The sequence below is a fragment of the Mobula birostris genome, chromosome 9, assembly GCF_030028105.1.
Source record: "Mobula birostris isolate sMobBir1 chromosome 9, sMobBir1.hap1, whole genome shotgun sequence".
NCBI classification, from domain to species: Eukaryota; Metazoa; Chordata; class Chondrichthyes; order Myliobatiformes; family Myliobatidae; genus Mobula; species Mobula birostris.
The window spans coordinates 13631473-13743293 of NC_092378.1; the positions used below are offsets into that span (position 1 = coordinate 13631473).

General features: G+C 40.9%; 1 protein-coding gene across 5 annotated transcripts; it reads left to right on the top strand.

Moving 5' to 3' along the window:
* Positions 1-8376: 8376 nt before the first annotated feature.
* lin7a (lin-7 homolog A (C. elegans)) lies at positions 8377-89573 on the top strand. Of its 5 annotated transcripts, XM_072267497.1 has the most exons (7): positions 8377-8683; positions 34396-34514; positions 61756-61827; positions 61900-61971; positions 72275-72484; positions 78316-78525; positions 87231-89572. In XM_072267497.1, the coding sequence occupies exons 1-6, from the start codon at positions 8614-8616 to the stop codon at positions 78523-78525; spliced, it is 753 nt and encodes a 250-aa protein (XP_072123598.1). In that variant the 5' UTR covers positions 8377-8613; the 3' UTR covers positions 87231-89572. The 5 variants fall into 5 exon arrangements, with proteins under 5 accessions (XP_072123598.1, XP_072123600.1, XP_072123599.1 ...); XM_072267499.1 differs by lacking the exon at positions 61900-61971; XM_072267498.1 differs by lacking the exon at positions 61756-61827 and having other exon boundaries at positions 87231-89571.
* The last annotated feature ends 22248 nt before the right edge of the window (positions 89574-111821 follow it).

Sequence of the window (111821 nt, forward strand, 5' to 3'; positions counted from 1 at the left end):
TAGAAATTTTGGCAAAAAAAAATCTTAACAGCATTAATATGACCAATCAAAGTTAAATATAAAGGAAACCATTTAGATGAAAGTTGAGTAATATGGTCAATTAAGGGTAAAAAGTTAATCTTAAATAAATCTTTGTATTTACAAGTAATTTTAATCCCAAGATATTAAAAATAATTATTAATCAATTTAAATGGAAAGTTATGATATAAGGGAAGTTGTTTATTAATCGGGAAAAGTTCACTCTTACTAAGATTTAATTTATAACCTGAAAAGAGACTAAATTGTGCTAATAACTCTAAAACAGCAGGGATAGATTTTTGAGGATTAGAAATATATAGAAGTAAGTCATCAGCATAGAGTGATATTTTCTGGGACTTTAAGCCCCGAGTTATCCCAGTAATATTTGGAGATTCTCGAATGGCAATTGCAAGAGGTTCTAATGCAATATCAAATAATAAAGGACTAAGAGGACAACCTTGTCGAGTGCCTCGAAAAAGAGGGAAAAAAGGTGAGCTTAGGGAGTTAGTACGGACCGAGGCCACAGGAGAATGGTATAACAGTTTGATCCAGGATATAAATTTCGAGCTAAAATTAAACATTTCAAGCACCTTAAATAAGTAAGGCCATTCTACTCTATCAAAAGCTTTCTCAGCATCTAAAGAGATAACGCACTCAGGAACATTTTGTGAGGGGGGTATAAACAATATTTAACAGTGTGCGAATGTTATAAAAAGAGTAACGACCTTTAATAAAACCCGTTTGGTCTTCCGAAATAATAAAAGGAAGTACTTTTTCTAATCTGTTTGCTAATAATTTAGAAAAAACTTTAGAATCAACATTTAATAAAGATATTGGTCTATAAGATGCACATTGAGCAGGATCTTTATCTTTCTTTAATATTAGAGAGATTGACGCTCTATTGAAAGATTCGGGAAGTTTACCAAGTTTTAATGAAGCCTCGAAAACCCTACAGAACCAAGGGATTAATGAAGGTGCAAAACATTTATAAAATTCTATGGTAAACCCATCAGGGCCAGGAGCTTTCCCCAAATTCATAGAGGAAATAACATTCTTAATCTCATCAGTGGTAATGGGAGTATCTAACATAGAAGACATATCCTGTGAAATCTCAGGGAAGTCTAGGTTATCTAAAAAATCATTCATATATTTAGAGTCTCGAGGAGACTCCGATTGATATAAGGAAGAATAAAAATCACAGAAGGTTTGATTAATCCCCGCATGATCAAGTATCAGTCGGTCATTTTGATTATAAATCTGATTAATTTGAGAATTAGCATAATTAGACTTCAATTGGTTAGCCAGCAGTTTGCCAATTTTGTCACTGTGTACATAAAATTCACTTCTTGTTTTCCTTAATTGGTTTACAATTGAGGACGAAAGTAATAAACTGTGTTCCATTTGAAGTTCAGTTCTTTGTTTATATAACTCCTCAGAGGGAGCTGTAACATATTTCTTATCAATTTCCTTAATCTGGTCCACAATTACCAACTCCTCCTGCTTCAGCTTCTTCCTCAAAGCAGCAGAATACGAGATAATCTGACCACGAATATAAGCTTTAAAAGTATCCCAAAGAATGTTCACAGAAATATCCTCTGTATAGTTGATTGTAAAAAAAAGACCAATCTGTTGATTCATAAAGTTAACAAAGTCCGAGTCCTGAAGCAACAGCGAATTAAAACGCCATTGTCTATTATTTTGTGTATTGGCCTGAATTTTAATAGAAAGCTTAAGTGGAGCATGATCCGAAATGGTTATAGAATCATAATCACATTTAATCACTGAAGAAATAAGACGAGAGTCAATAAAGAAATAATCAATTCTTGAATAGGAATGGTGAACATGTGAAAAAAAAGAAAAATCTTTTTCCTGAGGATGCAAAAAACACCAAATGTCCATCGACCCAGAATCAGAGAAAAATGAATTAATCAAAGTTGCAGATTTATTAGTTAAGGTCCGTAGAGGAGCCGAACGGTCCAAAACTGGAGATAAACAGGTATTAAGATCTCCGCCCCAGATCAATGAAAACTCATTCAAATTCGGGAACTGATTGAATAATGATTTATAAAATTCCAGACAGTCCATATTAGAAGCATAAACATTAACCAAAACTACCTTTTTATTAAATAGTAGACCACTAACCAGTAGAAATCTACCATTCGGATTAGAAATAATATCATGTTGTATAAAAGTAACTGAGGAGTCTATAAAAATAGAGAAGCCTCGAATCTTAGCGTTGGAGTTCGAATGAAACTCTTGTCCCTTCCAGAATTTAAAAAAACGTAGTCTGTCCCCCCTCCGCACATGGGTCTCTTGTAAAAATAAAATTTGTGCTTTAAGTCTCTGGAACACTTTAAAAACTTTTTTCCTTTTAATAGGATGATTAAAACCATTAGTATTCCAGGAGACAAAATTAATAATAGACTCCATAAACCCTAAAGTCAACCCGCAACGAGGAGGATTGATGATAGGCTCGACCCACAAACCCGGAAAGGGAACAGAACAAATAAGAGATACCGGGAAGGAGAATGCAACCAATACTTCAATAGTGTACATAGCCCAAGAAGAAAGGAGCTAAAACGTGAAGCCCCTCCCACCACCCCCCACCCCATGACCCCAAGGCTAAATCTAACACAGACCAGCCAGAAAGAAGCAAGCACTAAAACCACCCCCATGACTTCCGGTATACGCTCCCTAAAAAAAGTGTAAATATAAAAAAGATCAGCTAGTTATAAAACAGTAAAAGAATTAAAAAAAGGTAAATCAAAATATTTTACAATATTTTGAAATAAATTGGGCTCTTTGATAATCGGATGCGTTTAAGGTCTGCTATGTCTAAGAATGGAAAAAACGGGAAGGACAGCAAACCTCCGGTTAGACCGAAAGGTACCGATTTTCCTCCGTCTGAACCACCGTTGACTTTAAAAGCTATATCGGAGCTAATTCAAAGGGAAATTTCAACCTCTGTTGTGGAACCTTGTCAAATGCCTTACTAAAATCCATGTAGATCACATCCACTACACTACCCTCATCTATATACCTGGTCACCTCCTCAAAGAACTCTATCAGGCTTGTTGGACACGATCTGCCCTTCACAAAGCCATGCTGACTGTCCCTGATCAGAACATGACTCTCTAAATGCCCATAGATCCTATCTCTAAGAATCTTTTCCAACAGCTTTTCCACCACAGACATAAGGCTCACTGGTCTATAATTACCCGGACTATCCCTACTACCTTAGGGACAACATTCGCCTCCCTCCAATCCTACGGTACCATTCCCGTGGACAACAAGGACATAAAGATTCTAGCCAGAGGCTCAACAATCTCTTCCCTGGCCTCGTGGAGCAGCCTGGGGAATATTCTGTCAGGTCCCGGGGACTTATCCATCCTAATGTATTTTAACAACTCTAACACCTCCTCTCCCTTAATGTCAACATGCTCCAGAACATCAATCTCACTCATATTGTCTTCACCGTCATCAAGTTCCCTCTCATTGGTGAATACTGAGGAGAAGTATTCATTGAGGACCTCGCTCACTTCCACAGCCTCCAGGCACATCTTCCTTCCTTTATCTCTAATCAGTCTTACCTTCACTCCTGTCATCCTTTTGTTCTTCACATAATTGAAGAATGCCTTGGGGCTTTCCTTTATCCTACTCGTCAAGGCCTTCTCATGCCCCCTTCTTGCTCTTCTCAGCCCCTTCTTAACCTCCTTTCTTGCTACCCTATATTCCTCAATAGACCCATCTGATCCTTGCTTCCTAAACCTCATGTATGCTGCCTTCTTCCACCTGATTAGATTTTCCACCTCACTTGTCACCCATGGTTCCTTCACCTGTGCGGCTGCAACAGGTGACCCTGTAGTACGAGGGCCTGATTCACGCAGCTCCCCCGCGTCAGTCTTTCCAATGAGCCGGTGAACCAGACTTGCAGTATTCAACATTGCCAGTATCCAACAGGGTCTCGCAATCACAAGAAAGACATTCAGGACAACCATTTGCACTGTTTGTTGGACCACACACTGCCTCGGACGTTTTCATCCTTGGATGGCCGTAGCTGCTGGCGACACAGTACGCCACAAGTCCATCTCCATCGAATAACTTGCCAGTAGGACACTCCTGCAGCACTTAATGTTCTGAATATCCAGCAGGGCCTTGCAACTTCTCAAAAGACACATAGAGTGAACAATTATACCTTTGTTTGGACCCAGAAAGGCTGCTGCAACCGAAGGCACTGGCATCTTACCAAAAGGATAAATGCAGCATTAAAGTTCCTCAGAGTAACAGTCCTAATGCTCATCTCTAGTGTGAGTTGAGCTTTTTTTTCAGGGACTCAAATTGACTGCAGTTGAATTTGCTAGCAGAATTTCAGATGGTGATAAGGGGTCGTACAGGAGTGAGATATACCAGCTAGTTGAGTGCTGTTGCAGCAACAATCTCGCACTCAACGTCAGTAAGGCCAAAGAGCTGATTGCAGACTTCAGAAAGGGCAAGAGGAGGGAACACAAACCAATCCTCCTACAAGTGAAGAGAGTGAGCAATTTTAAGTTCCTGGGCATCAAAATCTCTGAGGATCTAACCTGGTCCCAGCATATCAATGCAGCTATAAAGAAGGCAAGACAGTGGCTATATTTCATCAGCAGTTTGAGGAGATTTAGCTTGTCACCTAAAACACTCAAAAACTTATACAGATGTATGTACTGCGGAGAGCGTTCTTACTGGCTGCATCATCAGCTGATGTGGGAGAGGAGGGCTACTGCACAGGATTATAGCAAGCTGCAAAGAGTTGTAAAATTAGTCAGCTCCATCATAGCTACTAGTCTCCAGGGTTTCCAAGGTATCTTCAAGCAGCGATGACTCAGAAAAGTGGCTTCCATCATCAAGGAACACACAGGACATATCCTCTTCTCATTGTTACCATCAGGAAGAAGATTCAGAAGCCTGAAGGCACTCATTGATTCAGGAACAGCTTCTTCCCCTCTGCAATCTGATTTCTGAATGGGCATTCAACCCATGAACACTACCTCACTACTTATTTAAATTTCTGTTTTTTACACTCCTTATCTTAATTTAACTATTTAATACATACATATATACTTACTGCAACAGTTTTTTTTTCAGTATTTATCCTTAATTGCATTGTACTGCAGCCACAAAGTTAACAGATTTTACAATATAGGCCGGTGATATTAAATCTGATTCTGATTCTGAACTAGTTCTGAACTCAAACATTAGCCAATTAACACTGGGAAGAGGAAAGCAAACAAAAACAGTAGTTGCTGGAAATGTGAAATGAAAACGAAGCAAATACTCAGAAGGGACAGCATGCATAGAGAAAGAAACAACATTGGTTTCAGGTCAACAACATTTTATCAGACTGTTCATCCACTTCAGGGCATCTGATTAACCATTTCATTTTCAACAGGACTGTCTGATTTACTGATCATCTTTAACATGTTTCACTTTCATATGAGTAGGAACAGATGCTTATTTCCAAATTGATGAGCCAAGGAAATTGTATTTGTTTCCTCTCCTGGCTTTTTCCAGTAATGACAACCACATACTTAGGCCACATAAGACAACTCCTCTACACCAAGGAATAAGATAAATAGCCAACCAGGGTTAATGGGAAGTATATGCTGCCAGGAACAAATTAACAGGATTATATGGCTGTGTTCCAAGGCTTCACACTGATGAAACACATCATAAAGCAAAAAGATTTCATGCGCACTTAGCTGAGGCTTACCTATTGCATTATGATTTGCTTTATTGTTATTGCAGTGTATGTATCCACTACAGACCTACTTGTTCACACATTATACTGCACATTTGTTTTAATTAAGCAGCGAAGAGGTATTGCCAGGACTACATTATGTCCCACAAATTCTTAATCCAGTGTCTGCTGTCAATCAGCAGATGCTGCAGTCTGAAAGGGGCCTTTGAAGTCTTCTGGTTACTTAGTACAATTCCCACAAAATAAAAGGATTTACAATAGTATTCCATAATATCTGCAAACTGTTAATGTGTTTCTCCTTTCTGGGAAGGACTTCCTGTACTTCCTCTGCACCATGCTGAGGTCACCAGACAGAATGAAAATTCTGTTAACAGGTCATTGATCAGGAACTTTCTAACTCTTGAGTTTTTTTTACCCCACAGAATGCTGGCTGAGCTGCTGCAAGTTTCCAGCACTTTCTGTTTTTACTTCCTCTAATACTCATTTGTTTGTATACGCCTTTACAGTGTGTAAAAGTTATTGGAGGAAGAGCCTGTGTTCATCTTGTGAGGACCAATGTTGTGCACACCATTCTGCAGCGATGAGATATAGCTGGGAGCTAATGAAAGATTATGGATTCATTTATTTATTACGTGTATAAATAAATACATATAATTTATTTATTTATATGTGAAATGTGCTATTTGCGTTGTGTCGCCAGCAATTTGAATGTGTAACAAAGGACATCCAGAGTCCAGACCCTCAGCCTGAGCTCACCACATCGCCGGCTTTCGTACATGAAGCAGAGGCCTGGACTCCCCCACATCCCCGTCCCTAAACCATAATCTGACCTCTAAATCCCCCACATCCATCTCCAAACCATAATCTGACTTCTAGCTCCCCCATCCCTTTCCCCAAACCATAATATGACCTCTAACTTCCCCTGTCCTTGTCCCTAAACCATAATCTGACCTCTATCTCCCCCATCTCTGTCCACAAACCATAATATGACCCCTAACTCCCATCTCTGTGCCCAAACCATAATCTAACCTTTAATTCACCCACATCCCTGTCCATAAACTCTAATCTGACCTCCAACTCCCTCACATGTTGCTGTAAAGTAGGGGTTCCCAATAACTTTTTAATACCATGGACCTTTACCATTATCTAAGGGGTCTGTGGAGCTCAGGTTGGGAACTCCTGCTGTAAGTGAACAATGCCTCACTATCATTATTCAAAGCTACATTGTAAATCATTTGATTGAAATGATCTTGGATATGGCATGAAATGGATTGAAGTGGTTCAAAGAATGCTGGAAAGAAGTGGCTATAAATACGTAGAGTTACATAAAATACCTTCAGACAAATGGTAAACTAGAGCACAATTAAACACAAATCGTAAAGTTGCTAGGAAACCCACTTGCCAAGTACATTTAAAAGCACAGTTTCACAAATGTATTTGTTAGATCTGCCACTTTCTTTGTCTTTCAATAGTGATGAAAACAACCCTCCCATTGTGGCAAGTACATGCAGAACTGCAATAGACTTCTGAATAAACAGTCAGGCTGGTCATTCAGAATGAATCAGACAGATTTAATATCACCAGCATTGGTTGTGAAATTTGTTCACTTTGCCACAGCAATACAATGCAATATATAATACTATAATGGAGAAAAAACTGAATGACAGTTTATTTATATTAAATTGCTGCAAAAAAAAGGTAGTGAGGTAGTGTTCATGGGTTCAGTGTCCATTCGGAAATCGGATGGCAGTGGGGAAGAAGCTGTTCCTGAACTGTTGAGCGTGTGCCTTCGGGCTTCTGTACCTCCTTCCTAGTGGTAGCAATGAGAAGAGGGCACTGAGAAGGGGGTCCTTAATGATGGACGCCGTCTTTTCGAGACATCTCTTCTTGAAGATGTCCTGAATACTAGGGAGGCTAGTGCCCATGATGGAGCTGACTGAGTTTACAACTCTCTGCAGTTTATTTCAATCCTGTGCAGTAGCCCCCTCCCCACTCCCTCCATACCAGAGAGTGATGCAGCCGGTTGGAGTGCTCCTCGCGGTACATCTGTAGAAATTTGCCAGTGTTTTTGGTGACATACCAAATCTCCTCAAACTTCTAACGAAATTCAGACTCTGCCATGCCTTCTTTATAGCTACATCAGTATGCGTACAGGTTAGGTCCTCAGATTTTCCTCCAAGTATTATCATTTTCAGATATAAAAGTGAACTTTCTATTATTGATGAAATAGCTTCTGAAAGAACAGTAAAAGTAATCCATCTGCCCCGTCAAGCCAGACCCACCACTCACTATGATCATGGTCGACTTGCCCTTCAGGACCAGTTAATTCAACCTCCCGGCTTTCAAAGAAATAATTATCTGCTCTTTTAAACACCCCCAAGTTTTTAACAGATACCTAGATAGGTGCATGGATAGGAAAGATTTAGAGAGCTTTGGATCGTACGCGGGTAGATGGGACTGGCTCACTGGGGTCAACATGAAAGAGTTGGGCCGAACGGCCCGTTTCCGTGCTGTATGACTGTAATGATCTAGGGTCCATCATCCTCCGGAGTTTCACCACCTGAGAATTAATTTCTGATGTAATGGCTGCGCTCCAGTTTCTCAATTCTGCGAACAGTCACAAACTCCTCAGATGTGACAAACTACGGGTGACATTCTGTGTAACGTGGGAAGTTTGGACAGATATGCATGTCGTTGAGTGGCTATAGAGCTGTTCATTAAACCCTAACGAGTGTACCTACTTGCCGAGCGACTTGCACCAGGAACCCAGGGTGATTTCTGCTGGTGTGTGGTTGCCGCTTGCTTCTTCTAAGCTGATGTGTGAGCAGCGTCACTCCAGCCTTTCTAACCCTCGCCGCTGAATGCGCTCCTCCTTCCCCGAGGCTGCTGCAGACATGGCGACAACACTGCAGCCGCTTACACTGGAAAGAGGTAAGCGAAAGTCCGAACTGTTTCTCACCAAAACTCTCTCTAGTGCTTTTTACATCCGCATTATATTTATCTTTGGTGGGATTGGTAGTTTGAAGTGCTAATGAGGAGAAAAGATCGGATTCTTACTTTACAGCTGGTGGACCACAGTGGGGAGGATTTTACTGATAAATGCTTTCGGTGAAGGATTAGGAATCCACGATGGGTTATATTATTTTGAAATATATTCTTCTTGTACGGCCGATTCCTTCCCCACCCCCTTCCGGCTGCTGGATCTGAAGGCAGAGCGGGGATGCAGATTTAAGATAATTCTCCCTCACGGTCAGGAAATGTGACTGGCTGATGGTGAGCGACAAAGTCTTCAAGAAACGCCAGTACGCCGTGACCTGGCCACGGCTGAGGCTCGGTTTGTTCGCTCCTAGCACCGAGACAAATTGGGGACTCGATGGTGTCGAGGTCCCTTAGAAAGTTCGCCTCCCTCAATTGAATGGCAAATCATATTCGCCTTTCCTCATGAATCCAATTTCAATTAGTCAGGTCAGGATTATTTTTTAATCAAGTTGTTTTGTAACGACGATGATTACGTGAGGCACATTCTGGTTGTGTTAGAGAAAGGTAGCGGATAGCTTGCCGTTTCAAGGAAATAGATTGGGCCCTCTGGAGAATATAAGTACTTGGAAAACGAAAGGAAATTTAAGTCCTCATTTAGTAATCGAGAGGAAATGTATTTTGAATTGTTTGCTCTGTGAAGTTGCTGTTGTAGCTTCCCTTCCAGCTGGGACCACGGGCTCTCATTTTATTTAGGCACCGAATGATCAAGGACAAGAGGTCGTCATAGTCCTTCCTGGCCTAGGGAACTTGAGTAAAATTATCCAATTTAGTCACAGTTCTGAATTGGTTCCCAGAGCTCTGCAAGATTTTTGCTTTCAGACATTTCTCCAGTTCCCTTTTGAAAGTAATATTGAATGTTTCCATCAGCCTTTCAAGTAATTTATTCTAGAATGTGACACCTACAGAAGATGTTTCCTCGTGTTCTTTTCCCAGTAGCTAAACTCTGGTCACTAACCATACTGCCAGATTCTCTGACCTGCATGAAATCCTTAACGCTGAACAGTCTGTAGAATGTGCCCTCAGTCTCACAACTCTAGTTAACCGGGCACCCTGCCCTCCACTGCTGTCAGGGCAGAGTTTGCACACTTTCTGTGAGACTGCACGAGTTTCGTTCCACATTCCAAAGATGCCCAGATTGGCCAGTGTAAATTGTCCCTTGAGTGCAGGTTACTGGTAGCACTTGGGGAGATAATGGGTTAAGAACAAAACAGGGTCAGTGTCAGATGTGTGTGACCCAGTGCTTGATGATCTGTGTGGAGCAGTTGGTTGAAGGGACTGTGATTCTTGGTCAAGGAAACAGTGCCAGTTTACCTAGTATTTTGTGGTAACCAATGTTTGATATTCCTGATTCCTTCTCTAATCACTTCTCTGCTCCTATTCTAAGATCCTACAGCAAGTGCTTAGGACTAACCATGCATGGGCTAAAAATGTTTAATGGAAGATAAATAGTTTTGTTCTTTTTTTATTCGATGTCTTATACATAAAGCTAAGAAATACATAATGTTTAGTGTGGGCACGTGGCCAAGTGGTTAAGGCATTCGACTAGTGATCTGAAGGTCATGATTTTGAGCCCCAGCCGAGGCCTCATGTTGTGTCCTTGAGCAAGGCACTTAACCACAGAGTGCTCTGCAACGACACTGGCGCCAAGCTGTATCGGCCCTTGCCCTTCCCTTGGACAACATCGGTGTCGTGGAGAGGGGAGACTTGCAGCATAGGCAACTGCTGGTCTTCCATACAACCTTGCCCAGGACTGCGCCCTGGAGAGTGAAGACTTTCCAGGCGCAGATCTATGGTCTCGCAAGACTAACGGAAGCCCTTAACATAATGTTACAAGTTTTGCATTCTGCTTGCCCTTACACCTTCAATCACTTGTATGGTTTCACTTACAAGCTTTTCTATTCTTGCATCCCCCTGAAAATTATACCATTTACTTAAAATTCAAGAATAGCATTGGCTGCAAAAAGCAAATATTTGCAAGATAAACGTATCACATTCTCATATTATTAGTACAGAAAAATGAAAAATTGAAGAAAATGAGTTTGATAAATATTTAATGGTTTTGTGTTTAAAAAACAATATGGATTTTAATTGTCAGGAACTCTAACTGTGTTTAAAAGCATGGTCAGTAACAAGTTATGAAATGAAAAGGGCTGTGTTATATTGAACTTTTGAAGAAAGGCCAACAATTAATTATGTATACTTGCAACAAGTGAGATTATCACAAGCATGCATTTTAGATCTTATTCTATCACAATTGGATCAAATGTATTTAAATTTTTTTCCTAACTTCTGAGTGTTTTGTGATATGGTACATAATAGTTACACAAGCTGAGGGGACCATCTTTTCAGAATACTCAGTGGTATTCTCAGAATCCCACATGTACAGTATAATCTCCTTAAGGAAAGTCTCAAGTAACCTTTCTTGACCGGATTTGGGCAGACCTGCAGGAACTATCGATCCCTTCATCCTAATTACTTTTGAGTGACAGTGGTTCCACTCATCATTATAGCTTGTCACACCAGACAGCCAGCCACTCTAGTGTTGTTTGGTTGATGTTGAGCAGGTCAGTGTCAGGTGAGAGTGGGCAGTTGCGCAGAACATGTTCAATGTTTTGCAGCCTTTCACCACACTCACAGGATTCGCTGGTCTCTAAATCCCACTTCACCACATTGTCTCCCGTCCCACAAACTCCTGCTCTCGCTCTGTCGAGAGTGCACCACTTCCGTCTGTCAAGCAGTGCCCAGTCTGGCAACATTTCCACAGGGTCTTGCACTGTAATGTTTGGTGGGGTTCTGGCTTCTGTTTGTTGCCAATCCTGTATGTCTGGGGGGATGTTCCGTGTGGTAGTTCCTCCACTGTAGTAAAGCTTTTCCTCAATTTTAGGCAGTTGGAAACTGGCACATGATGATGTAGTGGGTGCCGTGGATCCGAGTTCTGTTTACCTTTTTCAATTTTTGTTGTAGTGTCTCTTCAGATCTCTGGGGGAGCAATGCCTGCAAGTCTGTAAGTGATGTTAGTGGGTGTGGGACGCAGTGTGCCCGTGATTATTCAGCAGGCTTCGTTAAGCAACGGGTCTATTTTCTTCGCATGGGGTGATCTGCCCCACACAGGTGCACAGTGTTCTGCAGGTGCATAGCAGAGTGCTAGGACAGTTGATCTAAGTGTGTGAACGTTAGCTCCCCATTTCGTGCTTGCTAATTTTTTCAAGAGAGAATTGCGGGAGCCAACTTTCCCTTAGAATTTTTGGATGTGGGTGGCAAATGAGAACATCCTATCCAGTATGACGCCCAGGTAAATTGGAGTCGGATGGTGTTCGAGCTCCTTCCCACACCAGGAGATCTTGAGTTTCCAAGCTGCTTCTCAATTCCTCAGGTGGAATGCACACACTTGAGTTTTTGATGGATTTGGGTTTAGAGACCATTTTTCGTAATAATGCTTCTTTGCTTCAAGGACTGCTGTAAGTTGTACTTCAACTTCTTGGAAGGGGTTAGCTCGTGTTGCTGTGCATAGGTCGTCTGCATAGGTAAACCTGCGTGCGTTAGGAAAGGTTGGTTGGTCGTTTGTGTAAACATTAAATTAAATTGTAGAGGTGTCAGGACTGATCCCTGTGGTAGTCCGTTCTTTTGTGGACACCACCTACTCTTAATTCCATTAATTTCTACATAAAATTTGCTATTTTCTAGGAGGCTTCTTATTACACTGACTGTGGTTTCTTTTTTTAACATTTTAGATAATTTCAGTAGAAGGCCTCTGTGATTCGCAGTGTCGTATGCTGCTGTTAAGTCAACGAATACTGCCCCTGTAATTTGTCGCATTTCAAAGCCATCCTCAATATACTGGGTTAAGTTCAGGACTTGACCGCAGCAAGAGCAGCCTGGCCTGAACCCGGCTCGGTCTGGTATTAGAAGATCTTCGCCTAAGGGGGATATTCTTTTCAGTATGAGTCTCTCGTAGAGTTTATAGAAGGTGCAGAGCAAGGAGATCAGTCTGTAATTTTTAGGAATGTTGGGATCTTTATTGGGTTTTAGGAGAGCAACAACTTTGGCTCTTCTCCACTTTTTAGGTATTTTTAACGATCTTAGGCAAAGTTAAAAAGGGACAGAAGCCAGTAGAGTGTTTTAGGTCCAAGATGTTTAAGGAATTCATTAAGAATCCCATCTATACCAGCAGCTTTGTTGGATTTTAGCTGTGATACCTCATCCTTTATTTCTTCTAGAGTGAGAGGTGGGAAGTTGTTATTCCCGTTTGAGAGAGCTGACTCCATCTCCTCATGTTGCTTTTTCTTTTGCCTCTATTCCTTGTTAATTGGTCGACCATTTAGTATTAGTTGGTGGCAACCTGATTGGGTGTTACGGCAGCAATTCTCTGTGGTGGTCTAATGTCTGAGTTGAGTTTCTGAACAGTTGCCTAAGCCTTCTTACTGTTCTTGGTCACGTCTGTGTTTTCTAGCAGTTCCTGCCAACACTGTTGTCTCTCTTGTCTCAGTAGGGACAGAACTGACTCTCCCATTTCAATTGTGTCTTGACCAAATGGGTCTTGGTCATATAAGTTGACATACTCGTCATAACTTTGCTTGATATCACTAGTCAATCCCTGAATATATTTGGTTCTGCAGCCTCTAGGTATGTTCTACTGCACTACTTTCCAGATTAGTCGGACAAATTCATCATAATGATCAGGTTCTGGTGGTATGGTATCGATAAGTTGATCAAGGGATTCTGTGAAAGATGCCCAATTCGCTTTTCTCAGGTTAAATCTTGGTAGGTACTTTGATGGTACAGGTCTCAGAACTGGAAGGGATTCTACCTGGACTGGACGATGTTGGGATTTGGGTATATGTTGGAGGACTGTTCGTGTGAAGAGGTTGGAGCTTGCCGAGTTAACAAAGGCAAGGTCTGGGATGTATCCTTTTCTTCATCTGGCACTTATGAAGGTAGGGGTGACTTTTGACTCGTATAGTAGCTCAAGGCTGTTGTTTAGAGGCCATGATACAACTTTTCTCCATTTGCATCATCATCTTCGTATTCCCAGTTGGTGCTATGGCTATTAAAGTCACCAATAATGAGGTACATTTTGTCCTGGAGATCTAGGTTAGGTGGCCACATGAATGGTTCATTAGGGGGTTTGTAGATGGAGATGATATTTATGTGTTTTGTTTCAACTTTCAGAAGTTCCATTGAGCGAGCTTGGATGTTTGCTGTGCTCATTACTATAGATTTATCTTAAACAAATATTGCACTTCCATAAGATTGGCTAGGGGTGTCAATAGCCAAGTGCATTCCTGGCACATAGGGTTGGTTGTTCTGCCTATGAGTTTCTTGTATGCACAAGATGTCCGGTTTTAAGTTTGCCAGGATTTCTGTTTTACTGTGGCTGAAGCCTTCGATGTCGTGGCTAACGATTTTCATGATTTCCAGTGGGCCGAGGGTTTATCCTGTTACCACACACTGGATCACTTGATCTGGAGCGTAATGTCAAGATTGGCCTCCTTTCAGATTAACAGGGTCAGGGCGTGAACGTTCCTGACTCGACCCCAGTGGCTCCACTACAACAACCATACCTCCTGATGGTCTTAGTAATTAAAAAAAAGTGCTTACAATTATTCCTTCAACTAACAGATAATTATGTAATTGAAAAGTTTAAAAAAAAATTCAAATGCTAGAAATAAAAAGCAGAAAATGTTGGTAGTCTACTGAATACTTCAGCCTTTACTGCTTGTATTTCAGATATTTCTGTAACTTCTGCAAAGCAGTTATTGAAAATCTCATCAATTAATTTTGCCAGGAGTCATAGACAGAATTAACTTTAAATTTAAGAAGACAGATTTGCATTGCCTTGAATTTATCTTGTTCATCATCTACCTCAGGTCACAAGCTCTCACCGAGCAAATAATCAAACAAATTAGAAATGGAATATTCTTTTCACATGCTGCTGACAAGCCTTCCCAATGCAATTTTGATTTGTTCTGAATTACCTTGTCAAAAGTGTACAAGGATAAGAAAGAAATGGCTTGACATATGTTGTAGATCTCCTTTATAGGTCAGTAATCCAGAGGAAGGCTATGGCAACAATAGCAGCAAACAAGTTATTCAAGGCACTGAATACTGAGCCAAGTGTGCTTAGCACAAAGTTAAGATCAATGGGACTGGCTGGCAGAAGCAAATGATGGGAAAACTGTTGACACTCACTACTGTCTGGAATATGGCATTACAATAATTATAGATAACTTGGAAACTACTTGTACTCATTGCATAAATTTAACAATGAATTCATAACATTGAAGAATTTTAATGGAGCTATTTATAAAAAAAAAGTGTGCCTGAAAAATTCAACTCCCAACTCAATGGAAATTTTAAATTCCACATTAATTCACTCAATAAGTAATATTTTGATCAGTCTGCCCTCACTGGTAGCAGATATGTCATTGTTCAGTGACAAAACACAGGTATGGTCATAAGAAGAATGACACTGAACAACACCTTTGTTTGCGGGCATTATTGGCAAAGCTGCTGTGTATAAATGTTAACCTCAAGATGTAGATTTAAAGTTGTTGGCTAACGCACCAGAGGAAAAAGGAGGGTTTAGCTTATGTCAAAAGTTGTTAGTCTGTAAGGATGGATGAAACAACTTTCAAAGAGATTTGTAAGTTGAAAAGTTGGTGAGGCTTATTTATTTTTATTGAGATACCGCGCGGACTAAACCCTTCCAGCCTTTGGGCCATACCACCCACCAATCCCCTGATTTAATCCTAGATAATCACAGGACAATATACAATGATAATTTAACCTACCAACCAGTGTGTCTTTGGACTGTGGGAGGAAACCAAATCACCCGGAGGAAACTCACATGGTCATGGGCAGAATGTACAAACTCCTTACTGGCAGTGGTGGGAATTGAAACTGCATCACTGGTACTGTAAAATGTCGTGCTAAGCACTACTCTACAGACAAATTTGATAAATAGGTTCTTCTACCGTGTGTAAGTCAATAATTCCAAGTCTTGGTGATGTGAAACTTGATGTTGATTGTATTCTCACACATCTGCCACCTTGTCCTCCTGTTTTGCACGGGGAAAATGTTTTCAAGGAAGCTTTCCTGAATTGTTGCCATATGTTCTGAAAAATACAGATTTCAGCCAAGGACACTGTTGCTAAACATGATTACTTAAGATGGAGAATGCGCTGTTATTACTTTATCCTGGACGTGGCTGAGGTGTATGCATGGCATTGAAGCTGCAAATATCAAGGCAAGCAATATTATTCCATTAAACTCCTGATGTGCAGTAATGGGGAGAGATTGGGAGTTAGAAATTGAACTATTGTTAATACGTGACTGGGCCAGCTGAGTATCTAGTCAATTGTGATCTCCACGAAGAGGATGAAAGTATATTCAGAGAGGGTACTTTCACTAAATGTTGCGGGGATATTGGTAGACTCCCGTTATTGGAGATCATCATTGCATGGTTTTTAAAAGTGCAAGTACTTCCTGCCACATCAGCAAATGGTTAACTGAAGAAAATTTGTATTTCTTCATGACCAAGCTTATAACGAAGCCCATTTTCCATAATGTCCACTCTAAGGGGGAAAAAAAAAGCTATTGTGTTTTTCACATTAAAAGCTCAATTTTTTTTAGAACTCTGTTAAAATTTTCTATTTCTCCTACTTATTCAGGGAGAGAGTTCAAGAATCTAGCCTTGCTTTTGATGTAAATAAAACTTCTCTCTATAATCCTCTACCATCTTTCTTTGTTTTAATTTCCCTGAACTTTACACTAATTAAATCCTCCCTCAACCTCCTGTGTTCAAAGTAAGTAACCACAGCCTTGCAAGTCTCCTAGCAAATCCTTCACTGAAAATTCTCTGCTGCTATTACATCTTAATAGAGTCATAGAATAATACAGCACAAAAACAGACCCTTTGGCCCAACTATTCCTTGCCAACCATAGCATTGTCCCTGCTATGCCCAGTCGCCCACAATTGGCCCATAACCCTCCAGATACCTATCCAAATGCCTCAGTGTTGCAACTGCCCCTTCCTCGGCCACTTCCTTTGGCAGCTCATTTCAGGTACTCACAAACAGTCTTATTCCATCAGAGTCCTTGGATAATGTTGAAAGTTGTTAGACCGTACTGGACTATGAAGTAACTTTCAAAAGAGGAAGTTACTTCATAGTCTGAGTAAAGTAGCACTTTCAGATTGCTATTAAATATCTCCCCTCTTGTATCTGCCCAACCCTGGGGAAAAAGACTATGCTTCTTTGACTCATATGTTCTGGTCCTGCCCTCTCTTGGAAAAATTTTGGAAAGATATTTTTGATATTATTCCAACAGTTTTGCGTTTTGATTTACAACCCCATCCTATTATGGCAATTTTTGGTTTGCCAGTGATGGAACAGAGATCTTTATCCTCTTCAGCCTGTCGGATGGTCACATTTGTTACATTAATGGCCAGAAGATCCATTTTATTGAATTGGAAAGAGACCAACCCCCCTACTACATTTCAATGGTTTTCCCAAACTATATCATGTTTAAATTTAGAAAAAATCAGAAGTGTCATTTTTGATCCTTCAGTTAAATTTGAAGAGACTTGGAAGCCATTTATTCAACATTTTCATATGACGTACTTTGACCTTTTCCAAATCCTTTTTATTAACTTAGATTATATGAATAGAGGAGCGGAGTTGACGACCTTAATGAATGTATTTGATCTAGTATATTGGTTCAGCCTTGTTTTGTTGTGTTTGCTTTTTTTGGGTTTAGCCATTAGTTCTATTTTTTTTAGGTTTTTTTGTTTTTTGGGGTTTTTCTTTGTAATATCCTTTTCTTTCTATGTCTTTTTTCTTTATGATTAACTATATCAAGAGTTTTGAAATCTATTACACTTGTACTATTTGTAGTCTTTTTTGTATGTTTATTAACAATGAGGTAATTCCAATCTCTTTGTATCACTATTGTTATTATGTTTATGAACTTGAAAATTAATAAAAAGATTTTTAAAAAAGGGAGACTATGACTATCCACCTTATACATACAGTATCCCTCATGATTTTATGAACTTCTATGAGGTCAGCCCTCGTTTTCAGTGCTCTAAGGAGTATGGATCCAGCGTGGCCAAACTCTCCCTATAACTTAGACCCTCTAGTCAAGGCAGCATCCTCATAAGTCTTGATAATGCTTTTCCTATAACATGGTGACCAAAACTGAGCAAATAACCCCACAAGTGTGGTCTTACCAACTAGATAACTGCAACATAATGTCCCCACTGCTAAACTCAGTGCCCTGACTGTTGAATACCAGCTGCTAAACACCTTCTTCACCAGCCTCTCTGCTTTCACGGCTATTTTCACTGAACTATGCCCTTGTAGTCCTGGCTCCTTCTGTTCCACAGCACCCATCGCTGTCCCACCATTCAGTACTTAGATCCTACCCTATGTTGACTGTTCAAAATGGATCACCTCACACATATCTAAATTGAAAATTCATTTGCTTCAGACTAATTCCCTAACTGATCAAGATCTCTTTGTAATTCATTGTAACCTGCTTCACTAAATAACGACTCCCCAATTTAGCGTCATCGACAAACTTGCTAATTATGCCCTGTTCATTCACATACATAATGAACAACAGGTCTCAACACTGACCCTGGTGCACCACACTAATCCCAGATGGAGAATCGACTTTCAACCATCACCCTCTGCTTTCTATGATCGAGCCATTTCTAAATCCACCTGTCTAGCCCTCCTTGAATCCTATGCAATCTAACCTTGCAGATCAGCCTGCCATTGTCAAAGGCTTTACTAAAGTCCATATAAACAGCATCCACTGCCCTATCTCTATCTACCCTCTTAGGTGCTTCTTTTAAAAACTCTAAAAGATTTGTCAGACATGACCACCCATGCACAAAGCACGGTTGACTATTCCTGGTCATGTCTTGATGATCCCAGTGATGGAAGATCTTGTTCCTCAGAATTCCCATCAGTAACATCCCTACGTATGAAGTTAGGCTCACCAGCCTGTCTTTCTTGCAATGTAATGACCAAAATTAGATGCATTATTTTAATTGTGGCCTAATTAGTGTTTTATACTCCCCCAATATGAGCTCACTTTTTTTTTTAAAAAACTAGCCATGGCAAAGAATACAAAACAAATATCTTGTAACACACATAAAAGTTGCCGGTGAACGCAGCAGGCCAGGCAGCATTTCTAGGAAGAGGTACAGCTGACGTTTCGGGCGGAGACCCTTCGCCAGGACAAATATCTTGTGTACTTTTTATGCCTTACTCAGTTTCACATTTCTAGCAACTGCACTTTGTTTCATATTAAATTCCATGGACTCAGCATAATCATACTAAAACACATTTTTTTCCCATTTAAACACTGCCTGCTGGTTGTTTTGGAGGATTGAAGGATTTGCCACATAGTGGTACTTTAAATCAGCTCTGCTCAATCACAAGGGAAATGAGATGCTAGCTCAAAGTCCCTATATTGTGTCTGAGAATCTAAGAAAACTCACTGACAAACTGACATCATATAAAGTATTATTGATATTGAATTGAGAGTACTTCGAGTACCTGTTCAGTAAAACAACAAGGGTTTTAGTCCATTTTCCAATAGCCTACTATGTTACAGGGTGACCAGATTCTCATTCATCTGTGCATAACATCGAAATAGCAACTGTTGACTCCTCTCTTGCTGTGGAAGGAGTGATACTGTGGTGCTAGAAAGGTTGTGAACACTATAGAATTTTCTCTATTTCTGCATAAATATGACATAAAATGTGATCAGATCTTCAGGTAAGTCCTAAAACTAGATAAAGGGAACCTAATTAAATAAATAACACAAAATACATTTTACTTGTTCATTTATTTATTGAGAAAAATGATTCAATGTTACATGTAACACACACAAAAAATGCTGGTGAACACAGCAGGCCAGGCAGCATCTTTAGGAAAAGGTACAGTCGACGTTTCAGGCTGAGACCCGTCCTCAATCCTGTACCTCTTCCTACAGATGCTGCCTGGCCTGCTGCGTTCACCAGCAGTTTTTGTGTGTGTTGCTTGAATTTCCAGCATCTGCAGATTTCCTCGTGTTTGCGCCAATGTTACATGTATTTGTTGGACAAGGTATGTGAACCTTTATAAGTGGTGTGACCCCCTTGTACTTTAATAACTTCATCGAAGTGTTTTCGGTAACGGTTGATCAGTCTTACACATCAGCTTGGAGGAACTTTAGGCCATTCCTCCTGACAAAACTGCTTCAGCTCTGGGGTGTTGGTTGGCTTCCTTGCATGAACTGCTTGCTTTAGGTCCTTCCACAACATTTCTATCGGATTAAGGTAAGGACTTTGACTCAGGCATTCCAAAACACAAATTTTCTTCTTTTAAACCACTCTAACCATTGTCTAAACGATTTAGACAAGAGTTGATTTACTCTTGTCTTTTGGATCATTGTCTTGTTGCATTATTCAACTTCTGTTAAGCTTCAGGAGTAAAAGGTCTTGATGCAATTTTGAATTTTGAATTCATTGTACCCTCAATGACTACAAGCTGTCCAGGCCCTGAAGGAGCAAAGCGGCCCGAAATCATGATGCTCCTTCCACCATGCTTCACAGGTGGGATGAACTTCTAGTGTTGGTGTGCGTGCCCATTTTCCTCCAAACATGGCAATGTGTATTTCTGCAAAAAAGTTAAACTTTTGTCTCATCTGTCCACAAAACATTGTCCGAGAAGCATTGTAGAACATTCACATGGTCTTTTCCAAACTTGAGACAAACAGGCATTGTTTTTGTTTTGGAGAGCAGTGATTTCCTCTGTGGTGTCCTTCCATGAACACCATTCTTGTTCAGTGTTTGTTTTATAGTGGACACATGAACAGAGACTTTAGCAGGTTCTAGAGATTTCTGCAGGTCTTTTGCTGTTATCTTGGGTTCTTTTTCACCTCCTTCAGCATTGCAGGTTGTGCTCTTGGTGTGATCTTTGCAGGACGCCCACTCCTAGGGAGAGTAGCAACAGTACTGAGTTTCATCCACTTGTAGACAATTTCTCTTAGTGTGGACAGATGTACACTCAAGTCTTTCGAAATGCTTTTGTAGCCTTTCCCAGCTCGATGCATCTCGACAATTCTTCTAAGGTCCTCTAAAGGTTGTTTTGATCGAAGCATAGTGCACATAAAGAGATCTTTCTTGAGAAGAACTGTCAGTAACCTGACTTTGTGTGTCTTTTTTATAGGGCAGGGCACTTCTATAACCCACACCTTCAATCTCATCTCATTGATTGGAACACAGGACTCCAAATAGCTTCTGTCGAAGGCATTACCCCAAAGGGTCACATACTTTTCCCAACAAATGCATGTAATATTGGATCATTTTTATCCATGAGCAAGTATCATTTTTTTGTGTTATTTATTTAATTCAGTTCCCTTTATCTAGCTTTAGGATTTACGTGAAGATCTGATCACATTTTAGGTCATATTTATGCAAAAATAGAGAAAATTCTACAGGGTTCACAAACCACTGGGATGTCAAAATGTTGGAGTGAACAGATCGTTTTTGATGGACTGTAGCCCATGGGGGCTTTGCTGTTGCGTGGGTGGTGGGTGTGCTGATGCTTTATGCTAGAATAAGTAGGAGAGAGGGAGAGTTGATGCTGCTTGTGCGTGGGAGGGATGTAGGGGACATTGGAATTCTTACTTTTTTTCCTATCATTCATTCTTTGGGCTTTTTTTCTGTTTCAAGGACACCTGCACAGGGTGAGAATTTCAGCTGGATTCTCTGATTCTGCTCCATTCTCTGATATTAAATGGAACCATTGAATCGAATTAAAACCATTGAATTACTTGATTGCATATAATTGCCATAATAACACTGGAGAATGAATTTTTTCGAAAGTGTTGCTTCCATAATTTTTTTTTGGTTTATGATAGACTGCTTGAAGCTGAATATGAATATAATTTCAAACTACTTGTATCATGAAGGAATTTGGAGAAACAAGACATTAACTTTTATTGAATATAATATATTTAATTGATGCTTTGTAATAGATCAACTAAGCTAAAATGTTTTGTTGGTGATTTTCATTTGTAGTCAGTGTCTGAGGCTTCTTGCTTAAGTGTCCAACAATAATCAGCCAGCATTGTTGGATTCCAGTTGCCCTGATACCATTTCTCCATGCCCACAATGTCCTGGTGAAACCTTTCACCATGCTCGTCACTGACAATGCCATGATTTGCAGTGAAGAAATCTAAATGGAAACATAGAAAATGAATCCTTTGTGACATGTTGCACTTCATGGGTTTGTATGCTTGAAGCATGTTGTCAACTAGCTGCACATAGCTTGGTTCTCTGTAGTTGCCAAGAAAATTTTCAGCAACAACCTTGAATACCTTCCATGTGATTTTCTCTGGTCCCAGTAGAAGTTCTTTGAAATATTTGTCATTAATGACCTGCTTGATTTGTGGACCCACAAAAATGTCTTCCTTAATCTTGGCATCAAGATTATTCTGACTTGAATTATGAATTGGAATAACAAATATAGGTGATTTCAGAAAATGGTGCATGATAGAAAAATTTCATGGTGATTTTCATGATCAGCAGCTGAAAATCCATAAGCTACACCCAAAAGTATCAGGAAGTAAAACATTTGTTGATCTGCAGATTTAAGGTAGAAATGTTTATTTGGTTACCATTTTGCATATGTGCTGTAGTGCAGTCAACAACAGTACGCATGTTTGGAAGGGTGTATTGTGGATTCTGTAGCAGAATGAAAAAATTCATGCATTTTGGCAGTGGGATACATCTTCACTGGATCTTCTTGTGCCTCCTCACTGTCCTCTTCACTAGGCCAATTGCTAGATTGAGAGGATTGTCATATCTCAATTGGCTATAGATGTTATATCCATATTCTTCAGAGTTTAGAAGAATAAGGGTGATCTTACTGAAATGATTCAGATTCCAAGCGGCATAGATATAACTACTCGTGCGCTTCATGAATGAAAGGATTTAGTTCCAATAAAAAGGGACATCCATTTTGATCGGAGGCGTGCAGCAATGCCTTCCTGCAGAGGATGGTGAACTCTGAAATATTCTGCTTCTGAGCTGATATTTAAAGAGGAGGTAAACGTATTTTTGAAGGATCGGGGAATTCAGAGCTATGAGGACTTGATGCAGAAGAGGAGTTAGGGTGTGGGGCAGAGCAGTTGTGATGGTATTAAATGGCATCACAGACTTGTAAGGCCACTTGACCTAGTCCTGCATCTGTTTTATTGTGTCCTTGTGATGGTTATTGCTTCCCGAATGGCAGGAACAAGCCCTGAAGACCTCTAGTTTATTTGAAGCATGTGCAGTTTTATTAGTAACCTCATCCATTAGTAACCACCCTCTATTTCCTGAGGAGACTGAGGTCCTTTAACATGTGCCAGACAATGCTGAGGATGTTCTACGAGTCTGTGGTGGCCAGTGCTATCATGTTTGCTGTTATGTGCTGGGGCAGCAGGCTGAGGGTGGCAGACACCAACAGAATCAACAAACTCATTCGTAAGGCCAGTGATGTTGTGGGGATGGAACTGGACTCTCTCACGGTGGTGTCTAAAAAGAGGATGCTGTCTAAGTTGCATGCGATCTTGGTCAATGTCTCCCATCCACTACATAATGTACTGGGTGGGCACAGGAGTACATTCAGCCAGAGACTCATTCCACTGAGATGCAGCACAGAGCGTCATAGGAAGTCATTCCTGCCTGTGGCCATCAAACTTTACAATTCCTCCTTTGGAGGGTCAGACACCCTGCGCCAATAGGCTGGTCCTGGACTTATTTCATAATTACTGGCATAATTTACATATTACTATTTAACTATTTATGGTTCTATTACTATTTATTATTTATGGAGCAACTGTAACGAAAACCAATTTCCCCCAGGAACAATAAAGTATGACTATGACTATGACTATCAACCACAATTCAGCGGCTCCACAGGAAGTGGCTGAAAATATTTTGGTCCGATTCTATTGTTGTTGATGAATTTTATTTAAGTAAACCAAGTACCTCACAAACTGATTCTAGCAAGCTTTATAAAATAAACATTTCAAAGGACACTTTTTAAATGCACTGTATTAGAAACAGGAAATTACCACACAGGGGCGGGGGAGCTGCATGGCCTCGGTTGTAATGAGGAACTAGGCCTCGTGCGATGGGCTTGCTCATTGCAGCTGTCCAGGAGTGGAGATAACGGCCGGAGGCAGTGTAGTGCTGCATGTATGCTGGATTGGGGAATGGCCCCTGCTATTAGTGCTACACTCCAGTGTTCACTCAGCAGAAGACAAGCTGGATTGTGTACATGGGTACATTCATCTGCACTGCTCAGGACTGCTTGTTCTTTTTTTTTCCAAAAATACTTTATTCAGAAATATTACAAAATAAAAATAATTACATACAGGAAAAGAAAACCATTCGTTGACTGTGAGTCCTTATTCAATACAGTTATAACAACAAAATTTTGCGTTGACTCTGTTCATTTACTGCTTGTTCTTGCCGACAACACCCCCGTGCACCATCAATTTACATGTCACTTGGGCTGTGAATATACTTTTAGTGCGACTGTATGTTTACTTCTATCTTATAGATAGATAGATAGACATACTTTATTGATCCCGAGGGAAATTAGGTTTTGTTACAGTTGCACCAACCAAGAATAGAGTATAAATATAGTAATATAAAACCATAAATAATTAAATAATAATATGTAAATTGTGCCAGATGGAAATAAGTCCAGGACCAGCCTATTGGCTCAGGGTGTCTGACCCTCCAAAGGAGGAGTTGTAAAGTTTGATGGCCACAGGCAGGAATGACTTCCTATGACGCTCAGTGTTGCATCTCGGTGGAATGAGTCTCTGGTTGAATGTACCCCTGTGCCCAACCAGTACATTATAAGACCATAAGACCATAAGACCATAAGACAAAGGAGCAGAAGTCGGCCATTCGGCTCATCGAGTCTGCTCCGCCATTTTATCATGAGCTGATCCATTCTCCCATTTAGTCCCACTCCCCCGCCTTCTCACCATAACCTTTGATGCCTTTTATGTAGTGGATGGGAGACGTTGTCCAAGATGGCATGCAACTTGGACAGCATCCTCTTTTCAGACACCACTGTGAGAGAGTCCAGTTCCATCCCCACAACATCACGGGCCTTACGAATGAGCTTGTTGATTCTGTTGGTGTCTGCTACCCTCAGCCTGCTGCCCCAGCACACAACAGCAAACATGATAGCACTGGCCACCACAGACTCGGAGAACATCCTCAGCATCGTCCGGCAGATGTTAAAGGACCTCAGTCTCCTCAGGAAATAGAGACCTCGTTCAATTGATATGTACTTGTTCAATGTATGACTGTTGGTACTGTGCTTTACACCCTGACCCCGGAGGGATGCTGCTTCATTTGGCTGTGTTCATGGGTATTCATATATGGATGAATGATAATTAAACCTGACTTGAACATAAACTTGAAACTGTGCTACCTTCTGCCTGACGGTAGGAGGTCAAAGAGATTGTGGGGCAGGTACGAGGAGTCCCTGACAATGCTGAGGGCTCTATGAACACAGCACTTCAGGTGTATGTCCTGGGTTGGTGGCGGGGGGAGGGGGAAAGAGAGAGAGAGACACTGACGATTATCTCAGCAGTCCTCACACAATCTGTTACAGGTTCTTGAGGTCAGATGCCTTGCAATTCCTGTACCAAACAATGACATAGCTGGTCAGGACACTCAATGGTGCTCTGTTAGAATGCATTGCTGATAATTAATAATTTAACTCTTACCAGACAAAATAGAATTCTTTGTTGTCTTTTCTATATATGCACTATTTCTAATAAAAAAATGTTGTGATCTCCTGCTTCTGCCAGTTTATGGGAATGCAGTCGTATTATGCAGTTGTGTAATCAGATTTGTCTTTCTAAATCCTCATGAATTTTTAAACTTCAAATTCAAAACCACACCTCAAAAGTCTGAAAATTGCTGAGAGATCCTATTTCTGTGAAGCTAATAACAGCTCACTACACATAAACCAGGTGTCATGGTCCCAACCGTTAATTCCCCATTTTCTCCTAATTCCCTTTGATTGTGCCATGGTTCTGATCGTTAATTCCCCATTTTCTCTTAATTTCCTTTGATGGCGGCACACCTGGTTTTCATCAAGACCTGCAGCATAAGAACCCCTGCTTTGCACCCACTAGTTGCCAGATCATTGGTTTTGCTAGTGTGGTAATTAACGTTTCCCGGCCACTTAGGATTGTGTGTTCTAAGTTCTACTCCAGTTCTGAGGTTTACTTGTGAAACTCAGTTTCTCTGTGTTAAGATAAATATTCTAGGTTTTACTTCAGCACTGAGGTTTATCTGTGTAACTCCGTCTCTCCGTGCTAAGAAAAGTTTTGTCTGCCGCTTTCCTTTCTACACTTCGTGTCAAGATAAGTTCTGCCTGCCTCCTGCTTTCCTGCACTCCCTCCTGTTTGCCGTTGAATGCTCATGCCACGTCTGCATTCTAACTCAATCTCCATGCCTGTGTCCTACATTTGGGTTCGCCTCGTTCATTACACCAGGAACTTGTGAATCATGATTTCCGAGATATCTCTTCTTTGCCACAATTGCAGACAGTGGCTACATTTGCAGACACAATTTGAGCCAATATTAATTGAAGACCCATTTAGAAGTGATGCCACAGCTCAGAAAAAAAAAACAGAAGAAAACAAAACAGAAAATAAACACTGGAGACACTCCTCAATGTTTAGGAATAGCTTCTTCCTCTCCATCATCAGATTTATTAATGGACAATGAACCCATGTACACTACCTCAATACTTTCTCCCTCTCTTCTTGCGTTTATTTAATTTTTAAAAAAATATATTACTTACTGTAATTCACTATTTTTATATTTTGATTTGCAATGTACTGCTGCCACGAACCAACAAATTGCATGACATATGCCAGTGATATTAAACCTGATTGACTAAAACTTGTGAAGCGTGACTGGCTGTGGACCTGTAAGGTTCACCATATCGAATAGCAGTGCTGGTTTGGTTAGCAGAGCAAAAGGTAGTTGGACTGTAATTATAGATCTAACTAAAAAATGGAGCCTTATTTTGACGGTATGTTAGAGTAATCCTTTGTACAGTAATTCGTATTAACAGTGTAAAGAATTTAGACTCTTGACTCTTGTATTTTTGCTGTAGCCCATTGTCTAACAGTGCAATCTTTGAAGTACCTGCTACCCAAGCTAATGGTCAGGAAAGGATAGGTACACTGGAGCATCCAGTGCCCAGTATTAATGTCTTAATTAAAGATGATATGCCATGGAGAATTGTTTAAATTAATTTTGTCCTTGAATATTTTTAAATAACACTGGGCAGAGTTATTTTTTGATGAGCTTGAAAACATTAATCAGCATGATTTCAAATATTCATTAGTATCTCACAGCCTTCGTAATTCAAAACTCCAGTATCTAACAAGATTCATTAATGTAATGATGATTTATGGTTTATGGATGTGTGAGAATGGTCAGAATTCTTACTCTGAGGAGGTGATGCTTTATGTGTTAACAATATCACTTCTAATCTATCCAATTCTCAGTTTTATTGGCTACAGTGTCAGAGAAATAAACTAACACTTATGGATTTAAGCCCATTTAAAGATCATCGTCATCATCCTGTGCCATGCCCTATGACATTAAGGACATCCTGAACGCTAAAAAGAGGGTGTTCAGAGATGGAACTAGGGAGGAGCTGAGGGCAATACAGAGGGACCTGAAAGCCAGGATCAGGGAGGCTAAAGACAGGTACAGGAGGAAGCTTGAGTGGAAACTCCAGCAGAACAACATGAGAGAGGTCTGGAAGGGGATGAGGACCATCACTGGGTTCCGGCAAACTAGCAACAGAGGAGCGGAAGGCAGTGTGGACAGGGCCAATGAACTTAACCTGTCCTTTAACAGATTTGACATTTTGGCCCCTGCCCATCCCACACATGAGTCATTTGTTGTCGGCCCTCAACCAACACAGATTCCACTCTCCCCTCCTACCCCTCCTCACAGTCCCCCACCCTGCTCTCATGACCATACCTCTTCCCCACACGAAACCACCACGGTGGGTTTCACAGCTGAACAGGTGAGAAGACAGCTGAAACCTCTCAACCCAAACAAGGCTGCAGGACCAGATGGTGTCGGTACCAGGGTGCTCAAAGCCTGTGCCCCTCAGCTATGTGGAGTACTTCGCCATGTATTCAACCTGAGCCTGAAGCTCCGGAGGGTTCCTGTACTGTGGAAGACACCCTGCCTCGTCCCTGTGCCGAAGACGCCGCGCCCCGGCAGCCTCAATGACTACAGACTGGTGGCATTGACCTCCCACATCGTGAAGATCCTGGAGAGACTTGTTCTGGAGCTGCTCCAGCCTATGGTCAGGCCACACTTAGATCCCCTCCAGTTCGCCTACCAGCCCTGGCTAGGAGTTGAGGATGCCATCGTCTACCTGCCGAACTGTGTCTACGCCCACCTGGACAAGCCAGCGAGCACTGTGAGGGTCATGTTTTTTGACTTCTCCAGTGCGTTCAACACCATCCGCCCTGCTCTGCTGGGGGAGAAGCTGACAGCGATGCAGGTGGATGCTTTCCTGGTATCATGGATTCTTGATTACCTGACTGGCAGACCACAGTACGTGTGCTTGCAACATTGTGTGTCCGACAGAGTGATTAACAACACTGGGGCTCCACAGGAGACTGTCTTGTCTCCCTTTCTCTTCATCATTTACACCTCGGACTTCAACTACTGCACAGAGTCTTGTCATCTTCAGAAGTTTTCCGATGACTCTGCCATAGTTGGATGCATCAGCAAAGGAGATGAGGCTGAGTACAGGGCTATGGGGCAGCAGGCTGAGGGTAGCAGACACCAACAGAATCAACAAACTCATTCGTAAGGCTAGTGACGTTGTGGGGATGGAACTGGACTCTCTCACGGTGGTGTCTGAAAAGAGGATGCTGTCTAAGTTCCATGCGATCTTGGTCAATGTCTCCCATCCACTACATAATGTACTGGGTGGGCACAGGAGTACATTCAGCCAGAGACTCATTCCACCGAGATGCAGCACAGAGCATCATAGGAAGTCATTCCTGCCTGTGGCCATCAAACTTTACAACTCCTCCCTTGGAGGGTCAGACACCCTGAGCCAATAGGCTGGTCCTGGACTTATTTCATAATTTACTGGCATAATTTACATATTACTATTTAACTATTTATGGTTCTATTACTATTTATTATTTATGGTGCAACTGCAACGAAAACCAATTTCCCCCGGGATCAATAAAATATGACTATGACTATCACATGGACAATCATGGTCCATCCATGGCCATGACCGTTCTTGGCAAATTTTCCTACAGAAGCGGTTTGCCATTACCTTCTTCTGGGCAGTGTCTTTACAAGAAGAGTGACCCCAGCCATTGTCAATACTCTTCAGAGACCGTCTGCCTGATGTCAGTGCTCACATAATCAGGACTTGTGATATGCACCAGCTGCTCTTACGATATCCACCACCTGCTCATGGCTTCTTGTGATCTTGATCGGAGGGCTAAGCAGGTGCTACACCTTGCCCAAGGGTGACCTGCAGGCTAGCAGAGGGAAGGAAAACCTTACACCTCCTCTGGTAGAGACGTCTCTCCACCCCGCCACCCAAACGTATAAAGGCAGATTTAAAAAATTGTTTCACTACACCTTAACAGCAACTGGAAACCTCCTGTTTAGATTATGAGAACACTCAGTCCTCTTTTATTGTCATTTAGAAATGCATACATACATTAAGAAATGATACAATGTTTCTCCGGAGTGATATCACAGGAAACAGGACAGACCAAAGACTAACACTGACAGAACCACATAATTATAACATATAGTTACAGCAGTGCAAAGCAATACCATAATTTGATGAAGAACAGACCATGGGCACATTAAAGAAAAGTCTCAAAGTCCTGAGTCGATTGACTCCCGAGTCCTCGATAGCAGGCGGCAAAAGGGAGAAACTCCCTGCCATAAACCTCCAGGCACCGTCAACTTGCCGATACCTTGGAAGCAGCGGACCCCAGCCGACCCTGAGTCCATCCGTCCGAAAATTTTGAGCTTCCGACCAGCCTCTCCGATACAGCCTCCCGAGCACCATCCTCTGCCGAGCGCCTTCGACCTCTCCCCGGCCACTGAAACACGCAAAGCCGAGGATTTCGGGGCTTTCTGCTCCGGAGATTCCGGTTACCACACAGTAGCAGCGGCAGCGAAGCGGGCATTTCAGAAGTTTTCCAGATGTTCCTCCGTACTCTCACGTCCGTCTCCATCAAATCAGGATTGTGCACGGTGCCCTACTTGACAGATAACAGATATTCATCACCGAAGTGGCCGTATGCACTGCCGTCGCGCCGCCATCTTCTCCCCCCTCCTGGGAGGATTTTACTGATAGATAAAAATAAAATAAAATATATACACTCCCAATCTGCACTAGATTTCCACTGAATTTTGCTGCCACTGGCTATTTATTTTAATTCACCTGCTGCGATTGTTTTATGTAGCGGAGACAACCAACAAAACCAACCGGATTGAGAAGCTCCATCTTTTGTACAGCATCAACCTCGTCAGAGGGAAATTGTGGATTTAACCATGAATACCTCAAGGTGAAAGGTTCTCTTGTCAGGACTTTTGCGCATCTGATGTGCTTAAGCACAGAGGAGTGTGGATGTACGTAGCACCATCTGTGATTTGTACCCGTGAATGCATTGCCCACAGACACCAGGTATAGAGACAGTCCATCACAGCCTTTTTGAGGCCTGATTCATTTTCCTTAGTGGAAGCCTACCTGAGGAGACCCTGGGATGTAGTATCTGAGAGTAGGTAACTACCTTAGATAGGTTATCTTTGAATTAAAAAATATTTTCTCATGGGAGCATCCTCCCTGGGAATCCCCCACTGATCTTGACACAGGCTCCAATGTACACCTGCACCTGAACTCCCCTTTGCATTATGATCTCTTGCCATAAATCCTGACCCTACCCTTCAGCTTGCATCCTCTGACCAGTGCATGTGTACCCAATTCCTCCTAATTTGTTCTCCTCCCTTCCAACCCCTCCCTCCACCAATCTGTTACTCTATTGACCCCACCCCAACCTCTTTTCCTTTATGGTGTTGCACCAATGTCAAAACATTTCGAATCTATGGGAAACGTGGGCCAAGGTTGTCAAAGAATTTTGTGAAGTTGGGTCTGGAACAAAGCATCGGATAGTCCTCAGTACACAATCCATTTATTGTTCTTTACAGATGCCATGCTGTCTCTGGGCCTTTGAATTTAGGTATAATGTGAAATTTACCAGCAGATCCTTCTAGACTTAATGGTGGTGGTCATCATTATGATTGAATTTCTTTCCAGCAGATTTAAGACATGGCAGCTGGGTGGGATTTTCCTAAGAACTATTTAGTTTTGATTCAGCCTTGAAAATGGTGGGAGAGATGTCCAGATTAAGGAATGCATTATTAAAAATATTTCTTTTCAGGTTAGTGTTATTTGTCCTATGTAGATTGAAACATATATTGAAATGCTTCATTTGTCTCGAGTCAATTAGCAAGGATTGTGCTGTGCAACGTCAGAGGAAACTGGAGCACCTTGAGGAAATCCACGCGGTCACAGGGAGAATGTAGAAACTCCTTACAGACTGATTGGAATGGAACCCCGATCTTACTGCTGGTGCTATAAAACGATTATGCCAACCACGACACAACCATGCCACATACACGTCAGGTCCTCACTGAGCCTTGTGGCCTAAAAGTTCAATGTGCCCAAAGTGGGCTAGAATGGTGTGGATGTCATGGGGTATCTCCATTTCTTGTTAACTTTCCAATACATTACCATTCACTTGCTACAAAGACACAAGAGATTTGTTTCAGACACTGTGTAAAAGGAGGGGGAGGGAGGGAACCATTGGGTTATCTGTGGAGGGGGATGGGAATGGACATCCTCTGCTTTTAGTCTGGAGGTAATAGTGGAAAGGGTTGGGCTGATGTTAGCATGGGGTTCAAAGGTTAGGAGATGTGCTGGAGGGAGAAATTGTTGATGTAGAGTTGAGTTCCTGGAGGTTTGGGGATGGTAGTACATGTAATGAAGAGTATGAATCGAAATCAGAATCAGCTTTAATATCACGAGCATATATTATAAAATTTGTCATCTTTGCAACAACAGTACAGTGCAATACATAATAATAGAAAATACATGAATTACATTAAGTGTGTATAAATACAGTAAATAGTTAAATTAAATAGTGCAATTTAGAAATTAAAAATTAGTGAGGTATTCTTCATGGAGTCAATGTCCATCCAGAAATCATATGACAGAGGGGAAGGAGTTGTTTCTGTGTCGTTGAGTGTGTGCCTTCCGGCTTCTGTATATCCTTCCTGATGGTAGCAATGAGAACAAGACATGACCTGGGTGATGGGGGTCCTTAATGATGGACGCCACCTTTTTGAGGCATCGCTCCTTCAAGATGTCCTGGATACTATGGAGGCTAGTGCTCATGATGGAGCTGACTAAGTTTACAACTCTCTGCAGCTTATTTCAATCCTGTGCTGTAGCCCCTGCCCCCCCCCCATTCCAATACCAGGCAGTGATGCAGCCAGTTAGAATGCTCTCCACAGTACATGTGTAGAAATTTGCCAGTGTCTTTGGTGACAGACCAAAACTCCTCAAACTCATAATGAAATATAACCACTGTCTTGCCTTTGTTGTAGCTGCATTGATACGTTAGGCCGTTATTTCAGTATTTCATTTGCAATCCCAATCCAGTGCTTTGTTTGTAAGGATATGTTGTCAAAATTTTGCCCAGTGGCCTTAAAAAGAAGATTCAAGTTTCCCAAAGGGCCTACTGCATAATAAATGATGTCACCCTGCATGTCCCAGTCAGAAGTCAGATTAGAGCTCAGAAGGAATAGACTGATGAAACAGATGGTACTTTATCATTCATGATAGTTTGAGGTCTGTAAAACTGAGCACAGGAGATTACAGTATTTTATTCGGGGCATGCAACAGGACAAATAATTGGGCTGAGTCACATTGCTGCCTGCTATCTGGTACTAACCGGATGCAGATACTGAGGATTTGCTTAGTAATCTTCCATACCAGAGAGTCACTGCATGAAGTGAAATTGTCTGCCTGTGACAGCTCCACTGAAGTTCCACCCCAGAGAGCCTTCTCACAGCTTGCTGCCTTCAAAGGCCTTAGAACCATTTTTTAAATGTCTCTGACAATCGAACACTTTAAAAAAAAATTTTAACAGTCTTAAATGAAAATAGAAGTAACTACAAAGAATGATTGCATTTCTTACTTTAATGGCTAGAAGGTCTATTTTGTTGAATTGGAAAGAGATTAACCCTTCTAAGGTATTTCATTGGTTTTCACAAACTATGCTGTGTTTGAATTTGGAGAAAATTAGAAGTGCAGTTTATGACCCTTCCATCAAGTTTGAAAAAACTTGGAGGCCATTCACTCAGCATTTTCACTTAATGTAATATCTTTATTTCCAAACTTATTTTATTTCTCTGTATTGTTGTTGGAGGGGAATGGAGTCGTCGGCACTAAGGTTTTCTTCTTTTTCATTTTTAGGTTCTTAGATTTGCCCAAGTCTTTTAGTTTAGTTGATTAATTTTGTCTTTCTTTTGGGTTGGGATTTTTTTTTTTGGTTTTCGTTTTTTTTTCTTTTTCATGTTTTTTTTTGATTTGTATTACCCGTTGTTAGTTTTATATGATTGGGAGCTTTGTCAAATTTCAATAGTGGACTTTACGATTACTGTTTGTAAGTGTAACAATTTATCTCCTATTATCTGTATCATTGCTATGTTTTGTTTATATATTCTAAAATTATTAAAAAGATTGAAAAAGAAAGAAGTAACTACAAGCAATCTGTGGTCCTAGGAATTAGATTAAAATATTAAGACAAAACATAACGAAGGGCAGTGCAGTAGTGTAGTGGTTAGCACAACGCTTTACAGTTCTGGCGACTCAGGTTCAATTCCGAGAAGGAGTTTGTGCATTCTCCCCGTGACCGCGTGGGTTTTCTCTGGGTGCTCCGGTTTCCACCCGCAATCCAAACGTTTGGTAGGTTAATTGGTCATTGTAAATTGTCCCGTGCTTAGGCTACAGTTAAATTGGGGGTTGCATGGCTCTAAGAGCCAGAAGGGCCTACTCCATGCTGTATTTCAATAAAATAAAAATTAAAAAATACTGAGCTTTTCTCACAGGGGTAGTACCTTCATTCAAGCGTGTGGCCGGTGCAAACCTGAGGGCCAGTGTTCCCCTGCTGGACTTAGTGATGAGGTCAGCATTGGAGGGCTGACCAGATGTGTCAGCATCTAATCTCCTGCATGCCTCTGACTTCCGTGTTTCACGTAGAGGGCAGAGAAATTGAGGATAAACTAACCACGTGAAATTGTCTGCAGGAACACGGACTGGAAGTGAGCAGTTCTGACCCAGTATCTGATCACAGCATTAAAGACTTTCAGTACTTGTCACCTGTGAATGTGTAAAAATTCGCTGTTACAACATTTGTGTTTCTCTTTTCAGATGTGGCTCGGGCAATTGAATTGCTGGAGAAACTCCAGGAAAGCGGAGCAGTACCAAACCACAAACTGCAGTCCTTACAGAGAGTGCTGCAGAGTGAATTCTGCACGGCTGTCAGAGAGGTATGTTAGCCCTGCGAAAAACAAACGAGCAGTTTTCAGCACATGGTAGGATTACGTTTAGCGAATGAGATTTGCCAGCTGTATACAGACGGGGTTGATCAAACATTTAACAACATAGAGATTTGAGTAGACCGATCAGCACGTCAAACGTGGATGAGCTAGATGGAGGCCTCTCAATTCATCTTGATCAATAACCTGCAACATTCTTGCTTAGAAAAAAATGTACTAATTATAGGTATTAATTGGTCTAACATCCACAGTTTTGTTTGTGGAAGAGGATTCATAAGAGATAGAAGCAAGAGAAAACCATTTATCCCTTTCTTCTACTTTTCCGTTTAGAAAGATAAGGCTGAAGATTTAATTCAGTGTCAATTTCATTATTATATCTAGACAGAAGTTCTGTATCTGGAAAGCCTTCTCAAAGCTTGCTACCATCAAAGGCATTGGAACTATTCCTTAATCCCCCATACCAGGTAAACCTTTGGAGGCTGAGTACAGGGCTACGGTAGGAAACTTTGTCACATGGTGTGAGCAGAATTATCTGCAGCTTAATGTGAAAAAGACTAAGGAGCTGGTGGTAGACCTGAGGAGAGCTAAGGTACCGCTGACCCCTGTTTCCATCCAGGGGGTCAGAGTGGACATTGTGGAGGATTACAAATACCTGGGGATACGAATTGACAATAAACTGGACTGGCCAAAGAACACTGAGGCTGTCTACAAGAAGGGTCAGAGCTGCCTCTATTTCCTGAGGAGACTGAGGTCCTTTATCATCTGCTGGACGATGCTGAGGATGTTCTACGAGTCTGTGGTGGCCAGTGCTATCATGTTTGCTGTTGTGTGCTGGGGCAGCAGGTTGAGGGTGGCAGACACCAACAGAATCAACAAACTCATTTGTAAGGCCAGTGATGTTGTGGGGATGGAACTGGACTCTCTCACGGTGGTGTCTGAAAAGAGGATGCTGTCTAAGTTGCATGCCATCTTGGCCAATGTCTGCTATCCACTACGTAATGTACTGGGTGGGCACAGGAGTACATTCAGCCAGAGACTCATTCCACGGATATGCAACACAGAGTGTCATAGGAAGTCATTCCTGCCTGTGGCCATCAAACTTTACAACTCCTCCCTTGGAGGGTCAGACACCCTGTGCCAATAGGCTGGTCCTGGACTTATTTCATAATTTACTGGCATAATTTACATATTACTATTTAACTATTTATGGTTCTATTACTGTTTATTATTTATGGAGCAACTGTAACGAAAATCAATTTCCCCCAGGATTTATAAAGTATGACTATGACTATGACTATGACTATGGATTCCTTATATCAGTAGTGAGGGAAACCGAACCTTTACACTAGATTCTACATGCAGTTTTAACAGAGTACTTTATAATTTAGCTAAATAATCTTCACTGTGCTGATCAATCATCTTATTATAAAATCTAACTTATTATTTCTCATCCTAATTTTTTGCTTTATCTTCATGTCATCTTTCAGTGATATGTAAACGACTGTCAGTCTCTATTGTAAAACAAATGTATATCATCAAATAATCTTTACACATGGTAGATGACCTTGGATTTTCCATGTGATATTTTACCTGCTATTTCTTGGCCCATTTGTAAGGCACATCTATATCTGCCAAAGAGTCTGCATTCTCTTCTCACCTCCCACTGCCTTGCCACTTTGTATCTACAGCAAACTTGGATTCATTATACTTGGTCTCCTTGTCCAAACCATTGACATAGATTTTCAACAGCTGATGCGGCAAACAATCATGGCCTCCTTACATGAAAAGGACCCACTTATTCCTAGCTTCTGCTTTCCATTAACTGATTCTTAATCAACTGCTGTGTTTTATTCCTAACTCTAGTTGCTATAATTTTGTTTACTAACTGCTTGTGTGACATTTACTGAAGGCCTTCTGAAAGTTTACACATTTGAAGCTGAACTTTAGCTGATCTAAAACCTGAGAAAGTCTGCAGATGCTGGAAATCCAGAGCAGCACATACTGTACGAAATGCTGGAGGAGCTCGGCAGGTCAGGCAGCCTCTGTGGAAGTGAATAAACAGTTGACCTTTCAGTCCTGAAGAAGGGTCCTATCCCAAGACTGTTTATTCATTTTCATGGATGCTGCCGGACCTGCTGAGTTCCTCCAGCATTTTGTGTGCTTAACTAATCTTTTCCTTTTTTTGCATAGCTACAAAATCTATTACTATTTGTTTTGTGTTCTTATTGGACTCCTTATTGTATTTTCTCTTATCACTGTTTTGGTCCCACTCAACCTCATACACCTGCCTTCTGACTATATCCTTCGATGCCCTGACCGATCAGGAAACAATGAACTAACGCCTTAAATATATACATGGACTTGGCCTCTACCGCAGTCTGTGCCAGAGCATTCCACAGATTCACTACTCTCTGGCTAAAACAGTTCCTCCTTACCTCTGTTCTAAAGGGTTGCCCCTCACTTTTGAGGCTCTGCCCTCTAGTTCTGGATGCCCCCACCATAGGAAACATCCTCTCCACATCCACCCTATCTTTGTCTTTTCAACATTCAGTAGGCTTCAGTGAGATCCCCACACATTCTTCTAAATTTCAGTGAGTACAGGCCCAAAGCTGTCAAACACTCCTCAAATGTTAACACCTTCATTCCCAGAATCATCCTCGTGAACCTCCTCTGGACAACACATCCTTTCTGAGATATGATGATAATACTCCAAGTGCAGCCTGACTAGTGTCTTATAAAGGCTCAGCATTATCTCCTTGCTTTTATATTCTATTCCCCTTGAAATAAATGCCAACATTGCATTTGCCTTCTTTACCACAGACTCAACCTGTAAACTAACCTTCTGGGAGTCTTACGCAAGGACTCCCAAGTCCCTCTGCACCTCTGATGTTTCAAGCATCTCCCCATTTAGCTAATAGTCTGTATTATTGTTTCTTTTACCAAAATGCATTATCATACATTTCCCAACACTGTATTCTATCTGCCACTTTTCTGCCCATTCTTCCAATTTGTCTAAGTCCTGCTGCAATCGCATTGTTTCCTCAGCACTACCTACATCTGTACCTATCTTTGTATCATCCACAAACTTAGCCACAAGCCATTAATTCCATTATCTAAGTCATTGACAAACAATGTTAAAAGCAGTGGTCCCAATACTGACCCCGGAGGATTCTGATTCTGAGATATATTTGATGTCTCCCTTATATAGTTATATTTTGCACAATATTTGATGTAATATGCCCAAGAAATAATACTACAAGGAGCAGGAGAACTGCCTTGCTGTGATGTCATGTATGAAAGTTAAATTAAATGATCCATTTTATTAACATCACTGCAGGGAGATGGAGGTGCTCTCTATGTAGAGTTACATTTGACATAGCTTTGACTTCAGAATACCCAGTTGGCCTTTATAGATCTGCATATCCTCAGTTCTGCTGTGTTCTCAGCATAGCAGGAGATAATCCACCCTGTTGCTATTTCACAAAATAAATTATAAGACATAAAGGACATGTTGGATGAAAATTGTGCACAGCTGTTCAGTGCTGATTTCAGCTGAGTGTATCTGCTCTTATTAAGCATTATTTTGCTGACAGCTGCAGAACAAGCCATTCAATAAATCATTGTTCTCCGTAACTGAGATTGAGAAAGACTCAGTAACAATCTGGCATTGAAATCACTTTCAAAATCTCTAGCAGTGCTTCAATACTCAAAAAATACTGGAAATTTCATCTGTAAGATTGAATTTCTCATTTTTTTTGTGACTTCTATTGTTTCTATGAGCACCTGAAAATCCCTCTAATACAAACTGTACTCTACTATGTCAATGTCATTGTTGCTGTCAAAGAGCCAGTTCTTCACTGAGAATATACCACCTTCAAAAAAATTGCTCCCTGCAAAAGGTACAGCAATACAGTGGTGATATTTTTTCCCACTGTGACAAAAATCCTCTGGCAATTGGATAAGGACCTATAGGAATTGTGAAAATGTGAAGTCACAAAAATGTGAAGTTCAACACTTACAGATGAAATTTCCAGTATATCAGAGTATTAACTCTTGGACTTCTGCTGGTGTTCATTTATCTAGGCATTGACCTTCTATTTGGCTAAACATAAGATTAGATCAGATTATGAGGACACGCAGTCCTCTTTTATTGTCATTTAGTAATGCATGCATTAAGAAATGATACAATGTTCCTCCAGAATGATATCACAGAAACACAAGACAGAGCAAGACTAAAGAAACTGACAAAAACCACATAATTATAACATATAGTTACAACAGTGCAAAGCAATACTGTAATTTGATGAAGACCAGACCATGGGCACGGTAAAAAAAAAGTCTCAAAGTCTCTCGAAAGTCCCATCATCTCACGCAGACAGTAGAAGGAAGAGAAACTCTCTTCCTGCCATGAACCTCCAGTGCCGCAAACTTGCCAATGCAGCATCCTGGAAGCACCTGACCACAGCCGACTCTTGAGTCTGTCCAAAAACTTCAAGCCTCCGACCAGCCCTCCGACACCGAGCACCATCTCTGCCGAGCGCTTCGACCCCGGCCCCAGCAACAGGCAATAGGCAAAGCCGAGGATTTGGGGCCTTCCCCTTCGGAGATTCTCGATTGCACAGTAGCAATGGCAGTGAAGCAGGCATTTCAGAAGTTTCTCCAGATGTTCCTCCGTGCTTCTCACGTCTGTCTCCATCAAATCAGGATTATGCACGGCACCTACTTAACAAATACGATATCATTTCGGAGCGGCCGTGCACGCTGCGTCGCATCGCCATCTCCTCCTCCTTTGGGCATAGAACAATTGAGGATAGGAAATGTAGAAGCAAACAAGGTCTTAGATTCAAGTTCAAGTCCAAATTCAGCTTATTGTCATTCAGCTGTACACATGTATACCAGCAAATGGGATAAAGTTCCTCTGGACCAAGGTGCACATGACACCACACACACACACTTCCACAAATAAATTAACAATAGTAAGGTGCATTTACGACACAAGTTAAAAAGTAAACAGTATAATGCTACTGGTGCTTCATACATGATGAGACCTAGCTCGTGGCAGGAAGTTCGGTCGTCTTATGTCCTAGGGGAAGAAGCTGTTTCCCCAAACTAACAGTTCTTGTCCTAATGCTATGGTACATCCTGCCTGATGGTAGGGGGTCAAAGAGATTGTTGGACAGATAGGCTGGATCGTTGACAATTGTACGGGCACTGTGTATGCAGCATTCCTGACAGATATCTGACGGGTGGAAGAGAGACCGTGATGATCCCCTCAGCGGTGCTCACAATCCTTTGTAGGGACTCACAGTCAGATACCTTGCAGTTCCCTTTCTAGGCTGTAATGCATCAAGTCAGGACACTCAGTGGTGCTCCTGTAAAAATTGATTAGGATGGGGGGCATGGGGGGGAGTCTTACTCATTTCATCTCCTCAGGAAGTGGAGGTGCTGCTGTACTGTCTTGACCAAAGAGTTGGTGTTTTGGAGCCAGATAAGATCGTCTATTATGTGCACTCATACAAACTTGGTGCTCCTAGAGTGGCCAGCCTGCATCTTCCTAAAGCCCTAACCTCCACAATTATCTCTTTGGTCTTGTCCACATTGAGACTCAGATTGTTCTACTTGCACCATTCTACTTTCTCTCTGTATGCTGTCATTGATGAGGTCAGGCACTGCTGTGTCATCAGTGAACTTGATGAATCGATTTGAACTGGATCTCTCAGTACAGTCCCGTGTCAGCAGCGGGATGTGCACGCAGCCCTGGAGAGCGCCGATGCTCAGTGAGATGGAGCTAGAGATATTTCGGCCAACGTGGACCGACTGTGGCCTTTCTGTCAAGAGGGCAAGGATCCAGTCACGGAGAGGAGTTGATCTCCGCGAGGACAGTTCACCCATTGGCTACTGAGGGATGGTTGTATTAAACATCGAGTTGGTCAATAAGCAACAGCCTGGTGTATGAGGCACCATTTTCCAGGCGGGGTGGGACGGCGTCGAGTGCAGAGGCTACGACATCTTCAGAGGACCAAGTTGAGCAATAAGCAAACTGGGAATTCCAATGCAGCAGGAAGATGGGATTTCATGAGATCCATGACCAGCCGCTCAAAGCACTTCATCATTGTTGAGGTTAGTGCCACTGAGTGTAGTCGTTGAGGCAGGTTCCTGTCACTCTCCTGCACCGGGATGATGGTGAAGCCTGAGGGGACTGTGGATTGTTCCGGAGAGCTGTTGAAGATGTCTGTCCGAACCTCTGTTAACTGGGCTGCACAGTCCCTCAGCACCTGTCCAGGTATTGATGCACAGGATGGACAGGTAGTCCATTATAGTCGGAATGCCCTATCACATGAACCTCATGTCTCTTTTGTTACAGGAAAGGCTGTATATTCTCTGTGAATAATCCCGTTTTGCCTTCCTGATAGTGTGGGAAAGCACAGCTCTTGCTGGCCTGAGAGCTTTCTTGTTGCCCCACTGTGAATGCAGCATCCTGATTTCCCAGCTGTGCCCAGACCTCTGCCGAAAGCCCGTGGCTTCTGATTTGCTCTCACGTAAATGTGTTTAATAACGGTGATGTCACAGATCTCGCATTTCCATTGATGTTAATGTGATGGTCGCAGGCAGCAGAGTAGGTAGCATTATTGCATTCACCAACTCCTGGTCATCGTAGCAACCAGCACAGAACAAAGCCTTGTTCTCTTGTAGCAGAGATTACAATTATACTGAAGCCATTGAGTGAATTGTAAACCATTGCATCAGCTGGAAGCAAACCATTAACATTATCTCTTTGTGATAGTCAAAGTTTATAACATTTAACGTTGAATATATCTGCAATGTATCAACATTTAATGTTGAATATATTCTCGTATGCCTGTGGGGGATGATCCCAAGGCAGAGGTTGGCCTGTCCTCCAGTCTGTCATAGAGGGAGAGGCACGAGGGTGGCGCTGTGGTGGGTGCCAGGCAGAGAAAGAGCGAAGCTGAAAATGCTTGCTTATCTATCTGTCCATCTATCCATCCATACCCTTCCAGCCCTTTGAGCCGCACTGCCCAGCAACCCCCAACTTAACCCTAGCCCGATCTGCCAACCGGTACGTCTTTGAAGTCTGGGAGGAAACCAGAGCACCCGGAGGAAACCCACGTGGTCACAGGGAGGATGTAGTGGCAACACAAGTAGATAGGGTCGTAAAGAAAGTTTTTGGCACATTGGCTTTCGTAAATCTATGTACTGAGTACTGGAGATGGAATGTTATGTCAAAATTGTATAAGAGATTGGTGAGGCCTAATTTGGAATACTGTGTGCAGTTCTGGTCACCTACCTTCAGGAAAGATGTAAATAAGGTTGAAAGAGTACAGGGAAAATTTACCTGGATGTTCCTGGGTCTGGAGTTATAAGATTGAATAAGTTAGGGCTTTATTCCTTGGAATGTAGAAGATTGAGAGGAGATTTGATAGAAGTATAGAAAATTGTGAGGGGTATTAGAGAGGGTAAATGGAAGCAGGCTTTTTCCTCTGTCGTTGGGTGAGACTACAACCAGAGGTCATGGGTTAAGGGTGAAAAGTGAAATGTTTAAGGGGAACATGAGGGGAAACTTCTTCACTCAGAGGGTCGTGCGAGTATGGAACAAGCTGCCAGCACAAGTGGTGCACGTGAGCTCAAATTCAATGTTTGACAGAAGTTTGGATAGGTGCCTGGATGGGAGAGGTATGGAAGGCTCTGGTTGTTGTGTAGGTCGATGGGAGTAGACATTTTAAATGGTTTCAGCATGGACTAGATGGGGCTGAAGTACCTGTTTCTGTGCTGTACTTTTCTATGTACAAACTCCTCACAGACAGTGGTGGGATGAGATTGGTTGTATGTCAGTCATCGCACCTCTCCCGGAAGTTCCGGGAGTCTCCCGCATATTAATAGTGGCTCCCTGATGCCCGCAAATTATATACAATATCACGGAAATCAACTTTTTTGAAAGCGAGTGAGCAGGACAGCGCGAAAGAGAAAGCAAAAGAGAAAGCGCGAGAGCGACCACGAGAGAGAGCGAGAGCAAGCAAGCGACAGCACGCGAGCAAGAGAGAGAGAGAGAGCGCGCGAGAGCAACCAAGCGAGAGAGCGCGCGAGAGCAACCAAGCGAGAGCGCGCGAGCGAGAGAGCGAGAGAGAAAGCAAGCGAAGGCGACCATGAGAGAGAGAGAGAGAGAGAGAGAGAGAGAGAGTACGTGCATGCGCACCATGGGAGAGTGTTCCAAAAAAAGAAAATATAGATCGTACGTCACCCCAGACTACACTAAAGTGTATCCCTGCCTAATAGGGGTCAAAAATAATGACAGTGTTGCTCGCTGCACTGTTTGCAACAGTGACTTTTCTGTTGCCCATGGTGGGTTAAAATGTAAAAGACATGTTGAGGTGAGTTTAACAGGTGTCATTCATTCATTAGCATAGCTAATGTTATTTAAACTAGCTGGCTAGCTGCTAAGGAGCTACTCTATTGCAAACTTCCCACCTCTCCCGGAAGTTCCATGAGTCTCCCGCAAATTGATGGTGCTACCTCCCTGAAATGAGTTTTTGCAGGGTGGGATGTCTGGTATGTGCACATTTTAGGTGAAGTGGGGAATGTGTTTGATTCCTACTCATTGCTAGTAAGCATTTAGTGGCTAAAGGGAGATCCACAAATTCCGTCAGCATCTCTGTGTTATATTTTTGTTTCTTGTCTAGATTCACATATGCTGTTTTAGAAAGGAGGAATGTGCCCTTACATCTTCCCCGACCAATGTTGAGAAGGGATTTACATTTGAATAGTGCTTTCCAGGACCATAGGATGCCCAACACTTTTTAAAGAAACTGAAACACTGTTTGAAGTTTAATCATTAATGTAGGAATTACAATGTTGAATTTACACATAGCCATCTCCTACGGACCGCAATTGAATAATGTCCTGATAATGTGTTTGCGTTATGTTGATTGAAAGGTAAATAATGGCTGGAACAGAAAATAATTGCCTGATCTCCTTTAAAATAGTTCTCTGAAACCTCGGCTAATGACCTCGGCAAACAGTTCAACATCTCGTTTGAAAGGTACCACAATAATGCAGCACCCTTCACTAATTCCATTAGTGTGCTGTCCCTGATCTGAAACTTGCATTTCAAATTCAAGTTTAATTGTCATTCAACAATACACGAGTACCCATGAATGCAGCCAAGCAGCACTACTCTAGGGCAAAACATAACACCATCAGGCGTACACAGAACAAGGCACTCATGGCACATATAAGACAGCAGTAAAATACAAAAAATATGTAGTCCCAGTTCCTGAGTCCATGAATGTTGCAGCAGTCTGCAGCTGAACACAATACAGCTTGTCTTCTGCCGAGCGAACACTGGAATGCAGCACTGACTCCAACATGTAGGCCATGCCACCCCACCTCCGGCACACCGATACAGCACACCAACTCTGATACCTCCCTCTGGTTGGCAGCAAACAAGCAACACCACATATTGGGGCCTAGCCCTTGCCTTGATCAAGGCCCATGCAGCTCTCCCTGCATTCGCTAACAAATCTGACTTGCACCGTTCCACTTTAGCAACGTCCAACAGGGTCTTGCAAGCACAAGAAAAGTGACCAAGCTGGCCTCCGGCAGTTGCACTGCAAACCTAGGCGCGTTGATTCCAACTCTCCAATGCAGGCAGCAGCAGGATCCACATCAAGTCCAGCTCCTTCAGTTTCTCCACCAACGAGCAACTTTCTGATGGATATAGACTGGTAGTACTTCAAGTTCTTAATGTCCAGCAGGGTCTTGTGATTGTTAAAAAAAATGCGTTTAAAAAAGACAGTAACACCTTTGGTTGGCCCCGTAGAAGTTGCTGCATCCGAACATGCTGCCATCCTTCCGGAAGTAAGATGGTCCTTGCTCTTGGAGACAAGAAATCTATGAGCTACTGCACTTTGCAACATGTATTAAAGGAGTGAATTAATTTAAATTGAAAGCTGTCAGGGGACAATTTCAAACATCAAAAGTTACATGAGGCTTGAGAGATAAACGGTAAGGAGGATACTGATAAGCTTCAGGAGAATATGTCTACAGTGTAGTTGACTGTAGACATGTTGCTGGCAAGTGTATAAAAGGACTGGGGAGAGAGATAAGAAAGTCCATTTCTGACCAGTGCTTCTAGGACCCATAGTGTAGATGCAGGCTGATTTAAATTGAAGGGTTGTGAACAGGGTCTCGGGCAGTTAAATAGAAATGAGAATTACTTACTGCAGAAGGCAAGGACATTTTATAGCATTCCATGAGCAATTCCATCCAGCCCTTTAAGAAATTATTATTACACTGGTGTGATTAGCCAAGAAAGTGCCCTGCTCCTCATTCTCCAATCCTAAGCCGCCTGTCCTATGATCTGACCAGCCCACTCTTCAAAACATACATGATATTTGTCTTTAGATGAATAGGCACGCTTGTTCGTTCTAGAAGTACTCATGAAGGAAGGATTGTTCATGAGGGAAACATGGCCAAAGCCAAATTGAAGGCTTTTATTTCAGAACTACAGAAGATTTCATTCATTAATGGAACTGAATTGGACAAAAATAAAACACACTCAAAGGAAGGAGGGGTTAAACTTTTCCATACCATTTGTGGTATTTGTCAATTTTATCATTGTTCCAATGTAACTTGAACAGCTAGGTGTAAATTTTACAGCTTGCTCAATCTATAGCCAATGTTGTGCTTTCAACCAGAAGTGTCTCAACTGCACCGAAGGATTATGATGCACACATGCAATTTAAAACAAAGAAGCAAATACTAAAAAAACAGTTACCCAATTTATGCTCCCAGAAAAGCTGATGTCCCAAATGTTTAGTCTGGTGTACTCAATCTATTTTCCTACTAGTCACTGTAATGCAGTTTAAATTTAGCCACTTTCAGAATTGGACACTCTGAATTTTCAACCCAATCTTTAAATATTTAGCTGCAGGCAGAGAAGTTTGTTTTTGAAATGCTAGTAGCTAAACTCCTCATTCTGTAACAGTTACAGTATATACAGCCAAACAAATCAACATTCCTCTGGACCATGGTGCACTCACAAAACATACACGGCACATAAAACAAAATACTGCCACAAATAAGTTAATAAAATATAATTCAAAATGCATGTAGTGCACAGCACTGGTAAATAGCAAACAGCTTGCTATTCTAGTGATGAGACGTCAGTGGTGGCAGGGTATTCATTAGTCTCACAGCCTGAGGGAAGAAGTTGTTACCCAGACTGGCAGTTCTAGTCTTGATGTTGCTGTACCTACTTTCTGACAGTAGTGGGTCAAAGACATTTTGGGATGGATGGTAGGGGTGTTCAATAATGCTTTGGGTCCTTCATCTGCAACGCTCTTTGTAAATGCCACAGGAGGGAGACCCCAATGATGCTTTTGGTAGTTTTTACTATCCTCGGTAGGGTCTTACGGTCTGACGCCTTGCAGCTTCCATACCATACAATGTTGCGGCTAGACAGAACACTCTTGACAATGCACTTGTAGAAAGTTATTAGCATGGGGGTGGGGAGCCTTGCATGTCTCCATCTCCTCAGACAGCGTAGGTGTCGCTGTGCCCTCTTGAATAATGAGGACGTGCTGTGGGTCCAGGTTAGATGGTCTTTTATGTGCACTTCAGGGAACTTTGTGCTCTTCACTCTCTCCATTGCAGAGCCGTTGATGTGCAATGGAGAGTGGCCGACCCGTGCCTTCCTGAAGTCGACAATCATCTCTTTCGTCTTGTCCACGCTGAGACTCAGGTTTTTGTTCTCACACAATTTGACAAACCCCCCATCTCCTCTCTGTATGCCGGCTCACCATTGCTGCTGATGGGGCCAGCCGCAGTGGTATGATCAGCAAACTTGATGATGTGGTTTGACCTGATCTGGCAGTGCAGTTGTGAGTGACTAGCGTGAACAGCAGCGGGCTGAGCACTTAGTCCTTGGGGGGAGGGGGGGGGGCACCAGTGCTCAGCGTGATAGAGCTGCCAACTCAGACTGACCTGGGATCTTTTCAGCAAGAAATCCAAAATTCAGTAGCAGAGAGGGGTGTTGAGTGCCAACAAGGACAGTTTATCCACCAGCCTCTGAGGGATGATCATGCTAAGCGCCTAGCTGAAGTTGACGCATCGTTTTCTAGGTGGGACAGGGCGGAGTGGAGGGCCAAGGCTGTGGTATCATCACTGCACTGGTTTGAGTGGTATGTGAACTGGAAAGGGTCTGATGTAGCTGGAAGGTGGGGTTTTATACAATCCACTACCAGCTGCTCAAAGATCTTCATAATTTTTCAGGTCAGTGTAGATGATCAACCATGATCACAGTGAATGGCGGTGCTGGCTTGAAGGGCCGAATGGCCTACTCCTGCACCTATTGTCTATTGCCACTGGGCAGTAATTGTCTAGGACAGTTACTGCGGCTGCGTTGAAGCCTGAAGGGGGAGTGGATGTTTCAGAGAGATGTTAAAGTCCATTGAGATCTCTGTTAACAGGGCCGCACAATCCCTCAGCATCTGACCATGTATGTTGTCTGGACCCACAGCTTTGCATGGGTTTACCCTGGCTAGGATCCTCCTCAGCTCAGCTGTGGTCAGGCAGGGTGCCTGCCCCTCGGGGGAGGGGGGTCTTTCCTCGATGTAACATGGTTCAAAGTGTCAAATCGTGCAAAGAAGGCATTCAGCCTATCAGGAAGGGAGCTGTCGCGCAAGGTGATCGTGTGATCTTTTACAGTTTGTATACCCAGTCACATGCACCTTGTGTTTCTCTTTCCCCCTCCCCCCCCCACCTTTTAAATCTACTCCTCAGCTTTTTTTCTGCAGTCCTACTGAAGGGTCTCGGCCTGAAACATCAACAGTTTACTCTTTTCCATAGATGCTGCCTGTCCTGCTGAGTTCCTCCAGCATTTTGTGTGTGTTGCTTGGATTTACAGCATCTGCAGATTTTCTCTTGTTTGTGATTGGAATATTTAACAGCAAAATACTTTTAACTGATCCAACTAATGGAATTTTAATTGAGAATCCTTCCCATAATGGAGTCCGAAATACTTACGGGTCAATAGCATCTCCTAGTTATGCACATGATACCATTTTAATAGGATTTCATCACCAGGTAGCATAGTTCAAAATATTGCAGAAGAAGTACCTGTCTGTGGATTGTTAATGTTCAGCAAAAGATAAAGCATGCGTATGCGTATTTGCATTAACAGTATTGCTGGACTGAAGCAAATCCTGTTATGAAATGAATAATTCATTTGGAAATTTAGGATCCTTTTATTTTAATAAAAAACATGATTTAAAAACTGCAAATGATCAATTTTGTTAAAAGGTTCATGGCGACGTACTGGAACAAGTCTCAGTTTCTGGCTTTCTTGAGTCTTTAATGAAGTGATCTATTTAGTCTTATTCTGATTAACCTGTCACCTTATCACAGTTCAAAGTAAGTTTATTATCAAAGTATATATACAACCCTGAGATTCATTTTCTTGCTGGCATACACAGTAAATCCAAGAAATGCAATAGAATCCATGAAAGGCCGCACCCAACGGGACCAGTTGCAAAAGGCAACTAGCTGTGCAAATTCAAAAAGAAAGAAATAATAATAACAATAATAAATAAGCAATAGATATTGAGATTGTGAGATGAAGAGTCCTTGAAAATGAATCTGTAGGTTGCGGGAGCAGCTTAATAATGGATGCATGAAGTTATCCCTTCTGGTTCAGGAGCCTGGTGGTTGAGGGGTAATAACTGTTCCTGAGCTTGATGGTGTGAGTCCTGAGGTTCCTGTACTTTCATCCTGATGGCAGCAGTGAGAAGAGAGCATGACCTGAGTGATGGGGATCCTTATTTTAAGAGACTCCTGGATAGGTACATGGACCTTAGAAAAATAGAGGGCTATGAGTTACCCGAGGTAATTCCTAAAGTAAGTACATGTTCACCACAGCATTGTGGGCTGAAGGGCCTGTACTGTCCTGTAGGTTTTCTATGTTTCTAAGTTTATCATTTCAGAGGATCTGTCTTGGGTGCAGCACTTACATGCAATTACGAAGAAAGCATGGAAGTAGTTCCATTTCCTTAGATGTTTGCGATTTAGCATGATATCTAAAACTTCGACAAACTGCTATAGATATGTAGTGTACAGCAGGGGTCACCAACCTTTTTTGCACCGCGGACCAGTTTAATATTGACAATATTCTTGAGGACCGGCCGACCGGGTGGGGGGAGTGGGGGGGGGGGTTAATCATGACCGGAATAAGTGGCTAGTACACTCAATTTCGTTTCTAAAAAGGTTTATCTAAGGAATTTAATATTAAACACACAGTGCATATTTTCCTTGCGTGAATATAATAAGTCAATTATAAGTCACTTATAAGTCAATAGCATCATAACATTTTAAGTAATGTTTGGATATTAAACACACAGTGCATATTTTCCTCATATGAACATATAAAATCATTGCAACACACCAATATCGCTGAATCAGTGGGAACCCTGGGCTTGTTTCCCTGCAACAACACGATCCCATCGAGGGGTGATGGGAGACAGCAATACTCGAAGGGGGTTCCTTATGTCCAGTCTATTCCGCAATTTAGTTTTCGTTGCATTCATTGCTGGAAACCCCACTTCGCAGAGATATGATGTTGGAAATGAAAGCAAGGTTTTCAGTGCTTTTGTGGCTATCTCAGGATATTCAGCCTTGATTTTGATCCAGAATGCTAGCAGAAGTGTTATATAAAACATACAAAGTTTGTACTTTTCAGCCCACCATCATTTGCAAGCTGGAGGAGTTGATCATCTTCCCGCGCTGACATGGATGATTCACCGGGGACATTCACAAATGGGTTATGGACCCATTCCTTTGCACGTCTTGGGTCATTTGCGGTTGGGAAGTAACGCACGAATTCTGTCGACAGCGAAGATAGGTGATCGCGCACCAGCTGTGAGAAGGACGGTGCTGTCTCTGCGTTATCATCATTGTTCGGCCTTTTATGTCCCCTACCACCTCTTCCAAAGAAACTCTCAAGCGACATTTGTTTTTTACTCATCAAGTAGTCATAGGTTAATGACCAACTGATGACCTCGCATGTGTTCAAGTTCAAGAGTGGGCGTGACAGGGAATGAGGAAAGGTGCAGCTGACTCATATCGTTTCATATCGCCAAATCATATTGTTTCCTCGCGGCCCGGTAGCACATGCTTTGCGGCCCAGTACCGGTCCACGGCACGGTGGTTGGGGACCACTGTCTTAAAAGACCCTATCGTATCCATCTCCACCGCCATTGCCGGCAGCCCATTCCACACACTCACCACTCTCTGTGTAAAAAAACTTACCCCTGACCTCTCCTCTGTACCTACTTAAAGCACGTTAAAACTGTGCCCTCTCGTGTTAGGTATTTCAGCCCTGGGAAAAAGTCTCTGACTACCCACATGATCAATGCCTCTCATCATCTTATACACCTCTATTAGGTCACCTCTCATCCTACGTGGCTTCAAGGAGAAAAGGCCAAGTTTACTCAACCTATTTTCATTAGATATGTTCTCTAATCCAGGCAACATTCTTGTCAACCTCCTCTGCACCCTTTCTATGGTTTCCATATCCTTCCTGTAGTGAGGTGACCAGAACTGAGCACAGTACTCCAAGTGGTGTTTGACCAGGGTCCTATATATCTGTAACAATACTAGTCCCATTTCACATATTCCCACCAACTCCTCCCATCTTCTCCCACTCACCTGCACACCAGAAGCAATTTACATCAGCCCATAAATATACCAACACATACGTTTTTGGGATTACAGCGAAAACTGAAACACGTGGTCACACATGGATTGCAAATCCCATTTAGACTGCACCAGAGGTCAGCACTGAACTAGAGCTATTAGAACTGTTAGACAGCAACTTGACTAGCTATGTCACTTTACTGCTATTGACTACAATTTCTTTATGGCCAAAACATTGACCCATTTCTGCACAGTTTTTCATCCAATTTGCACATAAAAGCTGTTTCATGCGCATTAACAGCCATTTGAAAATTGGCCTGGGCACATTCAGGAGAAATTCATGGCAATATCCCGCATGATGAACAAAGATTACTTCTGATTGCTCTATAATGATAGTTTCATTCAAATATTTTATTATGGGTGTACTGTCCTGCACTACATGCTAAAAATGGGCACACTTTATAGAATGTATTGAAAAATATGTGTACAAATTATATTTGTCCCACTAACAATTTCAGGTGGCCTATAGCATTCTGATTGAAGTACCAATATGTGGGTTTATGAAATGCTGCAAATCATTAACCTTTCACTCTAATATGGAGTCCACCTGGAAAAATGCAACTTGATGTGTACAGTGAGTTATTTTTGCTATTTCACTGATGGCTACATGACCATTTAAACATCATTACAAAAAGTTCTGTTTATTGATGGTCCTCATCAGTCAGCCCTCACCTCCATAGGTGCACTCTCTAGAGCACAGATACCGCTCATATTGTGTGAGCTCATGGAATGCCGGAATTACTGCATCCCCGGGATTCGACTGACATGCTCGGCATCCCCTGGGGTCTGGGATTCTCCTGATCACGTAACAGTCAAGAACAATACCCTCTCTCCAGCAGATTTTGGCAACCATGACCTCTCCAGTCTGAAGAGCTTCAGAATCCACATCAGGTTTACCACCACTGGCAATACAGTATGTCATGAAATTTGTGGTTTTTGCAGTGGCAATACATAAAAATATGCCATAAATTATAATAAGAAATGTTAGGTATTGAATGGAGCAGTATGATTAAATATTTTTATTGAGTCATGTTAGTAATAGTACAGGCGGGGCAACTTAGAGTGTGGCAGCGATAAACCTGCCCGTTGATCAGATCGATTGCGAGAATGTGACGAGTGCACATGTGGCTAGTCGATCTGATATGATGCAAGAAAAATACAGTACTGTGCAAAAACATTAGGCACACATTTACAGCTAGGGTGCCCAAGACCTTTGCACAGTACTGTAGTAATTTTATGTGTTGCACTGTACTGCTGCCATAAAAAACACACATTTCATGACATATGTGAGTGATGATAAACCTGATTCTGATATGGGTCTCTTTTGTGGACTGTGAGTGGGAAGGGGACAGGGAGAGGGGAATCACAGCTGGGATAAGGGGAGGGGAGAGGGGAGGGAGTAGGAAACACCAGAGAGACATTCTGTAATGATCAATAAACCAAATGTTTGGAATCAACTGACCGTGCCCAGTGTCTCAGGGTTGGATATGTCTGCATCCATGCCACCACACCCCCCAGTGCCATCCCTGGCGCTACTTCTCTGCCACCTGTTCCACACCCCTCCCACAGTGCTCCACCCTCGCCATTCCCAACATCCTTTGCCAATCTGGTGGGAGCACACTCACTCTCCAGTCCATGTTGACAAATATTGGTGGCATCCGTTAGTCTTGCGAGACCATGGATCTGTGCCTGGAAAGTCTTGCTTCTCCTCTCCAGGGTGCAGGCCTGGGCAAGGTTTTATAGAAGACTGGCAGTTGCCCATGCAGCAAGTCTCCCCTCTCCATGCCACCGATGTTGTCCAAGGGAAGGGCAAGGGCTGATGCAGCTTGGCACCAGTGTCGTCGCAGCAGTTGCCAGAAAGAGGTTGAAGACAACGTCGGACTGCCTTAAGCCCAATTTACACTTCTGTGTCAAATGTACGCCGTAGGTACTGTGTACCCTACGCCATAGGGTGATGTGCACCTCCTCAAAAAAGTAACTCACGCGTCGTGGCGATGCAGACTGCAACAACTGTGATTGGTCCGCTTGGTAGCATCGCACTTCCTCCTACGCATTTCTGGTTGCTTTTCTCCGCCATGTCCGTACACTGATGCGAAGTAAATGGTTAGAGACGATGAACCAAATCGTCAAATCTACCTGCCGACATCCGAAACTATTTGAAATGCATTTCCTTGTCCATGTCTCTCATGAAGAAACTCAACACAGTGGCATAGAAACCCCACCGCCAACTAACGTTTTGGCGGTGAATTGCAGAGCGATGCAAACACAGTTACGCATGCTTGTTATGGCGTAGGGCTACGCAGAAGTATAAATCAGGCCCACAGCGTAGCCTATATGCACGAGTATAAATCAGCCTTTAGGGACTCCAGCTCCAGATTTGTCCTCAGGGTTTACTCCCGAAGCCTTTCCCATGAATGGGTATGGCCGCAAGGCAGCGGAGGTTTGAAATCAGAATTTTCCCTGTCTGTCAGCTCCATCATCAAATATAGTACTGTGCAAAAGTCTTAGACAACCTAGCTCTATGTACAGTGTATGTGCTGAAGACCTTTGCACAGTACTGTCCATATAAAAAGTAAATAAGTAATGCAAAAAGACAGCAAAAAGTAATGAAGTAGAGTTTATGGGTTCACTGTCTGTTCAGAAGTATGATGGTGGAGGGGAGGGAACTGTTCCTAAATGTGTAATGTGAGTTTTCAGGCTCCTTCACCTTCTCTCTGATGGCAGTAGTGAGGAGATAGCATGTCCTCGGTGTTGGGGTTCCTTAGTGATGGATACTGCCTTTGTGACGAATCTTTTGAAGATGTCCTCCGTGCTGGGGAGGGTAGTGCCCATGATGACTGAGTTTACAATCAATGCACACAAAATGCTCGAGGAACTCGGCAGGCCAGGCAGCATCTACGGAAAGGAGTAAACAGTCATTGTTTCGGGCCGAGACCCTTCATCAGGACTCGGGTTTGAGTTTACAATCCTCTGCAGTGGTCCCTGCATAACAGACCATGATGCTGTCCATGGTACATCTGCAGAAATCTGCTGGAGAATTTGGTGACAAATATATCACTTTACACCGTACGCTGTCAGAGCAGTGTTGCCAGGATATTCAAGGACATGACCCATCCAGCCAACACACTTTTCGTCCCTCTTCCCTCCGGGAGAAGGTTCAGGAGCTTGAAGACTCGTACGGCCAGATTTGGGAACAGCTTCTTTCCAACTGTAACACTTACAGTACGCTGGAGGAACTCAGCAGGTTGGGCAGCATCAGTGGAAACGATGAGTCGACATTTTGGGCTGGAACGTTTCCACTGATGCTGCCCGACCTGCTGAGTTCCTCCAGTGTACTATAAACGTTGCTTTGATCCCAGCATCTGCAGATTATTTTGTGTTTTCTTTCCAACTGTGATAAGACTGCTGAACAGATCCTGACCCGGATCTGGGCCGTATCCTCCAAATGTCCGGACCTGCCTCTCGTTTTTTTTTGCACTACCTTACTTTCCATTTTCTATTTTCTATTTATGATTTATACTTTAAATTTTTAATATTTACTATCGATTTTGACTCCAGGGAAGTGCAGAATCAAATATCGCTGTGATGATTGTACGTTCTAGTATCAATTGTTTGGTGACAATAAAGTATAAGTATCTCCTCAAATCCCTAGCTTGCTGCTCTTTCATAAGACACCTTTCCCTAAAAGTCATAAGGATTGTGAGCATTCCCACCTTTGATGACTGTGAATGTGAAAGTGGAAAACGAGGGAGTGAAGAATACAGGAGATGAGTGGCTGACTGGGAGAAGGCGGTTTGTGTGGGAGATGATGGATGAAAGGGAGAGTGTGTGTAGGGGGATGGTGGAGTTGCCAATGTGTGTGGGTGGGTATGTGGTGGAGAGAGAGCTGATAGCAACGTGTTAACACAGCTGAATTATAAAACTGGAACTGTTGTTAAGGATTGTTAAAGACTTGCCTTCACAAATCTTGTGAAATTGTTCTTTTGTAATGCATTGCATCACAGTCCTTTGGTTTTCATGACTGACAGAGAACTCCGATGTCAGTTCCAGCCAGGAGCAGCAGGCTACGGCCTTGGGGGGCCCCTAAGAACAGATGACATTTCTCCCCTGGGTAATGTGCCTCACTAACCTTCTACCTTTGCAACAGCCACTATTAGAATCAGAATCAGGTTTCATATCATCAGCATATGTTGTGAAATTTGTTGTCTTTGTAGAAGCAGTGCATTTTAATATATAATAATAGAAAAAATGAATTACTGTACAGTAAGTAAAAATATATTAAATAGTTAAATAAGTAGTGCAAAAATAGAAATAAAAAAGTAGTGAGGTAGTTTTCATGGGTTCAATATCCATCGAGAAATCAGATGGCAGAGGGGAAGAAGCTGTTCTTGAATCATTGAGTGTGTGCCTTCAGGCTCCTGTATATCCTTCCTGATAGTAGGAATGAGGACAAGGCATGACCTGGGTCATGGGGGTCCTTAATGAGTCTTTTTGAGGCATTGTTCCTTGAAGATGTCCTGGGTGCTGTGGAGACTAGTGCATAAAATGGAGCTGACTGAGTGAGATTACAAATCTCTGCAGCTTGTTTTGATCCTGTGCAGTCGCGCCCCTCCCCCCATACCAGATGGTGATGCAGCCAGTTAGAATGCTCTCCACAGTACATCTGTAGAAATTTACCAGTGTCTTTGGTCACATTAGCATGGAACTGCTGCCCTTATTGCAGCAGTGGTGCTTTTAAGCGCTGGTTCTCATACTTGCAGCTGCAAGTTTGCATGTCAACAACTGCAGTACTGTAACTCAATAAATTATTAGCCCATGCAGAAGCTAAAGCATTGCATTGCACATCTAAACCTAACAACATTGTTTCATTGAATTGTGATTTTACAGCCACTATTAAAATCAGTGTCACTGGCCATGAAATGTTATTTCAACCAAAGTTAGAAGAGTGAAGTTTTTAAAGTTCAAAAAAAGTTGGAGGTACATTTATTATCAAAGTATGTATACACTATAACAACAGGAATTCTGCAGATGCTGGAAATTCAAGCAACACACATCAAAGTTACTGGTGAACGTTCACCAGCAACTTTTATGTATACACTATACAACCTTTGGGAGACGAATCCTAAGAAACCCAAAAGAACTCATAAAAAAAGAGAACTGTTGAACACCCAATGAACAGAGGGAAAACATTGAATAAATCATGCACACAATAACTGCAAGCAAATCGTGTTCTGAACTGAAGTCCACAAACAGATTTTTAGGCCTTTGTGTATTGGGAAAGGGTTTCTGAAGCACTCTTGTAATTCATGATGTAGGAAGAAGGAAGGGTCTCAGTCCAAAAGGGTTAATTGTTTATTCCCCTCCATAGATGCTGCCAGGCTTGCTGAATTCCTCCAGCATTTTGTGTGTGTCACCTAAGGTATATACAGTCCGGACTGGGTCAGAGGAGATGGGAAGGAAAATCTGAGGAACGTGAGTGAAAGATGAGATTCTGAGTTATTGCCTGATATTCCTAAATATCTGAGTAATATCAGGCAATACTTCACAATTGCAATATATTAGTGGGATAGCTGAATGACCAAGCATACTTGTTGGGTTTGTGGGATCACAATTTATCTTTTTCGACTCGCAGAACTTTCTATCAACCACCTTCTCAATTCTAAACATGAAAGTGAAGTACCTCCATCTCTGTTTTTGCAAATGAAATTATTTTAAAATATTAAGTTTATGATAGAAGTAGAGGCAAGTGATTTATGAACACAAGAGATTCTGCAGATGTTGGATATCCACCTCCAACCTGATGGTATGAACATCGATTTCTCTAACTTACAGTAATTTCTTCCTTCTCTCTATTTCCATTGTTCCTTCTCCTAATTTGCTTATCATCTCCCGCTGGTGCCCCTCTTCCTTCCCTTTCTCCCATAGTTCACTCTGCTCTCCTATCAGATCCCTCTCGTATCAGATACCTTTACCTTTCCACAGATCCCCTGACCCCACCTACCCACATTTCCCATGACCTGGCTTCACCTGTCTTCTGCCAGCACATCCTCCTTCCCCTCTCCCCACTTTCTTATTCTGTTTTCTTTCCCCCTTCCTTTCCAGACCTGAAGAAAGGTCTTGCTCTGAAATGTCAACTCCATAGATGCTGCCTGACCTGCCTTTGTGTTGCTGTAGATTTCCAGTGTCTGCAGAATTTCTTGTGTTTACAACCATTCCAGTTGTAGAAGATTGCTGCCAGAAGATCGACCGGAGGAAGTAAAAGTGAAAAAAAAAGACCAGGAAATGCAGACATGAGGGGGAAATGGAATAATAGGAACTCTGCTCCTGAATTGGTTCAACTAAGTTTGTAGGATATCCTAGATTGTGCTTTAATGTTATTTCTTTTCTCACCCTGTTGATGAGAAGCTGCCTGTTACAAAGTTAAAAATACTTGTTGTTAAGTGGAAGGCTTAATGTTGCCCCTCAACTAGTAGGAAGTAACTCCATGCTTTAGTTTTAATTTTACATGAAGAACGTATCATTACTACTTCCATACACAGTTCTTTGTTCAAGGAGAGAGAAATATTGTTAAAGCTTCTGGTCATTGATGTTGCATTAGAACAGACTTGCCGAGCGTTCTTTGCACTTCCTGTTTTATGTCTGATATCCAGCATCTGCAATGTTTTGCTTTCAGATCTTTGTATAAAATACTCGTACAAAGTCAAAAAGCATTGACCAATACAGACAGAATATGCCATATGGTCTCATTCTGTGCTGTAATTTATCTGATCAGGATTAACAGGTATCAAGGCACACTTGCCTTTGAAAAAGATAACCTGCACTGATTACTGGCAAGTTGTATTATGTTTTATTAAAAATTCAGTCCATTTCTCTAGTGCTCCACAAATGCAACAAACAGCTTAATAGGTTGAGTGAACTTGGCCTTTTCTCCTTGGAGCAATGGAGGATAAGAGGTGACCTGATAGAGGTGTATAAAATGATGAGAGGCATTGATCGTGTCAGTAGTCAGAGGCTTTTTTCCCAGGGCTGAAATGACTAACACAAGAGGGCACAGTTTTAAGGTGCTTGGAAGTAGGTACAGAGGAGATGCCAGGGATAAGGTTTTTTTATGCAGAGTGGTGAGTGCGTGGAATGGGCTGCCAGCGACCGTGGAGGAGGCAGATACGATAGGGTCTTTTAAGAGACTTTTGGATAGGTACATGGAGCTTAGAAAAATAGAGGGCTATGGGTAACCCTAGGTAATTTCTAGAATAAGTACATGCTCGGCACAGCATTGTGGTCCAAGGGGCTTGTATTCTGCTGTAGGTTTTCTAGGTTTCTATTTAGAAGGAGAAACACTTGTGGCATTGTGACTGTTTCAGCCATTTCTGTTATCTTTATCTTACCACCTCAGTTCAATTAAGTGAGAAAACAGAGCACCAAAAATCTCTTTTGAGCAGTTTGTTATCCCTCAATGCATCTTATAACAATTCCCTCTAGAAATGGGCCATCTTCCCTCAGGTCTATTGAATTGCACTAAAAGTGAAGATGTTTAGACGTGATGGGCCGAAGGGCCTGTTTCTCTGGTGAATAACCCTCTGATTTTGTTTTGTGATCATCCTAACATTTCAACTGCAATTTTGTTTTTTTTAAATCTTTCTGGTAACTGTTGCAAGATGCAAATTTTTAGTTGGATCCAATGGTACTCCTCTCAGTCAATCCAAAGTTCACCATTAAGCTGCAGGAAAAAAAATTAAACAATAATTTGTACAGAATCCAATAGCGCTGGAAATTAATTAGATTAGTGTTCAAGATAGAATGCTATTTGTTTTTGAAATAATTGCACCCTATTAAACTTATTCAGTCACTTATAATTTAGAGCCTATTTGGAAATAATTTATTTTGCTGAAGTCTTCAGTGAGAACCATTAATATAATATCATAATGTGAGCCATTGTTGTAATATCATAATGTACCATCTATTTTGGAACACAAGCCAGTAACGTTTTTTCAAACTTTCACATTGTATATGAATCATTTAGAAGATTACACGTAAGGAAAGAAGAAGCTTATTACTGTATTGTACTGTAATTCTCCACATTACAATAATAAAAAAGGAGATAAATCTTTTGACTGAATTCAATACAAATCCGTTACAATGGAAATTACCCAGACTTGCTATGCAAAACGGCGGGAGGAGAAGATGGCAGCGTGCCGCGCGTGCACAGCTCTCCGGTGAAAAATGATGTCGTTTCTGTTAAATAGGGGCCATGGACAGTTCTGATTTGATGGAGAATGGACGTGAAATCACAGAGGAACATCTGCAGAAATTTCTGAAACGCCCGTCCGCTGCTGTCGTTACTGTGTGGTTGGGAATCTTTCGGAGGGTAGGCCTCAAAATCCCCAGCCTTGCCTGCTTTTGGTGACCGAGAAAGAGGTCGAATCGCTCAGTACTCGGTGTTGGAGAGCTGATCGGAGCTCGAAGTTTTTAGATGACTCAGAGTCGGATTGTGGTCGGCATGGCAGGGAGAGTTTTTCTTCCTTCTCCCGTCTGCGTCAGATGTGGGACATTTGAGAAACTTTGAACTTTTTACTGTGCTCACGGCCTTTCTTCATCAAGTTATGGTATTGTGCACTGTTGTAACTATATGTTATAATTATGTGGTTTTGTCAGTTTTCTCAGTCTTGGTTTGTCCTGTGTTTTGTGATATCACACCGGAGGAAATAATGTATCATTTCTTAATGCATGCATTACTAAATGACAATAAAAGGAGACTGCGTGTCTTCATTATCTAAAAAACTGATGCAGGTCTTAGCCCGGTTACAAACTGGTTTCTACAAAAAAAAATCCATAAGAGTTAAGTGAACTTATCTTTGCAAAGATGACAGTGTTTTTCATCTGGATTATACCATTACCTTTGTAGCTGCTACAGCACCTGACTGCAGAGTCTGCAGATGCAGTATCTTTGCACATAGAATGAATGGGAAGTGAGTCTAGCAATAGGATAACTGTATGATAGCTGCCATGAAGGTTAAGAGAAGTGAGGGTTGGTTGTGGTAGTGGTGGGGCTGGGGGAAGGGTGTGCTGGTGGAATAGAGAGTTGGGAGGTCTTCATGTGTTTTCAGTCTGTTGGACTCTATGTAGTGATCCTCATTGATTGACCTCAAGTAATGGGAGCAGAGGCAGAAATCTGTTCTGTGGATGATTTTAACCAAGTCGACAATGTGTTTTGGCAGTCCCATGATTATGCAGCAAGGAAAGCTAAGGGACGTGCCAACAGCAACATTAGTCTCTCGAGTGGAGCCCTTTAATCAATGTCCTCTGTCTGCCTTGCTGCAGGGATTGCTTCTTGTTTTCTTTGGAATTAGCATAAAGGTTGTACAACAGTGTTACAGCTTCTGCTGGTAAGATCGTGGTTAAACCCGAGGCACGTTGATGGCACAGAAGCAAGTGTAGGCCATTCAGCTCCTGGAGTCTATCCTGTCACTGAGTAAGATTTGGGCTGATCCAGTCTTGGCCTCAACACCACTTTCCCACTCTATTCCCATTTCCTCTCAATCCTTTCTTATTGAATTATCTACCAATCACCACTTTAAATATATGCATTCTTTGCCTGCAAAACTCTTGGATAAATACCTCTGGAGATATGAAATCCTTCCTAATTTCTGTCTTAAATGGATGACCCTTCATAAACTTTGTGCCCAACCAAGCATTTTAAGGAAATAGGATTACAATGGAAGCACCAATAAGCTCCAGTAAAGATTGGTGTACGCTGGGGAACAAATCTTTCTTCCAGTTGTAAAGGGCAATATGTTTATGTATATAGAACTGAGTATTCTCATCAATAATTGAAGTGCCACAATAGTGTAGGTGCACATTCCTTTATCCGAAATTTTGAAACTCAAAAAGCTCCGGCCGAAGTTTTTTTCACCAACAGCTGATATCACTCAGGTGTGACGTGGCAGCACTAGCAGAGGCTGCCAGACGACAGTTGTGTTACACGTGCATTTGCTGTTCGCTGATATTTTGTGTTCACTGTTGACTTTGTGTTTAATTTCACTGTGAAAATGTCAAAAAGAGCTACAGATACCCCTATGGGTAACAATCAGAAAAAGAGAAGGAAGCATCTATCATTATCAATAACGCAGAAAGTGGAGTTATTGCAGAAGCTTGATTGTGGTGTGTCTGTGCGGCATCTTACTGAAGAAAATAGTGTCAGAACTACCACTGTATATGATTTAGACACACAGAAAGACAAGTTACTGAAGTTTTATAGTGACAGTGACGTTCTACATTTATTCCAGTAAGTTGTTTACCATCTGTTTGATTTGGTTCGATTGAAGCTGTATATTTTAATGTTTTATTGAATGTTTTATTGAATGTTTTTGTCAGAAATAAAATTTCTTCCTGTCATTATTCCCTAAACAATACAGTATAACAATTATTTACATTGTATTAGGTATTATAAGTAATCTAGAGATGATTTAAAGTATACGGGAGGATGTACGTAGGTTTGGTGCGCCGCTGGGTCCTAAAGTCCACTGCACTGAGCCACGCTAAATAAGGGACTTGAGCATACGTGTTTTTTGGTATCTTGGGGGGGAGGGGGGGGTCTGAAATCTGAAAAATTCTGAATTCCAAAATGCAACTGGCCCCAAGGATTTCGGATAAGGGACTGTGGACTTGTAGTGGTCAGCTATTACAACTCAGGGTATTGGAGTTCGGAGCTCAATCTCAGTGTCCTCTGTAAGAACATTTGAACGTTCTTCCCGAGTGCATGGATGTTTTCTCTGGGTGCTCTGGTTTCCTCCCACAATCCAAAGATGTACAGATTGATAGGTTAATTGATCATTGTGAATTGCCCTGTGATTGTCTAGGGGTAAAATCAGTCATCCAGAAGGGCCTGTTCCATGCGGTATTTATAAATAAAAGTTTTAAAATGAGTATTATACATCAGCAATGGTGTAGTATGACCCACTTTTTCTCATTCACATTTCTATCTCTTTCTCTTCTTTTTTACTTTATCTTTTTTATTGTTGCATCCCATTTTCATTTTTCTTGGTTTCCTATTCTTCTGTTTTCTCCCAATCTCACAAATCCATTTTCATCTTCTGATTCTCTTTATATCTCATTGCGTCTCGCACTGTGTTACCTTCTCTGTCAAATACCTTCTAACCAGAATTTCTCTTCTTTGTTCAGAGGTGGGAGGACCCCATTGTCTCGCTAATAATCCTGGACCAGAGAATGCTCAATATTGGACAATAAATATATTTGAAAATTTGTGCTCACTTTAAGGCAATTCAATAAAGAGCATATTAATTCCTTCATTATTTACATATAAAGTCAAAATGTCCATAAATATGATTTAGGATAAATGACAATTGAAAAGCAAAGCAATTCTTTTATGATAAGCTTCAAGTTCTTAAGATTTGTACAGAAGTAAGTCATGAGTAATTTATTTGTGCCTAACTTGCTAATAATTTTTCAGGTTTATCAGTACATGCATGAGACAATAAACATCAGTGGCTGTCCAGAATTCAGAGCTCGTGCAACGGCCAAGGTATGCGTTGTGGAAGTACTGGTTGATGTGTTGTATCTGTGTATTTTAATTCTGTGTACATGTGTATTTCAGGTGTTCGAGAGTATATATGAGAATTTAGACATCAATGGCAGCCCAGAAGGTAGAGCCAGTGCTACTACCCAGGTAATAACATTAACTGGAGCCCGTGTTCATAATGATACTCTCTGATTAGATTAAGAAAATCCTTTCATTGTCAATTGTTTTCAACTATTTGCAATTCAGCATTTGCAGTGCTGAACTAAAACAAAAATCAGTGCATGATAACTGTCACAAGAGGACAGTAAAAACCATTTTGCAACTTTTATATAAATGCACCAAATTTGGTCTGGTCACTTCTGGGCTTACCAGACAATTCTGTAATGATCTTGATCTAGTTTTGCAGAATTTAGCTGTACTTTCCGTAAACTGATGATGAAGTTTGCTTACGAATGCATTCATGGTAATAAATGTCAATGGGGATGAAAGCTGTCATGTGAACTCTTTTTAATGGGCTCTACATATTTTTGCTTTTCATATTTTACACTTCATTAGATTGAGTTTACTGGACTTGGTGACACAGTGGCTTTGCTTCTGAGTTTTGTTTGAGGTTGCTTAATTTGTTGCCAGGGCGCTATAAAGTCATAGAAACATAGAAAACCTACAGCACAATACAGGCCCTTCGGCCCACAAAGCTGTGCCGAACATGTCCTTACCTTAGAAATTACCTAGCGTTACCCATAGCCCCCTATTTTTCTAAGATCCATATACCTATCCTGGAGACCCTTAAAAAACTCTATCATATCTGCCTCCACCACCGTTGCTGGCAGACCATTCCAGGCACTCACCACCCTCTGCGTAAAACAACTTACACCTGACATCTCCTCTGTACCTACTTCCAAGCATCTTAAAACTGTGCCCTCTCATGCTAGCCATTTCAGCCCTGGGAAAAAACCTCTGGCAATCGACATGATCAATACCTTTCATTATCTTATACACCTCTATCAGGTCACCTCTCATCCACCGTCGCTCCAAGGAGAAAAGGCTGAGTTCACTCAACCTATTCTCATAAGGCATACTACCCAGTACAGGCAACGTCCTTGTAAGTATCCTCTGCACCTTTTCTATAGTTTCCACATCCTTCCTGTAGTGAGGTGACCAGAACTGAGCACAGTACTCCAAGTGGGGTTTGACCAGGGACCTATATAGCTGCAGCATTACCTCTCAGCTCCTAAACTCAATCCCGCAATTAATGAAGGCCAATGCACCATATGCTTTCTTAACCACACAGTCAACCTGCGCAGCAGATTTGAGTGTCCTATGGACTTGGATCCCAAGATCCCTCTGATCCTGCACAATGCCAAGAATGAACCACTATCAAAATGAACCACTTCACAGTTTATCTGGGTTGAACTCCATCTGCCACTTCTCAGCCCAGCTTTGCATCTTATCAATGTCCTGCTGTAACCTCTGACAGCCCTCCACATTACACACAACACCACCAACCTTTGTGACATCAGCAAATTTACTAACCCATTCCTCCACTTCCTCATCCAGGTCATTTATAAAAATCACAAAGAGTAGGGTTCCCAGAACAGATCTTTGAGGCACACCACCGACCTGCATGCAGAAAATGGCCCGTCCCCAACCAATCTTTGCTTTCTGTGGGCAAGCCAGTTCTGGATCCACAAAGCAAGGTCCCCTTGGATCCCATGCCTTCTTACTTTCTCAATAAGCCTTGCATGGGGTACCTTATCAAATGCCTTGCTGAAATCCATATACACTACATATACTGCTCTACCTTCATCAGTGTGTTTAGTCACATCCTCAAAAAATTCAAACAGGCTCGTAAGGCATGACCTGCCTTTGAAAAAGCCATGTTGACTATTCCTGATCATATTATGCCTCTCCAAATGTTCATAAATCCTGCCTCTCAGGATCTTCTCCATCAACTTACCAACAACTGAAGTAAGACTCATTGGTTTATAATGTCCTGGGCTATCTCTACTCCCTTTCTTGAATAAGGGAACAACATCCGCAACCCTCCAATCCCCCGGAACCTCTTCCGTTCTCATTGATGATGCAAAGATCATCACCAGAGGCTCAGCAATCTCCTCCCTTGCCTCCCAATTTAGCCTGGGGTACATCTGGTCCAGTCCCGGTGAATTATCCAACTTGATGCTTTCCAAAAGCTCTAGCACATCCTCTTTCTTAATATCTACATGCTCAAGCTTTCCTGTCCGCTGTAAGTCATCCCTACAATCACCAAGTCCAGGTCATTGGGTATATTTAAGGCAGTGGCTGATTGATTCTTGATTAGCCAGGGCATGAAGGGATACGGGAAGAAGGCAGGAGATTGAGGCTGAGAGGGAAAATGGATCAACCATGATGAATTGGTGGAGCAGATTCGATGGGCCAAATGGCCCAATTTTGCTCCTATATCTTCTGGTATTATTATCTTATTGCTTTTGGATCTTAATAGACATCATTTCTGCAGAATATGTTTGCTAAGGGCATGAAGTACAGTTTGCTATTACATTGATTTGCTTAACTTTTTGAATTTTAAAGAGCTCATGAAATATCAATATAGCCATGTTCAACAGTTATGTTGGAACTTCTCTTAGCCATTGTGGGAATTGCGCACAGGTGCAATGGAGTGATGCTCTGTCGGTTTCATGGAACCTATAGGTTCCTCATGAGTATCGTACTTCTATATGTCTACCACTTTGTTTTTGCCACTTTTCCACAGCTCTGTTTGTCCAAGTGCTAAATGTAGAATTAATGTTCAGCCTCTTACTATGAGATCTAGCTGGAGATGATAAATATGCTGTCAGACTTTGCTCTCTTCTAGCAAGCTGCTCATTAGTTTGGGACAATTCTGCAATGTAAGACTAACCTGTGGCTTCCATTCTTTAACATAATCTCTCCAAACACATCCATCCTCCCCTCCATTCGTAAGCCCATTTATCAGATAAACGTCCTTGCTCCTTGTATCCTGCTGGCTGCTTTTCTGTTCATCTCCTCCCTCTCACCCAACCAGCCAAACCCTTCAAGATTTTTCTCTGCCGTTGCTTTGGGCTCCCATCATTCTTCAGTTTTCTCCAATACTCTCTCTTCTTCTCCATTGGATCCACCTTCTGCATTGTAAATCCTCTTCCCTCTAAGCTGAAGACCACCCATACTTCACACCTGGATCATATGCTGCTGAATTGTTCTCTCTCATTGGGTCCAAGTAGTATCACCCCTGCAGATGGGCCAACATCATCCTCTCCAAGAAGAACAGCCTTTGACCCTTTCTTCTTTGCCCTACATCTAGCCCTTCTTTCCTAAGTCATAGTAGATTGTACCAACTTCCTGTCTTCCTTAAATTGAATCTGTTCAATTGTCCACACTTCTGCACAATACCAAAAAGCTCCTATAAAAGTTACAAACACTCCACTTAACTGTGACAAAGATAATCCATCGCTTCCCAGCATTGTTGGCCCTTCTGCAATCTACAAGCACACGGTTTTCCATCTGTTTCATTATTTATTGATGGAGATACAGCACGGAATAGGCCCTTCGGCACCTTCAAGTTGTACTGCCCAACACTACCCGATTTACCCAAGCCTAATCATCGGACAATTTACAATGACCAATTAATTTACCATCTGGTATGTTTCTGAACTGTGAGAGGAAACCGGAGCACCTGGAGGAAATTTATGTGGTCACGGGGAGAATGTACAAACTCCTTACAGACAGTGGTGGGAATTGAACTCGGGATGCTGGTATTGTAAAGTGTTGTGCCAACCACTGCGTAACGGTGTTGTCCCCAGTGTGTTTAACTGTGCCCAACTTGGTAGGACAACTCTTTCTGTCTTTCTTTGCCTTCCCAACCATAGCCAAAGAATCACCAACAATAACTTCTCTTCCAAATCTTCTATCATTACCTCTGAAAAGATTAAATTATCTTTATTTGGCCCACGTACATCAAAATCGTCAGTGAAATGCAACATTTGCATTGTTGTTTTGTGATGTGCTGGGGAGGGGGCAGCCTACAACTGTAGCCTACAACTGTAGCCACAGTTCTGGGACCAAGATAGCATGCATACAACTCACTTACCCTACATGCACATTGTTGTAATGTGGGAGAAAACTGGAGCACCTGAAGAAAGCCCATACTCATGGGGAGAACGTACAAACGCCTTACAGACCGTGGCGGGAATTGAACCCCGATCAGTGTTCACTGGCAATTGTAAAGCAATTGCACAAACCGCTACGTTACCATGCCAATTACTCTGCTGTCCATCTGTGATCTCAACATACCAACAAACCTATGATGCAATCTCCTCACACTCCAGTAAATGCCAGATGAATATTAAATGAAACCTGATTTGTCATCTGTTTGTTTGACATGATGAAGAGAAGGGAACAATAAACCGTGAAGATCTGTATAGTAGGTATTGTGGGTCAGAACTGAAGTGATTAAAGATATTGTCCAACAGTAAGTTTCATAATATGTTTAATGAGTAAGGTTTCATTATGATTTAAAGGAAAATCAAGTATTAAACTCTAAACATACAATAATTGTTAACAAGAATACATCCAAATTCTGGAGGGAAAATATCTCTCTACCCTACTGCCTGTTATGCCACTGGTGTTTAGGGCAGCAGTGAAGGTCCTCCATCTCTGGTGGTGTTCAGGGCTTCCTTCATCATGTCAGTAGCTTCCACTCCGTTTTCACTACTGTCAATCATGCAGGTTCTGGGTGGAGACTCAGGAATAGCATTGTACAGATGTAGAAGGGTTCTTCATTGCTGTTCCCGTAACAATTTTGTTTTACCAGTAGGGTTGCTAGCCTTGAGCTGAACCCTGAAACCTGGAGGACTGGTGGACCACTCTTTGTCTGTCCTCTACCCTTTGACCTGTTTGGCATAGTGACTCTACCAACAGCCAAAGCATAAGGCCTTGACTCCAGCCAACATAGCTTTCTGGGCCATTGAAGCACATAAGCCTCCAAGCCCAACAACAAGAAAGTGGCCCTCTTGGAGAGGAGGGAAAATATACCTGATGTTAATTTTGCTTTTCATATATCTAAATGAAATCCCATTTTGTTCATAAATTTTAAAAATTTCTTTGCTGAATTCTCTTTAAAAGTCACTGAGGTTAGAAATACCGCCATGTGGAATATAGTCTCATGCACCATAAGATAGCTTTTACCTAAAAACCCATCTCCTGGTGGGCAAAGGTGTAGGGAAATTGTAATGCTGTGCTCTACATGTCTGATCCACTGGAGGATAAAGATCTTCTTAGTAAGTTGAAAGGGAGTTCCCATATCAGCCATCGTTGCGGAGCCTGGCAGCAAAGCAAGCCAAGCAATATCCTGTGATGCTCTCAGTGTCTCCACTTCCCTGACATTCCACTTATTTCTTTGTAGAGATCCTGACAATTATGATTCTTCCACTGGTTTATCACCTTTGGTGGCATAATATTGTAACGGCCATCGGGCAATTGGGATTTCCTTTCTCCATTAATGACTTGAGAGTGGAACTGAGTTACCACCAATACTTCAGAGGAGATTGTGATGCATTCTCCCCACTTCTCAACTTTGCAACTAATGCATGGGGTTTCCCCTAGTCGCACTCAGAAAGCTTTTCTCCCCCGCATTAGAGTACTGATCTTTCTGTCATGGGTTCTCTGTGCATGCAGTTTCACTGTGTGTTTTTAAGTGCTGAAAAATGCCTTGTTAGTACTTAATATTCATTGAATTTTAACTTGAATACTTTGAGTACCATTATTGTGCTTTTCTTGTGTCATCCTTTAAGTCCTAGTTAGGGTTCTGAGACCTTTCTAACCCATTAATTTGGTCTTCAAAATGCATCCTATCCGGTGTTTAAATACCAGCCAATGTTTTTAAACAATGAACAAACTTTAATACTCGTAGAACAAAGATTATTGCTGACTCTGTGAATTGAGATATAATTATTTAAGCTTTCACATTCCAGCAACTTAAAGCATGACAATTGGTTTGAATAGCAACTGGAGTATATATTAAACAAGTGACTGTGTGGGTGACTGTATTTACAGTGGATACTGGTTATTGGGGACACTTCGGGACCAGTGCATTTTGGCTCAATTAAGCGTCTGCCCCAATTAGTTTCATGGAAAGTGATAAAAAGGTATAATACAAACTACCATTTAACTGAGAAGCAAATTATTTATTTAAATGAAATGCAGAACAAATTAGAACACTACCAATAAACAAGTACTACCAGTACTATAAAACTGTGTATTAGTTCCAAATAGTTAACAATGGAGGAAATCATCCACTGAATGTTGCTGTGTTCTTTTGATTGACTGTAAATGAACAAAATCAGTGTATCACCTAGTGCAGATAATGGGCAGTCTTCATACAGTTCTTTCAACTATTGCATTTCCAAATCTTCATTTTCATTGTAATTTCTTTGTTGTTCCTAACCTGTTGGGGTAGTGAAATCATTTTATTTTCACTACCAGCCGTTTCTGGCATCTCTAAGCCTGAATATTTGAAACTGCAGTGAGCAAAACAGTTCTTAATTGTCTTACTGCTTATATCGCTCCAACTAATTGTGAAAGAAAGATTGCTTTTGAACAGAAACACACACAACTGACACTATTTAAAAACTCACACAAAAAATGCTGTGAACGCAGCAGGCCAGGCAGCAGCTAAAAAAAAGAGAGAAAAAAAGGGGGGAAAATTTAAATATATTAAATAAATAAATAAGGGGTGGGGTGTGAATGGGAGGAGGGGCATTAACAGAAGTTAGAGAAGTCAATATTCATGCCATCACATTGGAGGCTACCCAGACGGGATATAAGGTGTTGTTCCTCCAACCTGAGTGTGGCTTCATCTTGACAGTAGAGGATATATTTTCCTCCCCTTTTTTTCTCTTTTTTCTCCCTCTGTCCCTCTCACTATAACTCCTTGCCTGCTCTCCACCCTCCGGGCTCCCCTCCCCTCTTCTCTCTCTCCCCAGACTTCCCCTCCCATGATCCTCTCCCTTTTCCAGTCTGGTATCCCTTTTGCCAATCAACTTTCCAGCTCTTAGATCCACCCTTCCCCTCCTGTCTTCTCCTATAATTTCGGATCTCCCCCTCCCCCTCCTACTTTCAAATCTATTACTATCTTCAGTTAGTCCTGACGAAGGGTCCTGGCCCGAAACGTGGACTGTACCCCTTCCTATAGCTGCTGCCTGGCCTGCTGCGTTCCACCAGCACCTTTTGTGTGCGTTGCTTGAATTTCCAGCATCTGCAGATTTCCTTGTGTCTGCCTATTTAAAAACTGTTCACTTGAAGAACAAAGTAGTGTTTAACATCCACACAGGTGCAGTGACTGAAGCTACTTAGAATCTGTTTGGCAACAGTCTCTTGTCCTAATTAAGCGGCATAGTGTCCCAGATAAATGAAGTAAGTCCTGAATAAAGAGCTGCCCCAGTTAACTGGAATCCACTGTACTGTGTTTTGCACATGGTCCCAGGGGGATGCTGTTTTAGCTGTACGTAAGTGTGTGGTTGAATGGCAATTAAATATGAATTTGAACTTGAAATTATAAGGCTATGGGTGCTAGAAATCTAAAGCAAGGACAGAAAACCCAAAATGCTGGAACTGCTCAGCAGGACAAGCCCATCTGTAGGAACATTTATTTTTGTTTTGATTTTATTCATATATTAGTGTGCCTTAGAGCTTCAACAACATTGTCAAACATCTCCTGCATCCTGCATAATCTATAGATCAAAGAAAAATCTGACATTTCAAACAGCACAGCTGTTGCCATTATACCGTGATTCGTTCACAGAGAAATAATAGTCATCTTGATTTTAGTTACATCTGAACCATGTACTAAGGAAAATCATAAGCCTAGAAATTAATTAGTGCTGGCGAACGTGTTCATCTGTGGTTGTTCTGGGCATGGTTTCGTCACGGCAACAGTCAACAACACCTGAGGCCCAAAAGCTCCTAAGGCCACAGGAGCTATTGAACGTCACCTGTGCTTAGATATGTGGTTTCAAATGAGGGAGAACCAGGATTGGAGAGGGGCATTGTTGTGGGTGGTGGTGGGGGGGAAATAGAACTAGGGATTGTGGGTCAAAATAGACCAAGTGTTGGATTCGGGAATCGATCACAGGTCAGCTCAAAGATCAATCAGAGGTTGGGGCAAGTGTCTGGGAATTCAGTGATAAGATTGGTGGGAAAGTTGTGTTGCTGGGCTGGAAGGAGGCTCAGAGGAGTGCAGATGAAATAAGAGTAGGCCTTAAAAATGGCTTTTCAATTGCTGCAGGTACATTTCAGAACAGTATCATTCCATGCTCCTCTAACATAGAAATTGCAATCACCATTGCAAGTGTAAATCATGGCAGGCAGTAACCAGCTGAATTTCTGGAGATGTGTGCCTAGAAGCCATAGCCATTCTAGAAATAAATAACATACCATCTCAGGCATCCCACCTGGAAGATCCGGGAGTCTCCCGCATATCGATAGTGGCTCCCTGGCGCCCGGAAATTATATACGATATCCCGGAAATTATATAAGATATCCCGGAAATTATATAAGATTTCTTTGAGACGGAGAGCAAGCATCCTGATTGGTCTTTCTTTGTGCTAAGAGTGGTCCCCAACCACCGGGCCGCGAGGAAACAATATGATTTGGCGATATGAAACGATGTGAGTCAGCTGCACCTTTCCTCATTCCCTGTCACGCAGTGTTGAATTTTAACACAGGCGAGGTCATCTGTGACCCAAGACGTGCAAAGGAATAGGCCCGTGACCCATTTGTGAATGTTTCTGGTGAATCATCCATATCAGCGCGGGAAGATCAACTCCTCGAGTTTGCGAATGACGGTGGGCTGAAAAGTATGTTTGACATAACATCTCTGCCGGCATTCTGGATCAAAGTCAAGGCTGAATATCTTGAGATTGCCACAAAATCACTGAAAACGTTGCTTCCATTTCCAACATACTTCTGCGAAGCGGAGTTTTCTACAATGAATGCAACAAAAACTAAATTGCGGAATAGACTGGACATAAGGAACCCCCTTCGAGTATCGCTGTCTCCCATCACCCCTTGATAGGACCGTCTTGTTGCAGGAAAACAAGCCCAGGGTTCCCACTGATTCAGCGATATTGGTGTGTTGCAATGATTTTATATGTTCATACGGGGAAAATATGTGCTGTGTGTTTAATATCCAAACGTTAGTTAAAATGTTTGGTGCTATTAACTTATAAGTGATTTATAATTCAGTGGTCCCTAACCTCCGGGCCGCGAAGAATACTGAACAGCGGTGGCCGGAACACACCTAGCACATCTTTAAGAAAAAAGCCAAAATAAACAAGCTAATTAATTAGGTGCTGCCCGGCACGTAAATGTCGGCCCAGATCAGAGGTGATTGCCGATTGTGTCGCCTCTAATCTGGGCCGACATTTATGTGCCGGGTGGCACCTAATCAATTAGCTTGTTTATTTCAGCTTTTTTCTTAAAGATGTGCTGGGTGCATTCCGGCCATCGCTGCACCACTGCATTCTTCGCAGCCCGGAGGTTTGGGACCACTGTTATAATTGACTTATCACTACATTCATGCGAGGAAAATATGCGCTGTGTGTTTAATATTAAATTCGTTAGATAAACCCCTTTAGAAACGAAATTGAGTGTATTAACTACTTACGAGTGACTTATAGTTGACTAATTGCCTATATTCCGGTGGCGTTTAACACCGCACCCCCCCCCATCAGCCAGTCCGCAAGAATATTGTCAATATTAAACCGGTCCACGGCTGGGGACCCCTGATTTAAACTAGCTGGCTAGCTGCCAAGGAGCTACACTATTGATGTCCTACGTGATGAGGCCAAACTCCCTGTAGACTTGCTTAAAGTTGAAATAGAATAAACATGAAAATATAATATAACATAAGTACATTTTCTGCATATACCCAACTTGGTTTACAGATTAGACAAAATCACTAAACAAAGTATTGCATACACCCTTGGAGGTCGACCGGGCGGTGGTGGGGGGGGGGGTGGAATATGGGGTTGCTGGGGGGCAGGGGTGCTACCTCCCTGAAATGGTGGTGCTACCTCCCTGAAACGAGTTTTTGCAGGCTGGGATGTCTGCCATCTGTATATAAAACCATCATACAAATTTCTAGGCCAGAGTATGTTTTTCACTTAACTCAGAACCTGTCTTAGGTTCAAAGCTTAAATGTGCAGTGCTGATAATTGTTCTTACTATTTGGGTACCGTAATAAAAATGTATTTTTTGGAGGCATTAAGACGAAAATTTAGCCATTTTAATTATTTTAAAAATGCCTAATGAAAGCAATACATTGAGAAGAAAAATGAAGCTGTAGTTATTAACCACAATGGCATTGACTGTAAATAGCTAACTGCAGTATTTCCTTTTATTTCTCAATTCTTTAACTTTAAATTCTCCTTTGTTTTAGGCTACAGTTGCTGCTTTTGCTGCGAGCGAAGGCCATTCTCATCCGCGTGTTGTGGAATTACCAAAAACTGATGAAGGCCTTGGATTTAATGTGATGGGTGGAAAAGAACAAAATTCACCGATTTACATCTCTCGCATTATTCCTGGGGGAGTCGCAGATAGACACGGGGGCCTAAAACGTGGAGATCAGTTGTTGTCTGTCAATGGAGTGGTAAGTCAATGGGACAATTGTTTTGTAGAGGGAATTATATTGAAGTTGTGAATCATTTCAGAATAATTAATATTTATCAGCCTGATATTTAGGATGAGAAATAACAGCAAGGCATTCAAAGGTCGACGGCACTGCAAGTGCATACTTGAGTTGTTAAGTGTGAGAATCCAGAAACAGCTTTTATTAATTCCCTGTAATAGAAACAGGAGATGCTGAGAATACTCATTAAGTCACGGAGGTTCCGTGGAAAGAGAAATCGCAATGATATTTCACACACAAGATGCTAGAGGAACTCAGCAAGTCAGGCAGCGTCTGTGGAGAGCGATACAGAGCCGACGTTCTGGGCCAAGGCCCCTCATCAGGACTGGAAAGGAAAGGGGAAGAAATCAGAATTCTTTCCAGTCCTGAGGAAGGGTCTTGGCCAGAACAGCCAGCTGTTTATTCTTTCCCATGGGTGCTACCTGACCTGCTGAGCTCTTTCAGCATTTTGTGTGAGTTACTCTGGATTTTCAGCATCTGCAGAAACTTTTGTGGTTATTAATGTTTCAGCTCAGACTATTTATCAGAACTGGGAAGGAGATACCCAATATTTTACTTCCGAGAGTAGGGGGAAATTGTGAAGGGTTTGTCAGAGCTGGCAGAAATTTGACACCAACCATACGTTCTCTTCCCCTTTCTTTCAGCATTTCAGTGCTTGGTTTCCTGGTTCAGCCACTCCCACAGATATTTTAGATTAGATAATGAGGACACTCATTCCTCGTTTATTGTCATTTAGAAATGCATGCATGCATGCATTAAGAAATGATACAATGTTCCTCCAGAGTGATATCACAAAAAAAAACCAGGACAAACCAAAGACTAACACTGACAAGACCACATAATTATAACATATAGTTATAGCAGTGCAAAGCAATACCATAATTTGATAAAGAGCAGACCGTGGGAATGTCAAAAAAAAGTCTCAAAGTTCCGATCGACTCCCGATAGTTCCCTACAGCAGGCGGCAGAAGGGAGAAACTCTCTCTGCCATAAACCTCCAGGCACTGACAACTGTCAATGCATTGGAAGCACCCGACCACAGCCGACCCTGAGTCCGCCCAAAAACTTCGAGCCTCCGACCAGCCCTTCGACACCGAGCACCGAGCGCCATCTCTGCCAAGCGCTTTGACCCCGTCCCGGCCACTGAGCAACAAGCAAAGCCGAGGATTTGGGGCCTTCCCCTCCAGAGATTCCGGGTCACATAGTAACAGCGGCAGTGGAAAAGGCATTTCAGAAGATTCTCCAAATGTTCCTCCGTTCTCTCACGTCTGTCTCCATCAAATCAGGATTGTGCACAGCACCCTACTTGACAGATTACAGATATCATTCACCGGAGTGGCCGCGCAAGCTGTGTCGCGCCGCCATCTTCTCCTCCTCTACCTAACTTTATATTTTAGGTACCTAACCTTATGACAATAACTCTCCCCCTCTAACTTTTCAATCCTCCTTTTTACACCCCCGACTTCTTGCACTACATCCCACCTCACCAATATTACCACCCCCATCCTCTCTCCAATCTGTCCAAACCTCCGAAAGCCAACTTCGCACCACCATGATCTCCCATTATCTGCAGGTGGCGACCAAACTCTCCTCCCTAGCCACCTCACTTTCCAGAAGCCCTGTCATTTGTCCTGCTAGCTAACAGCATTGTTAATGTTTACCGGAGGTCCACTTTTGTTGCTATCTAACGACACCTATGACGGGGAAAGAGGAAATCTGAAACAGAGGTTGGTAGTTTAAAATGGGAAGATTTCTCCAGCTTGTTGCTGACCACAAAATACAGATCTCACAAATTTGATAAGTGACAAAGATGATTCATGATGAAGGATTGGTCAATATTGCTTGCGTAGAACTTAACAAAGCATTTCACAAAGTACCTCATAGTAGTCTGGTCCAGAAGAGTTAGTCACATGAGATCCATGGTCAAATGATCCATTGGACCCAAATTTGGCTTGGTCATACAAGATAGAATGCAATAGTGGAGGGGTGTTATTCTGACTGGAAGTCTATGATCAGCAATGTTCCACTTGGATAGGGACTGGAACCTCTGTTCGTAATACTGTGGATTCTGGTTAATTGGGATACATCGGGACCAGTACATTTTGGCTCAGTCAAACAGCTAACCCAATTAGCCAAAGTTTCATGGAAGGTTCCCCATGCAAGGCTCATTCAGAAAGTAAGGAGGCATGGGATCCAAGGAGACCTTGCTTTGTGGATTCAGAATTATCTTGCCCACAGAAAGCAAAGAGTGGATGTAGATGGTTCGTATTCTGCATGGCGGTCAGTGACTGGTGGTGTTGCACAGGGATCTGCTCTCGGACCACTCCTCTTTGTGATTTCTATAAATGACCTGGATGAGGAAGTAGTAAGATTGCCGGTGACATAAAGGTTGAGGGTGTTGTGGTTAGCCTGGAGGGTTGTCAAAGGTTACCGTGAAACATCGATAGGATGCAGAACTGGGCTAAGAAGTAGGCAGATGGAGTTCAACCCAGAGAAGTGTGTGTTGCTTGAAATTCCAGCATCTGCAGATTTCCTTGTGTTGAAGTTGAAGTGGTTTATTTTGGTAGGTCAAATTTGAAGACAGAGTATAGAATTAATGGTAAGACTCTTGGCCATGTGGAGGATCAGAGAGATCTTGGGGTCTGTGTCCACAGGACACTCAAAGCTGCTGCACAGGTTGACAGTGTTAAGAAGGCGTATGGTGCGTTGGCATTCATCAGCTGTGGGATTGAGTTCAAGAGCTGTGAAGTAATGTTACAGCTACATAAGAACTTGGTCAGACCCCACTTGGAGTGTTCAGTTCTGGTCACCTCACTGCAGGAAGGATGTGGATACTATAGAAAGAGTGCAGAAGGGATTTACAAGGATGTTGCCTGGATTGGAGAATGTGCCTTATGAGAATAGGTTGAGTGAACTTGACCTTTCCTTCTTGGAGCAATGGAGGATGAGAGATGACCTGATAAAGGTGTATAAGATGATGAGAGGCATTGGTTATGTGTGGATAGCCAGGGGCTTTTTCCCAGGGCTGAAATGGCTAACACAAGGGGGCATAGTTTTAAGGTATTTAGACGTAGTTACAGAGGGGATGCCAGGGGTAAGATTTTCATACAGAGAGTGGTGGGTGCATGGAATGCATTGCCGGCAACGGTGGTGGAGGCCAATACAATAGGGTCTTTTAAGAGACTTAGATAGGTACATGGAGCTTAGAAAAATAGAGGGCTATGCGCTAGGGAAATTCTAGGCAGTTTCTAGAGTAGGTTACATGGTTGGCACAACGTTGTGGGCCAAAGGGCCTGTAATGTGCTGTAGATTTCTGTGTTCTATGTTCTGTTCTTGATTCTCATGCCTCCACAATCTCTTCAGCCGCCTCTTTCAGGACTCTGGAGTGTACACCATCTGGTTCAGAGAGTTATCTACCTTATGACTTCCAGTTTCCCAAGAACCTTCTCTCTAGTTATGGCAACTTTACACACTTCATGTCTTCTCTCAGCTGGAACTTCCACCATACTGCTAGTGTTTTCCACAGTAAAGACTGATGCAAAATACTTATTATGTTTGTCTGCTATTTTGTTGTCCCCCATTACTACCTCTCCAGCATCATCTTCCAACAGTCCGATATCCACTCTCGCTTCTCTTTCACACTTTATGTATCTGAAGAAACTTTTGGTATCCTTTTTAATATCATTGGCTAGCTTACTTTTGTATTCCATCTTTACCTTCTTGATGACCTTATTAGTTGCCTTCTGTTGGTTTTTAAAAGCTTCCCAATCCTCTAACTTCCCATTAATCTTTGCTTTATTTTATGCCCTCTCTTTGGCTTTGACTTTTCATGTTAGCAATGGTTGTGTGATCTTTCCTTTAGAATACTTCTTCCTCTTTGGGATGTATATATCCTGTGCCTTCCTAATTGCTTCCAGAAATTCCAGTGGTTGCAGCTCTGCTGTCATCCCTGCCAATGTTCTTTTCCAATCAACTCTGGCCAACTCCTCTCTCATGCCTCTGTAATTCCCTTTACTTCTCTGTAATACTGATACATCTGACTTCAGCTTCACCTTCTCAGATTTCAAGATGAATTGAATCATATTCTTTCCCCGGGGGTTCTTTCACCTTAAGCTCCCTAATCAATTCTGTTTCATTGCATAATACCCGATACACAATAGCTGATCCTCTAGTGGGCTCAACCACAAGCTGCCCCCCAAAAAAACCTATCTCATAGGCTCTCTAGAAAATCCCCCTCCTGTAATCCAGCACCGACTTGATTTTCCCATCTACCTACATATTGAAATAACCCATGACTATTGTAACATGGTATGCAAAAGATGTTTTAGTTATATTCTCTCTAGGTAGCTTCCAACATGATGGTATGAATATCGATTTCTTCTGGTTTAAAAAAAATTCCTCTTTCTCACTTCTTCTATTCCTCATGCTGGCTTCTTCCCTCTTCTCACCTGCCTATCACCACCCCCGATTCCTTCCTTTTCTCCTGTTGTCCACTGTCCTCTCCTATCAGATTCCTTCTTCTGAAGCCCTTTACCTTTTGCACCTGCCTGACTTCGCCTGTTACTTTCTAGCTATTCCTCTTCCCCTCACCCCACCATTTTATTCTGATATCTTCCCCATTCATTTCCAGTCCTGAAAAAGTGTCCCGGCCTGAAGCATCAACTGTTTGTTAAGTTCCATGGAGGCTGAGTTGCTTCAGCATTTTGTGTGTGTTGTAGACTGGTGAATAATTTGGGCAGAGAAATGTAGATGTAATTTAATCTGGACAAGTATGAGGTTTTGCGTTTGGGAGGTCTCTATTCTAAGAGAAAATACATAGTAAACAGCATTGATATACAGAGGGATCTTGGGGTGTAAGCCTAAAGCTCCAGAATGTGACAACACAAATGGATAGCTCGATAAAAAGGCATATGGCTTACTTGCCTTCTCAGTTGTGACACTGAGTATCAAAGCTGAGAAGTTGTTTTGCCATTATGTAAAACTTTGGTTGGGGCACATCAGAGGTATTGTGTCTAGTTCCAGTCACTGCACAAGAGTAGGGATGGGGAGGGTTTGGAGAGAGTACAGAAGAGGTTCACCAGGATGTTTCCAAGATTGGAGTGTACTAGTTGTTGGGAGAAGTTGGGCAAATTTGAATGGCTTTCTCTGAAGCATTGCAGGTGAGTTAATGGAAGTACAGTATGTACAATTATGAGAAATATGGATAATATAGATCGTCTTGTCCCCAGTGTGAGAATATAAGGTACTAGAGCGCATAGATTTAAGGTGAGAATGGGAAATGTGCAGGCAAAATTTTTACATAGAGAGTGGTAGGTGTGTGGAGACGTGGTAGAAGTGGATAAAATAGCAATGTTTTAAAGCCCCCAGACAGACTAATGAATAGGCAGTAAATAGAGGGATGTGGACTACATGTGGCAGATGGGATTAAGTAGATTAGTATCATTGTTGAAGCAGACATGATAAGGCAAAGGGCTCTGTTTCTGTGCTGCACTTTACCATGTTCTATGTGTTGTTATGCAATTAATTCAAAGGTAGGACAACCTCTCATCTTTTCCCCCATTTTACCTCAGTTCCATCCTAAACATCTGCATTTCCCTTTCTTTTAAAGAAGCAAACCTTTTCTAAGTAAAATTAAACAAATTTATGCTTAGGGCACTGAATGTTTTTTTCTGGCTCCATTGCCTCTGGTTGAGGAGATGAATGTGGAGGATATACCGTTTGTAAATGAAACGTCTTTATATTACACAAAGGCCTTTGCTTTGTGATTACATGTGTACTGCTCCAATTTGCAGAGTGTGGAAGGGGAACACCATGAAAAGGCAGTGGAATTGCTGAAGGCTGCTCAGAACAGTGTGAAACTGGTGGTGCGTTACACTCCAAAGGTGCTGGAAGAAATGGAGGCAAGATTTGAGAAACTGCGGACTGCCCGACGCAGGCAGCAGCAGCAGCTTCTGCTCCAGCAGCAACAGCAGCAGCAAGTTCAGCAAAATCATATGTCATAGGTGAGAGTATTGAAATTATCTTTCAACCTCAAAGTTCAAGTACATTTCCTCAAATTGTGGTGCAAAATCAAAAGCAAATCTTATGAGTAGCGAACCACACAATCTTTCAGAGTAAAGAAACAATGACATAGGTCCTTCCACTGGCTATGGAGCAATGATCTAAGTTATTAGGAGATACAACGGAAATGTTGTTCAAAAGTTCAAAGTAAATTTATTATCAAAGTAAGTACACTGGATTCCGGTTAATAGGGACACATCGGGACCAATACATTTTGGCCCAATTAAGCAACTGCCCCAATTAAACGAGGTTTCATGGAAATAGTTAAAAAGTTATTAAAAAAGACAAACTGAGTAACAAATTATGTATTTAAATGAGATACAGTCCAAGTTAAAATCCTAGCAATAGTACTACTACAGTACTATAAAATTGTGTATTAGTTCCTAGTAGTTATCAACGGAGGAATTTATCCAGTGTATGCAATGAAGAAAATCAGCACAGACACCTAGTTAAGATAATAGACTGCCCTCATACATGCTATCGACAATTGCATCCTCCAAATCTTCATCTTCATTGTAACATTCAACATAATTGTCCGTAGTTACCTTCATATTCTTCATAGTTCCTTATCAACCTCGTTGAAGTATTGAAATTGTTTGATTTTCACTTCTGGTGTTTCTGGCATTTCCAGGTTTGAATGGTTGAAGCTATAGTGAGCAAAACAGTTCAGAATTATTGTACTGCTGATTTCTCATCAACTATCAGTGACAAAAATCAGTTTCATGAAGACAAACATACACAGCTGTGAGCCAAAAGTTGATTTTAATGATTGTTTTATTATTGCAATAGCTGAAATGCTGGATTGAAGAAAATAAGAGGGAAGGAACTGTGGGTAGATGAATGAATTAGGATGAGGAAGAGCTAGTTGATTGAAAATCAGAAAATGCAGAATTAGTTAGTAGGTCAGCCAGTGCATCTGTACTGAGAGAAACAGGCAATGAAGGTCACCAACTGCAACAGAAAGAGGAGAGCAAGGAAGAAGGGCAGAGAAGTTTGGAAGTTACCCAAGCTGAACAGAAAAGTATGAGAAATTTTGAAGTTAAATGTAATAAAAATGACATTAAAATTTCAGTGGAAATATCATTGATAAATACTGTTGACACTTTCAAGTTGAAAATGGGCTACTACCTAGAGCAACTGGTGAAATATGAATGGTTGGGCAAGAACAAAACTCTAATTTAGATTTCTAAGTCAATAACTGAGGGGTGAATGGAATTAGGAATGCTTTACAAGAACAAACTGCATGACTTGGGCTTCACGATTAAATCAGGCTCAATTATTTTGAATATCGGGAGGTATCCACCTATTTAGTACCAAGGACAATGCTGTTATATGCTTAAAACGTTAATAATCGTTATTCATTTTGTCTCTGAATTCCATTCAGACAATATTTCATTTAAATTATTTTAATGATTTTCACTACATTGCTTTTTCAAAGCAGATTCCTTGCTAATAGATTTTCAACTTTAAGCTTCAAAGCATTTTCGAAGTAGAATACTTGCCACCAGCTTTAGTTAGTGTAAAGAAATCAAGCAGATTTTCTTTCATTTCAACCCTCATTTGTTTAAGAATAATTGTGCAAAGAAACTTCAGCAAAGGATCTTATCTGTTCCTCCATGGCTTCGAAAATCTTGTATCATTCCAACCGCTTGAAAAATAAATATATTTATTCACATTGCCAAAAATGTTTAAATTCTCATTCAAAACGCTTTATATTTCTGTCCATGAAGCCCAGCATTATCAAAATAAGCAGTTGTTAGAAGATGGCTGTCAAAAATTTGCCTCAGGATAGTCAGGCAGTCAGACAAATGTGCCAATCCCTAGAGAACGTTACTGTGAGTACAAATTCATAATTAAAATAAAGATTATACATGTAAGTATATATTTTGAGGGTCACTGGAGAAATCACAAATCATCAAGTGGTGTGAGCAGTTTTTTCATTGCACCTGTATCTCACTGTACTTGTGCTTATGACAATAAATTTGACCTGTGTTGTAAAATCGAACTTAACTAGTATTCTAGTAGAATGGGGGCATCTTTCCCACTTCCTTCTCAGTCCTGAAGAAGGGTTTCGGCCGGAAATGTCGACTGTTTACTCTTTTCCATGGATGCTGCCTGGCCTGCTGAGTTCCTCCAGCATTTTGTGTGTGTTGTTTTGGATTTCCAGCACCTGCAGAATTTCTTGTGTTTATGATTAGCTAGAATCGAGTGCATATCATATTTGTCTGTTCAGTTGAACAGAATTTAATATCTCACTAAACATTGTAGTAGTTATTAAAATAAATACAAACTCAAAATATTTATTTTGCAATTTGCAATTTTATTTTCTAATATCTTGCTCTAGGTTCATTAATATCAGAACAAAGGAATTTGATAAAGTCCCACATGGGAGATTAGTGGGCAAAATTAGGGCACATGATATTGGGGGCAGAGTACTGACATGGATTGAAAATTGGCTGGCTGACAGAAAACAAAGAGTAGTGATTAACGGGTCCCTTTCAGAATGGCAGGCGGTGACCAGTGGGGTACCGTAGGGTTCAGTGCTGGGACCGCAGCTGTTTACAATATATATTAATGATTTAGATGAGGGAATTAAAAGTAACATTAGCAAATTTGCCGATGACACAAAGCTGGGAGGCAGTGTGAAATGTGAGGAGGATGTTATGAGAATGCAGGGTGACTTGGACAGGCTGGGTGAGTGGGCAGATGCATGGCAGATGCAGTTTAATGTGGATAAATGTGAGGTTATCCACTTTGGTGGTAAGAACGGGAAGGCAGATTATTATCTAAATGGAGTCAAGTTAGGAAAAGGGGAAGCACAACGAGATCTAGGTGTTCTTGTACATCAGTCACTGAAAGCAAGCATGCAAGTACAGTAGGCAGTGAAAAAAGCTAATGGCATGCTGGTCTTCATAACAAGGGGTATTGAGTATAAGAGCAAAGAGGTCCTTCTGCAGCTGTACAGGACCCTGGTGAGACCACACCTGGAGTACTGTGTGTAGTTTTGGTCTCCAAATTTGAGGAAGGACATTCTTGCTATTGAGGGAGTGCAGCGTAGGTTCACAAGGTTAATTCCCGGGATGGCAGGACTGTCATATGTCGAAAGATTAGAGCGACTGGGCTTGTATACTCTGGAATTTAGAAGGCTGAGAGGGGATCTTATTGAAACATATAAGATTATTAAGGGATTGGACACGCTGGAGGCAGGAAGCATGTTCCCGCTGATGGGTGAGTCCAGAACCAGAGGCCACAGTTTAAGAATTAGGGGTAGGCCATTTAGAACGGAGTTGAGGAAAAACTTGTTCACCCAGAGAGTGGTGGATATATGGAATGCTCTGCCCCAGAAGGCTGTGGAAGCCAAGTCTCTGGATGCTTTCAAGAAAGAGATGGATAGAGCTCTTAAAGATAGCGGAATCAAAAGTTATGGGGATAAGGCAGGAACTGGATACTGAAAGTGGATGATCAGCCATGATCACAGTGAAATGCGGTGCTGGCTCGATGGGCCGAATGGCCTACTCCTGCACCTATTGTCTATTGTCTATTGTCGATAATTATATTCAATAATTCTTTTTCGGACCATTGCTAATTATTTGTAATGAATAGAAAATAAAATTAAAGTCTTGTGACTTTTACATTTTTTTCCCCCACAGAAAATTAATGCTTTGACAATATGGTTTAAAGCGTCCAGTGTTCATAAGTCATTTTATAAAGCCTTGAAAACTTATTACCTGTTCAAAGACTGTTTCCATGGTGAGCCAATCCAATAGAAGTAATTAGGTAGTCCACATCATTTGAAAGGGATCAGGAATAGGGGATGAAATGTCGAACTTGGTTTCTGTTTTAATTGCATTCTACAGTATGTACAAAAAGATTATTGTAAAACAAACAAATTGTCGCAGTTACTTGATCAAACCAACATCGCATTGAGACTAGGCGTGGGAGGTGAGGTGGTTTTTAATCCTGGTTGACGCATCTTCTGTGCTATCCAATAATAATAATATTCAAAGTCGAAGAAATGTATTTGATCCTTTATTATAGCAAAAACAAACAATCTTGAAGTGATAAAAATAATGAAACTAAAACTAGAAACTAAAACGTAATTAAACAAAGTTAAACACAAATAGTTAAACAAAATTAAACGGTCAACAAAAAGATATCACAACCAGAGATGTCTGACTCTTAACTAACCAGAATGACTCTAAAAAACATGAACATGTAATTAAAGCTCTTCACTTTGACCACATCCCCACCCACATGAATGACTACCATAATAAACAGAACAAACATGCAACAGGCAACACAATGCAGATAGATACATCCTATGGCCTCAGTCCGTACTAAGTCTTTAAACTCACCTTTTTTTCCTCTTTTCTGAGGTACCAGACAAGGTTGTCCTCTTAGTCCTTTATTATTTGATACTGCATTAGAACCTCTTGCAATTGCTATTCGAGAATCTCCAAATATTATTGGTATAACTCGTGGTTTAAAGTCCCACAAAGTATCACTCTATGCTGATGATTTACTTTTATATATTTCTAATCCTCAAAAATCTATTCCTGCTGCTTTAGATTTATTAGCACAATTTAGTCTTTCTTCAGGTTATAAGTTAAATCTTGGTAAGAGTGAACTTTTTCCGATTAATAAGTAAGTCCTCTTATATCAGAATCTTCCGTTTAAATTGGTTAATAATCATTTTTCATATCTTGGGATTAAAGTTACCTGTAAACATAAAGATTTATTTAAGACTAATTTCCTACCCTTAATCGATCACATTACTCAACTTTCATTTAAATTGTCTCCATTTTATTTAACTTTGATTGGTCGTACTAATGCTGTTAAGATGTTTATTCTTCCAAAAATCTTATATGTATTTCAGGCACTACTGATTTTTGTTCCCAAATCCTTTTTTGATAAAGTTGACTCTAAAATTTCTTCATTTATTTGGCAAAATAAAAACCCGAGATTGGGTAAAATACATCTACAGAAAGCTAAGAGAGATGGAGGTTTTGCATTACCTAACTTTAGATTCTATTATTGGGCAATTAATATTCGACATATGAAATTTTGGCTACTTAATCAAGATACACTATCCATTCCTAAATGGGTAGTACTGGAATTACAATCTGCTCAAGGTTATGCACTTGGCTCCATTTTAGGTTCTTCTCTTCCTTTTGATTTGAAACGCTGTTAACTGGTTTGTAACCCGATAGTTAAATATACCTTACGTATTTGGTTTCAATTCCGAAAATTTTTCGATCTCAATCAATTTGGGCTTGCGATTCCTATTTTAGGTAACATATTCTTCCCTCCCTCTTCCACTGACTGTGCCTTTCAAATTTGGAAGACTAAGGGTATTTCACGGTTTTTGGATTTATTTTTAGATGGTTCCCTTATGTCTTTTGAGCAATTATCTAACAAATATAACTTACCAAGAATATATTTTTTTAGATATCTCCAAGTTAGAAATTTCCTAAGTACTATACTCTCTTCCTTTCCGACGCTACCTCCTACATATATTTTAGGCACTATAATTAACCTTAACCCATGTCAGAAAGGTGTAACGGCTATTATTTATAATACTATTATGAAACTTAGGAAAGCTCCATTTGATAAGATTAGGTCAGATTGGGAAAAGGAATTGGGTCTTACTATTCCGGTGGATGACTGGGCGCATATTTTACAACTAGTTAATACTTCCTCTATCTGTTCTAAACACTCCCTAATTCAGTTTAAAGTTGTCCATAGAGCACATACGTCTAAAGATAAATTAGCTCATTTTCATTCTCATATTAACCCTTTGTGTGACAAATGTCATGGGGCGATAGCTTCCTTAACTCATATGTTTTAGGCCTGTCCTACTCTGGAAACTTTTTGGAAAGGTATTTTTAATATTATTTCAAAAGTATCGAACATAGATATTTCTCCCCATCCTATTACTGCTATCTTTGGATTACCTAAAATTTCCACTAATCTTTCCCCTTCAGCCTGTAGATTGATTGCATTTCTTACTTTAATGGCAAAAAGATGTATTTTACAACATTGGAAGGAGATTAATACTCCAACTACATTCTTTTGGTTTTCCCAGATGATACTATGCTTAAATCTGGAGAAAATTAGAAGTAATCTTTTATGATTCTTCAGTTAAATTTGAACAGACTTGGAGATCTTTTATTCACCATTTTCATTTAATGTAACTTTTTTTTTTCTTTCTCTGGCCATATCTACATTCCCTTCTTGCTTTTTAACTGTTTTTAATGGAGGTCGGGTTTGAGGACGTGATTGTTTTAAGTTGTTTAACTCCACTTGATACCTAGTTAGCCCATTGCTTTGCTTTGCTTTTTAGTTTAGTTGCATGGTGGTTTTTTTGGGTTTTTTTTTTCCTTATTGACATGTTTGAAGATTAGTATACTATTATATTACCTAGTTATTTTATATCTAAACTGCACTGTTTGTACTAATTTTTTTTGTATTAATATCTCTTGTAAATTTATATTGCAACTGTGTATCAGTGCCTATATGGTTTACCTTTTGTGTACTAATTCAATAAAAAGATTTAAAAAGAAAAAAGAAAGGAAACAGATACATGACTCCTACTCCGATGTTTCTTTAAAGTATTTGTGATTATTGGAAAGGACTTTTTGCAGTATTTTACTATTTTGATCATCTATCAATAGATAATTTGTAAACACAAAATAATCTGCAGATGCTGGGGTCAAAGCAACACTCAGAACACGCTGGAGGAACTCAGCAGGTCGGGCAGCATCCGTGGAAAAGATCGGTCGACGTTTCGGGCCGGAACCCTTCATCAGGACTGTAGAGAGAAGGGGCAGAGGCCCTATGAAGAAGGTGGGGGAGGGTGGGAAGGAGAAGGCTGGTAGGTTCAGTTGAAAAACCAGTAATTTGAAAGACAAAGGGTTGGGGGAGGGGAAGCAGGGAGGTGATAGACAGGAAAGGTGAAGAAGGAATAGGGGAAAGCAATGGGTAGTAGAAGGAGGCAGAACCATGAGGGAGGTGATAGAAGAGAGCATAAACTGGGTGGTGGAGGTCCCTGATTATGATGGTTTCTTCCCTAAGAAAGGATGTTCTTGTACTACAAATCTGAAACAAAAATATAAACTTGGAAATACTTGGAAGGAGAGAAGGGCTCTGTGAAGCTAAAAATAGTGTCAGTGTTCAGGGCAATACCCTCACATCAGAACTGAAGTAGTTACAGTATTAGCCTTATGGGTGGTGCAACAAATGTTTACAAATTGATTTATGGGATAAGAGGTCCATACCTTGAAAACAGATTAATTAGCAGGGACATACAGTATATTCCAAGTTATTGGAAAGACTTCAAATTAATTTAATTGAAACTGATAAAATTCTTTAAAATGGTAGAGCTGATGCAAAGAGGAAGTGTTTCCCTGCAGGAGAATGTAGCGCTATGGTGTCATGGCCAGGCATTACAACTGAGATGAGGAGTCGTTTGTTCATACAAGAGACTTGACACTTTCTACTTCTGAGGCTGGCGATGTTCACTCAATAAGAAAGTGATCAATAGAGATTTGAACTGTCAGGGTATCAGAAGATAGAAAAGTAAGTCAAGAGAAAGGAATTGATGTCACTGGTTGGTTATGATCTTATTGATCAGCAAAGCAGGCTCAGAGGTTATATTGCCCACTGCTCCTTTTCCTTTTTGTGTTTTTTACCGTCAGTGACGGATCTGACCTAATGCAGGTCAGACATACAGACAAGCTCATGGCTTGGTGGGAGACTTCCAATCTTGCCGCTTTGTCTGGCCCATATTGTAACTTAGAATATATATGTGGATGTCAGGGGTAATTTGAATCAGAATTGGGCTTGGCTGTGGTACTTTCCAAGTGTATGTATATTGACCTCAGATCATTTAAGTAAGTGATATACCTTAAAATTCTGACACCCTAGTAGTACCAGGTTTGCAGATTTTCCAATCTGTTGGAGGTTACTTTGTTACCCCAACATGCCTTTATTTCTCACAGTAAGATAATACATTTCAGTAAATCCAGCAAGTTCAAAGGAGTGGGATCCTGAGCTGTAGAGAAGTTTTAACCTTGTCAAGCAAACTAAAATATACAAGACATCTAGTCCCCAGCTCCATTTGCAAACCACATAGTAGCATAGCGGCTAGCTTAACACTCTACAATGCCAATGATCAGGGTTCAATTGCTGCTGCTGCTGTGAGTAGTTTGTATTTCTTCCCTGTGGCCGTGTGAATTTCCTCCGGGTGTTTTAGATTCCTCCCATGTTCTAAAGATGTGGGCGTGCTGCCTTGGCAGAGGAAACATGCGACGCTTGTGGGCTGCCCCCAGCACATTCAGACTGTGTTGGCTGTTGACGCAAACAATGTATGTTTCGAAGTGCATATGACAAATAAAGCTAAGGATTTCCAAATGATCAGATTCTGGATTGTTGGAGTTTTAAAACAGCAAAGCGTTGAAGGAGGGAAAAGTAACTAAATTCGGGTTGGAAATGTTTCAGTATTTAAGACTTTTTGTAAATAATGCAATTGTTTATAATTGAGAGTTTTTGAAAAGTAACATGTAGTTTAACCAAAATTTAATTAAAATTAAATAATCTGTCATAAGATACTTACTCGAGGATTTTGATCTTTTGTATCCATTTTCAGACTTGTCCAGGAATTTCCAAGATCCAAGTGGTAATCGCTGCCAACTCGAATGAACACACTGCAATCATGGTTTTGCGGTGGAGAAGAGAAGCAACCTTCAGATACAATTGATCATTTGTGAAGATGTGTATATAGCTCATTCAAACCCAAGATATTGTGTAAATGATAGTTTTAGCTAAGCTTAGCGTGGCTTAGAACAAAATGGCACAAGATTTTTTGGAAAGTAATTGAATGTGTCTATTAGAGTCACAGTAGCTCTTACAAGTTAGGATTCATCTTTTGAATAAGAGATTCTAACTCAGCAAATGCTTATACGTACAGAATATGGACTTTTCCTAATTTAAAGCCATCCCTATTGGCTCTGTCAATGTTTGTGTTTAGTATAATTGTATTGATATAAAATAAGTGTTTTCAAATAATATTTCCAAAGGGAACTCCAAAGAAATACCAGATTTTGACTTTTAATGATTTTTGCATATTAATGTAAAATATTATTTTTCCAATCAGATTTCATTGTATTAAAAATCTTGTGCCTATTCATAAAATCAAGTTATGTTTAGAAAATTATTATGATGTCTCATTTAATATTTAAAGGAATCATGAGTTAATATATTGATTAACTAGATAAGCTGAGTTCAATTGATTACTCAACCAATTTTAGTGCAATCTCTCCAATTTTCCCACCTCTTCAATTGAAAGATGTGAAATGCAAATAATAGATCTTCATTCAATGATATTTCTTCTATTTGTAATTATTATCAGCTCCACTGAAATAATTCAACATCCCAATTTGAACCCATTCATTTTCTTCTTGCTCCCTTGAGCTTCATCTTAGTATTTTGTGATCTTCTTTGTTTGGCTTATTTTTGTTGCTGCACATTTATGACAAATTGAGGGAGTCAATACATGGCTCATTTGTGAAATATTTATTATTACTAGATTTGTTATGGAAAGTTGACATACTTGACAGTATCAGTGCAAGGAAAGAATGCAGAAAGTAAGTATATACTGGTTCTAAAGTGAAAGAATATTGAATGCAAATAACGAAGGCATTTAGGAATGCAAAGTGACCACATATTCTTTATTTATTAAGTTGCTCACAATTTAATGGATTCACTGTTCACTAAATTGGAAGGAACACAGAATCAGCTGAACTAGCATTCCTCAGATGCATTCTTTTATTATTTTCCTTCCCTGGGCTGCTAATTGAGAAGCAATTAGATGCCTATGCTGAAAAAATTGCATTTCTATTAACTTTAATGAGTTGAGCTCTAAAATGTGCCGGTGACATCTGCACTGGGAGTTTCCACTCATCGTTCTTTTGGTTGATTAGCTTCTGGCTTAGTCTTCAATTTTTGAAATTTACTGACAAGAACTTTTTATAAGAACATTTCTATTAGGAACAATGCCTCTGTTTCAGGAAGAAAATTAGATATATGGAGTGGTAAAAATCAAAGATAAAGCCTGCAGGACAGACATATATGATTTTTTTTGCTGACAGTTTTATTTCTAATTTCCTATGGTTATTTATATAAAATTATATCTTTGCATTATGTTTCAAAAACAAAATTTGCTCTCTTCCCTCTTGCCCGAACTCAATTATACAAACCACACCAACCTTCTGATAGCTGGATCACCTTAAGCCCTGATGTTACACCGATATTTACTGTAGCATTCCAACTTTAGGGAGGAGAAACTATTAACTTTGTTCAGTCTCAAATCTGCTGTAAAATGTAACAATGGTATGGTTCTACAATGAGGCAGAAAAGTTTCATATATATTTGCAGATAGCAAATAGAAATATATCTGTGTGAATCTAGAAAAATATGTATAATTCTATTGGTGTGATTTTGTATTTCATTTTGATTGTACAGAATTGTTTGATTTGCTGTTATGAGGATGAGCAACTTTGCTCCAATTCTTATCATTTGCTTTTCCCTCTCAAATTTGGGCTTAACCAGAAATGAAGATTTCATACCCAATGTACTGGTCTGTCAATGTGTATTTAGATAATTAGGGTCTACTGCTGTTTTACGTGATCCATAAAGTGTTTGATGCAAAGATGTCATCTGTATCTCAACTAAAAATTCCAATTTTGTAGTGTTTTTAGTATTTCATTTTCAGTTTATGATAAAACTTTAGATTGTTTACAGAGAATGTATTTAATTTCTAAAAACAGATAGAAATCTTGATCACTCCAGTGGTTTGCTTGTGTCTGTTTTCCTTATTGATTCCTATTTTGTCAAAAAACATTTTCCCCCCCAGCTATTGTTGCACTGCACAAAATAATACATGATTTTTACATATATCAAGAGCACTTATAAATACTAATACCAATAAAATTAATCAGAAGTTATGTTTAGCATCTTAAAATGGTGATACAGCAAGTAAGATTGATGTTTCGGGAAGTCCACTTTATGGTTGTGTGTTGCAATAGAATTGCCAGAGACAAGCTTAACAATATCTCTGGTACAATTTCTGCAGAACTTTACATTGCATTCTGTCACAATGGAACTTAGAATAATTTCTGAAGCAATTCTCACCAATGTGCAGATAGTGTTGTTAAAAATATTTGAAAATGTGGTCATTCCTACTCAAATTACAAAATATTGTACTTTAATATCACTTAAATAGTTAAGGTTCTAAGCTACCACCTAACCAACAACCACAGCAAGAGACCTGAGCTGAAAAGTTCAGCAGTGTGCAACTTTTTGAAACTAGCAAATGTCAATATATGGAGGAGCTCTTTAAGTATTCAAGTTTCTCATAGAAAATAAAAAGTAACTTGCTAATGATCAAAATCACTGATAACTTCAAGTGACACATGAACTCCAGCATAAATGAAAGAAGATTCATTGTGTAGAACAGGAGTGAAAAAGACACGTACTTAGAAATGTGAAATAAAGCAAAACAAAAAGTAGAAATACTTAAAAGCTGGACAGCATCTGTGGAAAGGAAAATTAAGTTAATGCAAGTAAATGACATTTCATCAGTTCTTAATTCAATGTTCAGAACTTGTATTCCAATGTAAGATTACTAGTCTAAACACTCAACACTTCCTTTTTCCACAGGCACTGCTTGACTTGCTGAGTATCTCCAGATTGTTTTTTTTTTAATTTGCAGAAAATATGTAAACTGACTGTTCAGGGAGGCATTGCTAAATATTGGTGTGGTTGATTGGGAATGATTTTTATTTTGATCCTAGCTAAATAGCCTGCCACTATTTTTGGTAGACTTTATGTCTTCAGTGGACAGAGTACTGGGTGTTAAGACATAGGTAACTTCTGATCAGAATTTTAACAGTATAGGTTGACAAATTTTATCCACAAAGATCAAATATTCCTATAAAATTGGATTTGGACATTCCCTGCTTAGAGATGATGCTAGTGAAATTACATAATCATGTATTTCATGCCATGAACAATGATCTGAATGTGTAGAGATTAGGGAGTACAGATGACTGATAGTATATGACATGGTTTGAAGTATGCTCCTGGAAGTTTGCCCACTTGACGTTTCATCAGCAGGCATTGCCTGCATTACCTTTTAAACACAGAGCTCCCTTTGCCCTCTTGTACAGCCACACTGCACCAGAGTTAAGAGGAAGGGAATGAAGAAATCGTCCTGTTGTCATGAAGAATCAAATGCCAGTATCTAAAACAAGTATTTGACCAATGAAAAGATTTCCTTCACACCAAATATTTCTAAAGTAAAGTAATTTTTATCAAAGTGCATATGCAGCACCATATACAACTCAGATTCATTTTCCAGTGGGCATTCTCAGCAAATCTATAGAATAGTAACTATAACAGGATTAATGAAAGATCAACCAGAGTTCGGAAGACAACAAACTATGCAGATGCAAATATAACTAAATAGCAATAAATATTGAGAACGTGAGATAAGAGAACCTAAAGTGAGATCATTTGTTGTAGAAACATCTCAATGGATGAGCAAATGAGTGTAGTTATCCCCTTTTGTTCAAAAGCCTGATGATTGTGGGGTAGTAACTGTTCTTGAACCTGGTGCTGTGAGTCCTGAGGCTTTTGTACCTTCTACCCGATAGCAGCAGTGAGAAAAGAGCGTGGCCTGGGTGGTAGTGATCTCTGATGATGGATGCTGCTTCTCCACAACAGTGTTTCATGTAGATGTGCTCAATGGTAGGGAGAGCTTTATCCGTGATGTACTGGGCCGAATCCACTACCTTTGTTAGATATTCTCATTGCTTCTGTTATAATCAGTCAAGTGACAGAGAAAAGGTTATGACCCTTTTACATCTTGTTCATCATTGAGTCGAGGATTTGTTTTGAGACACTTAAGCATTTGAAGACATTTTAAACTCCAGTAAGATTTGGGGTGTATGATTCTACTTGAAGGTGTTGGGATCCTGCTTACAGTCTTGACTGCATTGCTCTGTTCTTGTTCAAGTTCAGGTACAACAATGGATATTGGAAAGGTCATTCTGAATGGCCATACTCCCACCTTCATGCAGCATATGAGCCGTTGCTTCTTGTCATGAGGAAGCAGAACTCATTTCTGACCAAACTGAACCAAAGCAGACAGCAGCCATTTCTCTGCATCTTGCGACTGCTTCCATTGATTTGTCCACCGGGTGACTTGAAACATCAGACTTTAGTAATTACTTTCATAGCCTTGGTATTCCAAAGCACTCTATAGCCACTTGTGTGAGGACTGTATGACAGAAAGTCACATTTGTAATGTGGAGGAATTAAACTTGGTTCTAGGATTTAAGAGAGGCTGAAAATATTTCCTTACTATTAGCACCCTCCCACAAAACCATTCTGATCCTAATAAAGCTCTCTACTCCGATCATATATGCAGAACAAAAAGAAAAGTTGGCAAATTAGGGTATTTCATGTCATATGTTGTAGCCTTAAGCCAATGGAGTAGTGGAAAATGGGGTTAAGCTGCTGTGCCATCAAAAATAAAGTTTTGATTAGCATGTATCCTGGAACTCAACGAATTAATCTGAAGAGACATTACATTTCCTGGAATGTAACAAAGGTTCTAAACTCTCCACAATGACAGTGAGCATGTGACAGATGCTTGGTTATTAACACAAATGAGAACTAGGATAATTACAGAAAATTCAGAGTGAAAGTTAAAAGGAAATGAGAGCATGATTAGAGACTGGCATCAAATATAGAAGAGGATCTAAAGATATCCCACAGACTTTGAATAGGAATGGTTAATGAGCAGAGAGGTCAGACTGATTTGAGAGCAAAAAAAAAACAAAATGTACCCATAGAGCCAGAGAATGACTGAAGAACCAAATAAGCACCATACTCAGACTCCATTAAAGAGGAAGATGCTATTCAAGGCTTATCAAAGAGAGCTTGAATGGGCCAAAAATTGGTAAGGAGGAAGTAGATATACTTAAAATGAATAAACACAAGAAATTCTGTAGATGCTGGAAATGCAAAGCAACATACCTAAAATACTGGAGGAACTCAGCAGGTCAGGCAGCACCCATGGAAATGATGTTTGAATGGGGGAAGTCCTAAAGACATGTCTCAGCCCAAAACATGGACTACTTATTCATTTCCATAGATGCTGCCTGACCAGCATTTTGTGTGTGTTGGTTAAAATGAATAAGTTATCTTTTCCACATAGGATGCATTCTAAATTACAATGAGGGAATGTAGGTAAGTAAATTAGCACCATAATTAGCCTTGATTCTCAAAACATTTACGGACTCAGGAGGGAGGAAAAAATGCAAGTTACACACTTATTCAAAGAGTGTATAGAATTAAACCCAGAAGTTACAGGCTAATCTTGCTGCTGGGCAATGTTTGACAAACAATAATTAGGGACTGATTTAGAAGCCATTTGGATTCACTGGTGAAAACAAGAGGAGATTTATCAAAGCCACAAACATGAGGAAATTTGCAGATGCTGGAATTTCAAGCAACACACATAAAAGTTGCCGGTGAACGCAACAGGCCAGGCAGCATCTTTAAGAAGGGGTATGGTCGACGTTTCGGGCCGAGACTCAAGACTAGTTGGATCTAATTATTATTATCTTTTAATGAAAGTAACAAAGAAGGCTGGTGAGGGAAATTCAATTGTTGTGTATATATGGACTTCTAAAAGGTAGCCAAGGTGACACATAAAAGAGTTGTCATCCAGATAAAAGCCCATTGAGTAACTGGGGCAGAAACAAAGTAGCAGTTAAAGATTCTGTTGGGATTATAGGTGTACAGATTACGGTGGTTGTTACTACGAACAGGATTTTCACAATATAAGTTGATATTTGGACTTAGATGTAGAATCCAAGCTTTCAGATGACATAAAACTGAGAGGTGTAATAAACTCTCAGTTCAGTAGGCTTAAAAACTGTGTATATAGCCTTATGGAGTTGGATGGATAGAATTTAATGCTGAGAAACTTGAAGTGTTGGAGTGTTCTGTTCTGTTCAAATCTAAAAGGCATTCAGGAGCCCTACAGTATATATGCACAGTTCATTGAAAGTGACAGAGCAGGTTAACAATATGCACAGAAGAGCATTGGCTTTATCAAAACACATGACTAAGAAAATCACAATTAAAAAATTACAAGACACTGATAAGGCCACAATTGGAGTACTGTACTCAGTTATGCCTCCCAGACTTTAGGAAAGAGGTGGAGATTTATGGAGAAAATGTGGAAGTTAGATTGATCTCAGAGTAGGTTAAAAGGTTGGCACAACATTGAGGGCTGAAGGTCTTGTAACGTACTGTAGTGTTCTACGTTCTATGTTCCAAGAGATTTTCCAATGTGATTCCTGGGAAGAGAGATGTTAGGTATGTTGCTAGACTGGATACATTGGAATAAGGGAATTTGTGAGATCTCATCGAGATATTTGAAATCATGAAGGGTAGAGGCAGAGTAAATAGAGAGAAATTTTCCCCAGTGGTGAAGGGATTAGGAACCAGAGGACATAGAATAAAACTGACAAACAACGGAAAGTGAAATGAATTTTATTTTAAACAGTGAACATGCATAGTACAGAAAACAGTGGCATTCAGGAGGGAGCAGGTTCAGTTCAAAGTTCAAAGTAAATGTTATTATCAAAGTACATTTATCTCACCATCTACAGCCCTGAGATTCATATTCCTGTGGGCACACTCAACAAATCGATAGAACAGGAGTTATAACAGGATCAATGAAAGATCAACTGGAGTGCAGAAAACAACAAACTGTGCAAATGCATATATAAATAAATAGCAATAAATAACAAAAACATGAGATAAGAAGTCCTTGAAAGTGAGATGATTGGTTGTGGGAACATTTCAATGATGGGGCAAGTAGAGTTGAGTGTTGTTATCCCCTTTTATTCAAGAGTCTCATGGTTGATGGGTAGTAACTGTTTCTGAACCTGGCCATGTGAGTCCTAAGGCTCTTGTAGCTCCTACCTGATGGCAGTAGCAAGAAAAGAGCATGACGTTGTGGTGGGAATCTCTGATGATGGATGCTGCTTTCATACAACAACATTTCATGTCGATGTGCTCAATGGTTGCGAGAGCTTTACCCATAATGTACTGAGCCGAATCCACTATTTTTTTTGTAGGATTTTCTGTTCATAGGCATTGGTGTTTCCATACCAGGCTGTGATGCAGGCAGTCAATATACTTTCAACTACACATCTATGGAAGTTTGTCAAAGTTTTAGATGTCATGCCAAATCTCCACAAACTCCTAAGAAAGCAGAGATGCTGCCATTTTCAGGGCTGCTGTGTGAGTGTGGGGGAGTTGAGCTGACTGGACTGTCCTTGGATTGAGCTAGTGTGAATGTGATGGGCCTAAATGGCTGTGAACACGACAGATAATGATAATGATGTGACTTTCTGTGATACTGTCTCTTTAACCTGAAATAAAACACACACTAGTTTTTTGTTAATATTGACTCATAGGTTGTGGATATCAACATCAAGACAGATGTTATTGCCTATCCTGAAATTGCTCCCAGAATTCAGTGATTTCAGAGAGGATTTGAGAGTCTGTCACATTCTGTGGGCTTAGAATTGGAAACAGGGCAGACTATACGTCATTGGAGAAATTCCTTTACTGAAGAACTTTGGTGAAAAGATGGAATTTTATCAGTTTTTTAATTGTAGAATTATAAGTATTTGTATTTAAAATTCTCAGCCATGTCTGGCTTTGACCTTGTGTTTCCAGAACAGAAGTCCAGGCCTCTGGATATTCATTAACTTAATCCCAACAATATAACCACAAAATTATTGATAAATTCATATTCCATATCCCGTGTGCTGTATTACCTATTAAGTCAATGAAAAATAGTTCTATTGGAAGACAATTTGTAGCAATTAGTTATATTTACTGTTTCAGTAATGCAGAGTAGGAATTTGGGAAAAATGGATTCTGGTTAATTGGGACACATCAGAACCAGTACGTTTTGGCCCAATTTAGGAGTGCCTCAATTTGTCAAAGTTCCATGGAAATAGATAAAAAGGTATAAAAATGGCAAACTGAGTAACAAATTATGTATTTAAATGATATACAGAGCAAATTAAAACATTACCAATATTTCTACCATACTCTAAAACTGCATATTAGTTCCAAATAGTTATTGATGGAGAAATTCATCCAGTGTAGGCAATGCACAAAATCAGAACAGACACCCAGTGCAGATAATGGACTGCCTTCAGACAAAGCTATCAATGACTGCATCCTTCAAATCTTCGTGTTCATTGTAACATTCAAGATGATTATCGATACCTTCAAATTGTTATACTGTACTCCGAACTTGTTGAAGTAGTGAAATCATTTAATTTTTACTCCTAATGGTTTCTGGCATCTCCAAGCCTGAATGCTTGAAATCACAGTGAGCAAAACTGTTCTGAATTGTCTTATTGCTTATTCCTTGTAGCTATCAGTGACAAAATGCACTGCTTTTGAACACAAACAAACTTAACAGACACTATTTAAAAGCTGTTAGCTGCAAGTATAGTGTAGCATTTAACAGTTACAAAAGTGCACACGACTAACACTAGCTTGAAACTGTTCAGCAACGGTCTGCTGACCCAATTAAGCAGCATGGTGTCCCAAATAAATGAAGGGAATCCTGGAAATGTTCTTGATTGGTTTTTGTTCTTTAAGAGTTGTCCCAATTAAGCAGCTGTCCCAATTAACTGATGGCCCAATTAATCAGACTCCACTGTACTTACTGGTAAACAGTTTTTGTGCTTTGAGAAACAGACAAAGTTTCTGCAGACGCTGCCTGATCTCCTGAGTATTTCTAACATTCTCCCATTTCCAGCATCTACATTTTATCTGTTTTTATTTACTGATTCACTTTTGTTCCACTCTTAATCTTTCCAAATAATTGATTTTGTATTTCATTCCTTAAGGTATATTGGCTCTTGAAAAGGTTAAAAAGACAAAAGTACTGTGGGTGACTTGGAATGCAACTCCACTTAAATTTCCCTGCACTGATTGTTAGTTATGTGCAGATCTAGAAGTACACAAAGCAGGAAATCTGTCTTTTGTGGAAATTCAGAGGACTAGAAAAAAAGGAATGTGGAGCTGTATGTGTTCGTCCATCGTCGACATCGATGAGGACCTCAACGCCATAATAATGATGTCGAGACTAGCACGTGATTTGGATTTAAGTGAGGGAGAGTTGCACAGCGTCAGCCTCTCTCTCTCTCTTCCCAATTCCCTTCTGGATCCAGTGGCAAGACAGAGTCGAGATGGCTGGAGATGGGACTAGGCGCAGTGGATGACCAGGACGTCTTCTGTGTCTTGTCCTGCTCTACACATTCCACAATGCATGCAGAGACCGTCTTCTTGACCGTTGGACCTTCCATTGGTCTCATCCGCTCAATCCGCCGGAGTCTGTCTTCACATGCTGGGATAGACATCTCCCTACCTCACCAAGGGTTTGAGACCCATCGGCTACCCTCACCTGGTTTAGCCGTTTTGTTGATCCGTTGCCTGGGGTGTGGCCACTGTCGCATGCAAACAGTCACGGGGAGCCACAGGTGAGAGCTGAGTGTATTGGAAAATGTAAATGCATACATTGTATTTTCTATGTATTACAGTATTTACAATATTTACTCAACAGTATTTCAGTATTCACTCAAATGCACACATTATATTTTCTATATTTACTATGTAACCACTGCTAGCTGAATAGAGGGTATTCACTATGTAGCCATGACTTTTGACCTAATCACTATTAATTCATGAAGAGAACTAGAATGAAACCAAGTAGGAAGATAACGGTGGCGAGTAAGGTAATGAAATATGTGGCAGTATGTCAAAACAAGACCAATTAAGAAATAACTGTGGTTAGGGATGAGGGGACACCTGGTCTAAAAAGTAAACTAGGACATAATTAAATTGGGGAGTAAAACAATAGTGGAAGGTCGAGAGTGGATGTACTGATGATATGTGATCACAGGCCGTCTGGATGTGATAATGTAGCTAAGATAGGAGATTGCTATAAAAAATGCTGTGTACAAGCCTCGATGGGCAGTCAGCTACTAGCTTTCTGATTGTCTCAGCTTTGATTTGCAAATTAAAGTTTAAAACGTCTTGAAGGATTTTTTGCGTCTCCTTGTTGTTTGTAAGAAATGAGAAACCACGACAAGTGCCAGGTGGGGACCAAAGGTGGACTAACCGCCTTGAAAAGGACGCGACATGTTCCCCCACCAGAGGTGCTACACCTCCCTGACACTCCATACACCCCAGAGCTGTATACTCAGGGCAAATAAAGCTAACTCCCTGTTTATGAGGTACGAGTGACCCACTTCTGCATCTTATGTGCAGTGCAGAGCAGTATCCTGTGGAATGGGCAGAGAAAGGCACTCTGAGTGGGAAAGTTGATAGGCACAATGATGAATAAATTTCTCATGCAGAATTTCCCCATGGGTGGTATCAGAATGTTGCAAACAATGTTTTCCCATTTTTGCGCTTACTTTACCATTATTTACACCCACATTTCCGGCCAAATTTTAGTGTAGGCTGAAAAATAAAAATTACTGCAAATGATCAGGACCCTCATAAAAGAACAAAATTCACACCATAAACTTCACGTCTGAAAATTAGAAATATCATCCATTGTTCATTCCCACACACAAAGCACAGCATGTTTCAGAAAATGCAATCATTTAGGCTTTTCAATGTTTATAGAGCATAATTTTGCATTATAAATATATTCAATGAAACCAACTATCAAGTCTTTTGAGCTACTTAACCCGAAACACCGTGTGATATTACTTGAGTGAATGGAACCCTTGTGAAATCATAATCCATTGTTTGTGTTATCAACATTCTGACTCAAGGTTCCAGGAAATCTGACATTAAAGAAGTTGCACAACTCATCGTTTTCTTCCAACTTTGTTAATTAAAAACATCCTCAATTTCAAGTGTGTTTTTTCATTCTTTTCTTTCTATAACATTGCCTAACCTATTTCAATTTATTTTTGATGTTTAAATTATTCAGATGCATCCATCAGTTTCAAAACAACAGAGGCCAACTGTTTTCACTCAATATTAGCATTCTTCCATCATGTATACCAAACTCTCTAAACCAGGGAGTTCCCATGTTGGGGCCTACGAACAGTGAAACTGTGGAATTCTCTGCCACAGGAAACAGTTGAGGCCGGTTAAGAGGGAGTTAGATATGGCCCTTGTGGCTACGGGGATCAGGGGGTATGGAGGGCAGGCTGGTGCAGGGTTCTGAGTTGGATGATCAGCCATGATCATAATAAATGGCGGTGCAGGCTCGAAGGGCCGAATGGCCTACCCCTGCACCTATTTTCTATGTTTCTATGTTTCTATGAACCTCTCGATTAATAGTAGGGGGTCCATAGCATAAAAAGGATTGGGAAATCCTGAAGTAAACAATCTATCCATTTACACTAATTTGAAAGAATAAATCTGGATGGATGTGTATAATGAACAAAGTTGTCCAAGCACCACAAGAATGAAAACTTTTAACCCTTTCCTTAAATAAGATAGGAAACAAAAACCAGTATTAATAAATGCATGAAAGTGTATACATGCTCTATATATTATATATGCTATCACTATTGTAGTTTACATTTCAAGGATAAAGAAGAAAATTGCAATTAAATTATTATTTTGTTCCCTGCTGTGTCTAATATTCTGGACTGACATTTGCATCTTTTTGAACTAGTATAATTTTTTAAAAAACTCTGACATATGTGGCATTTTGATGCAGTTTATTTCTATTTTCCCTTTCACAGAAAAAACTTGCTTCACTCCCTGTTTGCATGCTTCAGAATAAGTGTCGTGAAAATCCTTTCTGCCCATGATTTTCCAATCCAGCAATCTGAACACAAGTGTGCCAAAGAGATTAATCTTTCACTTCAGTTAACTCACAAGACAACTGAGAATTGTCTGGATCATGAACCTATCAGGTTTATTTTGAATGTCTGGACGAGCAATCAATCATACTGTGAGCTGTGATCAGCTGAGGAGAAGTAGTAATTGAGTTATAAATCTTCTTCAATTAAATACTCACAAGAGTTATACTGGAGCATTACCAAAGAAAATTTGACGTCAAGGCACATTGAGATTTTTGGGGAGGTGATTAAAAAGGATGTTTTTAAGGGCATGTCAGTCCATGGCCTCCTCTACTGCTATGATGAGACCACACTCAGGTTAGAGAAGCAACACCTTATATTCCATTTGGGTAATCTCCAACCTGATGGCATGAACATCGATTTCTCAAACGGCATTAATTGCCTTTCCCCTGCTCCCCTTCACCATTCCCCGTTCCAGTTTCCCTCTTTCACCTTGTCTCTTTACCTGCCCATCACCTCTCTCTGGTGCTTCTCCCCCTTCCCTTTCTTCCATGGTCCTCTGTACTCTTCTATCAGATTCCCTCTTCTTCAGCCCTTTATCTCTTTCACCAATCAATTTCACCCCTCCCTCTGCTCTCAGTTTCACCTATCACCTACCACCTTGTACTTCTTCCTCCCCTCCCCCCAACTTCTCCCTCTGACCTCTCACCTTTCTTTCTAGTCCCGATGAAGGGTCTCAGCCCAAAACCTTGACTGTCTACTCTTTTCCATAGATGTTGCCTGATCTGCTGTGTTCCTCCACCATTTTATGGATGTTGCTTGGATTCTCAGCATCTGCAAATTTTCTCATGTTTGAATTTTTAAGGAGCAATTTAAAGGAGGAAAGTAAATCAGGAAGATTTGCCCAACAAATTTCAAGGCCGCATGTAATGTTCTTCCCTGATAGCATAAATACTCTCTACACAATCATTTTCTTCTCCTTTTGGCTCCTAATATACAGTTAATTAGAATAATTTCTCACTTGTACGCAAATGCTCGGAAATTTGGCCTGATGGTGACCACTTTGCATCAACCTCTACAGATTGGAACAGGTGCTTCCAAGCAATATTAATCCTTTTTGCCGATTGCTGTTCTTGGCCAGGTAACTCAAACAGTAGCATCCAAGCATGTTTGGCAGCAGAAACCAATATTTAAAATTTGTTCATGATTTTCTATATCTGGACATTGCCAGCAAGATCTTTATTGCCCATCCCTAAATGCTCTTGAGAAAATGGAATACTGGAACCCCAGCAGTCATTCTGGTAGGGTAAGGAATTTGCAGATTTAGACTGTCCAGGATTCTATTTTCATATCATGATTGTGTGCACCTTGGAGAGGGACGTGTGAGTGGTGGTGGACCCATGACATTCATGATGGTGGAAGCTGTCAGACTGTCCAAGCAAGTAAATAGTGCATATTACCAGCATTGCATCAAAGTAGTAGAAGGAATGTATGTTTTGGATGGTGAACGGGGTTCCATTAAGCAAGCTGCTTTAACCTGTATGACACTAAGCTTCCTGAGTGTAGAAGATGTCCTCTCCCAGGCAAGTGAACAGTATTCCATCACTCTTCTTGCAGATAGTGGAAAGGCTTTGGGAATTAGGAAATGGGGCAATTGCTGGGTTACTGAGCTATCTTTGTAGCCATTCTATTTGTGTGACTGGTCTACCCAAATTTCTGTTTAGTGGTGAACCCATGCTATTGCCGGTGGGGAAATTCGATGATGGTAATACCATTGAAAGCCAAGGGACATGGTTATATTCTGTCTTGATGGAGAAGATTATCCTCCAGCACAAATGTTACCTGCCAATGATCATAAACATGAAAATGTCTGCAGATGCTGGAAATCCAGAGCAACACACACAAAATTCTGAAGGAACTCAGCAGGTCAGGCAACATCTGTGGAAATGAATAAATAGTTGACATTTTGGGCTAAGACTTTTCTTCAGGACTGAGAGGGAAGGGGGAAGATGCCAGAATTGAAAGGTGGTGTGAGGGGGAGGAGGCTAGCTGGAAGGTGATAGGTGAAGCCAGCTGGATAGGAAAGGTCAGGTGCTGGAGAAGAAGGAATCTGAAAGGAGAGGAGAGTGGACAATAGGACAATTACCATTTTGTTAAATTGCCAAGGCCTGGCTGCAAGGAGCAAACATCCCTTCTGACAGAAGGGAATGAAGGCCATTTATGCAACAGGTGAAGATAATTAGGCCTAAGCCTTTGCCTTGAGGAACTCTGCAATGATATGTTAATACTGCGATTGCTGACTTCAAATGAAAATACTATTTCTGTTTGTGTCAAATGAGACTTCAACAATTGGGGTATCTTCCACTAAAGCCCACAGATTTAAATTTTATTAGGTCTTCTTCAATCTCTCAAAGCATTCTCCACCTCACCTCAACTTTGGAATTCAACTCTGTGACCTATGCAATAAGATTTGAAGCTGGCTGGTGATGCTGAAACCCAAAGTGAGCAGCTTATCAATAACCTCGTGTTGACAACACTTCCAGCAATAGCTTCTGTTACTTTGTTGATGACTGAGAGCAGATTAATTGGAGAGTAGCTAGCCAGATTGGATTTCTCCAATCATCTAGCAATGAATGGCACAAAATCATCAAAAAAAATTAACATCAAATGATAATTCCCCACAAAAAACAAGGAGGGCATGTGCAAATACACTATAGAATATGTTAAGGTATGATATTCTGGCCCAGAAATTATAGTGTACAGGTGATAATTTCTGCACCAACCAGCATTGTGCTTTTTCTTTCACACAACGCTAAACATCCCAAACCAAGGGCGTGTCTGGAGATTGAAGGGGAATGCAGCATAGGCTGCTGGGGGCCTCATTAGAGGTGGGTTAATTCTACAATTCCTTCACATCCATTTGAGAGAGTATTCTAACCAGCTTCAGCACTATCTGGAATGGGGGGTGGGCAGTGGCTACTGCAATGGAGTTAAATAAGCTGCAGGGAGTTGTAAACTTAGTCTGCTCCATCATGGGCACTAATCTCCATAGTATCTAGCACATCTTCAAGGTGCGAGGCCTCAAAAAGGAGGTTCTCCATTATTAAGGACTCCCACCACCCAGGACATGCCATCTTCTTATTGCTACCATCAGGAAGGAGGTACAGGAGCCTGAAGACACACATTCAATGATTCAGGAACAGCATTTTCTTCTCTGCCATCTGATTACTGAATGGACATTGAACCTATGAAAACTACCTCACGACTTTTTTATTTCTGCTTTTGACAACATATTTAATTTAACTATTTACTATAATAAACTGTAATTCACAATTTCTTCTCTATTATTATGTATTGCATTGTACTATTGCGGCAAAGACAACAAATTTCATGATATATGACACTGATATTACACCTGATTCTGAATTTTTCTCCAGGTAAGTATTGTGAAGTTTAAAGCCTTGTTTTCCATTCCTGAGCACAGCCCTGCACTATTCCATCAAATTATTCTGAAAGCAAACCAGACCATTTGGAAAATTTATTATCATATTGACAGAAAGTTGGGCTCCAGATAAAAAAATTCATACCATTAATAAGTTGGGATCCAGAAAAAAAATTCATACCATTAATAAGATTTTCCTACCTTCATAACAAGATCTAATGTGTCCATAGCTTTATCTACTCTGCTGCTGAATTCTCTCTCATGCTTTTGTTACCACTTGATTATTCCAACATAATCTTGGCCAAACTACCCCATTCCATGGTTGGTAAATATGAGATAATTCAAAATCCTGTTGTCCAAGTAGTAATTCCACCATGTATTCATTCTGTACTTGCTGCTGTACATGGCTCCCTAGCCAAACAATAGGTTGAATTAAAAATTCTCATTTTTCACTCATATCATTCTCTCTGTGTCAATGATGTCCTCCAGCCTCGCAAGTCTAGCTCCTCTGAATTCCCCAAGCAATTTTAACACCACACAATTTAAACTGTGAAATTTTCTTCCTTAATCCCTTTGCCTTTTTGGCTTTCTCTCTCTTTCAGAGTCATTCCTTAAAACTTTTATCTTTGACCTTTTGGTCATCTGACTCAGTGGAATTGTGAGACATATGCCCCCTTTTTACTTAAAGCTGGGCGCAAATTAATCTGTGACATTATTTCAAAGAAGAACAGAGCATTATATTTGACCCATTGTACAATATTTCCCTGATTCAGTCACAAATAAATTTGGAGTTTGTCAGATTACTATTGTGGGAACTTGCTTTGCCAAAAACTGCTGGCACAATTCCTATATTGGAAGATGACTTTAATGGTAATTCCATTGGTTTGAAGTGCCTGGCATTGTCTGGAGACTACAAAATGTGCTATGTGAATGCGCATCTTTCCTTAATGTCTCCTCTTTGGTACAGTACCCAATTTTGTTTTATGATTTGTCTCAAGATAACATACTACATTAAATAGTACTGTATGATTTTGTTGCAATTTGAAACAAATTAAATAGCTGAGCTTTAGATTTAATCCAGATGCTTCAAGTTTATTATGGCATGTTTGATTGAAAAGTTGTTAATATCTTGTGAAATATAAGTTTATGTTATTGAGTAAATGCTTGAATTTTGTGAGAATTCATTTATTGGAATCATAAACACCAAAATTGTTTGTGTCACGCATTTTATTTTACACTTGTTTTATGGGAAAATTAGTAGACCAGTAAATACATTGCTATACATGATGCAACGTTGAACTAGATGAAATCTTGCAAAAATAAAGTATTTTCTGCGGTGCATGAGGAAAATTTTGTTTGGAATTACAATTTGCAATGGTAAGATAAATATCCCAGTGGATTCACATTTCATTCTGAGGTATATTTAAAATATATATTGATCATTTTTAATCACGCACCAAGCAGGGGCATTTGTTCTGTTTCCTTACGAATCCTGGAAAATTCTGAGCTACCCTTAAGTAATACAAAGACCATTTATGATCAACAGTGCATGTAAACCAAAAGAGTGGTGCAGATTTTATCATTAAAATGACAAGGCTTGTTAAAAATAGCCTTTATTTCTCCGAAATTTCCAACATCCAACCATGTGCAGATAAATTTCAAGATAGAGAAGCTACTGTTAATACATCCTAATCCTCCACAGGAGGTACCATATAACCTTTGCAAAAGGAATAATTTGAATCTTTTCATTTCTAAGGTACTATTCTTGGCATAAATTCTACTGTCTTGAGTTGATTGGAATATTTTAACAAAATAGCAAGTCCTAATTACTACTGAAATTGCTTTTAAGACCTGTAAAGATAATTGTACTTATGTACTATGTAATAATCTTAGATTAATTGTTCTAAAATTATCTGTATTTTAAATAATAACATTGTTTTTCAGTCCATATTTCAAACCTAATGAAATAATTAATCTTAAATTTAGAATTTCTCACTTCCTAGTTTACTTTATGTCAGATTACTTTAATATAATTGGCTGGTTGATGTGACATGGCTGTGACTAGACACAAAAATCTTCTGTGGGAATTGATTAACAAAAACTCATAGCAACACACACAAAATGCTGGAGGAACTCAGCTGGTTGGGCAACTGCTGATCTTCCTGTGTGTTAACAATAACTCATGTTAGGTCTGAGGAGATCCATTTTGCACAGACGCTGAAGCTTTATAGTTAATTTTCTTCCAAGTCAACAGAAAGCAATATTCCAAAAATCTGGCTATTGATGTCAGAACGTGTATTAAGTGAAATGCGTGAGCAATATACACTGCTTAACATGCTATGGTGAAACTGAAGTGTGCTATTAGGATTAGAAGGAAATCTGATAAAATCTGTTCAAAATTTAGAAGAGGTTTAATAAGATAAATGGGATAAAAACAATTTTGAGCACTGATAGTTAAACACTGTACAGTAATTGAAAAGAACGAATTAAGGAAATATGAGAAATTATTTAATGAGGGGATATAAGAAAATAGCATGCTCTGCTAGAAAGTATGATAAATGCAAAATTAATAAATCTCTTAAAGGGGTTTTGAAAAATGTTAGGTTTATGTCAAGTGAAAAGTCCTTTCTGAGTCACTGGACTAAACATAATAAGCCCAACAAACAACTCCTGTGTTGTAACTAAATGTAATTCTAACTTTGCTTCCAAAAGTGTAATACAGTGACTATAAATGGCTATAGATTACTGGTAAATTGGTTTATTATTGTTACGTGTACCTTGGTGGACTGAAAAACTTGCCTTACATACCATCCATACAAAACAGTTCATTACAACAGTGCATTCAGGCAGTATAAGGTAATACAATTACAGAGTGCAGAAGAAAGTGTAATAGTACAGAGAAACTAGTGTGGATAGACAGTGAGGTGCAAGTCACAACAAGATAGATTATGAGGTCAAGATTCCATCTTATCATACTAGGGACCCAATCAGTAGTCTTATAACAGTGGGAGAGAAGCTGTCCTTGACCCTTGGCTATACATGCTTGCAGGGCTTTTTATTTTCTGCCCGATGGGAGAGGGGAGAAGAGAGGATGTTCAAGGAGGGTGTGGTCTTTGATTATGTTGGCTTCTTTACCCAGACAGGGAAAAGTGAGCTACTGAGGCTGGTTTCTGTGATGTCCTGAGCTGTGTTTGCAACTCTCTGCAGTATCTTCTAGTCTTGGGCAGTACAGTTGCCATACCAAGCTATGGTGCATCTAGATAAGATGCTTTCTATGTTATAGGGATTAAAATTTATGAGTGTCAAAGGGTACATGCCAAATTTCATTAGCCTACCGAGAAAGCAGAGGCATTGGAGAACTTTTTTTGCCATAGAGTCGATGCTGTTGGAGCAGGGTAGGCTATTGGTGATGCTCACTCCTTGGAACTTGAAACTCTCAACCCTCCCAATTGCAGCACCGCTGTTGTAAATGGCAGACTGTGCACTGGTCACTTCCCCACCCCTTCGTGAAGTCAATGACCCAGCTCTCTCCAACACTTAGTTCCAAGGGTTTAGATGGGGCAGAATTTGTTAAGTGTGTCCAGGATGGATTCCTGTCACAGTATGTGGACAGGCCGACCAGGGGGAATGCCATACTGGATCTAGTACTAGGTAATGAACCAGGTCAGGTCACAGATCTCTCAGTGGGTGAGCATCTGGGGCACAGTGACCACCGCTCCCTGGCCTTTATAATTATCATGGAAAAGGATAGAATCAAAGAGGACAGGAAAATTTTTAATTGGGGAAAGGAAAACTATGAGGCTATAAGGCTAGAACTTGCGGGTGTGAATTGGGATGATGTTTTTGCAGGGAAATGTACTATGGACATGTGGTCAATGTTTAGAGATCTCTTGCGGGATGTAAGGGATAAATTTGTCCCAGTGAGAAAGATAAAGAATGGTAGGGTAAAGGAACCATGAGTGACAAGTGAGGTGGAAAATCTAGTCAGGTGGAAGAAGGCAGCATACATGAGGTTTAGGAAGCAAGGATCAGATGGGTCTATTGAGGAATATAGGGAAGCAAGAAAGGAGCTTAAGAAGGGGCTGAGAAGAGCAAGAAGGGCGCATGAGAAGGCCTTGGCGAGTAGGGTAAAGGAAAACCCCAAGGCATTCTTCAATTATGTGAAGAAAAAAAGGATGACAGGAGTGAAGGTAGGACTGATTAGAGATAAAGGTGGGAAGATGTGCCTGGAGGCTGTGGAAGTGAGCGAGGTCCTGAATGGATACTTCTCCTTGGTATTCACCAATGAGAGGGAACTTGATGATGGTGAGGACAATATGAGTGAGGTTGATGTTCTGGAGCATGTTGATATTAAGGGAGAGGAGGTGTTGGAGTGTTAAAATACATTAGGACAGATAAGTCCCCGGGGCCTGACGGAATATTCCCCAGGCTGCTCCACGAGGCGAGAGAAGAGATTGCTGAGCCTCTGGCTAGGAACTTTATGTCCTCATTGTCCATGGGTATGGTACCGGAGGATCGGAGGGAGGCGAATGTTGTTCCCTTGTTCAAAAAAGGTAGTAGGGATAGTCCGGGTAATTATAGACCAGTGAGCCTTACGTCTGTGGTGGGAAAGCTGTTGGAAAAGATTCTTAGAGATAGGATCTATAGGTATTTAGAGAATCATGGTCTGATCAGGGACAGTCAGCATGGCTTTGTGAAGGGCAGATTGTGTCAAACTAGCCTGATAGAGTTCTTTGAGGAGGTGACCAGGCATATAGATGAGGGTAGTGCAGTGGATGTGATCTATATAGATTTTAGTAAGGTATTTGACAAGGTTCCACATGGTAAGCTTATTCAGAAAGTTAGAAGGCATGAGATCCAGGGAAGTTAGGCCAGGTGGATTCAGAATTGGCTTGCCTGCAGAAGGCAGAGGGTGGTGGTGGAGGGAGTACATTCAGATTGGAGGATTGTGACTAGTGGTGTCCCACAAGGATCTGTTCTGGGACCTCTACTTTTCATGATTTTTATTAACAACCTGGATGTTGGGGTAGAAGGGTGGGTTGGCAAGTTTGCAGACGACACAAAGGTTGATGGTGTTGTAGATAGTGTAGAGGATTGTCAAAGATTGCAGAGAGACATTGATGGAATGCAGAAGTGGGCTGAGAAGTGGCAGATGGAGTTCAACCCGGAGAAGTGTGAGGTGGTACACTTTGGAAGGACAAACTCCAAGGCAGAGTACAAAATAAATGGCAGGATACTTGGTAGTGTGGAGGAGCAGAGGGATCTGGGGGTACATGTCCACAGATCCCTGAAAGTTGCCTCACAGGTGGATAGGGTAGTTAAGAAAGCTTATGGGGTGTTAGCTTTCATAAGTCGAGGGATAGAGTTTAAGAGTCGCGATGTAATGATGCAGCTCTATAAAACTCTGGTTAGGCCACACTTGGAGTACTGTGTCCAGTTCTGGTCACCTCACTATAGGATGGATGTGGAAGCATTGGAAAGGGTACAGAGGAGATTTACCAGGATGCTGCCTGGTTTAGAAAGTATAGATTATGATCAGAGATTAAGGGAGCTAGGGCTTTACTCTTTGGAGAGAAGGAGGATGAGAGGAGACATGACAGAGGTGTACAAGATATTAAGAGGAATAGATAGAGTGGATAGCCGGCGCCTCTTCCCCAGGGCACCACTGCTCAATACAAGAGGACATGGCTTTAAGGTAAGGGGTGGGAAGTTCAAGGGGGATATTAGAGGAAGGTTTTTTACTCAGAGAGTGGTTGGTGCGTGGAATGCACTGCCTGAGTCAGTGGTGGAGGCAGATACACTAGTGAAGTTTAAGAGACTACTAGACAGGTATCTGGAGGAATCTAAGGTGGGGGCTTATATGGGAGGCAGGGTTTGAGGGTCGGCAGAACATTGTGGGCCGAAGGGCCTGTACTGTGCTGTACTATTCTATGTTCTTTGTTATATGTTCCTCTGGCAGTTTATCTCTTAAAGAGTTATCGAATGATACAAGTCAAGTCAAGTTACTTTTTATTGTCATTTCAACCATAACTGCTGGTACAGAACATAGTAAAAATGAGACAACGTTTTCCAGGACCATGGTGCTACATGAAACAATACAAACACTACACTGAACTACGTAAGAAAAAACACAAAAACTACACTAGACTACAGTCCTATCCAGGACTGCATAAAGTGCACAAAGCAGCGCTGGCACTACAATAAATAGTAATAAATAATAAACAAGACAATAGGCACAGTAGAGGGCAGTAGGTTGGTGTCAGTCCAGGCTCTGGGTATTGAGGAGTCTGATGGCTTGGGGAAAGAAACTGTTACATAGTCTGGTCATGAGAGCCCAAATGCTTCGGTGCCTTTTGCCAGATGGCAGGAGGGAGAAGAGTTTATATGAGGGGTGCGTGGGGTCCTTCATAATGCTGTTTGCTTTACGGATGCAGCGTGCGGTGTAAATGTCTGTGATGGCGGGAAGAGAGACCCTGATGATTTTCTCAGCTGACCTCACTATCCGCTGCAGGGTCTTGCGATCCGAGGTGGTGCAATTTCCGAACCAGGCAGTGATGCAGCTGCTCAGGATGCTCTCAGTACAACCTCTGGAGAATGCTGTAAGGATGGGGGGTGGGAGATGGACTTTTCTCAGCCTTCGCAGAAAGTAGGCTATACAGTATGAAAACAGGCTATTCAGCCCACAATGTCCATGCTGTATTAATTACATCTACCAGCACGTGACCGATAGCCTTCTATGTCAAGGAAATTCAAATGCTCACTGTTTTCAGATAAAGGAAAAATATCTATGGGTATTATTCAATGAAAAATAGTGATTGCAAATTTTGTCTAAGCTTTTGTCATCTGCTTATCATCCTCCTTCTTTCTGTTACTTTCAGTTTTGCCCGATTGCCTTTGTAAAACTCATCGAGATAAATACACATTATCCTGTTCAACATGCATCGTTGAGTCAAGGTCATCAAAAGTAGACCAACCTTAAGTGAAAATGGAAAATTTGTGATAACTCAAGGATCTAATAAATCTGAACTTACTTATTTCAGATTTTAAACATTCATGCTCCATTTCAGTTTCTTGACCACTCTGTTTGTTAATAGGTATGATTTTTAGACACTTAAACTACATTGAACATTCATATCTTTTACTTATTTTGGATTATGTTCAATTCTTTAACTTTTATCAAAATGGCTCTAGTGCCAGACCAAGGAAGAAAATTAAAGGAGGTAAAGTCAGTATATGGTTGAAAGTAATCTCACATGAAGGACACCTTCATATGAAGAGCGTTTGATGGCTCTGGGTCTGTAGAATTCAAAAGAATGAGGAGTGGCCTCATTGAAACCTATCAAATGGTGAAAGGCCTTGGTAGACTGGATGTGGAGAGGATGTTTCCTCTGGTGGGTGTCATAATGGGTGGCAGCTGGGAGTGGACCCAAATGCGAGGCACAGATACTGAAGTACAAGGAACAGGACTAGGTTAGTCAAGAAAGCAAGGGAAATGGGGAAGAAAGGATGCTGGACACAACACAGGCCCTGGACGAGACAAGGATACAGGGCCTGGGCTAGGACTTGACTACGATAGCAGAACCAGGACCTGGAACTAGGAACCAGAAGCCTGGGCATGGACTCCGAGCCAGAGACTGGACAAGGACCTGAAACATGGGTCTTGACTGGGGCTCGGATCCCGGATCTAGGTGAAGGCATGACGAGCCTTGGGTTCTTCGAGGCTTGGGTATGGACTCCGAGCCAGAGACTGAGCAAGGACCCAGAACCTGGGACTTGACTCGGGCTTGGACTCCAGAACTAGGCGAGGACAAGACATGGCTCCAGGATGAGGAATGGCAACAGGACTAGACATGAGACTCCTGGACAGGACAAGGGAACCCCAGCACTGGGCTGGGCAAGGTACTCCTGGACTGGGCGAGACACATGGACAAGACTAGAACACAAAGCCATGGCTTGGACAGGACAAGGTTCTTGGATCGTGGCTAGGGCTGGACGAGACTATCTCGCTTTCAGAAGGAGGGGTCAGAGAAGGGACTCAGGCAGGGGGTTTGGACAGGAACAATCCAGCAGCCAGAGGCTGAATATTGAAGGTATTTATGAAGCCAGCCCAAACGAGAATCAGCTGCCTCAACAAAAACTGGGGAAAACCAGAAAACCTGGAATAAGGAACATGGACCGGACCGTGAACCGGAATGCGGATTTCACATACCGGACCATGACAGTGAGAGAGTCTAAGATCAGAGGACACAGTTTCAGAATAGATGGGCATCCTTTTAGAAGGAAATGAGGAGGAATTTCTTGAGTAAGAAAGTGGTGAATCTGTGGAATTTATTGCCACAGGCAGCGGTGGAGGCCACGTCTTTATGTATATATAAGGCGGTGGTTGATAGAGGTTGACAGGGCATGAAGGGATACGGGGAGAAGGCAGGAGGATGGGTCTGAGAGGAAAATTGGATCAGCTAAGATGAAATGGTGCAGCATATTTGATGGGCCAAATGGCCTAATTCTGCTCCTCTATCTTATGGTCTAATGGTCTTATATCTCAGAGATTCCCTCTTCTATGATCAGACCTTCCTTTTATCAGAAAACATCACCATCTTTCTTTTTAAATCTTTTTATTAATTTTCAAAATTATAAACTCAATAACAAAATTGGTACAAAGAGATTGGAATAATCTTAATCAGCATATACAAAAAGGATTTTAAGTAACATAGGTATAATAGACTTCCAAACTCATAATGAAATTAGTCATAAAATAAGAAATAAAAAGAAATATATATATATAAACAAAGAAAAATCCACAAAAGAAAAAGAGGAAAAAAACCCCAAAAAGAAACAGAACAAAACAGGGCTA

Bases quoted from the DNA above. Each gene is read 5' to 3' on its own strand.
- lin7a (XM_072267497.1), top strand. From the start codon at position 8,614: ATGCGCTCCTCCTTCCCCGAGGCTGCTGCAGACATGGCGACAACACTG. The intron at 8,684-34,395 runs GTAAGCGAAAGT...TTCTCTTTTCAG, and splicing joins GCCGCTTACACTGGAAAGAG to ATGTGGCTCGGGCAATTGAA. The intron at 61,828-61,899 runs GTATGCGTTGTG...TGTGTATTTCAG, and splicing joins GAGCTCGTGCAACGGCCAAG to GTGTTCGAGAGTATATATGA.